The sequence below is a fragment of the Macaca nemestrina genome, chromosome 1 (genome assembly GCF_043159975.1).
Source record: "Macaca nemestrina isolate mMacNem1 chromosome 1, mMacNem.hap1, whole genome shotgun sequence".
Classification (NCBI taxonomy): domain Eukaryota; kingdom Metazoa; phylum Chordata; class Mammalia; order Primates; family Cercopithecidae; genus Macaca; species Macaca nemestrina.
In genome coordinates this window covers 232,880,619-233,015,983 of record NC_092125.1, presented here as the reverse complement: position 1 = coordinate 233,015,983, position 135,365 = coordinate 232,880,619, and the positions used below count along the sequence as shown (strand labels likewise).

At 61.1% G+C, this 135,365-nt stretch overlaps 4 protein-coding genes and 1 long non-coding RNA gene across 22 annotated transcripts; 2 read left to right on the top strand and 3 right to left on the bottom strand.

The window, feature by feature from the left end:
- Positions 1 to 9,796: 9,796 nt before the first annotated feature.
- On the top strand, positions 9,797 to 11,746 carry LOC105498297 (ISG15 ubiquitin like modifier). 2 transcript variants are annotated; one of them, XM_011770306.3, is made up of 2 exons: positions 9,797 to 10,172; positions 10,688 to 11,602. In XM_011770306.3, the coding sequence occupies exons 1-2, from the start codon at positions 10,170 to 10,172 to the stop codon at positions 11,180 to 11,182; spliced, it is 498 nt and encodes a 165-aa protein (XP_011768608.2). In that variant the 5' UTR covers positions 9,797 to 10,169; the 3' UTR covers positions 11,183 to 11,602. The 2 variants fall into 2 exon arrangements, with proteins under 2 accessions (XP_011768608.2, XP_070924394.1); XM_071068293.1 differs by lacking the exon at positions 9,797 to 10,172 and adding an exon at positions 10,256 to 10,274 and having other exon boundaries at positions 10,688 to 11,746.
- A 2,577-nt stretch (positions 11,747 to 14,323) lies between these two features.
- Positions 14,324 to 50,558, top strand: LOC105498298 (agrin). 7 transcript variants are annotated; one of them, XM_011770307.2, is made up of 39 exons: positions 14,324 to 14,575; positions 16,407 to 16,668; positions 29,939 to 29,986; positions 35,543 to 35,758; positions 35,986 to 36,210; positions 36,291 to 36,515; positions 36,909 to 37,115; positions 38,215 to 38,433; positions 38,515 to 38,709; positions 38,800 to 39,000; positions 39,086 to 39,234; positions 39,310 to 39,415; positions 40,149 to 40,265; positions 40,347 to 40,511; positions 40,724 to 40,867; positions 40,955 to 41,079; positions 41,151 to 41,256; positions 41,387 to 41,725; positions 41,812 to 41,949; positions 42,318 to 42,445; positions 42,565 to 42,679; positions 42,768 to 42,887; positions 43,002 to 43,355; positions 43,852 to 44,044; positions 44,218 to 44,433; positions 44,542 to 44,771; positions 44,873 to 45,007; positions 45,205 to 45,301; positions 45,396 to 45,560; positions 45,696 to 45,807; positions 46,002 to 46,013; positions 46,224 to 46,340; positions 46,422 to 46,614; positions 46,696 to 46,783; positions 46,939 to 46,962; positions 47,877 to 47,909; positions 48,170 to 48,394; positions 48,865 to 48,968; positions 49,257 to 50,558. In XM_011770307.2, the coding sequence occupies exons 1-39, from the start codon at positions 14,378 to 14,380 to the stop codon at positions 49,412 to 49,414; spliced, it is 6,204 nt and encodes a 2,067-aa protein (XP_011768609.2). In that variant the 5' UTR covers positions 14,324 to 14,377; the 3' UTR covers positions 49,415 to 50,558. The 7 variants fall into 7 exon arrangements, with proteins under 7 accessions (XP_011768609.2, XP_011768612.2, XP_011768610.2 ...); XM_011770308.2 differs by lacking the exon at positions 46,002 to 46,013 and having other exon boundaries at positions 14,356 to 14,575; XM_011770312.3 differs by lacking the exons at positions 14,324 to 14,575; positions 16,407 to 16,668 and adding an exon at positions 26,506 to 26,526.
- An 8,177-nt stretch (positions 50,559 to 58,735) lies between these two features.
- Positions 58,736 to 59,728, bottom strand: LOC139355842 (uncharacterized). Its single transcript, XR_011607029.1, has 3 exons — positions 59,622 to 59,728; positions 59,065 to 59,133; positions 58,736 to 58,815 (listed from the first exon to the last, which is right to left on the bottom strand). It is a non-coding gene; the product is annotated as an uncharacterized lncRNA (long non-coding RNA).
- Positions 59,729 to 67,372: 7,644 nt separating this feature from the next.
- On the bottom strand, positions 67,373 to 74,000 carry LOC105498300 (ring finger protein 223). Of its 2 annotated transcripts, XM_071068215.1 has the most exons (3): positions 71,101 to 74,000; positions 70,374 to 70,777; positions 67,373 to 68,983 (listed from the first exon to the last, which is right to left on the bottom strand). In XM_071068215.1, exon 3 carries the CDS (start codon positions 68,972 to 68,974, stop codon positions 68,225 to 68,227), a length of 750 nt encoding a protein of 249 aa, XP_070924316.1. In that variant the 5' UTR covers positions 68,975 to 68,983; positions 70,374 to 70,777; positions 71,101 to 74,000; the 3' UTR covers positions 67,373 to 68,224. The 2 variants fall into 2 exon arrangements, with proteins under 2 accessions (XP_070924316.1, XP_011768615.1); XM_011770313.3 differs by lacking the exon at positions 71,101 to 74,000 and having other exon boundaries at positions 70,374 to 71,023.
- Positions 74,001 to 76,075: 2,075 nt separating this feature from the next.
- C1H1orf159 (chromosome 1 C1orf159 homolog) lies at positions 76,076 to 106,732 on the bottom strand. Of its 10 annotated transcripts, none has more exons than XM_071068221.1 (11): positions 106,452 to 106,732; positions 99,929 to 101,806; positions 86,141 to 86,253; positions 85,592 to 85,685; positions 84,471 to 84,546; positions 81,201 to 81,296; positions 80,839 to 80,904; positions 78,968 to 79,102; positions 77,713 to 77,738; positions 77,585 to 77,615; positions 76,244 to 77,353 (listed from the first exon to the last, which is right to left on the bottom strand). In XM_071068221.1, the coding sequence occupies exons 4-11, from the start codon at positions 85,661 to 85,663 to the stop codon at positions 77,208 to 77,210; spliced, it is 648 nt and encodes a 215-aa protein (XP_070924322.1). In that variant the 5' UTR covers positions 85,664 to 85,685; positions 86,141 to 86,253; positions 99,929 to 101,806; positions 106,452 to 106,732; the 3' UTR covers positions 76,244 to 77,207. The 10 variants fall into 10 exon arrangements, with proteins under 10 accessions (XP_070924341.1, XP_070924322.1, XP_070924327.1 ...); XM_071068226.1 differs by having other exon boundaries at positions 99,929 to 101,803; XM_071068227.1 differs by having other exon boundaries at positions 101,684 to 101,803.
- Positions 106,733 to 135,365: the final 28,633 nt, after the last annotated feature.

Sequence of the window (135,365 nt, the reverse complement as noted above, 5' to 3'; positions counted from 1 at the left end):
TTCCCTCGGCCAAAGCAGGTCACAGCAGCCAGATTCCAGAGGAGTCAAAAAATGCACTGCCCCCCCCCCCCACCACCTGCCTCTGCCCTCCCCTTGCAGGACCTGATGAACCCCCTGGGTTTTTCTGCCCTGCTGGCTCTGGGAAGGCAAGGACGAAAGTGTCATTTAGTGGCAGACTTTAGGGAGCCTGGTATGGCCAAGCCCTAGCTCCCTGCAGCAGTGCCCCCAGGACAGCTGGGCCCGGGTCTCCAGTGGGTTGGAGTTTTCTGAACGCGGCTGTGGGTTGACCTCGCACCCGGTGACTGCAGCAGGAGGTGAGGCATGCGTGGCCCAGCGCGGGGGCCCTGCCCGTGGCCGTGTGGGGTCGGGTGTCCGGCTCGGGGCTTCTGGGTCCCCTGCTCCCCAAAGGTGTGCAGCTCCTGCATCCCCTGCCAGGTCCTTTGGGTCTAAGAGGGTCCCTCTTGTCCAGCGTGCCAGGCTCCACCTTCCCGCGACCCCTCACCAGCTGGGTGCCTCCCCCTGGCTGGAACAGCAGCCCTGCCTGGTCATGGGCCTGCCTCTCCACTGTGTCATCCCTGACACAGCCAGAGCCATGCTTCTAACCTGCACACCCTCTCCCCGCGGCCAAGCCCACCAGACACCAGGCGGCTGTAAATGGCCCACTGGGCCTGCTGTGTAGAATGGGACCCTCTGCCCTGTTTTCCCAGGAGGCTCTTACATGGGGCTGCAGCTGGGGGGTGACATGCCTGCCAAGTGTGTGGGGAGGCTCCAGCCCGGTAAGATGGGATCCAGGACTGTGAGACTGTGACCCAGGGCAGGTGGTGGCAGCTCGGCCTTCCTGGTCCCAGGTGGAGAGACAGGGTGAGGCTCCTCCTCGTGGGACCTGGAGGGGGGGGTTGCCTGTGTGATCAGCCCAGCCTCGGACGTCAGCAATCCATGCTTCTTAGGAAAGGCCACAGGGAATCACAGACTCGGTGTGACTTTCTCAGAGTGCTATGGCACACCTGTGGGGTTTCCCAGCTCATCCTGTCCAGCGGGACCAGGCGGAGGCCCAGCCCTGTTGTCGGAGTGACCTTCGAGCTCTGACCACAGGCCACGTGTGAGCAGGAGCCATGAGTCAATCAGATGTCATCCAGGGCGGTGGCTGAGGAGTGGTGACTGACCAGACGGGAAGGCGGGGAAGGGTCTAGATTTGAATGTGTGCAAAGGCTGGTAGACTCCTCCAGATGGATGAGCCCCGTCCTCTGGCCTCTGTGAGGCCAGACCCCTGCAACAGCCAAGTCCAGGGCCCCAAGTCAGCCCTGCACCTGGCCCAGGCCTCGGACCCTGATGGGGCTCACCCCCTGAGCTCACCCTGGCTCTGCAGGGAGCTTTGTCGTGATCCTTCGCGGGTGAGGATTACGTAGAGACGTGACGAAGCACAAAAACCGGTGGTTGACGGGTTGCCAGGTGCCTACGTCAGAGCTCATTAAATTACACATTAAATAGATGTAGCTTGCTGTGTGTCAATCACACCTAATTCAAATTGTAAAAAATTAGACTCAAGAGTTTTAACACTGGGGAGTGTTTTATCAGATGCGCCTCAAGATTCTAAATTCAAATGCACACTGAATAAAACATTTAGGTTTATCTCCAAGCACAGTGGCTCACACCTGTAATCCCAGCATTTCGGGAGGCCGGGGTGGGCAGATCACCTGAGGTCAGGAGTTGGAGACCAGCCTGGCCAACATAGTGAAACTCTCTCTCTACTAAAAATGCAAAGATTAGCTGGGGGTGGTGGCGGGCGCCTGTAATCCCAGCTACTCGGGAGGCTGAGGCAGGAGAATCACTTGAACCCGGGAGGCAGAGGTTGCAGTGAGCTGAGATCATGCCACTGCACTGCAGCCTGGCGACAGAGTGAGACTCCGTCTCAAACAAACCATTTAGGTTTATCATTTAAGGAGAAAGACTGAAGGATATTATTGAATTTATTAAGAAATCAGAATGAGGCCGAGGCGGGAGGATCACTTGAGCCCAGGAGTTCAAGACCACCCTGGGCAAGTGGTCGCATCTAGTGAGACCCCATTGCTATTTAAAAAAAAAGAAAGGGGGAAAAAATCAGAATGTTTGGGAACTTAAGATTCAGCACATGTTTCCATTTTACAATTTAGTTTTATTAAACATACAAGGCAGGTGTAGCAGCGAACTAACATTCTGGTGAGAGAGAAAGATCCCGGCAGAGGTTGTTAGAGGATGGAGGATGGTGGGGCATGTGTGGAGGATGGAGGGCTGAGGACGGGTCTCAAGGGCTGGGGTGAGAGTGTGCATGTGTGTGCCAGGCATGGCCCAGAGGCCCAGGCGTTGGAGCCAAGAGCCTGGGATGGGGGGCAGGTGTGGGGTGACCGGAGGGGACACCGGGAGGGGCCAGAGGCCACAATGCGGGAACCGAGGCCTGGCGGGTCGCCCTGAGAGGTAAGGAGAGCCATGGGAGGTTTTGTACGGATCAACCTGGCGACTGGGTGAAAAGCAGGCTGTGGGGTCAGCACGGGAGCAGGACCACCCGGACGTGTCCACAGAAACCCGCGTGAAGGGCTACTGTGGTCTGGACCAGGGCACACAGGTATAAGTGGTGAGGGCCAGTCTTGGGACGATTTTTGTTGTTGCCAGATAGTTAAAGGGCTTAAAAATAAAATCAAAGCTGGACACAGTGGCTCATGCCTGTCGCCCCAGTTCTTTGGGAGGCCAATGGGGGAGGATCACTTGAGCCCAGATGGCTGCAGTGAACCATAATCACATCACTGCACTCTAGCCGAGGTGATAGGACAAGACCCTGTCTCAAAAAATAATTTTCTTTTTTTGAGCCTTGGTCTATTGCCCAGGCTGGAGTGCAATGGTGAGATCTCAGCTCGCTGCAACTGCTGCCTCCTGGGTTCAAGCATTTCTCCTGCCTCAGCCTCCCGAGTAGCTGGAACTACAGGTGCGTGCCACCACACCCAGCTAATTTTTGTATTTTTCGTAGAGACGGGGTTTCACCATGTTGGCCAGGCCAGTCTCGAACTCCTGTCCTCAGGTGATCCACCCACCTCGGCCTCCCAAAGTGCTGGGATTACAGGCGTGAGCCACTGCATGCAGCCAAAAAATAATAATTTATTTATTTATTTTTTTTTTTTTGAGACGGAGTCTTGCTCTGTCGCCCAGGCTGGAGTGCAGTGGCACAATCTTGGCTCACTGCAAGCTCCGCCTCCCGGGTTCACACCATTCTCCTGCCTCAGCCTCCCGAGTACCTGGGACTACAGGCGCCCGTCACCAAGCCTGGCTAGTTTTTTGTACTTTTTAGTAGAGAAGGGGTTTCACTCTGTTAACCAGGATGGTCTCGATCTCCTGACCTTGGGATCTGCCCACCTCGGCCTCCCAAAGTGCTGGGTTTACAGGTGTGAGCCACTGCACCTGGCCCCTGTTTCCTGATTTCTTAATGCTGACGTACTGTGCTAGAATCTTCCTTTTCTTTTTCTTTTTTTTTTTTTTCTTTTTTTTTGAGATGGAGTCTCGCTCTGTCACCCAGGCTGGAGTGCGGTGGTGCGATCTTGGCTCACTGCAAGCTCTGCCTCCCGGGTTCACGCCATTCTCCTGCCTCAGCCTCCTGTGTAGCTGGGACTATAGGCGCCGCCACCGCACCCGGCTAATTTTTTGTATTTTTTAGTAGAGACGGGGTTTCACCGTGTTAGCCAGGATGGTCTCGATCTCCTGACCTCGTGATCCGCCCATCTCGGCCTCCCAAAGTGCTGGGATTACAGGCTTGAGCCAGCGCGTCCGGCCCTTCCTTTTCTTTTGGTTACTCCATCCCATCTCTGCCAGTTGTCTTCCTGCTTCGACAGAACCAACCCAAGGCACAGGCACCGAGGAAGGCGACCAGACCTGCAGTCACTTGCTTTAGTTCCCTGGGGTTGCTGAACAAAGTACCACAACCTGGGTGTTAAACTGCACACCACAGAAATGTGTTTTCTCATAGTTCTACAGGCCAAAAGCCCAAAATTCATGTGGACTAAATGACCAAGATTATCAGGCTGGTAAAAAACAAACAAACAAACAAACAATCAGGCAGGGCACAGTGGCTCACATCTGTAATTTCAGCACTTTAGGAGGAAGCCAGGGATTGCTTGAGCCCAGGAGTTTGAGACCAGCCTGGGCAGCATAGTGAGACCCCACCTCTAAAAAAAAAAAGCCAGGCATGGTTGCATGCGCCTGCAGTCCCAGCTACTTGGGAGGCTGAGGCACAAGAATTGCTTGAACGCAGGAGGCAGAGGTTGCAGTGAGCTGAGATTGCGACACTGCACTCCAGCCTGGGCGACAGAGCAAGACCGTGTCTCAAAAATAAAAATGAAACGACCATCCTGGCTAACACGGTGAAACCCCATCTCTACTAAAAATACAACAAAATTCGCCGGGTGTGGTGGCAGATGCCTGTAGTCCCAGCTACTTGGGAGGCTGCGGCAGGAGAATGGCGTGAACCCTGGAGGCAGAGCTTGCAGTGAGCCGAGATCGTGCCACTGCACTCCAGCTTGGGTGACACAGCGAGACTGCATCTCAAAAATAAAAAATAAAAAAATAAAAAAATAAAAATGAAACAAAACGTCAGGTGCGGTGGCTCACGCCTGTAATCCCAGCACTTTGGGAGGCTGAGGCAGGTGGATCGCCTGAGATCAGAAGTTGAAGACCAGCCTGGCCAACACAGTGAAACCCTGTCTCTACTAAAAATACAAAAAATTAGCGGGGGCGTGGTGGCAGGTGCCTGTAGTCCCAGCTACTCGGGAGGCTGAGGCAGGAAAATTGTTTGAACCCGGGAGGCAGAGGTTGCAGTGAGCCAAGATCACACCACTGCACTCCAGCCTGGGCAACAAGAGTGAAACTCCATCTCAAAAAAAAAAAAAAAAAGAAAGGAAAACAAAAACCTGGCTCTGTGTGGCTTCCAGAGACAAGAATCACCTGAAACCTGAAGACACAGGAAGTTTCAACATCAAGCAATGGAAAGACGCGTACCACACACATATTAAGTAAAAGGAAGCAGGTATAGACTTTTTTTTTTTTTTTTTTTTGAGACGGAGTCTCACTCTGTCGCCCAGGCTGGAGTGCAGTGGCCGGATCTCAGCTCACTGCAAGCTCCGCCTCCCGGGTTCACGCCATTCTCCTGCCTCAGCCTCCCGAGTAGCTGGGACTACAGGCGCCGGCGACAACGCCCGGGTAATTTTTTGTATTTTTAGTAGAGACGGGGTTTCACCGTGTCAGCCAGGAGGATGGTCTCGATCTCCTGACCTCGTGATCCACCCGCCTCGGCCTCCCAAAGTGCTGGGATTACAGGCGTGAGCCACCGCGCCCGGCCGGTGTAGACATACTAACAATGTCATTAACAGATTAACAAAGATCATGGAACAAAGCATGATAGAGACACAGGAGGTCCTGTAACGATAAAAGCTCGAACCCCCTCCCCTACCTTCCCTTCCCTGCTCTGCCATTACCATCATCTGTGCTTGACTCTGCTTCTCGCTGTGTTTTCTCACCAGACTTTAGGATTAAGTGACTCCTGGCCAAGAAACAAAAGCAAAATCGTCCTATTCCCCAGTGGATTCAGAGGAAAACTGGTAATAAAATCAGGTACAACTCCCAAAGGAGACGCTGGAGAAGAGCCGAGCCGGGTCTGTAAGGAATTGCACGCGGGATGGCACACATATTTATGCTGAAGGTCACAACCATGTGACCATATCAAGCTGGAAATGTCACCACGATCTGGAGAGTTGAACATGTTTTATTGGGAATATATTTTTTCTTTTCTTTTTTGTTGAGACAGAGTTTTGCTCTTGTTGTCCAGGCTGGAGTGCAGTGGCGCAATCTCGACTCACCGCAACCTCTGCCTCCCGGGTTCAAGCAATTCTCCTGCCTCAGCCTCCTGAGTAGCTGGGATTACAGGCATGCGGCTAATTTTGTATTTTTAGTAGAGACGGGGTTTCACCATATTGGTCAGGCTTGTCTCGAACTCCTGACCTCAAGTGATCCACCAGCCTCAGCCTCCCCAAAGTGCTGGGATTACAGGTGTGAGCTACTGCGCCCGGCCCTGCGGTATTTTTCTTTTTTCTTTCTTTTTTCTTTTTTTTGAGACACAGTCTCACTCTGTTGCCCAGGCTAGGGTGTAGTGGCACGATCTCTGCTCACTGCAACCTCCCCTTCCTGGACTCAAGTGATTCTCCTGCCTCAGTCTCTGAAGTAGCTGGGACTACAGGTGGGCACCATGATGCCCGGGTAATTTTTTGTGTGTTTTTAGTGGAGGTGGGGTTTCACCATGTTGGCAAGGCTGCTCTCAAACTCCTGACCTCAAGTGATCTGCCCGCCTTGTCCTCCCAAGGTGTTGGGATTACAGGCGTGAGCCACCGCGCCTGGCCCCTGCGGTCCTTTTCCAATGGAGGATCTCTAAGGGTCACTCCAAGCTTTTCTATGCTAATTGGTGTATTTAAATTTTCCTTATTTTAGAGTACATTTTGTTAATGTGTATTTTTACTAGGAAATCACCCATTTTCAAAGAAAGTAGAAAGAATGAATCAGACTTTAAAGAACCAGTTAATCTGCCCGGGCCAGGTGGCTCACGCCTGTAATCCCAGCATTTTGGGAGGCTGAGGCGGGCGGATCATGAGGTCAGGAGATCAGGACCATCCTGGGCTGATAATCTTGGTCATTTAGTCCACATGAATTTTGGGCTTTTGGCCTGTAGAACTATGAGAAAACACATTTCTGTGGTGTGCAGTTTAACACCCAGGTTGTGGTACTTTCTTCAGCAACCCCAGGGAACTAAAGCAAGTGACTGCAGGTCTGGTCGCCTTCCTCGGTGCCTGTGCCTTGGGTTGGTTCTGTCGAAGCAGGAAGACAACTGGCAGAGATGGGATGGAGTAACCAAAAGAAAAGGAAGATTCTAGCACCGTATGTCAGCATTAAGAAATCAAGAAACGGGGGCCGGGCGCGGTGGTCTACACCTGTAATCCCAGCACTTTGGGAGGCCAAGGCGGGCGGATCATGAGGTCAGGAGATCCAGACCATCCTGGCTAACACTGTGAAACCTTTTCTCTACTAAAAATACAAAAATTAGCCGGGCGCGGTGGCAGCGCCTGTCGTCCCAGCTACTTGGGAGGCTGAGGCAGGAGAATGGCGGGAACCCAGGAGGCAGAGCTTGCAGTGAGCTGAGATTGCGCCACTGCACTCCAGCCTGGGCGACAGAGCAAGACTCTGTCTCAGAAAAAAAAAAAAAAAGGAAATCAGAAAACATATACCATGTTCAGAAAACATATACCATGTTTAATAGGGCATCTAAAATGATAAAAAGAAATAGAAAATCCTGGGTTTTTTGTTTGTTTTGCTTGGGTTTGGTTTGGCTTTGAGACAGGGTCTCGCTCTGTCACCCAGGCTGGAGTGCGGCGGTGCGATCACAGCTCACTGCAAGCTCCACCTCCCGGGTTGAAGTGATCCTCCCACCTCAGCCTCCCAAGTAGCTGGGACTACAGGTGGCAGCCACTACGCCCGGCCAATTTTTTAATGTATTGCAGGGACAGGGTTTCACCCTGTTGCCCAGGCTGGTCTCAAACTCCTGACCTCAAATGATCCGCCCACCTCAGCCTCCCAAAATGCTGGGATTATAGGCATGAGCTGCCTGGCCTGGATCGATGTTTATGAGACACTGTTGCATGAATGAAGCGGGTTACAAAATGGTGAAAGTATGGTGAGGCCTTTTCACCTTTGCTTTTTATTGATGTGAAATTCATATAACATAAAACCAACCATTTTAAAGAATGTAATCCAGTGGCGTTTAGTTATTTACCACGTTGTCCAACCATCACCTCTGTGGAGTTCTGAAGCATTAGCACCCCCAAAGGGGCTTGTGGCTCTGGAGCAATCACCCCCCACTCCCCCTTCCTGGCCCCCGGTAACGGGGTCGGTGTCCTGTGGCTGTGGATCTGCCAGTTCTGGTCGTTCCCCTGCAGTGAATGGAACCAACACTCTGTGGCCTTTGCGTCTGGCTCTTTCCACTCAGCATAATGTTCTCGAGGTTCTTTCACATGAATCAGTGCCTCAGTCCTTTTCACGGCTGCGTAATATTCCGTCCATCACTGATGGACGTGTGCTCTGTTTCCACTACTTGTTTATTGTAAACTGTGCTGCCATGAACATTTGTATACAAATATTTGAACACCTATTCTCAATTCTTTTGCACACATGCCTAGGAGTGGAATTGTTGGGTTACCGATAATTCTGTTTGACCTTTTGAGCGTCACAGTGGCCACACGGTTTACATTCTCAACAGCAATGCACGTACCAGGACTCACTCCAACTTCTGTGTGTATTCTCCAATGCTTGTTACTGTCCTTTATGTTTATTTTATATTATTTTTTGAGACTGTCTTGCCCAGGCTGGAGTGCATTGGCGCAATCTTGGCTCACTACAATCGCTGCCTCCTGGGTTCAAGGGATTCTCCCGCCTCAGTCTCCCAAGTAGCTGGGATTACAGGCGTGTGCTACCACGCCCGGCTAATTTTTGTATTTTTAGTATAGGTGGGGTTTCTACTAAAAATGTTGGCCAGGCTGGTCTTGAACTCCTGACCTTAGGTGATCTGCCCGCCTCAGCCTCCCAAAGTGCTGGGATTACAGGCATGAGCCACCGTGCCCGGCCTGTCCTTTATTTTTATTATTGCAGTCATACTAGTAGGAAATAGCATCTCACTGGGGTTTTGATTTGCATTTCCCCAAATCATGATGTTGAGCATCGCTTTACAGCCGTTGCTATGTCATTGGAGAAATGTCTATTGAAGTCTTTTGGCCATTTGAAAATTGAGTTGCCTTTTTTTTTTTTTTAATTGAGTTGTAGGAGTTCTCTATATGTCCTGGATGCTGTGCCCTCATCAGATAGATAATTTGCAAATATTTCTTCCCATTCCGTGGATTGTCTTTTCACTTTCTCAGTAGTGTCCCAGAGTTCATTTTTGTAGAAAATACAAGATAGGTCTCTTTTATTAAAAAACAGTCTGAGGCCCGGGCGCAGTGGCTCACACCTGTAATCCCAGCACTTGCAGAGGCCGAGGCAGGTGGATCACTTGAGCCCAGGAGTTCGAGACCAGCCTGGGCAACATGGCGAGACCCCCCATCTCTACTAAAAATACAAAAAAGTAGCCGGACCCCTGTGGTCCCAGCTACGTGGGAGGCTGACGTGAGGGGATCCCTTTAGCCAGGGAGGTGGAGGCTGCGGTGAGCTGAGATTGCACCTCTGCACTCCAGCCTGGGCGACAGAGTGAGACCCTGTCTCAAAAAAACAAAAACAACAAAAAACACCAAACCTGGGCAAATACTGCCCTAAACCAAGTGTTGTCATCTCTGGGGAGTTTGGAGGTTTTGTTTCTGAATTAACCATGGAGGTGTTTTCCATGTTTACTGTTTGCAAGTTGGTAAATGGAAAATGAAACCATTAGTTCATGTGAAGGCTTTAGCGCTTTTTTTTTTTTTTTTAACAGTTTCACTCTTGTTGCCCAGGCTGGAGCGCAATGGCGCGATCTCGGCTCACCGCAACCTCCACCTCTCAGGTTCAAGCGATTCTCCTGCCTCAACCTTCCCAAGTAGCTGGGATTACAGGCATGTGCCACCAAACCTGGCTAATTTTGTATTTTTAGTAGAGACGGGGTTTCTCTGTGTGGGTCAGGCTGCTCTCAAACTCCCGACCTCAGGTGATCCGCCCACCTCGGCCTCCCAAAGTGCTGGGATTACAGGAGTGAGCCACGGCATTCAACCAGCTTTAGTGCATCTTGTGAAGGACCTGGAATGCTCGATATTTAGGTGTTTCCAGGGTGTTGGGTGGGGGTGGGGATGCCGTCCGCCGTCCTGAGTCCCCGGCCCTGACAGTGCCTTTGAGACCCTGCCCACCCCCTTCTGCTTTTCCCCGTCTTTCGGCCATTCTGTTTTGTTTCTTCTGCTCACTCTGGGGCATGCCTGGGGAAAAGGAAACCGAAACTTGGCCACCGGAGCAGGCTCGCGCGGCAACGCCCCCTGACGTGTGTGGCTCAGGCTTATAACAGGGCTGGCTGCTGCCTGCAGGAGCCGGCAGTTGAGAGGCAGTGAACTCATCTTTGCCAGTACAGGAGCTCGTGCCGCGTCCCACAGCCCACAGCCATGGTAAGGGAGATGTCACAGGTGTGTGTGTGTTGGGTGGGGGGGGGCCTCTGTGCCAGTCAATTTTTGTCTCCCCCAGCCCGTGGCCCACAGCCCACAGCCATGGTAAGGGAGATGTCACAGGTGGGGGCTCGGGGGGGGCAGGCCTCTGTGCCAGTCAATTTTCAGCTCCCTCCCCCAGCCAAGGTCTCCCAGGGTTGCAGGGAGAGCAGAGCTGCTTAGAGCTCGGCCAGGTTCTAAGTGTGCTCCTGAAAGCAGGTCACCCCTGAGATCCTCAGGGTGGGCACAGAGGGGCACCCTAGCAGGTAAAGGGAGGCCACGGATGGCTGTGGGCAGCTGGCCTTCTAGTAATGACCCCTCAGTGCCTTCTGTGCCTGGGGTCCCTGCTGATGGGATGTAGAGGACAAACAGGAGGAAGCACTGTCCCTGGGCACAGGAGCTCGCCCAGCAGCCAGGGCCTTGTGTGTCGTGGGCCTGGGACTGGTGCGGCAGCCTCTGAGCCTGTGTAATGTCTGCAGAGCTGGGACCTGAAGGTGAAGATGCTGGGGGGCAACGAGTTCCAGGTGTCCCTGAGCAACTCCATGTCGGTGTCAGAGCTGAAGGCAAAGATTGCCCAGAAGATCGGCGTGCACGCCTTCCAGCAGCGTCTGGCTGTCCACCCCAGCGGCGCCACCCTGCAGGACAGGGTTCCCCTTGCCAACCAGGGCCTGGGCCCCGGCAGCACGGTGCTGCTGGTGGTGGACAAGTGCGATGAACCTCTGAGCATCCTGGTGAGGAACGACAAGGGCCGGAGCAGCACCTACGAGGTACAGCTGACGCAGACTGTGGCCCACCTGAAGCAGCAAGTGAGCCGGCAGGAGGGTGTGCAGGACGACCTGTTCTGGCTGACCTTCGAGGGGAAGCCCCTGGAGAATCAGCTCCCGCTGGGGGAGTACGGCCTCAAGCCCCTGAGCACCGTGTTCATGAATCTGCGCCTGCGGGGAGGCGGCACAGAGCCTGGCGGGCAGAGCTAAGGGCCTCCACCGGCATTCGAGCAAGATCGAGGGCTGGAAATAAATGTTGTAAAGAGAAATGGCTGCCTCTGTGTCTGCACGTGACCCTCCTCCAGCGTCCGCCTCAGACCCCTAGTGAAGTGGCGGGAGGAGTCAGGAGGGAGATCCCAGGGTCCATCCTGGTGACCAGGCCTGGTTGCCAAGTGAAAGGATAAGGGTTTGCAGTTACAGCCTCGAGGGATCAAAATACGGAGCTTCCTCCCTACCAAACTGAAGTAAGACAGCTCTCCCCACCCTTTGGGAAATTAACTTCTAGGGAAAGAAAAAGAGACACAGTTGCTGGAGCCCATCCTGCCCATCCTCCATCTGGGACAGCAGACAGCTTAGGCAGGGACCAGCCTGCTCAAATCAAAAGGCTACGGGGGAGGCTCCCAGTGGGCCCCTGGAAGCGGTGAGGGGTGAGTCCTTGGGGCCTGCCCAGTGGGCTGTGAGGCAGGCTCTCCATAGGAACTGGGGGCTGGGGGCCTCAGCTGTCCCTAGCCCAGCCTGCACAGCCTGCTCCACCTGCCTGGGCTGGGCGAGGGAGGGATAGAGACAGGTCCTGAGTGCTCACATCACCACTGGGGCCAGCTGTAGAAGACAGCCTGGGTGACTAAGCACATCCCCTCAAGGCTCTGCGTGAATGAGGGGCCGTGGCCAGCAGTGGGGGCGCCTGGAGTTGAGGCTGACACCATGCAGGAAGAAGAGCTTGTCCCAGGTTGGGGGCACCCAATTCAGTACAAGCTACACCCGTCCCCCAACGGTGCACCCTTCTCTAGCTCTCCTACTCCAATTTGCTAAATGAGTCTCCCAGAAGCCAACTGTTGGCCAGGACGCAGCGAGGATGGGGCATGGAGGGACACGCAGAGTCCAGACTCTGGGCACTTGGACCTCAGCTTTCAGAGCCCTCTGGAGGATCCAGCTGGAGACGCAGAGTCCCCCCTCATCTGTGGGGGTCCATATCCAGGTGGGGAGATCCCAGTCTGGCTGCGGACCACTGTGTGCCCACGTGTGCCCAGCAGGGGCTGTCCTGGCTCCAGCCTTGTGTCTGGGTCCCCACCTCACCCCCGTGACACAATGGGTGAGTGAAGCACTGAGCCAGGGGCCTCTCCTGAACTCCCAACGGGGTCAGAGCAGGGCGGGGCCTCCCTCATGGTTTCTGGTCCAGAGATCCATAACTAGCTTGGGGTGAGGGGGGGCACCACAGGCCCAGTCCTTTTTATTTATTTATTTTTTAATTTTTTTTTTTTTTGAGACGGAGTCTCACTCTGTCGCCCAGGCTGGAGTGCAGTGGCGCCATCTCGGCTCACTGCAAGCTCCGCCTCCCGAGTTCACGCCATTCTCCTGCCTCAGCCTCCAGAGTAGCTGGGACTACAGGCGCCCGCCACAAGGGCCGACTAATTTTTTTGCATTTTTAGTAGAGACGGGGTTTCACTGTGTTAGCCAGGATGGTCTCGATCTCCTGACCTCGTGATCCGCCTGTCTCGGCCTCCCAAAGCGCTGGGATTACAGGTGTGAGCCCGGCGCCTGTCTTTTTTTTTTTTTTTTTTTTTTTTTTTTTGAGATAGTCTCCCTCTGTTGCTCAAGCTGGAGTGCAGTGGCGCGATCTCGGCTCACCGCAACTTCCGCCTCCCGAGTTCAAGTGATTCTCCTGCCTCAGCCTCCTGAGTAGTTGGGATTACTGGTGCCTGCCACCATGCCCAGCTAACTTTTTTTTGTATTTTTAGTACAGACAGTGTTTCACTCTATTGGCCAGGCTGGTCTCGAATTCCTGACCTCCTGATCCGTCCGCTTTGGCCTTCCAAAGTGCTAGGAGTACAAGTGTGAGCCCCTGTACCCGGCCTAATTTTTGTATTTTTAGTAGAGATGGGGTTTCATCATGTTGGCCAGGCTGGTCTTGAACTCCTGACCTCAAGTGATCCACCCACCTTGGCCTCCCAAAGTGATCGGATTACAGGCATGAGCCACCGTGCCCGGTCCCTCGGCTAATTTTTTTTTTTTTTTTTTTTTTTTTGAGACAGAGTCTTGCTCTGTCATCCGGGCTGGAGTGCAGCGGCACCATCTCAGCTCACTGCGACCTCTGCCTCCTGGGTTCAAGCAATTCTCCTGCCTCAGCCTCCCAAGTAGCTGGGACTACAGGTGTGCGCCACCACACCAGCCAATTTTTGTATTTTTAGTGGAGACGGGGTTTCACCATGTTGGCCAGGCTGGTCTCAAACTCCTGACCTCACATGATCCACCTGCCTCGGCCTCCCAAAATGCTGGGATTACAGGCGTGAGTCACCACGCTCGGCCTAGTCACAGTTCTGAGGGGACAAAGAGGGCCTCCGCTCCCTCCTCTCAATCTTCAGCTAGGCCAGGCTCTCACTTGGGCCCTCCAGTCCTCAGTTTCCCCCTGCACCCAGCCAGGCCAAGCTGCAGAGGCGCCCGGCCCGGAGCTGGGAGGGGGCGTGGCGGGACCCGCGCTTGCAGCCTCGGGACGGAAGGGGGCGCGCACCTCCCCGCGGCGGGGCCTGGGGGCGGGACTGGAATGGGCGGGGCCGCGGGCCATGCTGGCCAATCAGCGCCCGCCCTGGCGCCGGGACCCGCCCCCTCGCTGCAGCCCCGGGGGTCCCGGCCGGGCCGAGCCTCCGTGTCCCGCCCCGCGCGGGAGGGGCGCAGCCTGCGGGGCGGTATCGGGCCCGGGTCTGGGGACCCTCCCGGCGGCCTGTAAGCACCGCCGCCCGGCTCGGCGCCGCCCGGAACCCCTCGGCAGTCCCGTCACGTCTCCTCCAGATTAGGCATTAACTCGGGTGCAGCCGCACTTCCGGGGGGCCGCGGCGGGGGAGGGGCGCCTGCGGGATCCAGACCCCCCCTTCCCTCCCCGCCCCTCCCGGGCCGCCCCCTCCGCGCCCCACCGCCGCGCGGGGCGCCGCGTCCCGGGGCTTTGTTCGCGGCCGGCGCGGGTCGCAGGGCTCCGGGCGGGCCGGGGGAGGGGAGGGGGAGGAGGAGGCCGCGGGGAGGGGTGGGGGCGGGGAGGAGGGAGGGGGAGGGGCGCCGCCGGGGCCCCGCCCCCGCCCGCCCGCCCGCCCGCGCTCCGCCCGCCCGCGCTCCGCCGCCTCCGGAGCCGCGTCCCGTCCTGTCCAGTCCCGTCCCCGGCGCGGCCCGCGCGCTCCTCCGCCGCCTCTCGCCTGCGCCATGGCCGGCCCGTCCCGCCCGGGCCCGCTGCGGCCGCTGCTGCTGCTGGTGGTGGCCGCGTGCGTCCTGCCCGGAGCCGGCGGGACGTGCCCGGAGCGCGCGCTGGAGCGGCGCGAGGAGGAGGCGAACGTGGTGCTCACGGGGACGGTGGAGGAGATCCTCAACGTGGACCCGGTGCAGCACACGTACTCCTGCAAGGTGCGCCCACCCTGACCCCGGCTCCCCTCGCGACGCCGGCCGCCCCGCCGGGACCCCCGCCCCAGGCCGTGGGAACCAGCTCCGGTCGCTCCGCAGCCCCCGCTCCGGCTCCCTTGGCGACCGCCAAGCCCCGGGAGGGGGGGTCGCCAGGTCCCGGGAAACTCGCGGGCGCCGGGGAAAGTTGCTGCGCCGCCGCCGTCCTCCGCCCGCCGCCCCCTCCCTCCTCGCGGAGACAAGTGCACCTCGCCCCGGGACTGCGGCTGCCTCACGCCCTCCCCACCGGCCAAGGAGAAGGAGAGGGGCCTGGGGCGAGGGGCCTTTGCCCGGGCGGGGAGCGGGGGCTGGGCCTGGGGTCCGCTTGTCCCCCTCCCCAGAGGCCTTTCCCAGGGCTAGAGGGGGTGGTCAGGAGAGAGAAAGGGGCTCACAGCCTGAGCTCCCCAACCAGGAGACAGGTGGGGGGTGCCGCAGTGGCGAGGGGGGGCGTGCAGGAGCAGAGAAGTGGGCGGGGCCGATGCCTGGCCTCGAGTGCTTGGGGGCAGGGCCGGTGCCCCATCGCGCTCCTGCGGGAACCGGGGCTCCCCAGCCCGGGGAGGGGAAGTTTGCCCGGCTTCTCCTTCAGATGCTTGTGGGAGCCCCCGGGGTAGGTACGCCGGGCCCCCCACCATCTTCTGGTAAGGGCTCGGGGAACCCAACCCGGCTCCCCTGTACCCCCCAAACCACCTCCTGGGACCAGAAATCGGCTCGTTTCCCCTCCATGGAGGTGGAAAAGGTGGCAGTTTCTTTCAGACTGGCCGGTGCGGGCTACAGCTGGGCTCCCCCGCCGGCCCCGTCTCCTCCACAGCGGCCAGGGCACTTTGCCAGGTCCCTGCAGGATTTTCCCGACTTCCTCCCCGCTGCTCCTGGGTGTGGCTGGGGTGGGGGAAGGCGATGAAAGCCACCAGGCCCTCCCCCGGCCTGGGTCATCTGCCTCCTGGAGCCTGCTGTTGGGGGGCGTGGAGGAGGTCTGCCTAGGCAACTGGAGGGGGTCCCTGCGGATGCTGCAGTCGTGAGGCTCCCAGCAGGGGCTGCGCAGTGGACAGGCCAACCATTGTCTCTCCCCCCATCCGGCAGACCCAGCCCCCCAGATCTCCTGAGGAAGGGGCTTCTTCTCCCGGCTTTGTTCTCAGGGGAGTGCGTGGGTCCCTGACCCTGTGAGGGCCACCAGGTCGGCTGTAGGTTTTACCACAGGCAGCCATCAGAGCAGCTGCCCTCAGGGCCCCAGGAGCTGAGAAGGTGGAGGGTGGGGCACCCTGCGCTGCCCAAACTTGATTTCGTGGTTCACGGGCTGCCCTGACTGCACAGACTGTAGGAGCCCTAGGAAGGGGCATCTCAGCCCAGCCGCAGGGCCGCAAGGAGCCAAGCGGGCCCCTTACCCTGAAGCCCCGTCCCCCTTCTCCACTGCCCAAGCTTGCCAGGAGGAGGGCCCTGAGCAGTGGGCTGGTGGGGAGAGGATGGGAACGTGGAAGGCAGGCACCCCAAGCCAGGTGGGCCCCCTTCCCAAATTCAGCCTTAACTGATAGGGACGTTTCTGGAGCTGGAGTGGCTGAAAATGGTGACTTGGGGGAGGGAACATGTTTACAGGTGATGCATCTCTGAGCGTTCCTGCACGGGCCGTGGTGGCCAGCGTGTGCTTCCCCCGGCTTCCGCCCAGCGGTCTGACCCAGAGGTCTCCCCACATCTCTGCCCAGGGCTTGAATCTGCTGTGGACGTTTGTCCTGAGCAGCTAAAGCCCCCAGTCTAGCCCCTTCGCCAGAAGAGGACTAATGACACCCTACCCCCATGTCCATCCCAGGTTCGGGTCTGGCGGTACTTGAAGGGCAAAGAGCTGGTGGCCCGGGAGAGCCTGCTGGACGGCGGCAACAAGGTGGTGATCAGCGGCTTCGGAGACCCCCTCATCTGTGACAACCAGGTGTCCACTGGGGACACCAGGATCTTCTTTGTGAACCCTGCACCCCCATACCTGTGGCCAGCCCACAAGAACGAGCTGATGCTCAACTCCAGCCTCATGCGGATCACTCTGCGAAACCTGGAGGAGGTGGAGTTCTGTGTGGAAGGTGCGTGGTGGGGGGCTCACGTGGGGGCCGCTGGGGGTCAGGGCAGCGGCCAAGGTGGACAGGTTGCAGGGGTCGCTGTGAGGGGCCCTTTCGTGCTCTGCTGGGGGCTGCAGCACACGGTGTCTTGTAGACTGACCTGTGGTCTGACTGTGTCCCACCTTATTCTCTGCTTGCCCCTCCCCGGCTCTCCAGCTGCATCTCCAAGCCCTCACATTAGACATCTTTGGCCCTCGAAAAGATGGGCCAAAGGCAAGTCCCAGCCCTGCAAACGGATGGCCTCCTGCCTCCTCCCCTCCTCCCAGCTCTCCACACTTCCTCCTGGAGGCCCCTTCTAGAGAGAAGCTGGACAGGTGAATGTCCCCAGCTGTTTCAGCGCCTGTGTTGGCCCAGACCTCCGTCTAGATGGGCCCATGAATCCAGCACCCCTTGCCGTGGGGGCAGGCGGGAGGGCGAGGCTGTGCGGTGAAGGTTTCTGCGGATTTGGAGGGTGCGTGATTTGCCATCGAGAGTGCTGGCTGTTCCCATGGCTCTGCCGAATGGCCGAGGAGTGGCCCTCCCTGACCCCAGCCTGGGGGGGGCAGAAGTCCCATGACAGCTCCCCCAGGACAAGTCCCAGTTGGGGACTGAGATTGTTGGCTGGGGAATGTGGCAGGGAAAATATAGGAGGTCCCCGTCGCCCCCACATCCTGTCTGCTCCCTCATGGCTGCCTGGGAAGGGATGTGTCGGTGGGGGGTCCGGAGAATGCTTCCTCCCCAAGGCAACGGCAAGGGTCCTGACTTCCTGTCTCTTCGATTTGCTCCGTTGGCCAGAAGGAAAGCGCAGGAAACTGCTGCCCTGACGCTAGCCTGGCTCTTGAGGGGTCCTTGTAGGGTTCTAGACTGTCCACTGCTCTTGCCTTCTGGGGGCTGTGCAGGGGGAGGGGCGGCACCCAAAATAGGGAGTGCTGCGGCCTCTTCCCCAGCCTGTGGTCAGTGGCCCCCAAGCTGCCTTCAGGGTCCAGGCCGCAGTGGAGCACAGAGGCGGGTCCCCTGGGTCCTCCACTGGAAGGACACGATAACCTTGGCCCTCCTCTGGGCACTTGTGGTCTGGGGAAAAGATGGGGCATTGTGAAGTCAGGATAGGCTGTCGGGAGCTGGGGAGGGGCTGCAGAAGGAGGTTAGGGCGAGGACAGGTTCCTATCCAGGGAATCATTAACCCCACAGCCAGGCGGGTCTAGCCTGAGGGTCCATGACTTAGTAACCGAGGACTTGCTGTAAGGTCAGAGGGCATGTGGCAGGAGAGTCACCCTGGCAGAACGAGGCTCTGCGTCTTAGCAAAGCAGCTCTACGCATGCCAGGCCCTGGCTCTGGAGCGAGTGCCCAGGCTGAGCAGAGCCGAGCGCTGGGAGGAGGGTCCGTGGGGAGCCCCTGCCAGGAGGGTGTGGCTTAGCCCAGCTGTGCACAGTCACGCTCAGGGACAAGCTCCAGGTGGGGAGCCTGGGACCCATAGCCAGTATGCAGTTTGGGGAGCACCTGGGAGGGGCTGTGGCCACCAAACCCCCCTGGGGTGGGGCTGGCCAGGGGAGGGTGGGGCTGGCCAGGGGAGGGTGGGCCAGGGAAGAATGTCATGGGAGGGGCCTTGCAGATGAGCCAGGGGCCGAGGGGAGCCTCAGGAGGGAAGCAGCATGAGGAGGGGGGTCCACTGGAAGGTGCCAGGGAGCCCAGGAGCTTCCAGTGGGACATGTGGGGCTCTGCTTTGGAAGCAGACCAGGGATATCTCGGGGGGCTGGGAGCACTGGTGCCAGGACAGGGTAAATGCCTTCCAGAAGCCCTGGGTGACCCCTGAGGGACAAGGTCCCTGGAGCTACCTGGCTGGAGAAGGGACAAATGGATGGAGGGGGCTTGAGGCTAGCTGACCTCTCCCTGTCAGACTCTGACCCCACCTCCCGGGGCACAGGATGATGTCTGAGCAGTCCCTAGTCTTCGGAAGCTACCCCTGAGACCACTGGGTCCCACCTTTTATGGGGAACCCCATGCTGGGGTCAAGGTCCCTCCGCGCTCCCCGGGTGAGGGAGGGCACGTCCTCCCAGGCCACGCCCCTCACCACCCCGCCCGGACACCGCCTGAGGTGCACCTGCTGCTGGACCACACCTGGACTCAGGTCTACCGAGGACTTCTTTCCTCAGTTTCTCACCTGGCCCTGCTGCCGGGTCTTCCTGGCCCTGCCCAGCCGAGGCCCCTCCCCCAGTCGACAGCCCTCAGGAAAGGCTCCTCCCCCCTTCTCTGCCTAGGGAGCCACATTCCTGGCATAACTAAGACAGGTATGTGTCCCTCCCTCAGCGCCACCTTTGGGCGGGGGAGGCCCATGCTCCCTCTAGAAGGAGTCCCCCGCCCCTGCTTTGTCAGGGAAGTGGCCTGGCCTCCGCAGTGCTAGCTGCCCAAGGCTGGTGGCTGAACAGGCGACTCCTCCGGCCCTTGCCACCCTGTCCTGTCTGGGCACTGCCCATGCCCTCCCAGCCCACCTCACGAAGGCTGGTCCTAGAGCCTCCCTGAAGCCCCTAGGATGGACTCCTGGCTGAGGGCCGGCCAGGCCGCCTGGGGCCCATCCCTCCCTGCTAGGAGCCAGGAACAGAGAAAGGAAGTGTTGTCTGCCCCTGCCGGGGCCTGGCACAGGGACAGGGCAGGGGGCCAGGGTCGGAGTGAGCCTGGCGCCTTCCCAGCCCAGCCCTGCCCAGCTCTGAAGCGCGGGGTCCCGGCGGCCTAGTCCCGGCCCTGCCTGTATTCCGGCCTGCGCGCCCTCCCTTCCTCTCTGCCTGGCCAGCTGTCTAGGCCTCAGGACGGCAGTCCTAGGGGAAGCCCAGAGTCCCACGGCCCCGGGGGCAGCATCGGTGCTGGGGTTGAGGGGCCCAGCAGCCCCAGACCAGGCTCCCCTCAGTGTGGGGCAGTCGAGGAGATGGGGGAGGTTTCTGGGGTGCAGGAGGACCTCCCATAGGGCTGGGCCCAGCCCCCTCTCCTGCCCAGGGCCCAGCTCCTGCCCCCAACTCCTCTGCCTTTCTCCCTCGGAGTGGGGAAGGGGCTTCTCTGTTCCTGCCACCCTCTCCTGCCCCCTCCTGACTCCAGGTTCTCATCCTGCCCCCTGGTTCCCCCACCCCCACCCCATGAGTCCCTCTCGGGCCCTCCCCTAGGCAGGTCTGGGCCTGAGGCTGCTGCCCCAATCTCCCTCCTGCAGCTGGGAGGGGTCTGCTGGGTGGGAGGGCCCACCTCTGTCCCTCCCCACTCACCCCTGCCCCTCCCCACTCACCCCTGCCCCTCCCCACTCACCCCTGCCCCTCCCCACTCACCTCTGTCTCTCCCCACCCAGGGGCTCCTGGTAGGAAGTTGGGGCCCCACCTCTGTCTCTCGTGGAGCTGGGAGGGGGGTCTGCCAGATGAAGGGCCCACCTCTGTCCCTCCCAACCCAGGGGCTCCTGGTGGGAAGTCGGGGCTCGGTGCTTCCCTCCTGCGTGAATGGACTTGTCCTGTCTCCGGCTTCACCTGGGCTTGCCCCTGCCTTGGCCTGGGGGGGCTTTGCTGGCTGAAACCAAAGGGAGCAAGGTGGTGGGAGGGGTAGAGGAATTGGGCCGGTCAGTTCTGTGGAGGTGACCTCTTTGAGAGGGCCGGGCTGAGCTGGTGGAAAGAACTGTTGGCTTTTTCCAGACCCCACCCCACCCCCTCACTCCCCACCCAGAGAACAGCCCTGGCTCCATTGTTCCTGCAGACTGGAGAGGGAAGGTTGTTCTGGAACTGGGCTCCCTCCCACACTAGCCGCTCTGGTGGGGCCTCTGTGGGTGGCGGTGGGGATGGTACCTGCTGCAGCCTCCAGGCCGAGGTGGGGGAGAAGGAGGTTAGGGCGAGGACAGGTTCCTGTCCCTGCAAGATCAGGAGAGGGAATCATTAACCCCACAGCCTGCAGAAGGCAGGTTGGAGCTCTTCTAGAGAGGGGTGCCCGTGCCTCGGGGCCACAGGTCCGGCCTGAGGTCATTCCAGCCAGGCCCGTGCAGCTTCCTTCCTGAAGGCTTGACTCTGGCCCCCATCACTGCAGGGGAGTGGAAAACAACTGCAGAAGCAGACGCCCCACCCCCAGGGCTTTGCTTCCACCTGTGGGACCCCAGTCCACAGCCCCACCAGCGGCCTGGGTGGGGCAGGAACGGACCCCTCCCTGCAGTCCTAGTTCTGGCACCCCCTCCCCACTTGTACTGGGCTCCCCAGGGCCCCCCGAGGCCCAGCTGCTGGGGCTGCAGATGTAAACACCATGGTGGCCCGCCCACCTGAGGATGGACACCCCGGGGTCCCAGGAGGTACCTCCCCTCACAGATAAGAAAGAGGAAGCTCGGGGTTGAGTGTCGTGCCACGGACAGTCGCCCGCTGGAGGAGGAGGCTCAGTGCCCGAGCACCTCCTGCCTGTGGGGGGCTGCACTGGGGCTCGGAGCAGTCCTGTGTGCCCCCCAGGCTGTGGCAAGATGGTGGCTGGGATCTAGGGGATGAGGCAGTTCTCTACTGGAGCCTCCAGCACAGAGGGAAGCTCCCCAGAAGGGGCCTCTCCCCCCAGCGCAGATCCTGGGAACTTCCTCTGAGGAAGGCCCCCTGCCAGGGGCAGCTCACAGCGGGACCTGGGAAAGGGAGATGGCCCCTCCCAGCCCCCTCCTCCTGCAGTCCCCCCACGGAGCAGAGGCGTGGGAGAAGGGGCGCGCTCTGTCCTACAGGCAGCCGGCTGCTTCCAGCTGTGTGGCCTGCGTGTGTGCACGTGTTTGTGTGTTTGTACACGCGTGTGTGTGCATGTGCCTGCAGCCTCAGATGTACCAGTCTCTGCACTTCAGAATTCTGGCTGGAGCCTCTGCTAGTGGGCCATCGTTCTTGCCACCCTGTGTCCCTGGGCTCAGCCAGGGCCGGTGCTGCAGGTGTGGGGCTGGTGGTGGGTGACCCTGGCCTGTCCTGGGGGCCTTGGGAGCTGGGCTCTGCCTCTGTCATTGTGCACGTGTCTTGCCTCAGCTTGCTGTTGGTTGTCCAGTCTCCTGCCCTCCGTTTGCTGCGTCTAGCGGGCTGCCCCGTGTCTGGCAAAGGGCCCGGGACCTTTTGCAGGTGCTGCCTCTGAGATGACCAGTGTGGTTTCTGAAGGTTTGAGAGGAAGGGGCATGCTGGGTCCCTTGGGGCTGCAGTGAGGACAGGAGAGGGTCCTGGGTCACAGTCCCCTCACATGTCTGCTGAACCTCGAGGCTGACACAGATGCCCACCCCTGCCCAGATGGGGCTCTGTCTGGGGGCGGCAGGGCAGTCTGGGAGTCAGACCAGGCATGGTCAAGTCGGGAGGGGGGCTCTGTCGCTGGCCTGAGCCTCCCTGCCCTGCCCCTTGGCAGCCCACCTTGGCCACCTCGCACTGGGCCCTAGGAGAAGCCCCTGTGTGTCCGCAGGTGGGAGGCTCCCATGCACCCCCTGCTGGAGAAGCGCAAACACAAACACCCGGCCGACGGCGGCCCTGGCGACGATGGCTGGTGGGGAGGGGCTGTGCCCCCTTCTCTTCCCAGAGGAGGGTGGGGTGTGAGCAGGGCTCACCTTGGCCTTCACTGATTTGATCATCAGTACCTTCCCCATTCACACACTCACTGTTGGCACCTCCACAGGGCTTCCCAAGGAAGCCAGGAGTCAGCTGTGCATTGAGGAGTGAAGGTCTGTGCAGGGAACGGTGGGAGAAAGAGGCTGTGGACACGGGCAGGAGAGAGGTCTGGGACGCAGTCGTCAGCTGCCATGACCCCACAGCTGGGAGCAAGCTGATTCCTGCCTCGGAGCTGCCGTCTCCCCTGCTGGCCATTCCCTCTCCTGTGGGGAAACGCTCCCCTGCACCTGGCTGGCAGCACCTGTGAGCACTGACCACTCCATGCCAGCTCTGTTTTCCTTGGTTAGAGCTGGGGGCACTGAGCGCTCGCGTGTGCGTGCATGTGCGGTGTGTGGGCCGACAGAACCCATACTCAGCCCAGCCTTTCCAAAGGAACTGAGCCCCAGCCCCTCTGGGGCCTGCCAATTGCCAGAGAGCCCCAGTGCTCCACCCTCTCCAGGCCCCAACCCTCACCTTCTGAGGGCAGGATAAGTACCTGTGGGTGCCCAACCAGAGTGTGCCTGTATCCACGCAGGAACACGTGTGGGTGTGTGGGGAACATGCCTTCCCATTGTATGGGTGGGGGTTGAGGGACAAAATTAATGTTGCACAAAGATGTGGGACGCCCAGTATCTATTTGGGTAGGTAGGGGCACATTAGTGTCTACACAGGCAGGTGGGGGGGAGGTCATCAGTGTCTATGCAGGCAGGTGGGGGGACATCCAGTATCTATGCAGGCAGATTGGGGGGACGCCCAGTGTCTTTGCAGGCAGGTGGGGGGCCATCAGTGTCTATGCAGGCAGGTGGGGGGCCATCAGTGTCTATGCAGGCAGATTGGGGGGGTCATCAGTGTCTATGCAGGCAGGTGGGGGGTCATCAGTGTCTATGCAGGCAGGTGGGGGGTCATCAGTGTCTATGCAGGCAGGTGGGGGGGTCATCAGTGTCTATGCAGGCAGGTGGGGGGTCATCAGTGTCTATGCAGGCAGGTGGGGGGGGTCATCAGTGTCTATGCAGGCAGGTGGGGGGCCATCAGTGTCTATGCAGGCAGGTGGGGGGGTCATCAGTGTCTATGCAGGCAGATTGGGGGGGTCATCAGTGTCTATGCAGGCAGATGGGGGGGTCATCAGTGTCTATGCAGGCAGGTGGGGGGACGCCAAGTGTCTATGCAGGCAGGTGGGGGGACGCCAAGTGTCTATGCAGGCAGGTGGGGGGCCATCAGTGTCTATGCAGGCAGGTGGGGGGTCATCAGTGTCTATGCAGGCAGATTGGGGGGGTCATCAGTGTCTATGCAGGCAGGTGGGGGGACATCCAGTATCTATGCAGGCAGATTGGGGGGATGCCCAGTGTCTATGCAGGCAGATTGGGGGGTCATCAGTGTCTATGCAGGCAGGTGGGGGGGTCATCAGTGTCTATGCAGGCAGATTGGGGGGGTCATCAGTGTCTATGCAGGCAGGTGGGGGGACGCCAAGTGTCTATGCAGGCAGGTGGGGGGACGCCAAGTGTCTATGCAGGCAGGTAGGGGGTCATCAGTGTCTATGCAGGCAGATTGGGGGGGTCATCAGTGTCTATGCAGGCAGGTGGGGGGACATCCAGTGTCTATGCAGGCAGGTGGGGGGTCATCAGTGTCTATGCAGGCAGGTGGGGGGATGCCCAGTGTCTATGCAGGCAGGTGGGGGGACACCCAGTGTTTATGCAGGCAGGTGGGGGGAGGTCATCAGTGTCTATGCAGGCAGGTGGGGGGACATCCAGTGTCTATGCAGGCAGGTGAGGGGACATCTAGTGTCTATGCAGGCAGGTGGGGCGTCATCAGTGTGTATGCAGGCAGGTGGGGGGACGTCAGTGTCTATGCAGGCAGGTGGGGGGACACCCAGTGTCTATACAGGCAGGTGGGGGGACATTAGTGTCTATGCAGGCAGGTGAGGGGACATCTAGTGTCTATGCAGGCAGGTGGGGGGACATCCAGTGTCTATGCAGGCAGGTGGGCGGTCATCAGTGTGTATGCAGGCAGGTAGGGGGATGTCAGTGTCTACGTAGGCAGGTGGGGGGCCATCAGTGTCTATGCAGGCAGGTGGGGGACGCCCAGTGTCTATGCAGGCAGGTGGGGGGACACCCAGTGTTTATACAGGCAGGTGGGGGGAGGTCATCAGTGTCTATGCAGGCAGGTGGGGGGACATCCAGTGTAGGTGGGGGGATGCCCCAGTGTCTATGCAGGCAGGTGGGGGGACACCCAGTGTTTATGCAGGCAGGGTGGGGGGAGGTCATCAGTGTCTATGCAGGCAGGTGGGAGGACATCCAGTGTCTATGCAGGCAGGTGAGGGGACATCTAGTGTCTATGCAGGCAGGTGGGGGGGTCATCAGTGTGTATGCAGGCAGGTGGGGGGATGTCAGTGTCTATGCAGGCAGGTGGGGGGACATCCAGTATCCAGTATCTATGCAGGCAGGTGGGGGGGGGTCATCAGTGTCTATGCAGGCAGGTGGGGGGACGTCAGTGTCTATGCAGGCAGGTGGGGGGATGCCCAGTGTCTATGCAGATAGGTGGGGGTACGTCAGTGTCTATGCAGGCAGGTGGGGGGGACATCAGTGTCTACGCAGGCAGGTGGGGGGGATATCCAGTGTCTATGCAGGCAGGTGGGGGGCCATCATTGTCTATGCAGGGAGGTGGGGGGATGCCCAGTATCTATGCAGGCAGGTGGAGGGGATGCCCAGTGTCTATGCAGGCAGGTGGGGGGCCATCAGTGTCTATGCAGGCAGGTGGGGGTACGTCAGTGTCTATGCAGGCAGGTGGGGGGATGCCCAGTGTATATGCAGGCAGGTGGGGGTACGTCAGTGTCTATGCAGGCAGGTGGGGGGACATCAGTGTCTACGCAGGCAGGTGGGGGGATATCCAGTGTCTATGCAGGCAGGTGGGGGGGCCATTCATTGTCTATGCCAGGGAGGTGGGGGGATGCCCAGTATCTATGCAGGCAGGTGGAGGGATGCCCAGTGTCTATGCAGGCAGGTGGGGGGCCATCAGTGTCTATGCAGGCAGGTGGGGGTACGTCAGTGTCTATGCAGGCAGGTGGGGGGACATCCAGTGTCTATGCAGGCAGGTGGGGGTACGTCAGTGTCTATGCAGGCAGGTGGGGGGATGCCCAGTGTCTATGCAGGCAGGTGGGGGTACGTCAGTGTCTATGCAGGCAGGTGGGGGTACGTCAGTGTCTATGCAGGCAGCTGGGGGTACGTCAGTGTCTATGCAGGCAGCTGGGGGTACGTCAGTGTCTATGCAGGCAGGTGGGGGTACGTCAGTGTCTATGCAGGCAGGTGGGGGTACGTCAGTGTCTATGCAGGCAGGTGGGGGGATGCCCAGTGTATATGTAGGCAGGTGGGGGTACGTCAGTGTCTATGCAGGCAGGTGGGGGGATGCCCAGTGTCTATGCAGGCAGGTGGGGGGCCATCAGTGTCTATGCAGGCAGGTGGGGGGACATCCACTATCTATGCAGGTGGGGGGAGAAGGGGGACATCCCATGTCTATGCGGGCAGGTGCGGGGGGAGGACTGAGGCTGGGGCTGGAGACAGCAGTGGGGCTGAACGGGGCTGAGGGGGGTCAGGGAGCGGGTGTGGTGCTGGGCAGGCCTGGAATACCCATTGTGTGGCCGTGTGTGTGTGCAGCGCATGGTGCTGTGAGTGTGAGCTCAGGGACCTGGGGGCTCATGCCTGCCTCTTTCCCGAACATGAGCCTGCGTGGGCTGGTCAGAGCTGAATGATTTTGTCTGAAGATCCCAAAATAGCTCATGTCGCCTGAGCTCCCCTCCCTGGCTGGGCCTGGGGCCTCAATGGCCCTTTGTCTTTCTGAAGGCATCTGGGCCTCTGTGGGGGGCTCAGACACTGACTGGGGCTGGGTGGAGCCAGGCCGCCTGCCTGGTTCCCCTTCCCCCTGGGCCAGCCCAAGGGGCCCTAAGCCTCATTCCAGTGTTGGCCTGGGCCAGTCAGGCCCCCCCATGTGACTTTCAGCTTGTTGGGCCCCCTTTGCTGGCAGATCCCAGGGTCTCTGTGGGGGGGCAAACTTCCCAGGCAGTCTTTGAGGTCCCCTCTGCCAGCCTGTACCTGGGGCTCCCCCGCCCCTGCCACATCCTGGTACCTGCATGTCCTCCTCCTGCAGAGCCCACCAAGAGATCCCATGGCTGAAGGTGGTGGCAGCAGGCGGTCTGGCGCGTGACCTGGTAGCACGGCCTGGGTTTGACCCTGGCACTGCCCCTGGGACTCTGAGCTGGGAGGTGAGAAATGGGGAATGTGTGTGAACCACCTGCCTCTGCACAACAAGTCCTGTGCTGGGTTTTCTCATCCCTGGGCCACACCCTGTGCTGGGGAGATAAAAAGTCAGATCCTGCCCAGGGCACCCACAGTCAGCGCTGCTGGGACACTGTCAGCCTGGTGTGGACAGTGCCAAGGTCCAGCGGGGTGGGGGGGGTCGGGGTAGGAGCTCCCCTGAGGAGAGGGTGAGGCCAGCAGGGGTTCGTCTCCAAGTGGTTCCTTTGACAGCTGCTCTGGATGGGACGTGGCTTGCGGTGGGTGAGACCCCTTGGCTGAGTGGATTTTCCTGCAAGGTTTCATTGGAACACCAGGTTCCAGGGCCATAGAGATGTGGAGGCCTCCTGTCTGGGTGACGGGGCGTGGTGCTGGTCCCTGGCTGGGGGGTGGAAAGGAGTCCCAGGAGAGGGAACTGGCAAGACAGGACCTTCCCAGCTAAGGTGGGGTTGGTGGGATTTGGCTGGGGCCCTTGGAAGAGCCTGACCAGGAGGGTGAGACAGGGCACCGGAGGGAAGGAGGCGTTGGGGAGAGTCCAGATGGAGGCCATGGGGTCAAGGGGCCCACAGGCCAGACTGTGGGACTCCAAGAAGGCAGGTGTGGGCAGTGGGTCCTCTGGGGTGGACTGAGGTGAGACCTGGGTGTGACCACGCGGTGGCACTGGTGACTGCTGGCAGCTGTTGTCTGCAGAGTGGTGAGAGTGAGTGTGGCAGATGGCTTGGTCTGCGGTGCTGGAGGGGACTGGCGGAGCAGAAGCGCCCAGGCGCCGGGTCCTTGCTTTCCTGGAGCTGGGGCTTGGGGGATGGGGTAGGTCGTTGCAGGGACAGAGGGGAGGGCAGGGTAATGGGTGCGCAGGGGTCTTTTCCAAAGGCTGCTGGTGGCCAGGGGTGTGCGGGGGACCGAGGTGCCGCCGCCGAGGGATTCTGGCCTCCAGGGTGGACGGACCTGGCCTGGACTCTAGGGGTGGTGCACACACCGGACCAGACGGGCCCCTCGCTGATCCCCGGATCCCCCAACTGGGCAGCGGACAGGGCGAGGGGCGACCTTCGGGGGCGGGTGTGGGGACGCCGGACTACCGCGTCAGGAGTCCCAGATGGGCCGAGACCCCCATCCCCCGCCCCGGGCCTCAGTGACGTCAGGGCCCCGACGTTCCTGGAACTGCCTCTCGGGGGCGTTCCAGGCCCGCAGGCCCGCAGGGAGTCCCCGCCGCAATTTGCATGGGGCTCATTTGCATGACTCCGCCCCGCGCGGGAGTCGGGGGCGCTGGCGACTGGAGGAGCCACTGTCAATCCCCAGGGGAAAGTGGGCGAGGCGATTTCTGGGCCGCTCACCTCACTCCACCCTCCAGCTCGCCCCGCACCTGGGGCCCTCCCCCACCTACGCCCCGCCAGGGTGGGGCCGCGGGCGCAGAAACACTCGCGGGCACACGCACGACGACGCGTACACGCGGGCGCACGCGGCCCCCCGGGCCCCCCTGCGGCGACTCCGATTCACCCCAGCGGGTGCGGGGCGCGGACCCGCCCGGCCCAGCTCCTGCTCCCCAGGCGCTTCCTCCTCCCGCGACCTGCCCCGGCTGTACTCGCCTCCGCTCCAGCACCCGACCCTGCTCCCCCGGCTCAGCCCTACCGCCGACCCCGTGTCGGTCCCAGTTGAACGCCCCCAGCCCCAGCCCCAGCCTCGGCCCAGCCCCAGCTCCCCCATTCCCAGCCCCAGCGCCCCCAGTCCCAGCCCCAGCGCCCCCAGTCCCATCCCCAGCCTCAGCTCCCCCAGCCCCAGTCCCACCCCCGGCCCAGCCCCAGAGCCCCCAGTCCCAGCCCCGGCTCCAGCTTCAGCCTCAGAGCCCCTAGGCCCAGCCCCAGACCCAGCCCCAGTCCCGGCCCCATCCAGGGCCCAGCCCCAGCCCCAACCCCAGCCGAGCGCCCTCAGCTCTGCCGCCGGCCCCGCCTGCCCGGCGTTCCCTTTTGTGCAGCGCTCTCCCGTCCGCGTCGGCCCGATCCTCTGGAACTCCCCGCGGACGCCGGGGTCCCCGGAGGCGGCTTCCTTTGTCTCTGCTCCCGCCCTCCCTCCGCGGCGCCCTCGCCCCTCACTCACCTCCCCAGCCCCGCGAGGACGAGGGGAGCTGGCGGTGCTCGCCCAGTGGCGGGAGCCCGGGAGCCCAGGAGCCGGCGCGGCCTCCGCAGGCGGCGCTTTCTTCTCATTCCCGACGCGGCCGCCCCTCCTGCCTGCCCGCTCCCATCGCCGCTCCCGCCTTTGCCGGGGACAGGAGCTGCCCAGGCTCTCGGCGCCTGGACCCCGCGCACCTGCCGCGCACACCGCCTCTCCGGCCTGCGGGGCTCCGGGAAGACCAAGCGCTGGCGGCCGGCCCGGGGAGGCTGTGGGCAGCAAGGGTGACCGCGGGCTCCCCGTCCCTCCTCCGCCTGCCTCGGAGCCCACATTTGGGATTTCTACTCCGGGAGAATTCTGCACTCCTCCCACGATGAGCCTGGAGGGCTGGAGCCGGGACCTGGCACCCCCAGGGCTGTGACTGGGTGAACTCTGAGGGCACAGCTGCGGTCCGCCGCCCCAGGGGTCCCAGGATGGGGCGAGCAGCCCTGAAGAGGCCAAAGGGCACCCCGTGAGGAGCCCCCACACTCTGAGAGTGGGGCACAGAGCCGGAGCCCCGGGCCATGCCTCCGCTGCCGCTGGCGCGGGACACCCGGCAGCCGCGTGGCGCCTCCCTGCTGGTGCGAGGCTTCATGGTCCCGTGCAACGCCTGCCTGATCCTGCTGGCCACAGCCACGCTCGGCTTCGCGGTGCTGCTGTTCCTCAACAACTGTAGGTGGCCACGGGCGGGGCGCCGCACTGGCCAAGCCCCAACCCGAAGTCCCTGCACATAGAGGCTGGAGGCCGCGGCGCCGCTGGCAGCTTCAGGGGGATGGGATGGGTCACTCTGTGGACCCCTTGGTCCCTGGAGGCCTGTCCTTGGGCTCTCAGTGGGCCTGGCCCTCTCCCAAAGCTGCAGAAACACTTCCTGCGGTAACTGGGGAGGGAGGGGCACCCGGCTACACTGAGAGCCGGCAGCTGGGGTTAAGGTGGGGCTTGCAGTGGACTCTTCCAGGGCAGTGGGGCCTGCCTGCACCCCTGTGGCTGGGGCCCCATCTGATAGGAGTCAGGCCATGACCATTTGGCTGTAGGGGCAGAGAAAAGCAAGGGCCTCTGTCTCAGGCCTCAGCCAGCCCATGGGGCCAGGGCTGGACCCTTCGGCACCCCTGCCTGGATCCCATGGGGAGGGGAGGGAGGTGGGTGGGTGGGCAGGGGTGCCCCTTTCCAGGCTGGGCAAAGGGATGGGACAGGGAGGGGCCTGCTCAGAGGGGCCTAACTTGGGGGTTTGTTTTCTTCCAGATAAACCTGGGATCCACTTTACTCCAGTGCCTCCGACGCCTCCTGATGGTGAGTGGGGCTGAGTTTGGGGGACCTGGATGGGCTGTGGGACGCTTGGGAGTCAAGGGCCATTTGGAGGTGTGCACCCCAGATGTGTGGAGTGTGTCTGGAGTGCGGAGGAGGCTGGACAAGGGCACCTGGGTCTGTCCTGGGAGTCTGCAGCGGTAGGCTGCAGTGGGAACTCGCAGTCTGGAGGCCCCGGCCTGGTGGCACTGGAGCACGACTCACTTCTCTGGGCCTCAGCCCCCTCAGCCTCAAAATTGGAAACAAGTCCTGGGACCCACGGGTGGTGAGGAGATGTCAGATGTGTGGGGTGGAGCCAGAGTCTGGTCAGGGGGCTCCGCTCCATTGTCCTTCCTTCTCCCTGTTGAGCAAGGGGTGGGGCTGGACAGAGGCTGGAAGTGGACAGGAGGTCAGAGGGGAGGCTGGGCTGGGGGAGGGCCCTGGCCTGATCAGTGACAGCTATCTGGGGAGGGGCCTGGAAGGCCGCAGTCTGTGCCTGGGACTCTGCAGGCTGTCATGGGGGGGGCACAAGTGATGGAGGGGCGGGCTGACCTTGTTGATCTGCTTTGTGAGGTGGAGCCTGTCCTCCTGGGGATGCTGCTGGTGTTTGGGCTACTGTCATCGGGGTGTATGAGGGGAAGAGAGGAAGCGGTCAGTGCCGCAGGGGAGCACGGACAGGAGGGCTGGTGACACCCTTGCCAAACCTGGGGTCCTCTCCAGCAGGTGGGGAGGGAGCACCCAGGTTTTCTCTCAGCACCTGCCCCATCAGTGGGTCTCACTTGCGTTCAGTCGCGTGTGCAGGACTGTCTGTGTCAGCACCTGCCCCATCAGTGGGTCTCACTTGCGTTCAGTCGCGTGTGCAGGACTGTCTGTGTCAGCACCTGCCCCATCAGTGGGTCTCACTTGCGTTCAGTCGCGTGTGCAGGACTGTCTGTGTCAGCACCTGCCCCATCAGTGGGTCTCACTTGTGTTCAGTCGCGTGTGCAGGACTGTCTGTGCAAGGGCTGCGCTGTGAGGCCTTCCTGATCAGGACACGGGGTGGGGAGGATGACCTGGGGAAATCCTGAGGTGACCTGAGGACAGGGCCTTGGGCTGCATAGATTGTCTGGGCCACTTTCCAGGTCTTGGGAGTGGGGGATGATGGCTGGAGGAGGTGGCCTGGCCTGGGCAGGGGGCCCTGTGATACCCACCTGTGCTGAGTGGGGGCAGGGGTGGGGGCAGCTTGGGGTTCTCAGTGGTCTGCAAGATAGGGTGGGGTCTTTCCTGGGAGTGTGGAGTTTGGGCACCTGGGAACCAGAGCTGGACTGAAGAGCATGAGATGGAGGCACTCTGCTTCCTCAGCCGCCGGCCAGGCTGGCGTGGCCTGTAGTCAGCTGTGCTTTGCTCCTGAAGCCGCGTACCAGCAAGTGGGCAGCGGTTCTTCCACACTGAGCTACTCAACTCCTGGTCCCAGAGACTCTGGGCTGGGGCAGCGCTGGGCCTGGGGTGAGGAGCTGGGCAGTGGGAATGGGGAATGGTGGCTGTGCAAACCAGTCCTACCCCTGGGTTCTAGCACTGCAGCCTGTCTGTTGGCCCCCAGCCCCTGATGGCCCTCCAACCCCCGCCCCCCAGAACGTTCCTGCGAGATCCCAAAGGCTCCTCAGAGTGCCAGACTCCTCTTGGACTGTGGGGAGAGGAGACCGGTCTGCATGGCCAAGGTGACTGAGGCCTCTGAGGGGCTCCTCCCAGTGGGGTTGCTGTCCCCCTTCTTGAGACTCAGGAGCCCTGTGGGACAGGGCAGCACAGCACCATGGGCGGTTTGTGACCTGAGGCATTTGACAGGACATGGGCTGGGAGAGCAGGTAGGTGAGCAGCTGGCTTGTGCTAGAAGACCCTCTCCCTCCTGGTAGCCCCAGGACTGGGGGCAGGAGGGTATGAACTCAGAGAAGGACCCGAGTCTTGCAGGAAGGGTCCTGAACCCTCCCAGTGGGCTGTGTCCTGGGGAGGAGACAGGTCTGTGCTGGTGGCTGGGGCTGGGCAGGGCCAGGGCAAGAACTGAGTTTCCACCACCTGTGAGCCACAGGCCTGGAGCCATCTGGATTTAAAGATATGCTCCGGTGGGAGGTCCCCTCTCTTAGCATCCTCAGCCTCCTCTCCTGACACCCAGAAGGCTGGGAGTGTCTCCTTTTCTTTACATACTGCTCCCTGCACCCAGCCACAGCCCGCCCTGCCACACAGTCAGTGGCGTGGAGGGCTCCACGCCAAGGCCATCGTGACCCACGTGCTACCTCACTGCCGTCATAGTTACGGGCCGTAGCTCACAGCAGGGCTGGGGCATCCTCTCCATCCCCCAGCCTACCCAGGACCAGGAAGGGAGTTAAATATACCCACTCCTATAAAAAGCACTGCCGCCTCCAGCATTACACATGGTGGGGGGACCCGTCACGCTGCGGGAGAGTGGGTGGGGAGGCCGAGTAGCCGGGGAGGGGCTCCTGCAGGAGGCGGAGCTAGGACAGACGTGGCAGGACCCCCAAAAATGACCCATCGGGAACACAGGGCTCACAGGGGCCTAGGTGTGTCACCTGCATCTATGAGGGGCCATGTGGGCAGGTGACCGGACCACGGATGCATCTGAGCCCAGCGCTGGCATTTCTAGCAATGTGGCCTTGTCAGGCGGCCTCAGCTATGTCTCACCTTCCTCCTGCCAGCTGGCTGGGGAGACGAGTGGCCTGACGTCTCGGGGTTTGCTGCTGCGATGCTCTGTGCCTGGTGGGTAGATGCGTGTGTGCCGTCACCACGTGCACCTGTCTTCAGGTGATCTCGTGTGGAGCCTCTGTGATCCCCTAGGCCTGTGGGGAAGCAAGTAGTTGTGAGGTGGACTCAGCACAGTGATGGGAGCTGCCCCCCACCTAAGCCTGCAGTGTGAGTGGAGAATGGGGTGTGGGGCTTCCCGGAGGTGGTGATTCCTGAGCTCACTCTTGAGAGGCAGCTGTGTTTCCAGCCTGGATGGGGATAGGAGGGAGGGACCAGCACTGTGACCTTTAAACTCTGGGCTGGATGGCAGTGTCACACCATCAGATGCTGTGAGGGAGATCCACCCCCACTCCACAGCTGGGGCCATATCGCAAGAGGAGCAGACTCTGTGAGGCCCTGGAGGCAGAGGGGTAGGGGCCAGAACCTGACCCTGCACACCAGACGGGGATGGGGGCCCAGTGCTCAGCCCGGCTTCAAGGTCCCCCCCAGGTACCCAGAGTCTCTCCACTGCCCTGCCACATTGGTCCAGCAGCTGGTCGCTCAGAGCCTGTCCCTAAGGTATCTCTGGGCTCCCACCCCAGAGCCTGCTCTCCGTGCACCTCCATGCCCAGCCCGGCTCATCCTCGTGAGCTGCCATCATCACCTTCTTCCCCGAGACTCTGTCTTGGGACGCAGCAGGACTGACCTCGGGCTGGACTATGGAGGGAGCTGCAGGTCCTGGTGGATGAGGAGCCATCCAGGAACAGTGCCCTTGGCCGTGGTGTCGGAGCCTTGGGAGAGGTCTGGCTGGGCCAAGGTGACCAGAAGGGGAGAAAGGCTCAGGAACCCAGGTGTAGGGAGGTGACTGGGTCCTTGACTGTGGGGATGGGACCTGGGGGGAACCATTAGTCCACAGGTCCAGCTGAAGCGCAGGAGAACAGCTGGTCGGGCATCGGCAGGTGCCTGTTGGATTTGGACTGGGAGTCCCAGGGCCTTGGACATGGCAGGGCCAAAGGGAGAGGGAGGTGCTGAGGGGAAGGAAGGGGAGCCAGAAGGGAAGTGAAGGGGCGCCAGAAGGGAAGTGAAGGGGCCAGGGGTGCATGTGGTTTGAGTTTGGTTTGAGCCGGGACGGTGGGAGGCCAGTGGTGATGGCAGCCCTCATGACTGTACTTATGATGGCAGCAGACGGGCCACAGAGTGCTGTGTGCTGGGCACCCTCTAAGCTTTGCAGATACTGGCCCATTTAACCCCACAATCCTGGGAGGTAGGTCCTATTGCTCCTATTCACAGAAGGGGACACTGAGGCCCAGGCAGGTGAGAACCTGCCCACAGTCCCACAGTGGGTAATGTAGAACTCAGTAGCCTGGCTGCAGGACCTGAGGTGGGGGAGCAGCAGAAGAGGGGTGGCAGCACAGCCAAGGTTTGGGGAGGAGGACAGGGATGGGGGGTGGGGAGCATGGGTAGGTTGCAAGGATGGCAGGCTGATGGCCCTCACTCAGCCTTCTGGGGTGGGGGCAGGGACACCCAGACAGAGAGTGCCAGAGCCTGGGGTGGGCTGTTGCCGTGGCAACAGCTGGCTCCAGCTCCCGGTGCACCCACCCTCCTTGGAGACCGGGGTGGGGGGGTTTCCTCCTGCCCCATTTCGAGAGCCTGCTGGGAAGTGATGGGTGGTAGCCACCCCTCTGACATGACTTATTAATGATAATTGGACCCAATTAAACATTTATTAAATCCAGACAGCTGCAGCCCCTAATGGGCCCTTCCCTGATCCTGGGTGGGCCATGCTGGGGGGTGGGGGTGCTCAGGATGGGCTGCCGCAGGGGCTCTGGGTTTTAATGTGCCTGAGGCAGCTTTGTTGGCCACGTTGAGGTCTGGTGATGGGATGTGTGCCAGGCGCTGTGGTCTGCAACAATAAGAACTAAAATGAGCAACAGTTCCTGCACCTCCCCAAGAAGGAAGATCACTTTGACAGAGAGTGAGGGGATTGGAGGATGCAGGGGTGAGGTGGGGGGCAAGGGGGACGCCCAGGGAAGAGGGAGCGTGTGGGTGTCCCAGGGATCCCAGGGAGCGATGGGAGGCTGCAGAAGGGCACAGGCCTGCCGCGGGTCGGGGGCTGGCCAGGAAGAATAGGAGATTAAAGTAGAGGCGAAGGCCAGGAATTTGCGCTTCTCCAGGGAAGCTGGGGAAGAGTTGGGGAGAGGGAGGCCGCTGGAAGAAGATCCCCCACCCATCTTGGGTGCAGGGAGCAGTCAGGGAGGCGCCAGAGGTGGGTCAGAGCTGTGACCTGGCCTCACACCCCGCCCCCGTGGGGCCGTCAGGCGCGACCCAGGCAGGAGGCGGCAGGGCTCAGGTGTGCTGGACGCTGCAGCAGCGCGGGAAGGGGCTCCCCGGGCTCCATGGGGTGAATCGGTGAGGTGCTCCGGTGCGGATGTGTAAGGGGCCCCTGAGCAGAACTGGGGCCTGGACCGATTGTGCCCGAGTTGGTTTCCAGGCGACTCTGCTTTTCGCTGGGGGCGCACCAGGTGGGTGGGAAGTGGGTGCTCGTCCGTCGCAGAAACAGTCAGGTGCCCCCTGCAGGAGACGCCCCTCTCCGCGGCTGCAGGGGCGGGGTGGGGGAGAATGTTCCCCCCTGGAGAGGCCCGGGGCTAGCGGGAACCCTCGGCGGGCGGGATCTGCGAGGGGCAGGGCCGGTCCTTTGAGCGCATGCACGCGTGTCCGTGTCCATGGTGAACCCCCGATGTGGCGCAGGGGGGTGAAGGCGCGGGCCGCGAGCACGGCAAGGTCTCGCGGGCGTGTGGACGTGGGTACTGGCGCCCCGGCACCCTGAGCCTTCTCCCCCACCCGCCCCAGCGTGCCGGGGAATGCTGTGCGGCTTCGGCGCCGTGTGCGAGCCCAACGCGGAGGGGCCGGGCCGGGCGTCCTGCGTCTGCAAGAAGGGCCCGTGCCCCAGCGTGGTGGCGCCGGTGTGTGGCTCAGACGCCTCCACCTACAGCAACGAATGCGAGCTGCAGCGGGCGCAGTGCAGCCAGCAACGCCGCATCCGCCTGCTCAGCCGCGGGCCGTGCGGTGAGCGGGGCGGGGGTGGGGCGGGGAGGGGGCGGGGCGGGGCGGGGCTGGGAGGGGCCATGGCGATGTGGGGGCGGGGCCTGTGGCAGCGTCGGGGCCGGCGGGAAGGAGCGGGGCTGGGCGGGGCCGGGGGGGCGTAGCGGGTCGGAGAGGGCGGGGCGGGGAGGGGAGGGGCGGGGCGGGGCGGGGCGGGGGCGGCTCGTCTGACCGGCAAGCCCTGCCCGCAGGCTCGCGGGACCCCTGCTCCAACGTGACTTGCAGCTTCGGCAGTACCTGTGCGCGCTCGGCCGACGGGCTGACGGCCTCGTGCCTGTGCCCCGCGACCTGTCGTGGCGCCCCCGAGGGGACCGTGTGCGGCAGCGACGGCGCCGACTACCCCGGCGAGTGCCAGCTCCTGCGCCGCGCCTGCGCCCGCCAGGAGAACGTCTTCAAGAAGTTCGACGGCCCCTGTGGTGAGCGCGGCGGCGGGCGCACGGCTCGACCTCTGTGGGCGCGCGGCGACAGCGTCCTGACTCCTGCCCTCGACCCCCAGACCCCTGCCAGGGCGCCCTCCCTGACCCGAGCCGCAGCTGCCGCGTGAACCCGCGCACGCGGCGCCCTGAGATGCTCCTACGGCCCGAGAGCTGTCCTGCCCGGCGGGCGCCAGTGTGTGGGGACGACGGAGTCACCTACGAAAACGACTGCGTCATGGGCAGATCGGGGGCCGCCCGGGGTCTCCTCCTGCAGAAAGTGCGCTCTGGCCAGTGCCAGAGTCGAGGTGGGTGGCTCCCCCAGGGAGGGCTCCGGCCAGTGCCAGGATCGAGGTGGGTGGCTCCCCTGAGGGAGGGCTCCGGCCAGTGCCAGGATCGAGGTGGGTGGCTCCCCAAGGGGAGGGCTCCGGCCAGTGCCAGGATCGAGGTGGGTGGCTCCCCTGAGGGAGGGCTCCGGCCAGTGCCAGGATCAAGGTGGGTGGCTCCCCTGAGGGAGGGCTCCGGCCAGTGCCAGGATCCAGGTGGGTGGCTCCCTAGGGGGAGGGCTCCGGTCAGTGCCAGCCTTCAGGTGGGTGGCTCCCCCCTGGGAGGGCCACCTGCTCCCCTGCTCCCTGCACATCCCAGGGCAGGGATGGAGGGTGCTCCAGCTTCTCCATGATCCCCTCACCCCTGCACCCTAGACCAGTGCCCGGAGCCCTGCCGCTTCAATGCTGTGTGCCTGTCCCGCCGTGGCCGTCCCCGCTGCTCCTGTGACCGTGTCACCTGTGACGGGGCCTACAGGCCCGTGTGTGCCCAGGACGGGCACACGTATGACAGTGATTGCTGGCGCCAGCAGGCTGAGTGCCAGCAGCAGCGTGCCATCCCCAGCAAGCACCAGGGCCCGTGTGGTGAGCGCCCCGGGGTGGAGGCCAGGCGGGGTGGGCTGTTCCTGCGTCAGTTCCTGCCTGGACATCACATGCCATCTTCATCCATCATGCTCCTCTTGGGGTCCTGGGAGTGGGCCGGTCCCTCTGGGAAGGCTCTGGGGAGGGTGGAGGCTGTGTGTGTGGAGGGTATCTGGACACCTGGGGGCTGGTGAGGCAGAGGCAGGGCCTTGTGTGGGCTCCCTGGTCCCTGCCCTCAGCCATGCCCTCCCCGGGAGTCCTCTGGCCTGTCCGCGTCTCCCCACTCTGTAAGCACAGACTGCTGGGGTGGGCAGGCTGGACGCGACACCAGGGTCCTCACTCTTGGGACATGGGCAGCCCTTTTGGAGTCAGTGTCAGGACTTGAAGAGCCAGGGGGAGGCAGTGGCCATCGTATCCCGGCGGGCATGGCTGCCATGGCTCTGCCTGCCTGTGTTCGTCTTGGTCAGTTCGCCCATCTTCTGGTCTTTCTCTCTGCGTCTGTCTCTTCTCCTTGGTCTCTCCTTCCCTGTCGGCTCCGCCTCTTGTGTCTTCCAGCCTGACCTGCTGGCAGGATGAGGTGCCGTGCCTGCCCGCCGGGAGCCCGCAGCCCGAGGTCTGCCCCCGTGCGGCGGGGGGGGGCTTGCTGCTGCCTGGCCTTGTGGTCCTCAGAGCAAGTGGACAGACACCTCCTCCCCCGTGCAGCCCTGGGCGTGACTAGGGGTGCAGGCTCCTCCTACCCACAGAGAGCCCCCCACATGCATGGGTGTCCTGGGGATGCTGGTGGTCCCCTGGGGGTCCGTGGCCTGGGCAGGCTGGGGAAGCTTGGCCCCTCCATAGCCCGCTGTGGACAGTCAGGAAGCCCTGAGCTTGGGGGCAGCTCCGCCCACGGCCACTGGGGACTCCTGGTGTATGTCCCGCTCGCCTCTGCTGCGTGTCTGTCCCTTTCTCTGCCGTGTCTGCCGTGCATCTGGCCCTTCTCCTGTGTTCTCTCTTCCTCCACCATCCCCTCCCTGGGAGAGGGACTGCTGCGTGGGGCTGGGGGCTTTGCCTGCAGCTGGCGGGGGGTGCTTGTGGGCCCACTGAGCACCTGTGTCCTCCCCAGGCCAGGCCCCGTCCCCGTGCCTCGGGGTGCAGTGTGCATTTGGGGCAACGTGTGCTGTGAAGAACGGGCAGGCGGCGTGTGAATGCCGGCAGGCGTGCTCCAGCCTCTACGATCCTGTGTGCGGCAGCGACGGCGTCACATACGGCAGCACGTGCGAGCTGGAGGCCACGGCCTGCACCCTCGGGCGGGAGATCCGGGTGGCGCGCAAAGGACCCTGTGGTCAGTGGCGGACGAGGGGTCTGGTGGAGGTCGGGGAGAGGGAGGTTCCTGGTCGCCATGGTGATGGAGCCCCCTCTCCAGACCCCTGCGGGCAGTGCCGCTTTGGAGCCCTGTGTGAGGCCGAGACCGGGCGCTGCGTGTGCCCCTCTGAATGCGTGGCTTTGGCCCAGCCCGTGTGTGGCTCCGATGGGCACACGTACCCCAGCGAGTGCATGCTGCATGTGCACGCCTGCACACACCAGATCAGCCTGCACGTGGCCTCGACTGGACCCTGCGGTGAGTGAGGCCGTGGGGCTGGGCGGGCCGGGGTCCTGTGCCTCCCTCAGCCTGGGCCTGCCGACCCCTGCCTGGCTCTGTCTCCTGCAGAGACCTGTGGAGATGCCGTGTGTGCTTTTGGGGCTGTGTGCTCGGCGGGGCAGTGTGTGTGTCCCCGGTGTGAGCACCCCCCGCCCGGCCCCGTGTGTGGCAGTGACGGTGTCACCTATGGCAGTGCCTGCGAGCTACGGGAAGCCGCCTGCCGGCAGCAGACACAGATCGAGGAGGCCCGGGCAGGGCCATGCGAGCAGGGTAGGCCGGGGACAGCTGGCGAGAACTGCTGGGCTCCGGCCTTGGACAAGAAGCCCTTGGGTGACTCGGCCCCCCTTCCCCGCAGCTGAGTGTGGCTCCGGAGGCTCTGGCTCTGGGGAGGACGGTGATTGTGAGCAGGAGCTGTGCCGGCAGCGTGGTGGCATCTGGGACGAGGACTCGGAGGACGGGCCGTGTGTCTGTGACTTCAGCTGCCAGAGTGTCCTGGGCGGCCCGGTGAGCCCTGCGCCCCTGGTCTCGGCGGGCGGCGAGGACGTGGCTGCAGCCGCTCACACTGACACCACCCTCTAGGTGTGCGGCTCAGATGGGGTCACCTACAGCACCGAGTGTGAGCTGAAGAAGGCCAGGTGTGAGTCACGGCAAGAGCTATCTGTAGCGGCACAGGGAGCCTGCCGAGGTGAGCCGGCCCCACGCTGGGTCTTGTGCACAGGCACGCCGGCCTCTGGGTGTCCGCGTCGGGCATGTGGGCGTGCCTGTGTGCCGTGGTGGGCCCCCGTGGACGTGTGGTGTTGTAAGTGGGCGGTGTCCAGTGTTGGTGCATGTGCACATTTGTGCTGCTGCGTGTGTGGGCGTGTGTCCATCCGTCGTGGGCGTGCACCAGGCCAGGCCTCAGTGCTGGAAGGCAGCATGAACCATGTGAGGCGCCACCCAGTGGGCAGTCTCTGGATATATCCATCCAGTCAGTGTATCACATTAATTAGGTAAAAGTTGTGCCCAGTGTGTGTGATGCACGTGCACAGATGTGTGTCTGCAGGGAGACGTTAACCGTACGGTTTGGAGGAATGTGGGTGAGAATACATGCTGACGTCTTCACACATTTCTCGGTTTGCAAGGACACTCGTCTGCGTGTGCACAGAGCTGTGTGTCCTTGATCTTTGGGTGCTCTGTGTGTTATGTGTTCCTGGACCTGCATTCACAGACATGTCCTTGTGTACGATGTGGGAGCCTCACCTGTGTCCTCAGCCCCAGGCTCCAGGGCTCCTCTGGGAGCTGGGATCAGGAGGGCTGAGTGGTGATGGTGGGGGTAGGTGGAGGCAGAGTGGCTGGGCCCACGGTGGGTGTCCAGCACCTGGATGACCCATGAAATGGGTCTGAGTCATGAAATCTGAGTCCCATACCCTTCCCTGTAGGCCCCACCTTCGCTCCACTGCTGCCCGTGGCCCCCTCACACTGTGCCCAGATGCCCTATGGCTGCTGCCAGGACAATATCACTGCAGCCCGGGGCGTGGGCCTGGCTGGCTGTCCCAGTGAGTACCTGAGCTCAGCTCTGACCTCGGGCCTGGTGCGGCTGTGCGGCCACGTGACCTTGTCCTGCCCTGACCTTGCAGGTGCCTGCCAGTGCAACCCCCATGGCTCCTACGGTGGCACCTGTGACCCAGTCACAGGCCAGTGCTCCTGCCGCCCAGGTGTGGGGGGCCTCAGGTGTGATCGCTGTGAGCCTGGCTTCTGGAACTTTCGAGGCATCGTCACCGATGGCCGGAGTGGCTGTACACGTGAGTGACAGCGCCCAGGACTGGCCACCGGCTGTGCCCTCCTACCTGTCCACCCCTGTCACTGTGCCCCTTCGCACCTGCCCAGACCCTGGCCTGACCCACACCTGGGCGGCTGGGGGCTCGGCAGGGCCAGGGTTGGGGACCAGGTTCGGGAGGAGGTGGGGAAGCCTGTCCAGCTGCAGACATCAGATTCCTCCCCGATTTCCCCCAAGCCTGCAGCTGTGATCCCCAGGGCGCCGTGCGGGATGATTGTGAGCAGATGACTGGGCTGTGCTCCTGTAAGCCCGGGGTGGCTGGACCCAAGTGCGGGCAGTGTCCAGATGGCCGTGCCCTGGGCCCCGCGGGCTGTGAAGCTGGTGAGTGAGGGCCAGCACTACCCTGGGGCTTCATGGTGTGGGGTGGGGCCACCCGAGCCACAGGGGTTTCCCGTGCCTGTGCCCCAGATGCTTCTGCGCCTACAACCTGTGCGGAGATGCGCTGTGAATTCGGTGCACTGTGCGTGGAGGAGTCTGGCTCAGCCCACTGTGTCTGCCCAATGCTCACCTGTCCAGAGGCCAATGTTACCAAGGTATGGGGTGTGGAATGTGAAGGGGAGTGGGGGGGAGGCCTTGCCCTGAGCACCCTTATTCTCTACCCCAGGTCTGTGGGTCAGATGGAGTCACGTACGGCAATGAGTGTCAGCTGAAGACCATCGCCTGCCGCCAGGGCCTGCAAATCTCCATCCAGAGCCTGGGCCCGTGCCAGGGTGAGGCCTGACGGCCACTGCCCCAGAACTGACCAGGAAGGCCTGACGCTGCCCTAAATCCAGCCCTACCTGCCTTGAGCCACCTGACCCTGTCCCAACCAGTCCCCCGCCAACCTCCCTCTCCTTGCAGAGGCTGTTGCTCCCAGCACTCACCCGACATCTGCCTCCGTGACTGTGACCAGCCCAGGGCTCCTTCCCAGCCAGGCACTGCCGACTCCCCCTGGTGCCCCACCCCCAGCTCCCAGCAGTACCGCACACAGCCAGACCACCCCTCTGCACTCATCACAACCTCGGACCACCGCCAGCATCCCCAGGACCACTGTGTGGCCCGTGCTGACCGTACCCCCCACGGCACCCTCCCCTGCACCCAGCCTGGTGGCGTCTGCCTTTGGTGAATCTGGCAGCGCTGATGGAAGTGGTGATGAGGAACTGAGCGGGGACCAGGAGGCCAGTGGGGGTGGCTCTGGGGGTAAGCAGGGATCAAGGACTTGGGGTGGGCGGGCAGGCACAGAGAGGTTCCGCCCCAGAGCCTGGGCTCAGAGCATGTCTCCCCAGGGCTCGAGCCCTTCGAGGGCAGCAGCGTGGCAACCCCTGGGCCACCCATCGAGAGGGCTTCCTGCTACAACTCCCCTTTGGGCTGCTGCTCTGATGGGAAGACGCCCTCGCTGGACGCAGAGGGCTCCAACTGCCCTGGTGAGTGGACGGCTGGGCGAGGGGAGTGTGAGGACCAGCCTGGGCTCGGCCGGGGTGCTGCCCCCTCGCCTGGGCAGCAGGTCAGTGCCAGGGTTATGGTCTTGGGACTCGGCCCCCTCAAACACGTGCGTGCCCGGGACCCCACTCCTAACCCGTCTCTCTCGTTGCAAGCCGGCGTGGCACACTGCTCTGAGGAGTCTGCCTGGTAACCGACACCAGCCCCACCCTGGGGTCCCCACTAACCTCATGACCATCTGACTAACATCCACCTTCCCGTGCGCCCGTGTAGCTTGCTGCTGGGGCCTGTGCCCGGGCCAGCCTGGATCCAGGCAGATGCCAGGCAGGGCCTCACTGCACCTCCCCCACAGCCACCAAGGTGTTCCAGGGCGTCCTGGAGCTGGAGGGCGTCGAGGGCCAGGAGCTGTTCTACACGCCTGAGATGGCGGACCCCAAGTCAGAGCTGTTCGGGGAGACAGCCAGGAGTATTGAGAGCACCGTAAGATGGGGGGCACAGCCCCCGCCCAGCCACTGGCCCTCCTCCCCAGATACCCAGAGCAGCACCAGGGCAGCCCGGCTTGGGCGGCCCCCCAAGTCCTTGCCTACCCCCTGCCACAGCTGGACGACCTCTTCCGGAATTCAGACGTCAAGAAGGATTTTCGGAGTGTCCGCTTGCGGGACCTGGGGCCCGGCAAATCCGTCCGCGCCATTGTGGATGTGCACTTTGACCCCAGTGAGACCCCCACCCCGGACCCTTCCTGGGAGGCAGTGGGTGGGGAATGCCTGGGGCTCTGCCATGCTCAGAGCTCGCTCCTCCCTAGCCACAGCCTTCAGGGCACCCGACGTGGCCCGGGCCCTGCTCCGGCAGATCCAGGTGTCCAGGCGCCGGTCCTTGGGGGTGAGGCGGCCACTGCAGGAGCATGTGCGATTTATGGACTTTGGTGAGCGCCAGGCTGCGTGCCACGGCTTGCCTGACCCTCCTCTGCCCATGCCCACACCCCCACCCCTTCCTGGCCCTGCTCCCAGGAAACCCTCACAGCTCCCTGTGCTGGCAGACTGGTTTCCTGCGTTTTTCACGGGAGTCACGTCAGGAGCCATTGCTGCCGTCGCCACGGCCAGAGCCACCACGGCGTCCCGCCTGCCGTCCTCTGCTGTGACCCCTCGGACCCTGCACCCCAGTCACACAAGCCAGCCTGTTGCCAAGACCACGGCAGCCCCCACCACACGTCGGCCCCCCACCACTGCCCCCAGCCGTGTGCCCGGACGTCGGCCCCTAGCCCCCCAGCAACCTCCAAAGCCCTGTGACTCTCAGCCCTGCTTCCACGGGGGCACCTGCCAGCACCAGGTCTCTGGTGGGGGCTTTACCTGCAGCTGCCCAGCAGGCAGGGGAGGCGCCACCTGTGAGAAGGGTAAGGACGTCCACTGCAGGGGAGGACAGGGAGGCAGCAGGGTTGGGGCAAGGATTGAGGGTGGGGCTAAGCCACCATCAGGCTTTCAGTTGGGGGCAGGCTTAAGGGGGGGTTCCGGCCAAGCGAAGTGGCTCACACCTGTAATCCCAGCACTCTGGGAGGCCGAGGCAGGCAGATCACCTGAGGTTGGGAGTTTGAGACCAGCCTGACCAACAGGGAGAAACCTTGTCTCTACTAAAAATACAAAATTAGCTGGGCATGGTGGCGGGCGCCTGTAATCCGAGCTACTCGTGAGGCTGAGGCAGGAGAATCGCTTGAACCCGGGAAGCGGGGGTTGCGGTGAGCCAGGATAGCACCATTGCACTCCAGCCGGGGCAAAAAAAGCGAAACTCTGTCTCAAAAAACAAAAACAAAAAATGCGGGGAGGCGGTTTCAGGGATAAAAGTGGGGAATCCTCGGAGCTTTTCCAGCTGGCCTTCCCGGTTGCCCTTTGCAGCGCTTGGTGCCCCTGTGCCGGCCTTCGAGGGCCGCTCCTTCCTGGCCTTCCCCACCCTACGCGCCTACCACACTCTGCGCCTGGCGCTAGAATTCCGGGCGCTGGAGCTTCAGGGGCTGCTGCTGTACAATGGTAACGCCAGGGGCAAGGACTTCCTGGCCTTGGCACTGCTGGATGGCCGCGTGCAGCTCAGGTGGGCGGGGAGGGGGCGGGGCCGGGGCAGCTCAGGGGGCGGGGCGGGGCAGCTCAGGTGGGCGGGGGAGTGGGCGTGGCCGGAGTAGCGCAGGGGGCGGGGCCGGGGTAGCTCAGGGGGCAGGGCGGGGGGCGGGGCCGGGCGACGGTCCTGAGCACCTGCTTCGCCCTCAGGTTCGACACCGGTTCGGGGCCCGCAGTGCTGACCAGTGCGGTGCCGGTAGAGCCGGGCCGGTGGCACCGCCTGGAGCTGTCGCGGCATTGGCGCCGGGGCACCCTCTCGGTGGATGGTGAGACCCCCGTTCTGGGCGAAAGCCCCAGTGGCACCGACGGCCTGAACCTGGACACAGATCTCTTTGTGGGCGGTGTACCGGAGGACCAGGCTGCTGTGTGAGTCCCCTGGAGGGTGGTGTGGCCCCGGCCCTTTGGGGTCCTGGTGTGCAAGGTGGCTTTGCTTGTGACCCCTGAGCCCTGACCCGGCGTCCCTCCTGGTGGCAGGGCGCTGGAGCGGACCTCCGTGGGCGCCGGCCTTAGGGGCTGCATCCGTTTGCTGGACGTCAACAACCAGCTCCTGGAGCTCGGCATTGGGCCGGGGGCTGCCACCCGAGGCTCCGGCGTGGGCGAGTGCGGGAGCCACCCCTGCCTGCCCAACCCCTGCCGTGGCGGGGCCCCGTGCCAGGCCCTGGAGGCTGGGAGGTTCCACTGCCAGTGCCCGCCCGGCCGCGTCGGTGAGAGTGGGGCTGGGGCGGGTGGGAGTGGGACCTCGGGGCCTGTGGGCGGTACCCAACCGACACCTCCTGGGACCTTGGTCTTGTCTTCCTCCATCCAGGACCAACCTGTGCCGATGAGAAGAGCCCCTGCCAGCCCAACCCCTGCCACGGGGCGGCGCCCTGCCGTGTGCTGCCCGAGGGTGGTGCCCAGTGCGAGTGCCCCCTGGGGCGTGGGGGCACCCTCTGTCAGACAGGTCGGGGGTGTGGAGCTCTTCAGGGCAGGGGGTAGGGGTGGGGTCAAACGTTTGGGTGGGTACGGGTTCTAGGTAGCATTGCAGTTAGGATGCGGCTCAGTCTAGTTTGGGTTTTGAGTTAGGCTCTGCACGCGGCTGGCATGGGGTGCAGGAGGCCCTGGGGGTCAGGACTGAAGCCTTGGTGACTCTCCCTACAGCCTCGGGGCAGGACGGCTCTGGGCCCTTCGTGGCTGACTTCAACGGCTTCTCCCATCTGGAGTTGAGAGGCCTGCACACGTTTGCACGGGACCTGGGGTCGGTGGGGCAGGAGCGGGGAAGGGCCGGCCTCCACCTCTGTCTATCCCGTGGGGAGAGGACAGCGAGACACCCCAACTCCCCATGACCCCAGGGAGAAGATGGCGCTGGAGGTCGTGTTCCTGGCACGAGGCCCCAGTGGCCTTCTGCTCTACAACGGGCAAAAGACGGACGGCAAGGGAGACTTCGTGTCGCTGGCACTGCAGGACCGCCGCCTGGAGTTCCGCTACGACCTGGGCAAGGGGGCGGCGGTCATCAGGTGGGCCGGCAAGGGTGGCTGTGGGAGGCCTGGGGCACTGGCCTGGGGCTGGAGCACCAACAGGTCGCTCGGGCCGTGGGGGGTCAGGCGGCCAGTGGCGGCCAGAGCCCACTCACACTGACCCCTCCTCACCAGGAGCAAGGAGCCAGTCACCCTGGGAGCCTGGACCAGGGTCTCACTGGAGCGAAACGGCCGCAAGGGTGCTATGCGTGTGGGCGACGGCCCCCGCGTGTTGGGGGAGTCCCCGGTGAGTGCTCTGGGCTGTGAGGGGACTCCCGCTGCTGCCTGCTCTTCCTCCTCGGGCGGCAGCCCCGCCCCTGCCGGCGCTCACGGAGCTGTTTTTCTGTCCTGTTCTCTTGGCCGCCTGCCCTGTCCTCTGCCTCCTCTGCCTCCCTGCTCTCTGCTCTCGCTCTGCAACCCCACCCACTCTTCGGAGGCCAGAAGTCCCGTAAGGTACTGTCGGCCTCTCATCCGCTCACATCTCTGGCGCCTCCACCCCCGGGGTAGCTCCTCCCCACTAAGGACCCTGCCATTTCTGTGTGATTAACACTGCCCCCTAGATAGGCAATGGGCGGCTGGGTAGGGGGGTGCGTGCAACTGCCTGGGCCCTGGGTCTGCACCGTGGGTGGGCTCTGCACAGCCCCTCACCCGCTGTCCCCGCAGGTTCCGCACACCGTCCTCAACCTGAAGGAGCCGCTCTATGTAGGGGGAGCTCCTGACTTCAGCAAGCTGGCCCGTGCTGCTGCCGTGTCCTCTGGCTTCAACGGTGCCATCCAGCTGGTATGTGGGGGTGGGGCGTCCCACCGGCCTCCAGGGTGGGCGGGGCGGCAGGCGGGACAAGGCTCTCACTCTGCCCCGCAGGTCTCCCTGGGAGGCCGCCAGCTGCTGACCCCGGAGCACGTGCTGCGGCAGGTGGACGTCACATCCTTCGCAGATCACCCCTGCACCCGGGCCTCAGGCCACCCCTGCCTCAACGGGGCCTCCTGTGTCCCGAGGGAGGCTGCCTATGTGTGCCTGTGTCCCGGGGGATTCTCAGGGCCACACTGCGAGAACGGTGAGCCTGGCACAGGGCAGGGGGTAGAGGTTGGACGGGCCCAGAGCCCACGAGGCCCACCCTCACCTGCCTGTCTCACAGGGCTGGTGGAGAAGTCGGCAGGGGACGTGGATACCCTGGCCTTTGACGGGCGGACTTTTGTCGAGTACCTCAACGCTGTGACCGAGAGGTAACGTGCCATCCTCTGCTGGCCGCTGGTCCCGTCTGTGCCCTCGGGGCGGGACACCAGACCCCCACACGCCTTCGCTCCGAGGCCAGGAGGGGCGGCCCGGCGCTGCCACCTCTGTCCTCCCACCTCTCACTGTCTGTCTCTTTGTTTCCAAGCGAACTGGCCAATGAGATCCCCGTGTGAGTAGAGCTCAGCCCCCGCCTGCTCCCTCTCACTCCCACCCCTCCCTCCATCCTTCTGGTGGGGAGCACAGTCCTGAGCCCCCCAGTCCGTCCCCCGTGGTGGAGGATGGGGGTCCGGCGCTGTTTTGTGGCAAGAGGCTGTTCCTGCCTCAGAAGTGCAGTCGCCCCTCCCAGGGCACAGGCTGAGGGTCGCCCCACAGCCAGCCCCCACCACGGAGGCTACACACGTGTGTGCGCACATGCATGCGTGTCTGTGTCCGTGTGCACGTCCGTGTGTGTGAACATGCAGGTGTCTGTAGGTGCGTGTCTATGTATATGGGGTGGATGTGCAGGTGTACGTGTGTGAATATATAGCCGTGTGTGCATGGCCCCATGTATATGTGTGTGTGGGGGGGAGACATGCAGCTTTGTGTCCGTGTGTGTGTGTGTGCATGGGTCCGTGTATGTGCGTGTATATATGGGGGTATATGTAGATGTGTGTGTGTGAACAGGTGTAAGTGGGGAGCATTCAGGTGTGTCTGTGTGTGTTCATGTACACGTGTGTATGTGTGTGGACATGCAGGTGCGTGTGTCCGTGTGTAGATCTGCATGCATGCACAGACGCATGTGTGTACTGGGGCATCTGAGCCCCTGGTCTCCATTTCATGCCACCCTGCGCCTACCTCCTTGATCTCTGTGCCCAGCCTTGGCCGTGCTCCTGCTGTCTGCACCTGGGTGTCTGTGCCCTCGCGTGTCCGCACACGCATGTTTAAGTGTCCTTGCTGGGGCTCTTTGGTGGGCAGGCCTATGATCCTCGAGGTCACGTGTGTCTTCTGTGGGCGCCTGCTCCTTGCAGCCCACAGTGTTGGGGAGGGTTTGCATTGGCGCGCCTGTCCCCTGCTCACCTGCCTCCCTCTCTTCCTGCTTCTAAGCCCCGAAACTCTGGAGTCCGGGGCCCTTCACAGGTGAGCACGTGGCAGCAGCGCCTGCAGATCCCCGGCTGGCCCATCTGTCCTCCCACCTCTCTCTCTGATCTCTCTCTGCCAAGCTGCCCCCGTCTCCATCCCTCTTCTCCCTCCCACTGTCGGTGTCTGCCCACCAGCCACCCCTGGGTCCCGTCACCAGCCCTTGTGGCCTCTGCTGCCGGAGCCCTTGTCCTCCCACCTCCCCCACCCTGTCCTGTTGCCACCTTCCTAGAGGCCCTGACCTGCCCTCTGCCCTCCAGCGAGAAGGCACTGCAGAGCAACCATTTTGAACTGAGCTTGCGCACCGAGGCCACGCAGGGGCTGGTGCTCTGGAGTGGCAAGGCCACGGAGCGGGCGGACTACGTGGCACTGGCCATTGTGGACGGCCACCTGCAGCTGAGCTACAACCTGGGCTCCCAGCCCGTGGTGCTGCGTTCCACCGTGCCCGTCAACACCAACCGCTGGTTGCGGGTCGTGGCACATAGGTGAGTAGGGAACCCAGCATGCCGAGAATAGTGGTGAGGGCTGCCCACACTTGCCCAGCTGGGCTGTGTCCAGCCACTTATGGCCGGGGGTCAGGGAGGACAAGCCTTGCTGCCTGAGCCGAGGTCGCTGCCAGTGGGAGGAGGAAGGGCCGAGAAGATGCAGGAGAAGCAGTGATCAGCTTCCAGGCCTGAAAGGCACCCCAGCCCTGCCCAGAGCCTGCTGGGGGTTGCTCTGGTCCGAGCCTGGCCATCACCTCCAGCAAAGCTTGAGCTGCGGGAATGTCCCCCACCTTGGCTCCTAGTGCTCTCCTTGGGGTCAAGGCCAGCCCATCCTTGCCCCCAGGGGTGACACCTGGGGGGTCCCCCAGGCTGAGGCACCTGCAGGGCATAGGAAGGATGCAGGGTTTACAGTCTAGAGGAGGCAGAGGGAGCTCTGGGCCCTGATGGTCTCCCCCTCCCCGTACCCCCAGGGAGCAGAGGGAAGGTTCCCTGCAGGTGGGTAATGAGGCCCCTGTGACCGGCTCCTCCCCGCTGGGTGCCACGCAGCTGGACACTGATGGAGCCCTGTGGCTTGGTGAGTGTTTTGGGGAGACTCGGGAGGGATACCCAAGGGTCTCATAATATCAAGGGACAGACTTCACCCCCCAGGGCCCACCTTGAGTCAGGGTGCATGTGAGTTGGCGGGCTGGGCTCTCTCTTCTCCCGCTGTAGCCCCTGCAGTTCCCAGTGCCGTGGGGCCAGGAGGCGGGGGCCCAGGTGTGGTCCCCCTGCTGGTCACCTGCTTGTTGGGGTGCCCGTGAGTCCCTCTGCCCATCAGCATCACTGAGTCACAGCCGGGTGACTCCTACTGTCTGTGCTGCAGGGGGCCTGCCGGAGCTGCCCGCGGGCCCAGCACTGCCCAAGGCCTACGGCACGGGCTTCGTGGGCTGCCTGCGGGACGTGGTGGTGGGCCAGCGCCCGCTGCACCTACTGGAGGACGCCATCGCCAAACCAGAGCTGCGGCCCTGCCCCGCCCCATGAGCTGGCACCAGAGCCCCACGCCCGCTGTAATTATTTTCTATTTTTGTAAACTTGTCGCTTTTTGATATGATTTTCTTGCCTGAGTCAACGTTGGCCGGAGGGACTGCTGGCCCGGCCTCCCTTCCGTCCAGGCAGCCGCGCTGCAGACAGACCTGGTGCCGAGGGACGGACAGGCGAGGTGGCAGCGTGGAGGGCTTGGCGTGGATGGCAGCCTCAGGACACACACGTCTGCCTCAGGGCGCTGAGCCCCCCCTTGCACTGCGCCTCCCCCACGGTGTCCCCGCCAGGAAGCAGCCCCGGCCCCTGAATCACCCTCGCTCTGTCAGGTGGGGCTTGCGTCCCGGAGAGGAAGGGGCTGCTGAGGTCTGAGGGGGCCCTTCCTCCGGGTGCCCCGACAGGGCCTTTCCAAGCCCTCATTTGAGCTGCTCCTTCCTGTGTGTGCTCTGGGCCCTGCCTTGGCCTCCTATGCCAATACTGTGACTTCGAAACAATGTTACTGCTGGGCAGCTCTGCGTCCCTCCCCGTGCTGCCTGAACCAGCCCCAGGCTGCTGAGAAGCAGAGGCCAGACCAGGGCCGGTCTAGGTGCCCTGACCCTCAGCTGGCCCTGCCCAGCCACCCTGGATGCGGCCGTGTCCCTCTGCCACACCCCAGGCCCTGTGAGGGGCTATCGAGGGGAGCTCACTGTGGGGTGCAGTTGACCTCTGCTGCCTGCCTGGGTATCTGGGTCTGGCCACCGGCCGTGTTCTTCGTGTATTGATTTTATTTGACCCCTGGAGTGGTGGGTCTCATCTTTCCCGTCTCGCCTGAGAGCAGCTGAGGGCTGCCTCACTGCAAACCCTCCCCATAGCATCAGTGACGGTCATCCTTGTCTCAGAACGACCAGGGGCCAGCCAGTGTCTGACCAAGGTCAAGGGGCAGGTGCAGGGGTGGCAGGGATGGCTCCGAAGCCAGAAATGCCTTAAACTGCAACGTCCCATCCCTTCCTCACCCCCATCTCATCCCCAGCCCCAGCCCCAGCCCTCGCCCAGTCCTCCTAGGAGCAGCACCCGATGAAGCGGGCGGCGGGGAGGCTGGGCGCCCTGTTACTAACTCTAGTACATTTCTGTGTCGATCGCTGTGAAATAAAGTCTGAAAACTTTGAAAGCATTGCTTGTGTCCGTCCTCACCAGCGCCCTGGCCTGGCTTGTGTCCGTCCTCACCAGCGCCCTGGCCTGGCTTGGGTCTGTCCTCACCAGCGCCCTGGCCTGGCGGCTTCTTGCTCAGCTTTGTGGTGGGAGCGCAGACTTGGAGCTTCCTTGGGTGGCCCTGGATGGAGCCAGGCCCTGCACAGGGGCTCCTTGTGGCTGATGAGGCCCTGAGTGGGGAGCACACAACGTGGAGCACCGTGGGGGGGCGGGGCCGTGGAGGCAGGAGGCTCTCCAGCGTGCACGTGTGGGTGTGTGTGTCTGCACACGTAATTGGCCCACGTCTGTGTCAGGGCACAGGGTTGGAAGGAGGCTGCACCCAGGGCTGGAAGGGCCTGGGGGGAGCCAGGGTGTGTGGGGCTGCTGGGCAGCCTTTTCACTGGCCCAGATGTGCAGCGCCAACCCTTGGCACTGCTGGCAGCCTGTAAACCCCAGCATAGTTGGGCTCCTGGACTCCCTCTAACCTGCTTCCTAAATTAGCGTGTGGGTGAGAGCACTGCAGAGGCTGAACCTCAGCGAAGGGCGCCGTGGCTCACACCTGTAATCCTAGCGCTTTGGGAGGCTGAGGCTGGAGGATCGCTTGAGGCCAGGAGTTTGAGACCAGCTTGGGCAACACAGTGAGACCACATCTCTGCAAAAAATTTTCTTTAATTAGCCAGGCGTGGTGGTACACACCTATAGCTCCAGCTACTCGGGAGGCTGAGGCAGGAGGATCACTTGAATCCAGGAGGTTGAGGCAGCAGTGAGCTGTGATTGCACCACTGCACTCAGCCTGGGTGACAGAGCAAGAACCTGTCTAAAAAACAAAGAGCTGGCATCCAGCACCAGCAGATGTGAGCCCTGGGGAGAAGCAGGGGAAGAAGGGGTGGGGTGTGTGACCAGCTGGGTGGCCTTTGCAAAGTGCTGGCTCTTATGAAAAATAACGAAGTGTACTTTTCTATTTTGTATTAATGATTTTAAAAAAAAAAGGCCGGGTGTGGTGGCTCACTCCTTGTAATCCTAGCACTTTGGGAGGCCAAGGCAGGTGGATCACCTGAGGTCAGGAGTTCAAGACCAGCCTGGCCAACATGGCGAAACCCCATCTCTACTAAAAACACAAAAATTAGCCGAGCGTGGTGGCGCATGCCTGTAATCCCAGCTACTCGGGAAGCTGAGGCACGAGAATCGCTTGAACCCGGGAGGCGGAGGTTGCAGTGAGCTGAGATCGTGCCACTGCACTCCATCGTGGGCGATAGAGCGTGACTCCATTTCAAAAAAAAGAAAAAGAAGATAATGCCCATAAGCTCCACACCCAGGTGGTCCCACGAGTCTGGGTGTTTGTTTTCTGAGCCTTTCCTCACTCGGTCCTCTGGGGATGCGCTGAGCGACCCTGTGTGCCTGGCAGGTGTCAGGCACTGGGGGTCAGGGAGGACAGAGTCCCGGAGTGGTGGCCACACACAGGTCGCTGACGGTGGGGGGCCAGGGTGGGGGCAGACCAACTTTGGGCTCCCGGAAAGGTCCAGGGAAAACATGCCCAAACCCAGACCCCAAGCATGAGCGGGGAAGGGCAGGTGAGGAGGCGCGAGGTGGGGCATGTGGTGTGGGTCCATTGGATGGTGTGCAGGGCCCTGTGTCTTGACGAAGGGAGCTTTCAGCAGAAGCGGAGGCGTAGGAGTGGCCAGAGGCCAGCGTGCAGGACAGAGGCCACAGATCAGAGCGGCAGGGGCTGGACGCAGATGGGCAGGGCAGGTCCAGTGGGGCTGCGTGGGCCTGGGGAAGAGGGCTGGGGGCGCTGCCTGATGAGATGTGGGAGGTTCCCGGAGGGCTCCAAGCAGGAGAGCACCAGAATTCACGAGGACGCCGCTGGCTGGGACAGGGTGCTCGGCTGCAGGGGGAGCAGAGGGAGGGATTTGAGGGAGAATGGGTGGGTCGAGGGGGGCGAGAAGAGGCGCTCAGGGAGGTGGAGATGGAGCTGGAGGCACCGAAGCTTTGGGTGGACTCGCCCTGATGCGTCTGGAGGGAGGGCCGCGCTGGGGAAGCTAGGGTCCCCTGAGTGGGGTCCAGGGGGCCGAGGGGTGCCAGGCAGGGAGAGGCTGGGCTGAAGCCTGGCGCAGGTGCCCCTGCTGGGTGTTGCCTAGCAGGGGAGAAAATGCTCCGACGTCAGAAATGAAGGGGGGAGGAGGACCTCGGAGGGGAGGAAGAGGAGGCGCAGAACCAGGAGACGGAGTTTGGGGGAACAACCGCTGCGGAGCGCGCAGGACCCAGAGGACTCAAAGGGGACCTGGAGGGTGACGCCTTCGTGGCCGGGGGTGAAGAGGAGGAAAGCCGCGCGGGCGGAGAGGCGCTGGTGGGTCCCAGGCTGGAGGCTGCGGGTCTGAGAGGCTTCGGAAGCCCAGGGCAGCCCGGGCCACGCCTGAAAACGAGGGCAGCTGAGCGCACGCCAGGGAGAGGCACCCGCGTCCGGGACCCGCCGCGGTGGGAGCCAGACTCGCGAAACCGGCGGGCCTGAGGCTGGGACCTGCGCGGGGGCGGACGCGGCACAGCCGGGGGGCCGGTCCCGCGGGCCCCGCCCCGCCACGCCCCCCAGCCTGGAGCCCCGGCCCCCGTCCGCAGAGGAGACGGCCCCGGAAAAGCCAGAGGGTCTTGGAAGGGAGCGCGGGACGGAGCCGGCAACAGCGTCCGCGACCCGCGAACCGCGACCCGCGACCCGGCTCTGAAGCGGGGACGACCGGAGCTTCCGCCCGCAGCCCAACCTCCCAGGCGCCCGGCAAGACTGGCTGGCGCGGACCCTTTAAGGAAGCCGGGGGCGTGTCCCGGGGCGGGGCTTCAGGGGCGGGGCCCGGGCGGGGCCTTCGCGAAGCTGCCGGAAGGTGCGGCCCCAGGGCGCCCGCGAGCGGCGCGGTGAGACATGGCCTCGTGCAGGTGAGTCTGGCGCGCGGCGGCCCAGAATCCTGGACCCCAGGAAAAGCGCCTACGGCCTCGACGGGTGGGCGTGGCGAGATGCCACCCGGGACCTCCTCGCGCTCCCAGCTGGGTCGCCCCTCAGACCTGGGGTCCCGGACTCCTGCCGTCCTCCAGCCTCAGGCCCTGCCGGGACACTCCGGTCCCTGGCCCGCCAGGCCTGGCCTGACTCAGGCGGGTGGAAAGGGCTGCAGAGGTTGGGCCTAGGTGAGGGTCAGCAGCACCCCTACCCGGGGGAAGGTGCCTTGCGGGTGGCGGGCACAGCCTCTCCCTCTGTCCTCTTACCCCGTGCCCGGCTCCAGACTCCCTTTTTGGCCACCGGGAATGCAGTCTGTTGGGGGGCACCCCGCTTTTCCTAGTCCTGAAACTGAGGCAGCAACACCAGGGGATCCTGGAGGTGAAGCCCTCTGCCCTCCCCACCCACCCGTGCCCACCTACCAGGGCCCGGTTCTCTCTGGAGGACTCACTTCCCTTCCAGACCCCCCGGGGCCCAGTGTAGAGGGTGGATCCCTGTCTGGTCGCGGGGCTCGGGGCCGGGGGTGCGTCGGAGCTGGGACGGGCGGCAGGTCGGGCGTGTTTCCTGCCTCCAGAGAGGGGGTGGTACGTGTGCGGCAGCCGGGCACTTCCTGCCCTTTCTGCTTGACCCCTGCACCCTCCGCGTGTGCCCACATGCAGGCTCACCCTGCAGCGTGCATTGGCGGTCAGCCGGGAGCTTCGGAGGTGACAGCCACTCGTCACCGCTTCCCAGCTCCAGGCGCAGCACCCAGAGCCCCTCCTCTGGAGCTTGAGGCTTGGTGAACCTGGAGCTCACAGCAGTTGCTCTGTGACCCTGAGTGACCCCCAGGTCCATGAAGGAACCAACAGGGCTCACAGGTCTTCTCCCAGCCTGAGCTCAAGGTCCATAACCCAAAGTAGAGACCCTTGACCCACCCTGCCCAGCAGTGCCCCAGCAGTCAGGGGCCTGGATCGCTAGGGCAGAGGCCCAGGATCGCTAGGGCAGAGGCGCAGGTGTGTGGGGGGACCCAGGCAGCCTCCAGCACGGTCTTGGGCTTCTCAGGCGTGGGAACAGTGGACTGAGTTGGATCACTGAGAATCTGTCCGCCCAAAGCCCCGTGCCTGTCATGTTCAGCGTCCAGCTGGAACCCGGGAAGGAGGAGGCTGCCTGTGTACTGTCCGTTTCAGGCACTGGTTGGCAGGACCCCTGGGCAGAGTGCTGGTGCCCAGGGAGAGCCATGTGCCTGTCATCGGCCTGTGACCCGGGGCCTGCCTGGGAAAGCCCGGGGCTGGACTCCGCCGCAACCTGGCCACCCCCTCCGCGCCCCGCGCTGGGACGGCCACTTGGACTGTCAGTCCTCTGGCCCCTGAGACCCTGCCCACAGCCCTATCAGGCCTGGGCAGTCCCAGCCAAATCCCGGGGTAGATCCACCATGCTGACCCCAGCCCCCTCCTCGTGGTCTGCCACGTCAGCGTCACCTCTGTGGACACCACTCGGCCCTGGGGCTCCTGTGCAGCGCGGCGGGGCTGGCAGGGTTGTGCCCCGTGCGTGTCTTGCGGCAATGATGGTGTCTGGGTCCTGGGTCCCTCGGGGGTGGACCCACCGAGCTCCTGGGTTTCCTGTGCTTCGGGGGCTGGGGAGGGAATCGTGACTGTGGCTGGTGTCGGGGGCAGAGCCCACCCTGGTTGTGGTTCCTCTGGGTCCTGAGGGGTCAGCCCTGGGGGCTGCGGGAGGGACCTGGAGGTTCTAGGGAGGGAGGTGGAACGGGCACTTCCCGTGCTCTGAGACCCTCTCCCCGGTCTGCACACCTGGCACCATCAAGATGCAGGTGTGGCCAGGCCCCAGCGTGGGGGAAAGCAGCCCCCATATGGTGTGTGTGTGTACTTGTGTGTTTGTGGGTGTATGTGTGTGTGTGTGTGTGTGTTTGCAGCCCCCATACCATGTGTGTGTTTTATGTGTGTATGTGTGTGTGTTTGTATATGTGTGTGTGTTTGTGTGTGTGTGTGTTTATGTGTGTGTGTGTGTTTGTGTGTGTGTGTTTATGTGTGTATGCCACCCCCATACCGTGTATGTGTGTATTTGTGTATGTGTGTTTGTATGTGTGTTTGTGTGTATGTGTGTTTGTGTGTGTGTGTGTGTGTGTGTGTGTGTATGCCGCCCCCATACCGGGTGTGTATGTGTGTGTGTGTTTGTGTGTGTGTGTGTGTAATGCCGCCCCATACCAGGTGTGTGTGTGTGTGTGTTTATGTGTGTGTATGCCACCCCATACCGTGTGTGTGTTTGTGTGTATGCGTGTTTGTGTGTGTGTGTTTGTGTGTGTGTTTGTGTGTGTGTATGCCGCCCCCATACTGGGTGTGTATGTGTGTTTATATGTGTGTGTGTGTGTATGTGTCTGTGTGTGTGTGTGTGTCTGTGTGTGTGTGTGTGTATGTACATTGACAAGCCATTCACGAACCCTGCAACCCACACTTCTCCTCAGGGGGAGTCCCAGTGTCCCAGGGCTGGAGCCGTCCCCACTACGGATGAGACACGAAGACCAGGGCCATGCAGGGAGCTGCAGCAGCCGGTGGCCGGTCTGGGTCAGGGTGACCTCTTGGGTGACCTCATCTGTCTGGTGTCATTAGACCTGTTGGGGGACCTTGGGGGTCTGAAACCCAGTGTGTCCTGCCCACGGCCAGTCCCCTCGCCCCTCCCGCTGTGGGCCCTGTCACCAGGGTAGAGCTGAGCCACTGGCCCACCGTGGAGCCAGGACCCCCCTTCGGCACAGAGGTGACCCTGGGCCCTCTAGAGAGGGTCCAGGCCTTCCAAACCTCTCCTGCCTGAGCAGCACCACCAGAGGGAGGGATGGGAGCTGGGAACCTGGGCCGCGCCCTCTTCCCCCACGCCTGCTGGGCACCCAGCTCCACCTCCAGGCCCAGGTGTGAGGCCCATGCTCAGCCTGGGATTGCACTGGGCTGGCCGGGAGCGGGGAGTGGGGATGCGGTGATGCTGGGGGCGGTGGTGTGATCTGCTGCAGCCTCGGGGCCCCGCCCCTGGAGATTTCCACGCGACAGACTTGGTGGCGGCTTTCGGGCAGGAGGAGGGGTTGGAAAGTGTGATGGAGGAGTCACATGAGGTCTCTCCCCGGCTCTGTGTCTCCACCCCGTCCCTGCCTCCACACCCTGGGCATCGCCCGTCTTGGGGTGGAGGCTGAGGCTGTGGGGCTGGGGAGGGGCAGCAGGTGTGGGATGTGGTTCAGCAGAGTGGGCAGCCCAGGCCGGGGCTGGAAGCTGCCTCCTGGGTTCCCGTCCGTTCCCCTGGCCCCGCAGCATTTCAGTGCCGGCCCGGGGATGCGCTTACCCTTTCCCGGTGGCCTCACCTGCTCTCCTGTGACAGGCCCTGGAGGTCACCACGTGGCACTCCTCCTCCAGGAAGCCTTCCCTGGTAGCCTCCCCCATGGCCACTCAGTGGGAACTGCCCCCAGGTCTGGCTCCCCCATGGAGCCCGTTTCATGGGAAGGAGCTTAGGGTGCCAGGCCCAGCAAGTGCCCAGGACGTGCCTGGCGGGCGATCCCCCCTTCCCCACAGGCCAGGTGTAGATGGAGGTGTTGCTCACTGCTGGGTGGCCGTGCACAGATCATCTGAGCTCCTGAGCCTCCCTGAACCAGTGTGCAGGCCCTGGGGCGCCATGAGGTTGGACGGGGGCCGACCTCACGGGCTCTTGTCTAGAGGCGAAGACACAGGGAGAGAGTGAACGCAAATGTGGGTGCTGCCTGCCATTATCAGCGCTGAATGCAGAAGCAGGGACAGGGATGGGGCTGCAGGGCCAGCCCGGGAGGGCCCCTCTGGAGGTGTGTGCCGTACCTCATGGGGCAGGCCCAGCAGGCTGGCCAGGCCCGGGTGGACAGAATTTTGCGTTTCCCGAGAGCCGTGGCTTGGCTATGGGGTCAGAGTCAGGCAGAACGGAACCAATAGTCCCGGCAGGCCAAGGCAGTCGGGGGAGAAGTGGTCAGCTCTGGGCACCCTTTTTTTTTTTTTTTTTTTTGAGATGGAGTCTCGCTGTGTTGCCCAGGCTCTAGTGCAGTGGCATGATCTCGGCTCACTGCAACCTCCGCCCCCGCCCGGGTTCATGCGATTCTCCTGCCTCAGCCTCCAGAGTAGCTGGGATTACAGGTGTGTGCCACCACGCCTGGCTAATTTTTGTATTTTTAGTAGAGACGGAGTTTCACTATGTTGGCCAGACTGGTCTTGAACTCCTGACCTCGTGATCCACCCTGTTGGGATTACAGGCGTGAGCCACTGCGTGTGGCCTCTGGGCACCTTTTGAAGGTAGGACGAGAGGAACTGATGGATCGGAGCCGGTGGGGAGTGCCAAGGGGGGCCGGAGGCAGGGCCGCCACCCTTGCCCGCGTGGGGAAGATGAAGAACAGGGTGTGGGGGGCGGGGACAAGACCAGGAGCTTTGGGTTTTGAAGATGGTGGGAACGAGGTGCTGCTGGCTTTCCAAACGAAGCTGCTGAAACCAGGTGTCTGAGTTTGGAGCTCAGAGCAGAGGTGGCGCTGGACGGGCTGAGGCTCTGCGCAGACAGAAGAGCCAGGGCCTGTGGGCTCCCATCGAGGAGGAGGAGGACAAAGGGCCCTGGCCAGGGCAAGGTGGGAAGCCGGGAAACGCAGCCTCCGCACAGCCACGCGGAGAAGGCGCCGTTGGAAGGAGGTGGCACGGATGGCCTTGGAGGCTGCTGAGGACCAGCTGGGCCCCAAGGTCCATGGGGACCCTGAGAGCCACGTCCTCTGTGGGCTTGGAGGGCGGGACACAGCTCTGGAGACACGGGAGAGGACTGGCCGTGCTGACCAGCACCACAGTGTTCCTGAGTGGCGGCAAAGTTGCTGTTGCTGAGTTTTATTATTATTATTTCATTTATTTTTATTTTTTGAGACGGAGTTTTGCTGTTGTTGCCCAGGCTGGAGTGCAGTGGCGCGATCTCGGCTCACCGCAACCTCCGCCTCTCAGGTTCACGTGATTCTCCTGCCTCAGCCTCCCGAGTAGCTGGGACTACAGGCACCATCACGCCCAGCTAATTTTGTGTTTTTAGTAGAGACGGGGTTTTACCATGTTGGCCAGGCTCGTCTCGAACTCCTGACCTCAGGTGATCTGCCTGCCTCGGCCTCCCAAAGTGCTGGGATTTCAGGCGTGAGCCACCGTGCCCGGCCATGAATTTTAATTCATTCACATTTACAAATCACACAGCCATACATGCTTCTTCCGAGAGAAGCTGTGCTCAGAGGGGAGCAGAGGGACAGGAGCTGCAAGGAGTGGAGGCAGGACCTGAAGGAGGAGGAGGAGCTGGGGCCCCAGGAGAGGGACCTGGCCAGGGTGGGCTGGAGCCGGGGATGGGGTCCCTCCTATCCCCTTCCCTCCCTCCCTCGCCCCCCTTCCCTCCTTCCCCCCTTCTGCCCCTCTTTCCCTCCCCTTCCCTCCCTCCCTCCCCGCTTCCCTCCATCCCCTCCTTCCCTCCACCCCTCCCTCCCTCCCTCCCTCCCTCAGTCACTCACTCTTTTTTGCTGACATTCTGGCCTCTGGGGCTGCCACCCGAGTACAATGTAGTCCTGGGCTCTGGAGTCCTGTGCCTCGAAAGTAAGGGGCAGTTGTGATCTCGGACGTGGGCTCCAGGGCAGCCCTGACCTCGTGGGGGGGCTGTGGACGAGGAGGGTCCTGGGAACAGGGTGGCTGTTCACCAGGAAGGGGCAGGGCTGCAGCCTCAGCCTCCCCTCCAGGTGCTGGCAGCACCAGCCTCTGCCTGCGTGGGGCCCCGAGGTTTGCAGAGCCAAAGTCCAGCTCCTCAGTGACACCCCCAAGCTTCCTGACCTGCCCCGCCTGAGACACAGAGCGAGGCTCCCTGGGGCTGCACAGGCATCTGCTGGCCTCTCGCCCCCCTCCCTGTGCATCCACCCGTCCCTCTGTCGAGTGTCTCAGCCCCAGTGTTACGGCCCCGTCCCTCTGTCGAGTGTCTCAGCCCCAGTGTTACGGCCCCGTCCCTCTGTCGAGTGTCTCAGCCCCAGTGTTACGGCCCCGTCCCTCTGTCGAGTGTCTCAGCCCCAGTGTTACGGACCTGGGACGCTGCAGTTCGGGGAACAGCTTCTGCCCTCCGGGAGATGAGAACCTGTCGTCAGGCAGCTGGGTTGCTGAAACAGTGACCATAAGCTGGGCAGGCAGGCAGCTCCTTCCTTCAGCTCTGGAGGCTGGAAGTCCGAGGTCCTGGCCGTGGAGGTTGCAGGGTGGAGTGGATGGAGCTGCTGAGAGCCTCGGGGGCATGTGGAGAAGGAGGGAGCCCCACTGGCCCCAGGCCCTGCCACTTGGGGGAGAATTCCAGCCCGTCCATGTCCCTGGGACCCCACAGCCCCTGGCCAGTGACCATTCCTGGCTTTGAGCACAGTGGCCTCAAGCCACCATCGTGGGTGTTACCATGGAAACAGTGAGGGAGGTTTGTGTGGGGCCAGACTCCTCCTCTGGGCACTGACCTGCTCTCCTCACTCCTGGTGGCTCCACCCCGAGGTCCGCGGGGTGGAGGCGGAGCAGCTGTTCCTCTCCAGGGGTCAGTGTGGGAACTTCCTTGCCAGGCCCAGCGAGAGCAGCCCCGGGGGCTTCATGGTGTCCGTCAGGGCATGGACAGGCTCTGGTTGAAGGCCTTGTGGGGTCTGGACGTCCTCAGCTGGGGGCCTGGGGCAATTCACACCTGGGTCCTCCTGGAGGGCCGGTGGGCAGCTTCCTGGACACAAGGCCTTGGTGCAGGGGGCCGACGTGCTGGGAAGGTTGTGAGAGTTGGACGTGGTGCTGGGCGGCCTCTGGGCGGGAAGGAACTATTTAGAGAGGCCTTTGGGGAGGCCTCATTGAGTCAGGGTCTCCGCAGGACCCTTTCCTGCCCTGTGAGGGGCCTGGGGACAGGCAGGGCTTCCGGGGCTGTGACTGTGTTGCCAGAGCCTGGGGGTGCAGCTCCGGTGCCTGCTGGGCTGCCAGGACCCCACGTCAGAGTGGTGAGCTCTGGCCCAGCATCCATGTGTCTGTCAGCACGCATGTGTGTGTTCGTGTGTTCATGTGTTTGTGTGTGTTTGTGTGTGTTCATATGTGTGCGTATGTTCAGGTGCACACACGTGCGTGTGCATGTGTGCATGTTCGTGTGTCGTGTGTTCATGTGTGTGTTCGTGTGTTCATGTGTTTGTGTGTGTTTGTGTGTGTTCATATGTGTGCGTATGTTCGGGTGCACACACGTGCGTGTGCATGTGTGCATGTTCGTGTGTCATGTGTTCATGTGTGTGGTCGTGTGGTCGTGTGTTCATGTGTGTTTGGGTACACATGTGTTTATGTGTGCTCATGTGTTCATGTGTGTGCGTGTGTCATGTGTTCATGTGTTCGTGTGTGTTTATGCATGTGTTTGTGTGTTCGTGTGTGAGTATGCATGTGTGTCAGTGCACGTGCCTGCATCCTGAGGGATGGCGTCTGCTAAGCACTGGTTCAGGGCATGGCTGCAGCAAAGCAGAGGGTGCAGGGTCCTGCACCTGCCTCCCCCAGGCCTCCTTCCTTCAGGTCTCAGGCACTGGAGTCCAGGGTGACTCAGGGGAGCCAGTGCCTGCCCTGGCCCCATCCCTGCCCTCCTGGCTGTTGCCCTGGGCTGAGCCAGTTCCTCCAGCTTCGGTTTCCCCACTGCAGGGTCCTGCATCTACAGGGAAGGAGGCCTGGTCTGGGGAGGCCGCCCGGCCACTCCTTGCTGAGGACCAGGCTGCCACCTGGTGGCCGCCCACCCCTGCAGCGCCCGCCTGCCTCCTGCAGGCTCCTGGGTGGGCAAGGGCCAGAAAGGTGGGCAGAGCAGCTCTGGGGCCTGGGTGGGGGCGCTGCCTGGACCCCAAGGTCTGCGTATGTCTCACTGAGCCTTCTGCCCCATCTGTGTGGGTCTCTCCCCCTCACCTGGCCAGGCCGTGGCCTCCAGCCTCACCTGAGCTCCCCTTTGCCTGGGCCAGGTAGTACCACGGGAGCTTGTCTGGCAAGGAGGCCGAGAAACTGCTGCTGCAGAAGGGGCATCCGGGCAGCTTCCTGGTGCACGAGAGCCAGAGCAGTCCTGGGGACTTGCCGCTGTCAGTGCTGACGCAGGAGTGGGACAAGGCGCAGGGCGTGGGCTGCCAGCCACGGGTCACCCACATCTTGATTTGCTTCCAGGTGGGAGGCGGCGGTGGGCTGGGGCGGCCTCTGGGAAGGGCAGGCGGCCTTGGCCAGGCCCCTCAGCGCCGCCCCCACAGCCAGATGAGAAGTACGACGTGGGAGACAGGGAGCACTTGGATACCCTCGTAGACCCAGTGGAGCCCGACGATGGAGAAGGCGGGGGCTGTGGTGCACCTCAAGCAGGTAGGCCCCTGCACAGGCACCAGAGCCGAGGGCACAGCCTCACCCAGGAAGGCAGCTGGGGGTCCACTGGGGTCAGGGACGACCCCCTACCAGGGGAGCCCCCAGGCGCCTGAATGGCCACGGGAAGGAGAACCTGCAAACCCCTCTCCGTGACCCGATGAGGGTGCAGGAGCAGGCCAGGGTGGCCACGTGCAGGGGCACAGGGCCCAGGGCAGGGTGACCAGACGCAGGGGTGCGGGGCTGGGCCAGGGTGGCCAGATTCTTGGGGGGGGGCCTGGGGCAGCTGCCCTCGGTGGGGGGGGCTGTGGTGGGGTCTGCAGGGCCCCGGGGGGCTGTGGTGGGGGCCGCAGGGCCCTGGGGGGCTGTGGTGGAGTCTGTAGGACTCTCAGTGGTTGTGGTGGGGTCTGCAGGGCCCCGGGGGGCTGTGGTGGAGTCTGCGGGCCCTGAAGTGTTGTGGGGTCTGCGGGGCCCTGGGTCCCCCTGAACTTAGACGCAGGCCTCTCCCTGGCAGCCCTCAAGGCCACAAGGATCAGTGCTCGGAGCCTGGAGCGCTGTGTGCAGGAGCTTTGCAGGGCCACCGATGCCAGCGGGAAGGCCAGGCAGGGCTTCTGGGTGGAGTTCGAGGTGTGTCCTGACCTCTGCGACCCTCAGACTCTGTCCCCTGGGGCTGGGAGCACAGGGTCCAGGACTGTAGGGTCCAGCCCTGCGGGGCTTAGCGGGCGTTCTCCCCGTGTGCGGAGACGAGAGATTGTAATAAAGACACAAGACAGCGATAAAGAGAAAGCAGCTGGGCCCAGGGAACCACTGCCATCAAGACACGGAGACCGGTAGTGGCCCCGAACGGCTGGGGGCGCTGATATTTAATGGATACAAGACAAGGGGGGCAGGGTTAGGAGGGTGAATCTTCTAAGTGATTGACAAGGTGAAGCAAGTCACGTGATCACGGGACAGGGGGCCCTTCCCTTTTAGGTATCAGAAGCAGAGCGAAGGCAGCATACCTCAGCGTTTTCTTCTCTGCACTTACAAGAAAGATCAAAGACTTTAAGACTTTCACTGTTTTCTTTCGCTATCTACCACGCACTTCAAAGAGGAACCAGGAGTACGGGAGGAGCATGAAAGTGGACGAGGAGCGTGACCGTTGAAGCACAGCACCACAGGGAGGGGTTTAGGCCTCCGGATGACTGCGGGCAGCCCTGGATGATATCCAGCCTCCCACAAGAAGCTGGTGGAGCAGAGCGTTCCCTGACTCCTCCAAGCAAAGGAGACTCCCTTTCGCGGTCTGCTAAGTAACAAGTGCCTTCCCAGACACTGGCGTTATCGCTTGACCAAGGAGCCCTCAAGCGGCCCTTACGTGGGCGTGACAGAGGGCTCACCTCTTGTCTTCTTCGTCACTTCTCACAGTGTCCCTTCAGCACCTGACCCTACACCCGCCCGTTATTCCCAGGTTATATTAGTAATGCAACAAGGAGTAATATTAAAAGCTAATGATTAATAATGTTTATAATAATGATTGATAATTGCCCGTGATCATCTCTGTATCTAATTTGTATTATGACTATTCTTACTCTATTTTCTTTATTATACTGAAACAGTTTGTGCCTTCAGTCTGTTGCCTCAGCACCTAGGTTCTCTTCTGCCCACACAGGACAAGGTGGGGTTGGCCATCTAGGGCTCTGGGAAGGAGCCAGGGCTGTGAACTGAAGGCTCCATCACCTCCAGATGCTGCAGCAGCAGGAATGCTGGTTCCTGTACCCTGGAAAGGAGGGGCAGAGGGTAGAGAACAAGCCCAAGAATCACTGTGAGGGCAGAGGCCAGGGCGTCACCCATCGGGCCTGGGGAAGGTCGGGGGCAGGCCAAGCATCTGCCACCACGGACCTGAGGCTTCCCCTCCCACACCCTGGACCCTCCATCTCTGCTCACCACGGGGTCTGCAGGCAAAGAGGCAGGGTTGGGCCCACGAGCTCTGCCCTGGAGAACTGAGCGGCACCTCCCTTCCCAGTTGACACCACCTGAGTCATCTTGCTCGACAAGGATGACAGTGGGCCTGGAGCCGACTACATCAGGGTGGGTGTGCGCAGGAGGTGGGCCTGGGCCCATTGCTCCTGGGGGGCCCAGGAAGAACCAGGGTCCCCAGGGGAGGGGTGGGCAGCAGTCCCCAAGGGGTCCTCAGAGAGGCTGGACGGGCATAGGTCCTCAGCCCCTTGCTGGCCTGGAGTGAGGAGTGTGTTTGAGCCACCAGAGCTCCTTTGCTTAGTATTTGCATAATATTTGCATAGCATTTGCATGGACTTGTTTGTCCTCTGGAAACAGCAGCAGTTGGCCTCATCCCCTTTCAGACTGACCCTGAGGAGGAGCCAGGCCATGGCGGGTGTACATCGCCACGCAGGGCTGTCTGCAGGCCGTGGTGCACCAGGAGAACACGTGTGGCATTGTCACCACCAGCAGGGAGGTGGAGCGAGGCCGGGTAGGGGCGCGGTGCCAGCACTCCCAGTGCCCATCCCACCCTGTGCATCTTCAGCTGCCCAAGGCCCTTCCCGACCAGGCCAAGGAGCCTGTGGGACGCTGTGGGAGTGGGGAGGCTCCCACAGAGCCCCGTGGCTGCACGTACACGCCTGCATCTCTGCAGGGCGCAGGGGCAGGGTGCTGGGGGGCTGCCGGCAAGGCTGATGCGAACCACTCCCCCCAGAACAAGTGTTTCCGGGACTGGCCCAGAGTTTGGCTGGGTGCATGTGGGCATCCTGGGTGAGGGCCAGGCCCAGGGCTACTGCGTGCAGGAGCTGCAGGTGTGGCGGCCGGGCCAGGTGAGCCTGGCAGCAGGGGAGCGTGCCTACCATGGACCTGCACTGGGAGACCCCCACACCTGCCTGCATCCAACCCCACCGCCTTTGGGGACTTCCACGCCCCTCAACCCAGGAGGTGCAGTTCAAGCCTGGGCAGGGGTCACTGAGGTGGCCACATTCTCAGCCCGAGGCTGGCCGCCACTCCCCCCACACACCTCTCAAAACTGCAGCTTTGGTCTCCGTTGCACACCAGCGGCGCCCATTTCTGTCCCAGGCAGATTCCCTCCTGCTCCCCCCAGCCCCCGCCAGTGTGTGTGAGGGGATCCCCCAGGCCGCCATGGAGCCCTCGCATTTGGTTTTTCCTTATAGACTCACTGTCCTCACAGCCTGCTTCCCCTGCCCCAGCTTCCTCTTGCCTTCCCCAGGCACCTGAGCCACCTGGGGCCATCTCGGCGCCCCTCCCCGTTTCCTCCCTCCTCCTGCTCCACGTGGCCCCCGCAGTCCCTCCACCTGGGCACTCCCGGCAAACCCAGCTGTGCCTCAGCCTCGTCCTCCCCCCGCCCCTCCCCCCCGGGGGGTCGCACTCAACGCCTGCTCCGCCCGGAGGAGCCACCGCACAGGGCGCGGCACTTCCAGTACTTCGGCTGGCCGGACTACGGCGTCCTCGGCTTCCGGGACGAGGTGAACCGGGCCCAGAGCAGCGAGCGGGGGGCCGGGCCCGTGGGGGTGCCCTTCAGGTGCGGCGGAGCGGGGCCACGCGGGACGATGCGGGCGGAGCCATCGGGTGGCGCGGGGCGCCCCCGCCCCCCACTCCCATCGAAGGCCGCCTGGTTTGTCCTCAGCGCGGGCATCGGACGCACCGGCACCATCATCGTGATTGACATCCTGGCAGATGTCATCCGCAGGCAGGTGAGCTCCTCCTCCCTGGGTGCCTCCACCCTGCCCGGCAAGCCCCGCCCCTCATCCGTAGCCCCTCCCTAAGCGCGCGTGTTCCCGGGGCTGGACCGCGAGATCGACGTCCCTATCCAGCTGGTTCGGCGGCAGCGCTCGGGGATGGTGCAGAGGGAGGCTCAGGACAAGCTCGTGCACCTGGCGCTGCAGCGATACATCCAGGGCGGGCGACTGCGCCTGCGCGAGCAGGCGGGGGCGGGGCCCTGCGGGGCGGGGCCTCGCGGGCGTCGCCATGGTGACCGGCGGCCCCTCCCCACAGCTCGAGCCGCCCCAGGAGCGCGAGAACCAAAAAGTGGGCACCGCCCCCCGCGAATCGGGTTGCAGCCCCCGGCCCGCGTCTCCCCGGGCGCCTGCAGTGTGAGTGGAGAGCCGGGGCCGGGCCGGGGTCCTCCGGGAGGGACTGGGACGTGCGGGGCGCCGGGCTGAGCCGCTGCTCCGCGCGCAGGACCCCGCAGCCCTGGACGCGAACCTGCAGAGCCACGGGTGTTTGAGGAGCCCGCGTGGGGCCGGAGCCGCGGGCCGGCACTGTGTCCGGGACGGAGCCACAAGCTGTCCCCAGCTCAGGGAGGCCCAGGGGCGGCAGAGGGAGCGGCAGGCAGCGAAGCCCACCCGTGACCACGTGTGAACCCGTGTGCGCCACCAGCTCAGCCACTCAGTGCGGGTCTGAGCGGCCAGGACACCAGGCTGCCCTCACCGCAGCTCCCGTCTGCCGGCCCTGCCTGCTCCCGTGGTCTGGGATGTGGCCCCATCAGTCACAAGGTGGATGTTTGTGGAGTGAGGTGGGTGTGACATATTCATGTGGCCACCCGTGCAGCGTCACGCGCCTGGCCCTGCCGATGACAAGGGTGTGGGCCTGCGTGGGCATGACAGTGTGTGTGACACAGAGTGATGTCGCTGTGACCCGTGGCTGCACTCCCCACATCACCGGCTTTGCGGCCTTCCTGTGAAGTGCTGTGTTCTCCCTTCTGTGTCTTTGTTGGGACCTGGGGCAAGGGTGGGTGTGGTGCCCACAGCCGGAGTCAGCTTCTGTGGGGCCTTCCTGAGCCCTCCCCATCCTGGATCAGAGGCCCAGCTGGTTGGAGCAGGAAGTACCTGGGCTCTGGGGTCAGGGATGAGAAGGCCGAGGAGGCCTGCGTGAGCTGGAACTGGCCTGGGCCCTCCTGGCCGTGCCTGCCTGGTGGTGCAGGATTCCTGGGGCTGATGACAGATGGGGTAGGGCTGGGGTTGGCAAGCCTCCTGCCGAGGCCTCACGAAGCTGCACTCTGCCTCTTCCCCAGCCAGGCTGGCCCGGGAGTTGCCGGAGGGTCTGTGGATCTGCAGACTGCCGGCTGTTACCTTTGCTTCTCGGTTCCCACAGGGGTCATGGGTTCTGTGGCTCTCCCGTCAGGGACGCTGGCAGGGCCATGGGCATGAAATCCTGGAGGTGTGGCCTAGTATGGCCACAGTGGGGGATGGGGAAGAGAAAGGCCCCCTTTGTCAGCCACTGGGCTCTGAGCCAAGCTGACGCCCTCCCCCTGGTCAGGCCCCAAGCGTCCCCGGGGGAGTCTCACACCGGTGAGTCTCCAGTCAACTCCAGAAACCCCCAGCCTGTCCGTAGCCAGAGGGGCTGGGAGTTGGACCCCCTGAAACCTTGGGCCCACCTGTCCCAGTGTCTGCCGGGAGTCTAATCCTGTCAGGGTATCATCTGGGTTGAGGCTGCAGCAGGCGAACCCAAGGTGAGGCCCTCTTACCAAAGATGGATACAAATAATTTATTTTAAAATGTACAAGGGCAGCTGGAGGTTTCTGCGGTTACCTTGCACTGGGGGGCTGCCCTGCCTCCACTCTCTCCCCACAGTCAGAGGGGAAGACTGGCATCCCCACCCAACGGTGGGGCCAGCCCTGAGGGGGACATGTCGGCATGAGTCGAAGCATGGCAAGGCCCCTTCCTTCTTGGCAAGGGGCTTCCCTGGCAGGCAAGTCACACTGTGTGTGGGTGGCAGGAGCGCTGACCAGCTTCTCTCCTGGGCGCTTCCTGTAGGAGCCTGGTTTTTTATTTTTGTTTTTGTTTTTTTCAATTTGAGATAGGGTCCCGCTGTTTCACCCAGGCTGGATGCAGTGGTGCAATCTTGGCTCACTACAACCTCCACCTCCTGGGTTCAAGCAATTTTCCTGCCTTAGCCTCCCGAGTAGCTAAGAGACGCCTGCCACAACGCCCAGCTAATTTTTGTATTTTTAGTAGAGACAGGGTTTCACCACGTTGGCCAGGCTGGTGTTGAACTCCCGACCTCAAGTGATCCTCCCGCCTCAGCCTCCCAAAGTGCTGAGATGACAGGCATGAGCCACCGCGCCCGGTGAACCTGTGGTTCCCGGAGGCTTTGGGGACCCTCCTGTCCACCCCGTCAGGACCCAGCCTGGAGAGTGAGGGGCGGACAAGCTAAATGGAGCCTGGTCTTGGTGGGGCCCAGAAGGAGTCTTCAGAGATGCCAGGCCCCTTTTGCATCCTCGGGGATCGACTTCCAGTGGCTGCTGCGCCCTTGAGCCCCCCAGTGGGGGACCCACCCGTGGAGCTGGGTGAGGGCGGCTGACCTGTGCAAAGGCCGGTGGCCCTAGTTGTCAGTCAGAGGCCCGCGGGGGGAGGCGGCTGTGGTGGGGGCCGGGGGCCGGGGGGGCAGCGGCAGGCAGCGCAGGTTCCCAGTCTTGATCGCGCACTGCACCGGCCAGAGTGCCACGCAGAAGAGCACCAGCAGCAGGGCAGAGACCAGTGCCATGCGCCTCCAGTCCCTGCAGCGCATCCAGCAGCGGGCCAGGCGACCCCGGCGGGGGGCAGGGTCCTGGGCGGGTGCGGGTGGCTCGGCAGGCTTGCTCAAACCCACGTCCACACATACAAAGCTGGGCTTGTGGCCAGGTGTGGTGGGCAGTGGTTGGCAGCACAGCTTGGTGCCCTCCAGCCACACGGGCTCCTCGCGCCGCAAATGCGCTGGCATCCGGGCCTGCAACTGGCGGCTGGTGCGCAGTGCGGGAGCTCCGGCAGGCGGCACGGTCGTGGGCTGCCTGCAGAAGGGGCAAGGTACAGCCTCACCGCCGGGGCGGCCCACAGGCTGAGCAGCCGCCAGCCGGGCCAGGCACTCCAGGCAGAAGACATGGGTGCAGGAGAGCTCCTTGGGCGTCTTGAAGATGTTGTCATAGCCTGAGAAGCAGATGGAGCACTCCAGGGGGGAGGCCACCTTCTCCGAGCCAGGGGTACCAGGGGACCTGGGGCTGCCAGCCGAGCTGAGGGACCTGGGCATCGAGGCTGTGGAGCTGCTCCGGCGATGGGGGGGCACGGCCGTGTGCCACACCTGCTGGCCGGACGACATGTCTCGGAGCTGTGGGACAGGGACCGTGCTGAGCAACCACAGGCCGCCCCTTTCTGGTGGTCTTTTATCTCCCCCTCCCCTCTCTTGCCCGGAGATGCCAGGGAAGGGCTCTGTTCCCCGTGCGCCACTCCAGAAAGTTCCTCCGGTGCCCCTGGAGGTCATTCTGCCCCACGTGCAATCCTGCCCTCTCCGCCCCATCACACGGCTGCACCAGGTGAGCCTCCCACGGGACCCCAGGCCGTCTCCGGGAATGCAGGCCGTGTGCACGGGGGTCTCGCCGACTGCTCGGCAGACACCTCCTGTCGGCCCTGCCTCACCTGCCTGGCCGACAATATTCTGCCTGGGCAGAAATAATGGTGAGGATGACGATAGCCACAGTGGTCACTGTTTATGTCAGGGCTCTGCAAGGCTGGGCCCACGTCAGGGGACTCACATTGTGGAAAAGGCTGCCCAGAGCATGGGTGACTCAGCCAGGGCCACCCCAAGGGAGCCAGCGGGCCCTGGACCCTGGAGGATATGGCTCTCAGGCAGGCCAGGGGCTCCAAGTCAAGTGAAGTGAGTTTGAATTCGGATCCCAGGATGGGTGCCTGGCTTGGGTGGTGCAGGCCCGATTTGCAGGCAGCTATGTGAGGGTGGCGTGTGGGGGTCTCTGGGTCTGGGGACCGGGCTGAGCCCCGGGGGGCTTCGGGACGACAGGGACAGGGATCAGTGCCCAAGGAAGGTGAGTGTCAGGCACAACCTGGGGCCTGCAGGGCCAGCTTGTCTGGCTGCTGAGGGTCTGATGTGCACGGCGGAGGACTGGGACTTGGATAAGCCCAGCCATTCCCTCTGGGCCCACTGCCTGATGGTCAGGTGATGGTCAGGGCACCCTCAGCCGCCCACTGAGTGGGTGTTTCTTCTCCCTGACCCACTCCCACTTCATGGCAGGGGCCCTGGGGGACGGACACTGGGGGACGCTGCTCTGCCCCTGGGCGTGGCTCAGGTGGGCATCTCAGCTGACCTGGGACCCTGCTCCACCTCCCGCCCCTCCCCTGCACCCAGGATCCCCTGCAGGGGTCCCAGCTGGAGGGAAGTGGGCAAGGGTGAGAGTGAGCCTCAAGGGCCTGGCTGTGCGTCTCCTTGAGGCCCAGGAGGGTGCCCCAGAAGTGACTCCTGGCACTGCCCTCGCCCGCCCATGACTTGCCAGTGAGTCCCAGACAGGCTGGCAGGATGACAGGCCACCGTGACCATCTGAGTCACGCACCATCACGGTGAGGCCGTGAGTGCCCCAGGCACTGGGACCTGGGGACTGTGCACCCCACAGAACCGGTTCCTTGGCACCAGGCCCCACCCCTCCACGATGGTGCCCCACCCTGAGCCTGTGCAGGTGAGGGGTGAACACAGGCTGAGCTGGCCTTACCTGGTGGCCGGGGGTCAGCGGGTCCTGGGCATGGTCCTCCTCACTGGCCACGGCTGGGCTCCAAGGCCCTGGGCTGCCCTGCCCTGGCAGTTTGCTTCCTCGTCTCCGGGCCCAGCCCGTCCTGTGCTTCACCTGGCAGGTATCCCTCCCGGGGCCAATCACCAGTAGCTGTCCCGGTGGCACTGGTCTGGCAGGTGTGGCTTCTGCTCCGTCCAAGACAGGTGGGGACACAGGGAACGCGTGCGCCCTCGCCCGCGCAGAGCTCTGGTCTGAGGCAGGTGTGAGTTGCCGGGTGTGGGCTCCCAAGCAGGTCTATTTATACCCTGTGGGTCGTGCTGGCCCAGGGTGTGGCCACAAGCCTCAGGGATTGGCTGGCTTCATCCTCTCCTTGGCAGGCCAGGCAGCTGGAGGGCAGGGAGTGGGGTGAGGGTCGGAGCCAGGTGGGGGTCAGCACATTTGCTGCCGTCTGGGCAGCTCTGGGTTGGGGTGTGTGCTTGGACCAAGCCCTGTCTCCCTATAGCCCCAGGAGGCTGGAGCAACCGCTGGAAGCTGCTCCGCTGGGTTCCAGGTCCCTGTGGCCCCCGAGCTCCTGGGTGGGCTCCCAGCAGGGCCCTCCCCTGAGCCCCCCACAACCTATGCCCAGCCTGCCCCTGCCCTTTGCTCATGGCTGCCTCACCTCACAGCCCATTCCTGCCACTTCCCTGCCCATACCCACCCATGTGCTCACCTGCCTCATCCACACACAAACGTAGTTGTTCTCACACATGGGCTGTGTGTCCACACGCTGTCACACACATGCCCCTCGTGTCCACACAACTCATCCCGTGTCCACATGCTCACATATGTGCCGTGTCCACGATCTCACGCTGTGTCCAATCACACATGCCATGTCCACACGCTCTCACACGTGCTGTGTCCACACACTCCCGCACGTGCCATGTCCACACGTTCTCACACACATGCCATGTCGACGTTCACATATGCCATGTCCACACGCTCCCACACGTGCCGTGTCCACATGCTCTCACGCGTCTACACGCTCTCACAGTTGCCGTGTCCACACTCTCTCACACACATGCCATGTACAGACACACATGCCATGTCCACATGCTCTCACACATGTGCCATGTCCAGACCCTCACACATGCTGTGTCCACATGCTCTCACACACACGTCCACATGCTATCACACGTGCCATGTCCACACACTCTCACATACGTGCCATGTCCACTCACCACGCCATATCCACATGCTGTCACACACGTGCCATGTCCACACGCTCACACTTGTGCCATGTCCAGATGCTCACATGCTGTGTCCACACGTTCTCACACATGTGCTGTCCACATTCACATGCCATGTTCAGATGCTCACACATGCTGTGTCCACACATTCACACACGTGCCATGTCCACACGCTCTCACATGCCATGTCCAGATGCTCACACATGCCGTGTCCACACATTCACACACATGCTGTGTTCACACGCTCTCACACACATGCCGTGTCCACATGCCCCAGCAGACTACAGAACTGGTCTGTGCAAAGACCAGGGCTGGAGCTGATGAGAGCCGGGGGGCTGGGATGGAGGGTGTGAGAGGCCCAGAGGAGCAGCCAGTGGCATGGGCTGCCCCCACCCCCCTGCACACTCTGCTGCTTGCCCGAGGGCCTGGTATAGAGCTGCACCCCCAGGCTGTCCAGCTGCTGGCTCCCCACCTCACTGAGGCGTCTCTCCCCCAGCCCAGTGGACCTCATGCAAGGGCAGGTCTGACCTGGGTGCCACAGCCCCATCCCCGCCGTGAGGCCTGGGCTGGACCTGAGCTGGGACCGCACACACCAGCCTGGGGGGTGTCACACTGGGTGGGGCTGGGAGTGAGGGGCCCACCCTAGTGGGAGAGCTGGCCAGGCCACCCCACAGGCTGCCCTCAGGCAACTCCCCCGCAGGTGCCCGCTGACCCCTCAGTGAGGACCCAGAGGCTCCCCTAGTGCTGCCGTAAGCATCCTGGAGCCCAAGGGATGCTGGGAAGTGGGAATCAAGACTGCAGAGGCCGGGCAATGCCCCGTGGAGGAGGAGGATGATGGGGCTTGGGCTCAGGAAGGGCGGGACCCCTGCCAGTCCCATGAGGACTCTCAGTGGGGGGCTGGGGAGCTCAGCAGGGGGTCGGAGCTCAGCCAGGGAGGGGTGAATGCTCGGAGAGTGGGGCGAGGGCTGGGGGTTCAGAGAGGGAGGGGTGGATGCTCAGAGCTGGGGAGGGATGGGAGCTCTGTGAGGGGGTCCAGGGTGGCGGAGGCTATGGGGACTCCGTGTGGGGAGCCACTGCGAGGCCCAGCCCGGAAAGCGCTCACTGGAGGCTCCTGCTTCCTGAGGGCCGTGAGTCGGGTCGCGTGCCGCCTCCAGGAAGCGCCCGGGCCCCTGCAGCTCTGGGAATGTCCTCCCGACAGCTCCTGGGAATATCTGGGCACTGAGGTCACTCTGGGCTCCCGGCTGACACTCGTGCTGGCGGCGAAGGTGAGGGAAGGCCGGAGGAATGTGTGGTCTCGGGGCCAGGCCAGGCCTCCCTGTGTAGGAGAGGAGCCAGCAGCTCCACCTCTCCCAGCTCAGACCAGGCCGGGGTCGGGGTGCTGGGCTCTCGGGGGGCTCGGGATGGCAGCGGAGCAGCTTGGCTGGCCGTGTTCAGGGCATGGGGTGGGCCCGCCTGGTCCCCTCCATCGCAGCCAGTGGGCAGGCAGCTGGGTGAGCCTGTGGGCGTGTGTGTGATCACACGTGTGCATGCTTGAGGCCTGCATGCTGGCGTGAGCGCCTGACCCCTCACCTCCTTCACTTTCGGTCTCCTCACGCCCTCTCAGGGACTCCTTCCCCTCCAGGCCCCTGGATTACAGGTCAGACCCGGCACTGCCAGGCCTTGGGACTCGGTGTGGCCGGCGTGGGGAGGGGCCTTCCGGGCCTGGGCTGCTCTGGGGCCCCCCCAGTCTCGCCCCACCCCACCCCGCCCCATGCTGGGCCATTGGCTCAAATGCAGCAGCTCTGTTGGTTCTGGGGCTGGACTTCTTTCCTAGGAGCCCAGATGTGCAGAGGGGAGGCTGGTGTCGGGGAGTAGGGCTCTGGGACGTGCTGGGCCAACCCTAGGCCCAGCCAGTAAGTCCCTCCCATACCTAGTGAGGAGGGTGCGTCCCTCGCTGCCACAGGTCCTGGCTGACCGCGTGCTGCCCACCAGGGGCCAATCACAAGTGCGCAGGTGGGGGACGCGGGGAGCCAGCTGAGGCGGGTATACAGAGGTGGCAGGAGGACCCTGGGGTTTTGGTTTGGGCCACTGGGTGGGAGAGAGGAAGGGGACCCAGAATTGAGAGATGGGACCTGGGGGGCTACTCAGAGGGTGGGCTGGGACAGTGCCTGTGTCTGGCCCGGCCTCCAGAGCCTACCTGGCTGAACCTGCTGTCCGTGCCTGTTTCTGATTTTATCCTCCAAACCAGACGCCCAGCCTGGTGCAAATGCAGGAGTGGAGTTTCCAGCGGGGCGTGGACTCCTTCCCTCCACCCCGCTCCTCTCAGTCTGGCTCATTCCCTCTACCCAGCTCTCGGTCCTCGGTCCGGCTCCTTCCCTCCACCCCACTCCTCTCGGTCCCGCTCCTTCCCTCCACCCCGCTCTCGGTCCGGCTCCTTCCCTCCATCCCCACCTCCATCCCTGTCTCCTTCCCTCCACCCCACTCCTCTCGGTCCCGCTCCTTCCCTCCACCCCGCTCTCGGTCCGGCTCCTCCCCTCCATCCCCACCTCCATCCCTGTCTCCTTCCCTCCACCCCGCTCTCAGTCCGGCTCCTTTCCTCCACCCCACTCTTGGTCTGTCTCCTTCCCTCCATCCCCACCTCCGTCCCTGTCTCCTTCCCTCCACCCCACTCCTCTCAGTCTGGCTCCTTCCCTTCACCCCGCTCTCCGTCAGGTGAGGCTGCCGGTGCTGGGCTCAGGGTAGCCTTGGGCTGTCCAGTCCCTCCCTTTCTCCCTAGGACCAGGTGACCCTCCCAGCCCCAGGACACTTCTTGGGCCAGGGCCCAGGGCAGAGCCGATGCTCCCCCAGGTGCTCCCTGGCTGCAAACCTCAGGCTGGGGGTTTCAGGGACAGGGAGGCAGGTGTCTAAAGACACAGCCCTCCAGGCAGGGGACGTTTCTGCCTGGGTGGGGGGCACAGTTACGAGCAGGGGCAGCGCTCTGGCGTCCTGATTCCCAGGCCCTCTGCCCCTCAAGGCCTGTCCTGCCCCAGCTCAGCCCTCTCTGGCCAGGCCCACCACTGTCAGCAAACACGCCCCCACTGTTGCCCCTAATGGCCCACGGCAGCCCTCCCGGGCCCGTGTCCACAGCCCCATGCAGCCCGGCCGGCCCATGGAAACGCACGTCCGCACTCTGTCCCACCTCAGGTCCGAGCTGGGGGGTCGGGGGCCGCAGGTCCCACCTGCACAGGTTGTATTCAGGGAATAGGCCTGTGGCAGAAAATGTGCGGGTGCGGGGGGTGGGGGCACCCTGTGCTCGTAGCTCTCAGGGCCCCAACCAGGCAGCAGGTGGGGGCTCAACTCTCCTCCACCCCCGTCCCGCCTCCTGGCCCCCAGCACACGGTGGTGAGTGCGTGGGCCAGCCTGGCGGGGGCTTTGCTCCCCGACCTGCACTTAGAGAACAGAGGATGCTACGGGAGAGGGCAGCTCGGAATGCTGACTTTATATCAGCACCAGCGCCCCCACGTTCCCGCTGGCCCAGGTCCCGGGGACCATGGCGACACCCACAGGGGACTTCACAGAGGAGCGTGGGGCCCCGAAGGCCAGGCCGCCCCTCAGATGGGGGCCCGATGCTAAAGCAGACAGTGCATCTGAGACCACAGTGGAGCCCGAGCCTGGCGTGCAGGGGGCGGCCACAAACGCGCCTTTCTCCCAGGAACCCCGGAGGGACCCCGGGACTCAGACAGCGCCAGGGCCGCCTGGCAGGTCCAGCGAGGCGGTGACTTGTGGGGGTTCGATGTGGGCTGCCCCGCGTGGGCAGGGATCAGCCGGGCCCGGGGCCCAGGCAGGGGGTCCAGGCACGGGGTCCAGGCCCGGGGGCCCAGGGGGTCCGAGCGGGGCTGCAGAGCTCTGGAGGACTTTCCCGCACATGAATTTCTGCTTCGATACAGAAAGAGATGAAGAGGAAGCATCCTGCATCCCCGGAAATGGGTGGCCGTGTGCTTGGGGTCTCTGCCACACGGGAGGACGGCCCAGAGGCGCCCCAGTCTCAGGCAGCTGGTTCCCAGGCTGCGTCCTCCCCACTGGCCCGGCATCGGCTGCAATGGCACGAGGACAGGCCTCACTGTTCTCAGGGGTCTTGGTGCGGTGGTGCTGGAGGAGTCCTGCCCATCGTGGGCTCCGGAGGGCATCGCAGCAGAGCCCCCGGCTTTTCTAGGCAGAGCGGTGCCTGCCCCGTAGATCACACCAGCTTTGGCTGCCTGAGCCAGGCCTGCATCTCGGCTGCAGGTGCTGGGGCCTCATCATGTTTCCTGGGGGGCCCAGACCCCCCAGGGCCTCGATCTGATGCTCTGAGGTCTCACGGATGCCTGCTCCTGGTCCCATAAAGCCGACCGCTGTGGTGTGAAGGAGCCTCAGGCAGCCCGGGACCCCTCGGTGTCTGTCGCTGGGAGACAGAGAGACTCAGAGCCAGGGCTGTGCCCAGGCCTGTCCCAGGCGCGGGGCGACGCCAAGGGGTCAGCCTCCGGGTCCCTGCTGCCAAGCGCATGGTGTGGCCTCGGCCTCCAGGTCAGACGTTGCTGATACGGGCCTCCGCCGAGGAGAAGGCAGCGGGGTCCATGGCCCTGTCCAGGGGCCGCTCCCGCCTGACGTAGCGCGGCTTCCGTACTGAAATGGGTCAGAGACAGGCAGGGTCAGAGTGGGACCTGGACAGCAGGGACAGTGCAGGCCTCAGCCCCTACCGGAGGCTCTCGGGAGCGGGCATGGCACAGGCGCCCGGGGCTGTTTACGCTGACCAGATGGGAACCCAGATGCCCCCTGCCCCGAAGGTGCCCTCAGAGCTCCGGCTCGGGAAAGGGACGGCTTCCTCCTGCGCCGCTGCATCCTCTCATTCACACCCTGGGCCCCGGGGCCGGGACGAGGGCCAGGCTATCCCTGAAGACAAAGATGTGGGTCACAGAGCACCATGTACCTCGGGGCGACAAGCAGGCCCCAGCCCCGAGACCTCAAATGTGACCCTATTTAGAAGGGGCTTTGCAAGGGATTAACTTCAGGGTCTCAGGCGTGATCGCCCAGGGTTCCTGGGGCAGGCCCTGAATCAACGGCCAGTGCCCACCTGAGAGGGAGGCGGAGAGAGAAGATGCAGAGGCGGGGGAGACACCGTGGGACCGGGGGGGCAGAGACGGGCAACGCAGCCAGATGCCTGAGCCGGCAGGGGCTGGGGAGGCAGGCAGGGTCCTCCCCTGGAGCCTCGGGAAGCATGTGGCCTCGCCTGCCCCTTGGTTTTGGACTCTGAACTCTAGGACAGTCAGATTAAAGGTCTGCTGTTGAAGCTGGCAGGCCCGGGGCACTTGGGCACCCTGTGGTCTGCTGGGCCCTTGCGGACACAGCTGCTTTAGGGACGGGGCAGGTCCAGCCTTGATGGAGAACTGTCTGTCCCCTAAGGCACTGTCACCTGCCCCCATGAGAGACCTCTGCACAGGGGACGGAGGCTGGGTGAGCCCTGCTCATGGCCTTAGAGCTTGTGGCTGTGGGCCAGTCACTCAGCCTCTGTGTCTGTGGCCCCGCCTATAAAACGGGTCCTAACCAGGCTGACCCTTGGGTCCACCTGACCCAGTGCCACTGAAGCCACGGCTGCTCAGGAGGGCCTGGCGGAGGCCAGCTGCGTCCGTCCTTGGGCGGAGCTGGACTTGAAGGAGGGGCAGGCACTGGGGGTCTGCCCTGTGGTGGGTCTTCCTTTCCTGCAGACCCCACGTCTCAGGAACAGGAAAGGGCATGGAAGTCCTGGGGATCAAAGGGGGCGGACAGGGTGTGTTGGCCAGATCTGGCTGAGATCCGCAGCAGGGGGTGCCAGCCAAATCCGGCCCTGGCCCAGCCTCGTGGGTCTCTCTGGGGACCTGGGCAGGGGCGGCCGAGATCCAGAGCCAGGCAAACCCGTTTGTTTGGGGACACACCCACGAGCACCCTGGGTCTGGCCTAGAGATGGGAAACCCCACGGGAAGATGCTGCTGTTACCTGAGGACTGTGGCGGGGGGATCATTGCAGCCTTGAAAAGGAGAGAAAGGCAGAGTGAGGACTTGGGATGGCCCGGCACAGACACACGCGGCCGGGGACGCTCAGCCCAGATGACACGGGTTACTTACGGCTTCGCCAGGCTGCAGGGCTGGGGCTGTGGGGAAGAAAGCGGACAGTCATCCTGGAGCCGAGGAGCTGCCTCAGCATCAGTCCAGTGCGGAGTCCGCGGAGCAGCAGAGGCCCCCGGGGCTGTGGGGTCAGGCTGGTCTCACCCCACCTCTCCCCGCGGTGCCACATTCCTCCAGGGAACTCAGGGGTGCAGGGGCCTCCCTAGCACCCCAGGCGAGTCCCCTCTCCCCAGACCCACCTTCCCGCCTCAGCAGAGGGGACGAGTCACCCTCATGAGAAGCGCTTCCCTAGGCTCCAGGGTCCCAGGGGAAGGGCTGCCCTCCCACCCTCCCAGGAGGAGCCCCAGGGCCATGGGCTTCTGCCTCCACGGTGCCCCCACGGTGGCAGTGCTGTGGCATCGTGGTCAACCTGGCTTCTCCTTGTCCCGTGGCCACCAGGGCTGACCAAGCCCTGAGCCCTGCCCTGCTCCGAGGATGCCCACAGGCAGAGACGCTGAGCAGGCCGGGGCCTCTCGGTGCCCGGCTGTGCAGCAGCCCCTGGCAGCAGGCTCCTGACTGGAGGCTGAGCCCTGGGACCCCAAGAGAGGTTGAGAGGGGTGGACGGGGTCTCACAGCAGCCAGGTGGGGCTGCCCAGAGACCTGGGAGGAGGCCCCAGCTCGGCTATGACAGTCTGGCCAAGTGCTCACCTCGGGGTCCGATCTGCCGGCTGGACCATCTGCCTGGCAGGGACCCCGCGAGGGCCGGCCTGGACAATGAGGGCACCATGGACCCTGCTCAGAACTCGCCCCCACCTGAAGGCACCACAGGCACCACAAGGTCTCTCGGTGGGAGGGGTCAGTGCCCAGGCCTGGGGTGACCATGGGTACAGCATGGTGTAGCCTGGGGTGTGGGCCCTGCACCAGCCTGGCCGGCCCTGACCCCAGGAGAGGGGAGGGAGGGGCCGTGGCTGCCAGAGGAGTCCCGGCAAGTCCAAGCTGCCGAGAGCCACCTGGCCCCGCTCCACTCGCCCCTCGTCATGCCCTGAGGGCCCCGGGAGCCGCCTCTGCCGGAAGAGGGTTCCAGCGGAGGCTCTGGGCCCGAGGAAGGCCCCTTGGTGCTTCGACCATCAAATCCACACACAGCCGTTTCCAGGAAGTGACGGCTCTTCTCACGGGACCCAAAAGCCACGTGGCAGACCCTGGGGCACCCCATCCCCACAGCTGGGTCCCGCCTGCCTGTGGCCTCCTGTGGGGCACGCGCTGGTCCAGGAGATACCTTTGCTTCTTCTGTAGAAGACCCTGGGGAGTTTACTGGAGCGCTTGAGGTAGAAGAACCCAGCTACAGAGAGGATGAGTCCGGAGCTGATGAAGAAGGTGCCCAGGAAGAGGGAGGCGGCCACGCGCGGAGCCCCTGCAGACAGACACCGCTGAGCGGGCAGGAAGGACGGCGGCCCTGGCTTCTTGCCTCCTCGCCTGGCCCCCAGAGCCACCAGCGCACGGCAGACTCTCTGCTCCCTGAACACGCCTGAGTCTCACGGACCGGCTGTGGGTGCCGAGGGCTCTGCACTTGGCCTTGGGTCATCCCTGCAGGCTCAGCCATGCCTGGACATCTGGCTGCAGGGTCTGGGAAAGTGACCACCTGCCCCGGCCTCGGCTTCTCGCAGGAGCTCGGATGTTGGGAGCGTTACAGGATCTGGCCCTGGCCAGGCTCTGCAGAAACGCCTCTCCGATTCCAGTTGCCCCTGAAAGCTGGGGGACCAGGGGATTCTCAGCCTTGTTCCTTCCTCGGGAGTCAGCACAGGCCCTGGGGCCCCCACACAGGGCAGAGGCTCAAGCTGGCAGCAGGTGCTCCTGCTCCCCACTCACCTCCACCTGCCTGGGCCAGGACCTCCCCACTCACCTCCACCTGCCTGGGCCAGGACCTCCCCACTCACCTCCACCTGCCTGGGCCAGGACGGGCTGGGGCTGCTGGCCTGGGGCTCAGGAAAGTTGGCGATGGCTGCTGGGTGTGCTCTGAGATGCTGGGGGGGGGACTTCCCAACCCGGAGACACAGGCGTGTTTGCCATGCTTGGGGGCCTTGCTCCTTCCGACCCCAGCACAGAGCCACAGGAGGCCAGGAGCCCATCTAGGCCAACCCCACCCTAAAGCACGCCACTCAGGTCAGCGATGGACCCAGGCCAGCTCAGGGCCCGGGTCCATGCTCTAAAGACATGAGGGTTTTGCCGTCTCAGAACACAGCCCTCAGCCCCGGCCCCAGGTCCAGCACGTCCTTCTCTGCTGAAGGAGGAGGGTCTGCAAGCCACATCCACATCTCAGGTGGGTTCAGAGGCCCAGGAGACGAGTCTGTCTGGGAGACGGGCCCTGTGTCCTCCTGAGGATCAGGTGTTGGTGGCCCCAGGCCCAGGCAGTGTGGCAGCTATTCCTGTCCAGCCTGCGTGTCTGCGTCTCCTGGGGCCACAAACCCTGGAAGAGTTGCTAGGCATGGTTAGCAGAGACCTCAGAGCACCTGCTCCTCCTGGTTCCTGGGACTGTGACCGCAGGCTGGGGTGGGTTTGGGGCGAGGCAGAGGCAGGACCAAGCTGTGAGCGTGCCCCTGAGACTGTGTGTGGTGTGGCCGTGTGAGCCTGAGAGCATGTGGTGTGTCCATGAGCCGTGAGCGTGAACCTGAGCGTGTGTGGTGTGGCCGTGAGCCGTGAGTGTGAACCTGAGAGTGTGCGGTGTGGCTGTGAGTCATGAGTGTGAGCCTGAGAGCATGTGGTGTGGCCGTGAGTGTGAACCTGAGAGCATGTGGTGTGTCCATGAGCTGTGAGTGTGAACCTGAGAGGGTGCGGTGTGGCCGTGAGCTGTGAGTGTGAACCTGAGAGCGTGTGGCTGTGAGCCGCGTGACCCCGAGAGGGTGCGGTGTGGCCGTGATGGCTTCCCCTAACTACGGCCCTTTGGAGATGTGGTGGAGCCCTGGTGACGTTCCCACATCCCCACCCACTTCAGCTGACCCCAAGTTGCAGGGGCTGCCCCACTCTCCTCTGGTCCTGTTTTGCAGACCCTGAGCCTGCTGTGGCCGCGTCAGTGGTCAGGGTCTGCACTGGCTCTGACAGCCCCAGTCCCCAGGACACTGGCAGAGGTGGCCATGGCCTGCTGAGACTTACCGGGATGTGGTCGCCCGGGGGTCCCTGAGCTTCTGTTCATGGGGAATGGCGCACCCCGGCCAGCGACTGTAGGAGAGCAGAGCCGTGGGAAGCCTGTGAGCATGCAGCCCACAGGGACACCCACGAGCACCCTGAGGGGATCTCAGGCCGGAAATACGAAGGCAAGGGGCTGAGGGGGTGGAGCAGCCCTCACCACAGAGCTGTCCCAAATGGGCCAGAGGACTCGAGAAGAGGGGGTCTCAGGGCTGTTCCCCCAGTGGACAGTGGCTCTGGGGCAAGGTGGGGACACAGACAGCAACTCCCACAGTTTCTCCCACAGCTGGAGCTGTGAGAAGGAAGCCGGGGCAGCCGGGCAGACCTACAGCTTCTACACTCGGAGCCATTGTAGGCTGGGAGGGTTCCGTTCCCGCAGCGGACACAGCTGGCGCTCCCGTCCGCGTTCCAGTGCCTGTAGCAGCCTGTGTGGGGCAGAGAACAGGCATGTCAGCCAACGCGAAATCCACAGCAGCTCGGTCTCTTGGGAATGATTCTCTGGTAACTTCCACTCCGGACACTAACACGAACGTGTTCTGGAGGGTGGGCGGGTGGTAGACAAGGACACCCCCAGGGAGCGTGGCAGGGCCCTGAGCACTGCACACTGTGCGCTCCACACAGAGCACCCTGGCCCTGAGCACTCCACACTGCGCGCTCCAGAAAGTGGTAGGCGGCAGCATCCAGAATTAACAGGCCTGTGGCAGGGGCTTGTGCTCTGAAGGACTGGAGGCTGGGCCCAGCTTCCACCACCCAGCCCTCGCCCCACAGACTCTTCAAGAACCCCCACTGCGGCCGGGCGCGGTGGCTCAAGCCTGTAATCCCAGCACTTTGGGAGGCCGAGGCGGGCGGATCACAAGGTCAGGAGATCGAGACCACAGTGAAACCCCGTCTCTACTAAAAATACAAAAAAAAATTAGCCGGGCGCGGTGGCGGGCGCCTGTAGTCCTAGCTACTCAGGAGGCTGAGGCAGGAGAATGGCCTGAACCCAGGAGGCGGAGCTTGCAGTGAGCCGAGATCGCGCCACTGCACTCCAGCCTGGGCAACAGCGTGAGACTCCGTCTCAAAAAAAAAAAAAAAAAAAAAAAAAAAAAAAGAACCCCCACTGCAACGCCTGCCCCACGGCCTCCCCAGGACCCCCAACAGCCTCCCCCAGGACCCCCTACGGCCTCCCCCAGGACCCCCCATGGCCTCCCCAGGACCCCCCCATGGCCTCCCCCAGGACCCCCCCACGGCCTCCCCCAGGACCCCCCCACGGCCTCCCCCAGGACTCCCCCCACGGCCTCCCCCAGGACCCCCCCAAGGCCTCCCCAGGACTCCCCCCACAGCCTCCCCAGGACTCCACATGGCCTCCACCAGGACCCCCACACAACCTCCCCAGGAGCCCCCCACGGCCTCCCCAGGACTCCACATGGCCTCCACCAGGACCCCCCAATAACCTCCCCAGGACCCCCCCACGGCCTCCCCAGGACCCCCCCACGGCCTCCCCCAGGACCCCCCCACGGCCTCCCCCAGGACCCCTCCCACAACCTCCCCAGGACCCCCCCCAACCTCCCCAGGACCCCCCCACGGCCTCTCCAGGACCCCCACCTGCAATGCCTGGAGCCGCTGCCTCGAATGCCGTGTTCCCTCTAGCGGCCCAGGCAGGACGGGCCCACCCCCAGCAGCACAGCCTCCTGCCCCAAGCTGATCCTGACCCTCAGTCTGTCTGTCACCTCCACACCCTGGCGCCCTCCCCGGGGTCTCTCCCGGGGGATCCTGCAAAACCAAGCCTCATTCCCACCCCAGGCCGATGCTGCCCTGAAGCCTCATTTCTGCCCACCGGCCAGGGTGCCTTTAAGGACAGGACTTGACTCTTACCCCTCGACTTTCTAAGTATCTCCAACACTTAGCCCAGAGCTGAGCAGACACACGCTGGATGCTGACTACAGTGCTGCTGCTGGTGTGGGCCACGGGTGGACCACACGCCTCGACCCTTCCTCACAGACTGACCTGAATACGGACGGGCCGTGGCGACACGGTGGCCCCGCGCGGTTGTGACAGGGGCCGCTCCGCGGATGCACCTCTTGGGAGAATGGAAGCCCACCCACTCAGTCCTCCCGGGGCGGAGCCGCGTTCTCCCAGCGCTGGGGCAGCCTCTGTCTCCCGGCATCTCCTGGCACAGGGCTCAGGCGGACCTCAGTGAGGCTCACTCTGACCTGAGAGTCTCTTGCCCCGGAGGCCGAGGAATGGAGTCCACGGCAGGGAGCCCAACACCAGCTCTGCGCTGTCCCCAGAAGTGCCCACTGCCTCCCCGAGCAGACACGTGACCGGACTTCTCTATGAGCTGCCAGTGGCGGGGCCGTACGCAGGGAGAAGTGCATCCAACACCGAGGCCTGGCCCCTCTCCACATGCGCCTGACGGTTCCCACCCTGCGCCCGTACATGGGGCCACCTCGGCCCTTGGACCTCACGACCCGCTGGCCCGGCCCCTCCATGGGCACCGTGACTGCTGCATAGTTCGCCTGTGCCCACGCAGTGCCTGGGGTACACGATCCCTCACGGGAGACGCCAGCCCCCAGCACTCCTGCTGCCATGGGGGTGAGTGGGGTGGTTTCCACCTGGCCACCAGGGCTTCAGCCTCAGAGCATGACGGGCCCCAAGGTGCTCAGTTTCCTCCCAGTCTCTCTGTTCTCCCTCAGAGCGGTGCCCCCCTCCTCCTCCTACCCCGCTTGCACCTCAGATGTCACTGCCTTCCTGCAGCCTCCCCAACTCCCACACCCAGCCTCAGACCCCCACGCCCAGCCTCGGACCCCTACGCCCAGCCTCACTGGCTGCCTCAGCCTCCATCTTGGCCATGCCCTCCTCACAAGGCCCCTGGGTCCCCAGGAGCAACCCCTCTGGGTTCTTCCATCATGGGAGGGCTGGACCCCCAGGATGAGAGTGCCAAGGCCCTTGGAGGGACAGCCTGGACATCTCAGCCCCAAGTCCACCACGGCCCCACTGGAGACCACCCCAAGGGCTGCCAAGGAGAGGCCCGTGCACCTTCTCACTCTGTCCTCCCCTCCCCTGGCTGCTCCCACTGGCTGCCCCCACCAGCCTCGACCTCCCGACGTCCAGCTGCCCCCAGGTAGTCCCTTCTGCAGCCTCCAAGAACCTCCAATGAACAGGGCCTGCCCGTGGCGCACTGACACAGGCATCCTCTGGCAGCATCCCACTCCACGTACAGGGGCCAGCAGCACCTCTGCCCGAGCACGGACAGGCAAAAATGTCTCGGGCTTTGCCAAAGGCCTCTAGAGCCAGCACTGCCCCCATGAGAATGGCTGAGCTCATGGGCCGCTCCCCCAGACCCTTCCCCCAGCACCTTTCTGTTCTCAGCTCCTGCCTCTGCTCCCAGCCCTCTGCCGGGCCAGTCTCCTCACTGGGCCAATGCTCAAGGCTGCCCGCCAGGAAGGAGGCTCAGCTGTCCTTCCCCAAGCTCCGCAGTCCTCACCGTCCCATCCACTCCCCCTGGCCCCGCAGAGCAGATGAGCACTGTCCTTGTCACCGAGGGGAGGGACCTCGGCACACACGCCGGTGGCTCAGTGGCTGGTCTGGAATCTGTTTGGGACAAAGTCGCTTACCTGGGCCACACAGGCTTGCGCCTGGGCAGCTGGCGTTGACGCCCACCACATCCACACAGCACTCGGGCAGCTGGGCCTGGAGGGGACACAGAAGTGAAACTCCAGGACGCACCTGCCAGGCAGGCTCGTGCCCAGAGCAGCAGTGGCTGAGGGGTGCCGTGTGAGCACATCTCGACATCCACAGCTCCAGCCTCTTCTGGAGTCAGCATCGGGTGGCCCTCTGTCCCCTGTGGGCCTGGGAGCAAGGAGGGGACTCATGGCCACAGTGCACATCCCTGTGGGACCCTGGGTGGGCGGTCTCCAAGGAAAAGCTGGGCCTGGAACAGAGTAAACCACCCCCACGAGGTGGCACCCGCAGGCCGTGGCAGTGCCACCGACATTCTCTGCAATTCTCTGGACACCCCTCCATCACAGGTTTCCAGCCTGACCCCACAGAGGAAGTGCCTGGGCCTGGCTGGCATTTCAGGGGACGAATTCACGCCTGGGTGCCCAGGTGCTGCACAGGTGCACTGGGTGCTGGCATTTACGGTGTGTGTGAGGGCCCATTCCTTAACCACAGGCAGGCTGGACAGGCCTGGGGGGCTCAGGGTGCCCTCAGCTTGTGTGTTGATCACAGCTGTGCTGTTGCTCGTGACCTGAATGCAGTGAACGGTGAGGGCGTCCAGGGGTGACGGTGGAGTACGGGAGAGAATCCACACCGCCAGGGAGAGGTCCAGGTCCAGTCCCTCAAACGCCCCAGCCAGGTTGGCAAGGGGTCCCCACCCCCCACCACTCCAACTGGGAGTCGGGAACCGCTGCAGCTACACTCCCGGATAGCAACGTGCGGCGGGCTGTGCCGTCACCGCTGGCAGAGCTGCTCCCAGTGCGGGTCACGATGCCTCACCATGGGGGCCCCGCCAGACCCAGCCATTCCTGAGCAGGTGCTCACCAAGCAGGCAGTGCAGGGCTCCCCTCTGCGAGGCACAGGCCCCTCTGACCCGAGCAGTGGCCCCGGTCAGCACCTCTGGGACTGGGACATCAGTGTCCTAAAGGTTGAAGGGTTAGACCCCTAGGGGAAGGGCCCACCGCCCTCCTCAGAGGCCCTGGCTTAGGCCGCGTGGACACGTGACGGGGGCACCTACCATGTTCTCCATGGACTTGCTCGCAACTCCCACCAGAAGGCCAGCCAGGAAGGCGAGGTGCCGCAGCGCCATGCCAGGAGCGGATGCGCAAGGCCTGCAACAGTGAGGAGCGCGCAGAGCCAAAGACATGGGGTGGGGCCGGGGCAGCGGGGGTGGGGCCAAATAGAGATGTTGGCGGGGCGGGCCGAGGCAAGGAGGGCGGAGCCAAATGGAGATGAGCGGGGCTGTGGTGGGGAGGGCGGGGCCAAATGGAAGTGGGTGGGGCTGTGGCACGGAGGGTGGGGCTAAGTGGAGATGGGCTGGGGCTGAGGCAGGGAGGGTGGGGCCAAATGGAGATGGGCGGGGCTGTGGTGAGGAGGGCGGGGCCAAATGGAAGTGGGTGGGGCTGTGGCAGAGGCAGATGGCTGAGTCAAATGGAGATGGGGCAGGGCCATGGCAGGGGTCCAGGGCCATGATGGAGAGGGCGGGGCCAAATGGAAGTGGGACGAAAGAGTGAGGGCTTGGGGCCTTTGGAGGCACAGGTGGGGCGAGGTGTAGGCGGGGCCTTACCTGCCCCTCCAGGATGGGGGATACCGACATCAGCCCTTTGCCTGCCCTGGTGGTCAGGGGTTAGCTCTGGGAGCTCATGGGTTCAGCTGAGCCGTGCAGACCCCAGCCCAGTCCTGCAGATGAAGGCAGCAGGTGAGACCGTGGTCACTCGAGGGCAACCCATGTGGGCTGTGGCCTACAGTGCGGGGTCTGGGTCCAGTCTGGGCCTCTGTCTACACCCTTGCTGGTCCCTGGCTGTCGAGCAGAGCGTCCTGGAGGGGCCGTCCCTGGGCTGTGGGGGCCTTGGCAGGGCTGTCTCCACGAGCATTTCCCCCGAGCTGGCCTGCTGGCCTCCTGCGGGTGAGAGTGCCTGGGATACAGGCCCTTGGCCTGGCCTTTGCTCAGGGAGCAAGCACGGAACTCAGTGGCCCAGGCTGCACGCAGTGGGCACCGGTCCTCCCGCACAAACCCCTCTCTCCTGCACTTGCCAGCCACAGGACCTGGCGCCATGGCCCTGCCTTCCTAAGTAAAGGGAGGAGACGCCTGCCAGGCGCACAAACCCTCAAGTGGTATCACTGCACTGGCTCAGGGGCCTCCCTGGCAAGTTACCCTGAGAGGGGCTGAGGCCAAGCCAGGCCTGTGGAGCTCCTCTTGATGGCCTAGGCCAGGGGTCCTTGGACAAGGGCTGTGAGCAGCAGGGAGACTGAGGCCCTGGAGGACACAGACCCAATCCCTGCCACAGGGATGTTCCACTCTGTCCCCCACTCCATGCTGGATTCAGGTCATGGCCTCACAAACTGACCAGGCTGCCTAGGTGTGAGCCTGCTGGAGGACTCTGGGAGGTGGGGGTGGTCGGAATTTTTGAACTCAGGAGTTGGAGACCAGCCTGGGCAACACGGCCAGACCCCGTTAAAGTTTACAAAAAGTTTAAAATTAGTTGGGCCTGGTAGCGGGAGCCTGAGGTCCCAGCTACTCAGGAGGCTGAGGTGGAAGGATCACCTGAGCCCAGGGGTGGAGGCTGCAGTGAACCGAGACTGCACCACTGCACTCCAGCCTGTGCAAGGCAAACTCCATCTCAAAAAAAAAAAAAAAAAAAAAGCATGCTCTTCTCTAATTCAGCTCCTCCTCTCTCTGACGTGAAATCCTTCAGATGGAACGTGTTAGTCACAGACATGCTGCTCGCCCCACCCACAGAGTGTGATCAAGTCTGTTTTTCCTTTTGTCCCTTTAACATTTGCCCGGCAGAGTCCGTCTTCCTCTGCTTGGTGGAAAACTCCAGACATCACGGATCCTTCTGCTCCCTCTCTGGTTAAAGGGTGTCCTGAGTACCACATTAAGTCACAAAACATCATTTTGATTCAGCAACCAGAAGACCAAGATTTCAACCAACACTTTCATCTGCTATTGAGTCAACTCTACAGAGGTGTACTTTACATACAATAAACCACATCCATGTCAGTACACAAGCGGGTGAGTCTGACCACCCCCTTGAAGCTGCCACCACAACTGGGACGGCGCCTGGTCCCACGCAGCTACCAGCGCTCGCTGCGGCCCCCAAAAGCCTGGGCTCCCAGCGCCCAGGAGTTGACGGGACTGCAGCCGTATCTTCTAGAGTCTTATACAAAGGGGCTGCACACACTGACCTTCAGATCCTTCCATATTGTTTTATCTGCACTTTCTTCCTTTCCACAGCCGAAGGATTTTTCCACCGTGTGGCCAAACATCGCCACCATTACCGGTGGGTGCCTGGGCTGCTCCCAGTTCCTGGTGACTGGATGAAGCTGCGGCAGAGGCCCTGGCACATGTCCTCATGTGGACGTCTGTCTTCATTTCTCTTGGGAGCAGAGTGGCTGGCCCACAGGAAGGTGCACGTTTAACTTTCTGAGAAACTGTAGCCATCTTCCACAGGGGCTGTGCTGTTTGCCCTCCCACTGGCAGTGCGGGTGCACGCAGGGTGCCATGCACGTGCGGGATCTTTGCCCTCCCACTGGCAGTGCGGGTGCACGCAGGGTGTCATGCACGTGCGGGAGTCTGTGTTGTTTGCATTTCCCCGAAGACTAATGATGGCATCTTTCCATGTGCTTATTAGCCACTTATACATCTTCTTTTCTGAAGTGTCTGCTCATATCTTCTGCCCATTTTGTTTAATTGGGTGGAGTTGTAACATACACTTTTTTGGCGGGGTGGGGTGGGGTGGCGGATAGGGCCTCACTCTGTCGCCCAGGCTGGAGTGCAGTGGCGCCATCGTGGCTCACTGCAGCCTTGACCTCCGGGGCTCAGGCGATGCTCCTACCTCAGCCTCCCGAGCAGCTGAGACTATAGGTGTGCGTCACCACCGCGCTCGGCTAAAACACATGTTCTTCATCAGATTTATGTATTGCAAATATTTTCTTCCATCCTGTGGTTTGTCTTACCATTTTTTTTTCTTTTTTGAGACGGAGTCTCGCTCTGTCGCCCGGGCTGGAGTGCAGTGGCGCAATCTCGGCTCACTGCAAGCTCCGCCTCCCGGGTTTACGTCATTCTGCCTCAGCCTCCCAAGTAGCTGGGACTATAGGCGCCCGCCACCATGCCCAGCTAGTTTTTTGTATTTTTAGTAGAGACGGGGTTTCCCCATGTTAGCCAGGATGGTCCCCATCTGCTGACCTCGTGATCCGCCCGCCTCGGCCTCCCAAAGTGCTGGGATTACAGGTGTGAGCCACCGTGCCTGGCCCCTGTCTTATCATTTTCTTTTTTTTTTTGAGACGGAGTCTCACTCTGTCGCCCAGGCTGGAGTACAGTGGCCGGATCTCAGCTCACTGCAAGCTCCGCCTCCCGGGTTCATGCCATTTTCCTGCCTCAGCCTCCCGAGTAGCTGGGACTACAGGCGCCCGCCACCTCGCCCGGTTAGTTTTTTGTATTTTTTAGTAGAGACAGGGTTTCACCGTGTTTGCCAGGCTGGTCTCGATCTCCTGACCTCGTGATCCACCCGTCTCGGCCTCCCAAAGTGCTGGGATTACAGGCTTGAGCCACTGCGCCTGGCCCCCGTCTTATCATTTTCTTATGGACATCTTCTGAAGTGCAAACATTTTTAATTTTTTTTTTTTTTTTTTTTTTTTTTTTTGAGACGGAGTCTGGCTCTGTCACCCAGGCTGGAGTGCAGTGGCGCGATCTCGGCTCACTGCAAGCTCCGCCTCCCGGGTTTACGCCATTCTCCTGCCTCAGCCTCCCGAGTAGCTGGGACTACAGGCGCCCGCCACCTCGCCCGGCTAGTTTTTTGTATTTTTTAGTAGAGACGGGGTTTCACCGTGTTAGCCAGGATGGTCTCGATCTCCTGACCTCGTGATCCGCCCGTCTCGGCCTCCCAAAGTGCTGGGATTACAGGCTTGAGCCACCGCGCCCGGCCAACATTTTTAATTTTAATGAAAGTTTTAATAAAATTGAATGCATTCATTTTTCCTTTTGTGGTTCTTGTTTTTTGTGTCCTAAGAAATCTCTGCCTTGACCTCACGGTCACTAAGATTTACTGCTTTCTTCCAGAAGTGTTACGGTTTTAGTTTTTGCATTTTGAGTCACCTTTGTGTATGGTGAAATGCAGGTCAAACGTCATTTCTTTCCTTATATATAAACAGTTGCTAAAGACTTCTTTCCATGTGGAATTATGTTGATATCTTTATTGAAAATCAATGGACTATAGATGTGAGGTCTATTTCTGGGCTTTCTATTCGGTTCCACTCACCTGTGTGTCTCCTCTTCAGAGATACCGTGGCTGACTGGATTACTGACGCAGTAATTCGAACAGAAACTTTGAAATCGGCTCTGCTTTCCTTAATTGCTCTGGCAATTCTAGGTCACATGTGTTTCCTATTTTAGACTCATTGTTTCAATTCCTACAAAAAAGCCTACTGCGATTTTGACGGGAGAGCTGAGGTGTGAACAGGATTGAGTCTTTTCATCAGGGACATGCTGTCTCTTCATCCCTCCACGTCTTCTTCAGTGTGTCTCAGCAGTGTTTATAGTTTTCAGTGAACAGGTCTTATGTATCTTTTATCAAGGTAATTACTAAGTATTTTACTTTTTGTTATTACAAATGGAATGGAATTTCTGATTTCATTTTCCAATAGTTTGCTGCTACTATATAATGATAAAATTTTGCACATTAACCTTGATTTCTGGAATCTTGCCAAATTCACTTAATAGTTCTAGCAATTCTCTGTAGCTTTCTTAGGGTCCTCTACATAAATAATCATGTCATCTACAAATAAATACAGTTTTACTTCTTCCTTTCTAATCCTTGTGACTTCAATTTGCCTTTTTTCTTACCTTATCGCAGTGGCTGGGACTTTGAGTATAATGTTGGACAGAAGAGTGAGAATGGGTGTCATCCTTGTTCTTGATTTTAGGGATAAACTGCTCAATATTTCGGCATTAAAAGTACAATGTCTAGTGTCGGTTTGTCATAGATGTCTGTGTATCAGACTCAGGGAGTTTCCTTCTAGTCTTAGTTTGCTGAGGTTTATTTTAAAAAATCATAAAACAGGTATAAATGTTTCCAAATGTCTTTTCTGCACCTATTTCACTGTTCGTCCTTCCCTTCTTTACTCTAGTGACATCGTGGTGACAAAGATTGATTTATGAATCAAAACAACCTTGTATCACTGGGATAAACCATGCTTGGCCGACGTGTGCTGCCCTCTTAGGCTATTGTTGGATTTCACCTGCCAATACCTTCTTAAGAATTTTTTTTTTTTTTTTTTTTTTTTGTTGAGACAGAGTCTCACTTTGTCACCCAGGCTGGAGTGCAGTGGCTGGATCTCAGCTCACTGCAAGCTCCGCCTCCCAGGTTTGCGCCATTCTCCTGCCTCAGCCTCCCGAGTAGCTGGGACTACAGGCGCCCGCCACCTCGCCCGGCTAGTTTTTTGTATTTTTTTTTTTAGTAGAGACGGGGTTTCACCGTATTAGCCAGGATGGTCTCGATCTCCTAACCTCGTGATCCGCCCGTCTCGGCCTCCCAAAGTGCTGGGATTACAGGCTTGAGCCACCGCACCCGGCCTTCTTAAGGATTTTTGCCTGTGTTCATGAAGGATAGTGGTCTATAATTTTATTTATTTATTTTTTTTTAGATGTCTTTGTCAGGTTTTGGTATTGGGTTATATTGCCTCATAAAACCAGCTGGGAAATATGCCCTCCTTTTTTAAAGAGAGACAGGGTCTCACTCTGTTGCCAGGCTGGAGTGTAGTGGTGCTGTCATAGCTCACTGCAGCCTTGAACTCCTGCAATCAAGGGATCCTCCCACCTCAGCCTCCCAAAGTGCTGGGGTTACAGGGAGGAGTCACAGCACCCATTCCCTCTCCTCTTTTATTTCCTGAAAGATTGTGTAAGAATATTGTGATTTCTTCTTTGAATGTTGGCTAGAATTCACCAGGAAACCATGTATGTATGCCAGGAGTTTTCTTGGTAGGTAGGTTCTCTGGTAATGAATTCAATTTCCTGAACAGAAAGAGGGCCATGCAGATTTCCATCACTTTTGACCAGTTACATTCTTCCAAGAGTTTATCCATTGCATTGAAATTGCTACATTTACTGGCCTAAAATCGGTCATAATAGTCACCTAGTATTTTGAAACATGGTCTCCCTCTGTCACCCAGGCTGGAGCACAGTGGTGTGACCTCAGCTCACCACGGCCTCAGTCTCCCAGGCCCAGGTCATCCTCCCACCTCGGCCTCCCAAGTAGCTGGGAACACAGGCAAGTGCTGCCACACCTGGCTAATTTTTTGATTTTTTTTTTGTAGGGACAGGGTCTCACTATGAAATAAAACTGAAGTACAATGTTGCCAGGGCTGGTCTTGAACTCCTGGGCTCAAACAATCCTCCTGCCTCGGTCTCCCAAAGTGCTGGGATTACAGGCATGAGCCACTGCGCCCGGCCTATCTTTCTATTTGTTTGCTTTTCAGACAGGTCTCTCTCTGTCGCCCAGGCTGGAGTGCAGTGGTGCGATCACAGCTCACTGCAGCCTCAACCTCCTGGGCTCAAGCGATCCTCCCACCTCAGCCTTCTGAGTAGCTGGGACTACAGGCTCGAGCCACCACGCCCAGCTCATTAAATTCTTTTTTTTTTTCTTTTTTGTAGAGATGGGGTCTCCTTATAATTCCCAGCCTGGTCTCAAACTCCTGGGTTCAAGCAGTCCTCCCGCCTATGCCTCCCAAAGCGCTGGGATTACAGGTGTGACCCACCTCACCTGGCTCTCATTTCTTAAAATTGACCATTCTTGGTAGAGGTTTGTCAATCTTTCCAATCTTTTAGGGAAAAAATCAGCTTTTCATATTGTTAAGTTTTTCCATTTTTTCTTTCATGCTTGTGATGCCATTGATTTCTGTATTTTTCTTTATTTCCCTTTTTATTTTTATTTTTATTTTTCTTTGAGACGGAGTCTCGCTTTGTCGCCCAGGCTGGAGTGCGGTGGCGCGATCTTGGCTCACTGCAAGCTCCGCCTCCCGGGTTCTCGCCATTCACCTGCCTCAGCCTCCGAGTAGCTGGGACTACAGGCGCCCGCCACCATGCCCGGCTAATTTCTTGTATTTTTAGTAGAAACGGGGTTTCACCGTGTCAGCCAGGAGGATGGTCTCGATCTCCTGACCTCGTGATCCACCCGCCTCGGCCTCCCAAAGTGCTGGGATTACAGGCGTGAGCCACCGCGCTCGGCCGCCTGGCCCCCTTTTTTGGCTTTGGGTTTCTTTCTTTTCCTAGCTTCCGGAAGTGAATCTCAGGTCTCTGCTTTCATGCCTTTACATGCACTTACAGCTGTAGAGTTCTAAGTACTGCTTCAGCTACACCAGCAATTCTGATGTTATATTTTCATTATCATTCAGTTGGAAATATATTTTCTTCTGTTTTTTCCCCACCCAAGTTGGAATTTTTTTTTTTTTTTTTTTTTTTTTTTGAGACAGAGTCTCGCTCTGTCGCCCAGGCTGGAGTGCAGTGGCGCTATCTCGGCTCACTGCAAGCTCCGCCTCCCGGGTTTACGCCATTCTCCTGCCTCAGCCTCCTGAGTAGCTGGGACTACAGGTGCCCGCCACCTCGCCCGGCTAATTTTTTTGTATTTTTAGTAGAGACGGGGTTTCATTGTGTTAGCCAGGATGGTCTCGATCTCCTGACCTCGTGATCCGCCCGTCTCGGCCTCTCAAAGTGCTGGGATTACAGGCTTGAGCCACCGCGCCCGGCCTTTTTTTTTTAAACAGAGTCTCGCTCTGTCGCCCAGGCTGGAGTGCAGTGGTACAATCTCGGCTCACTGCAAGCTCCGCCTCTCGGGTTTTTAAGCAGTTCTCTGCCCCAGCCTCCCGAATAGCTGGGATTACAAGTGTGCGCCACCACGCCCAGCTAATTTTTTGTATTTTTAGTAGAGATGGGGTTTCACCATGCTGGCCAGGCTGGTCTTGAACTCCTGACCTTGTGATCCACCCGCCTCAACCTCCCAAAGTGCTGGGATTACAGGTGTGAGACACCGCGCCTGGCCCCAGCCTGGAAATATTTTCTAATTTCCCATTTGAGTTCTTCTTTGACCCAGGGTTTATTCAAAAGTGGGTTCATTTCCAAACATTTGAGTTTTTCCTGTTTTATTTGTTGTTGATTTCTAATTTAATTCCTTTGTGCTCAGAAAGTGTACTTTGTATGATACTTTTTTTTTTTTTTTTTTGAGACAGAGTCTCGCTCTGTAGCCCAGGCTGGAGTGCAGTGGCCGGATCTCAGCTCACTGCAAGCTCCGCCTCCCGGGTTCACGCCATTCTCCTGCCTCAGCCTCCCGAGTAGCTGGGACTACAGGCACCCGCCACCTCGCCCGGCTAGTTTTTTTTTTTTTTTTTTTTTTTTTGTATTTCTTAGTAGAGACGGGGTTTCACCGTGTTAGCCAGGATGGTCTCGATCTCCTGACCTCATGATCCGCCCGTCTCGGCCTCCCAAAGTGCTGGGATTACAGGCTTGAGCCACCGCGCCCGGCCGTATGATTCTTTTAAAATTGGTTGGAACTTGTTTTAGGACACAGCAGTTGGTCTGTGCTGGAAAATGTACCATGTGCACTTTGGTTATTTACTATGTGTAACTTTTGGTTTTTGTTTTTTTTGAGAAGAGTTTTGTTCTTCTTGCCCAGGCTGGAGTGCAATGGTGTGATCTCGGCTCACTGCAAGCTCCACCTCCTGGGTTCACGCCATTCTCCTGCCTCAACCTCCCAAGTAGCTGGGATTACAGGTGCCCGTCACCACACCCAGCTAATTTTTGTGTTTTTAGTAGAGATGGGGTTTCACCATGTTGGCCAGGTCGGTCTTGAACTCCTGACCTCAGGTGATCCACCTGCCTCGGTCTCCCAAAGTGCCTGAATTACAAGTGTGAGCCACCACGTGCAGCCTGATATGTTACTATAAATACTACTTAAGTCAAGATGATGATAGCGTTATTCAGATCCTCCATGTCTTCAGATGTTTCTGGTCTACTGTTCTAAGAATTAGAGAGAGAGAGAGATTAAAATCTCCTCCTATGATTGTGGGATTGTCTATTTCTCCCTTTAATTCTGTTGGATTTGCTTCATGTATTTTGAGGCTCTGTTATTAGGCACATTCATAACTGATGTCTTCCCTCCCCTGCTTTCCCTCTGGTAACACTCTGTATCTTGAAACTGATTTCGTGTTACATAAATATAGCCACTCCAGGCTGGGTGCGGTGGCTCATGCCTGTAATCCCAGCAATATGGGAGGCCAAGGCAGGCGGGTAATTTGAGGTCAGGAGTTCGAGACCAGCCTGGCCAATGTGGTGAAACCCCATCTCTACTAAAAATACAATAATTATCTGGGTAAAGTGGTGCGTGCCTGTTGTCCCAGCTCCTTGGCAGGCTGAGGTGGGAGAATCGCTTGAATTCAGGAAATGGAGGTAGCAGTGAGCCGAGATCAAGCCATTGTACTCCAGCCTTGGAGACAGAGCGAGACTCCATCTCAAACAACAACAACAAAAGCCACTCCAGCCTGATTATATATATACACATACACGTGTATATATGTGTGTATATGTATATATGTATACGTGTGTGTGTGTGTTTGTGGTTTTTGCAGTCACTTTCAGCCTACCTGTGTTTTTTATATTTAAAGTGTATCTTTTAGCTGGGTGTGATGGCACACGCCGCTAATCCCAGAGACTCTGTATCAAAAAAAAATTTTTTTTTTAAATCTCACAGACTCAGTCTATCAGTTCACGGTCTATCGGCCCAGGCTCTGTCGGCCCAGGCTGTGTCGGCCCAGGTTCTGTAGGATCAGGCTCTGTCGGCCCAGGCTGTGTCGGCCCAGGTTCTGTCGGCCCAGGCTCTGTCCGCCCAGGCTCTGTAGGATCAGGCTCTGTCGGCCCAGGGTCTGTCAGCTCACGGTTTATCAATCAGCTCACAGTCTTGACAGTGCTGTGCTGTGTGTGATCTGTTATTTTTCTCTGGCTGCTTTCAAGATTTTAAAAGTTAATCTTTAGTTTTTAATCGTTTTGGGGCTGGCATGGTGGCTCACACCTGTAATCCCAGCACGTTGGGAGGCCAAAGCAGGTGGATCACCTGAGGTCAGGAGTTCGAGACTAGCCTGGCCAACAAGGAGAAACCCCGTTATCTACTAAAAATACAAAAATTAATTGGGTGTGGTGGTGTGGGCCTGTAGTCCCAGCTACACGGGAGGCTGAGGCAGGAGAATCACTTGAACCGGGAGGTGGAGGTTGCAGTGAGCCGAGATCGCACCACTGCACTCCAGCCTGGGCGACGAGAGCAAAACTCCATCTCAAAAAAAAAAAAAAAAAAAAAAAAAAAATTTTGAAGTGATGGGTCCAGGTATGGTTTTATTCACATTTATACTGTTTGAGATTCTTAAAACTATAAACTTATGTCTTTCACCAAATTTGAAAGTTTCTGGTTACTGTTTCTTCAAGTATTTCTTCTGTCAGCTGTGCCTCTCCTCTCCTGGACTTCTGTAATTACCTGCATGTTAAGACATGTCCATATCTCCCTACAGGTCCCTGAAGTGTTAGACATTTCATCGATATTGCCCTACAGGTCCCTGAGGCTCTGTTCATGGTTTTGTTTTGTTTTTTTCCTCCAATCACTTCCACCCTCTCTCTTTTTTTTTTCACAGATTGGACAATTTCTATTCCTCTGTCTTTGAGGACTCTGCCTATTTTCTCTGTTATTTCTCTTCTGTTATATTCATTTGATGAATTTTAAAATTTCAGATCTTGGCTGGGTGCAGTGGCTCACACCTGTAATCCCAGCACTTTGGGAGGCTGAGGCAGGTGGATCACCTGATGTCAGGAGTTTGAGACAAGCCTGGCCAACATAGTGAACCCCCTCTGTACTTAAGAAAAAAAAAAAAATCGCCGGCCGTGGTGGCAAGTGCCTGTAGTCCCAGCTACTCAGGAATCTGAGGCAGGAGAATCACTTGAACCCGGGAGGCGGAAGTTGCAGTGAGCCGAGATCACACCACTGCACTCCAGCCTGGGTGACAGAGTAAGACCCTGTCTCAAAAAAAAATAAATAAATAAATAAATAAATAAATAAAATAAACAAAATAAAATTTCAGATCTTGGTTTTTTTGTTTGTTGTTGTTTTTGTTTTTGAGACAGTTTCGCTTTTGTCCCCAGGCTGGAGTGCAGTGGCACAGTCTCGGCTCACTGCAACCTCCGCCTCCTGGGCTCAAGCGATTCTTTGCCTCGGCCTCCCAAAGTGCTGGGATTACAGGTGTGAGCTACCACGCCCAGCCAGATCTTGTATTTGTTTAACCTAAAATTCCCATTTGGCTCATTTAAACATGTTTCCTCTGCTGAGATTTCCGGCACTTTGTTCATTCTGCGTGCATTTCCCCTTTCTTCACTGAGCACAGTCCCTAAGCCTGCTCCAAAGTGCTTTTCTGATGACCCCAGCAGCTAGGTCAGAGCACGATTCATGTCTGTCGTCTTTCCCTTCGAGAAGGGCGCACATTTTCCCGGCTCTTCATATGTTAGTTTGAACTGCATCCCACACATTGCAAACGTCACATTGTGGAGACACCGGATTCTGAGATATTCCTCTGAAGAGAATCCATGTTTCTACTTAGCAGGCAATTAATTTCATTAGATTCAAACTGCAAACGCTGTCACACCTGCGGTGAGCGGTGGCTCAGGTCACTGCATGGCACGGGGTGCATGCAGGGGTCAGGGGTTTGCCAGAAACGAGTGGCATCTACACACAGGACTCCTCCTCTCTGATTCCTTCTGGGGCTTCTACTCTCATTTTCGAGTGGCTATGGGTGCCTCGCTCCTTCCCCTGCCTGCTCCTGGAACGAGGAAGGTAGCGTACTTTCTTTTTTGTTTGTTTTTCGGAGACACATTCTGCCTTGTTGCCCGGGCAGGAATGCAGTGGCGGCGATCCTCTGACCCCGGCCTCCTGAATAGTTGGGAATCAGGTAATGTTCTAGTCTTTTGTAGACACTGTGTTGCCCAGGCTGGTCCTGAACACCTGGCCTCAAGTAATTCTCCCGTCTCAGCCTCCCAAAATCCTGGGATTACAGGAGTGAGCTGCCCGGCCAGATAGTAGACTTTTTACTTTTTTTTTTTTTTTGAGACAGAGTCTCGCTCTGTCACCCAGGCTGGAGTGCGGTGGCAAGATCTCAGCTCACTGAAGCCTCTGCCTCCCAGGCTCACGCGATTCTCCGGCCTCGGCCTCATGAGTAGCTGGGATTACAGGAGCCCGCCACCACGCCTGGCTAATGTTTTGTATTTTTAGTAGAGACGGGGTTTCACCATGTTGGCCAGGCTGGTCTCCAACTCCTGACCTCACGATCCGCCTGCCTCAGTCTCCTGAAGTGTTGGGATTACAGGCATGAGCCACTGCGCCAGGCCGAGATAGCAGACTTTCTGTCAGTGCATTAGTCACCTCACACTATCATGTGGGGACTGTGGCTGCCCTCAGGGCAAAGATGCAAAAACAGGAAACTGTGCTGGCTGCTTCCTTCAAGTCTAAACTTGCCTCCAAAATTTGCCCCTCTCCACAGCCCTCAGGGAGCCGTTTCTCATACTCTGTCCAGGGTTATAGTTGCGCCATGGCAGGGTCACTCTGTTAGAAGTTTATTCTTTCGCACTGGAAGAAAAACCCCATCATATGGCTTTCTGTATCCAGAAACCAAAAGTTTCCAGACGGTGGGCACTGGTATTGCTTCCCAGGGGCTCAGCTCTGGGCAGTAACAAGCCTGCGGTCTGGACATGGTGGCTCACACCTGGAATATCAGCTGCCTGGGAGGCTGATGCGAGGGGACTGCTTCAGGCCAGGAGTTCGAAGCCACAGTGCAGGTGCATTCAAGCTGGTCGAGCCAGGAATGCAGCTGCACTCCATCCTGGGCAACAGAGCGAGGCCCTGTCTCAAAGGAGACAAAAAAGCTTTGGCAGCACAGAACGTGGAGAGCACGGGCTGAAAGGACGAGTCTCTTTGTGCTACAGATCCTGGGTCTCCAAGGGATGTAAACCTGTTCACTGTCCAACAACAGCAGCAACCAACACTTACAGAGCACCTGCCACGTGCCAGACCCCACGCAAAGGGATCTGTCTTCACTAATGTCAACGATGCCTCTTATCGCCCCACTTTAAAGATAAGGAAAAGACTTGAACAAGACCACACGGTGAGTAGGCGGCACGGATAGGCCCAGGCCAGGCCCTCTGACTCCAGAATAAACTGGTGTCTGACAGTTTTCAACTGCAATGTTCAGCAAATATGTTCAGCATGTCTGGCCAACTACCGTAAAATTGTATAGAAATTCTCAATTTAAGAAGTAAAGGCCAGGAGCAGTGGCTCACACTTGGAATTCCAGCACTTTGGAAGGCTGAGGCTGGAGGATCGAAGGCAGGAGTTTTGGGACCAGCCTGGGCAACACGGCGAAACCTTTACAAGAGATCAGCCAGACGCTGGCACTCGCCTGTGGTCCCAGCTACACGGGAGGGAGGTGGGAGGATAGCTTGAGTCCAGGAGGTTGAGGCTGTAGTGAGCCATGATCGCGCCACCACACCCCAGCCTGGATGACAGAGCAAGACATCTCAAAAAAAAAAAAAAAGTAAACGCATTGGATTTAAAAAATAAATAAACCCTTAATATTAGACTATTAACTAAAGTAAAAATAATAAGTGTGGGCCGGGCACGGTGGCTCATGCCTGTAATCCCAGCATTTTGGAAGGCTGAGGTGGGCGGATCACGAGGTAGGGAGATCAAGACCATCCTGGCTAACACGGTGAAACCCCGTCTCGGCCGGGCGCGGTGGCTCAAGCCTGTAATCCCAGCACTTTGGGAGGCCGAGACGGGCGGATCACGAGGTCAGGAGATCGAGACCATCCTGGCTAACACGGTGAAACCCCGTCTCTACTACAAAATACAAAAAAACTAGCCGGGCGAGGTGGCGGGCGCCTGTAGTCCCAGCTACTCGGGAGGCTGAGGCAGGAGAATGGTGTGAACCCGGGAGGCGGAGCTTGCAGTGAGCTGAGATCCGGCCACTGCACTCCAGCCTGGGCAACAGAGCGAGACTCCGTCTCATAAAAAAAAAAAAAAAAAGAAAGAAACCCCGTCTCTACTAAAAATACAAAAAAAAAAATTAGCCGGGCGTGGTGGCAGGCGCCTGTACTCCCAGTTACTTGGGAGGCTGAGGCAGGAGAATGGCATGAACCCAGGAAGGTGGAGGTTGCAGTGAGCCGAGATCATACCACTGCACTCCAGCCTGGGTGACACAGCAAGACTCCATCTCAAAATCCATAAATAAAATAAAATAAATAATAATAGTAAGTGTGTTGCAGAATTTTCCAGCATACCTAGAAGTGAAATGTATGCCGACGAGAGCACGGAGTGTAACTGGAGTCTGTTCGCTAAGGTTCTGTGAAGCACAGGAATATTTTTAAAGATGGATTACAATAAGCTAAACGTGCATATTTAATCTCCAGAGGAACCACTTAAAAAACAACACAAAGAGGCAGAACTAAAAAGTCAGCAGAAGAGATAAAATTGGATTAAAAAACACAACTCAATTCACCTACAAAAAAGGAAGGAAAAAGGAGGAGCAGGGAAAAGTAGGTGGAAAAATAAAATCGAACATAAAGATGGGGGACTCCAACCCAAACCCTCTAATATCAGCATTAAATACAAATGGCTAAATCTTCAACTAAAAAGTATCGATTAACGTCACTAACTATTAGGGAAATGCAAACCAAAACCAAAATGAAATACTACTCCATACCCATGAGAATGGCTATTACCAAAAATACAGAAATAAATGTTGGCGAAAGCATGCGGAGAGAATGGAACCCTTGTGCACGCTGCTGAGAATATAAAATGGTGTGAAAAACGGTATGTCAGTTTCTCAAAAACTAAACACACACACAGAATTAAACACAGAATTACTCTATGACCCAGGTACTTTACTTGTGGGTCTACACCCCAAAGAACTGAAAACCAGGACTCCAAGAGATGTCTGTACAACCATGTCTTAGCAGCACTGTTCACCACAGCCACCACGCCTGCAGCATGGCCCACCACGGCCACCACGTCTGCAGCATGGTCCACCATGGCCACGCCTGCAGCATGGTCCACCACGGCCACCACGTCTGCAGCATGGTCCACCACGGCCACCACGTCTGCAGCATGGCCCACCACGGCCACCACGTCTGCAGCATGGTCCACCATGGCCACGCCTGCAGCATGGTCCACCACAGCCACCACGTCTGCAGCATGGTCCACCATGGCCACGCCTGCAGCATGGTCCACCACGGCCACCACGTCTGCAGCAGCATTGTTCACCACAGCCAAAAGGTGGGGGCAAGTGTCCACCCACAGATGAATGGATAAACCAAACGTGGTCTATACACACAGTAGAATATTCTATAGTCCTGAAAAGAAACTTTGGATGCATGCTACAACAAGGATGAACCTTGAAAACACTATGCTAAGTGAAAGCAGCTCATCACAATAGGAGAAATACCGTATGATTCTACTCATGAGGTTCCCAGGGTCGTCTGTCAAATTCATGGAGACAGAAAAGACAATGGTGGTTACCAGGGGCTGGGGGCAGGGAGGAACGGGGAGTTGGTGTTTAATGGGAACAGTTTCCTTTCCTTTCTTCCTTTTTAAAATGTCTTTCTTTCTTTCTTTTAGAGACAGGGGTTTGCTGTTGCCCAGGCTGGAGTGCAGTGGTGCGATCGCAGCTCACTGCCATCTTGAACTCCTGGGCTCAAGCAACTCTCCCGCCTCAGCCTCCCAAGTAGCTAGGACTACATGCCTGCCACCACATCTGGCTAATTTTATTTTTATTTTTCGGTAAAAAGGGTGCCTTGCTGTTTCCCAGGCTGGTCTTGAACTCCTGGGCCCAAGCGCTCCTCTCTCCTGCGTGTCTTAATGCATGTGCACTGGATAAACACGCGTGTAACGTAGGACCCATGTTCACTGAGAGGTGAGACATTTACGTGTAAGACAATGAGGCCCTGTATGGCCAAAGGTGAGGCGGGGCCTGGAAGTCACGCCAGTCACATCCTCTATGGACCTTCAGAACCAGTCCGTGGTCGGCGGTGTCTTACCAGGAGGAAGTTACCGACAGTGATGCTGTAGTTATGGCCGGGAAACAGGGAGTCAGTTAGCGCCTGGCAGCGAGCCATCACTGTTTCCATTCCGCTCATCTCAGGCCAGTGCCTGCTTAACTGCTAGAGAAAAGGAATCCCCTGGGCACGTTCCCAAGAAAAACACCACCTGCCCACCAAACATGTGCACAAAAATAGGCCCAAGGTCTTCAGACGCTGGAAACCCACCGGAGCGCCCTCAGAGACCACGAGCCCGCAACAGCACGTCCCACAGCAGTTCCTCGTGCAGCGCCTCAGAGGAAACTCCAAAACGGTTCTCTGTGTGAACCGTGGCAGACGCAAAACCGCCCACACATGTGACTCCTAACACTCAGAGTCAGCGCTCTGGTCCTGCAGTGGCCTCCGCGGGTCTCAGGAAGATTCTCCATCACGACAGGAGTCTGGGTTACGCAGGTGACTCCTTTGTCAAAACAAGTTAACTGGACACAAGCTCTGTGTTTCACTGCATATAAATTATGCCTCAGTAACTAAATAAACGCATTTTCTATTTTGAAAATCTCATTGGAGCCACAAAGCTACATAATGGGGTGAAAATTTCTACAAGTCAATGTAAAAGTGAGAATTTAAATTGTGCTATACACTGTTTCACCACCCTTATTTTCCCTTAGAAGAACTGGTTTCAGGGCAGGTGTGGTGACTCTGGCCTGTAATCCCGCATTCTGGGAGGCCGAGGTGGGAGGATCGCTTGAGCCCAGGAGTTCAAGACCAACCTGGAAGTGAGATCTCATCTCTACCAAAAAAAAAAAAAAACAAAAAAAACAGCTGGGCTTGGTGGCACATACCCGTGGTCCCAGCTATTTGGGAGGCTGAGGTGAAAGCCTCTCTTGAGCCCCGGAGGTCAAGGCTACAGTGAGCCACGATGGCACCACTGCACTCTACCTGGGCGACAGAGCCAGACCCCGTCTCAACAACAAAAAAGAATTCGTTTCAATGAAAAAATGATGGCTCAGGTCACTGTGATTTTAAGTAAGTATCATCTTGCAAAACCACCCTGTAAAAGCAACCACCGGCTGGGGCAGTGGGTAGACCACACCCACGCTCACCGTAACGCCAGCCTCCGGGCAGCAGTCACTGCACAGGGAGGCGGGAGGAGGTGAGCATGAGCACTACTCCAGTGAACACACGGCGCATGCTCCCTCCCTCCAGGGACCACATGGCGCATGCTCCCTCCCGCAGGGCGCACACGGCGCATTCTCCCTCCAGCAGGGCGCACACATCATATGCTCCCTCCCTCCAGTGAACACACCGCGCATGCTCCCTCCCAACAGTGACCACACAGCGCATGCTCCTTCCCTCCAGGGACCACACCGCGCATGCTCCCTCCCTCCAAGGACCACACGGCGCATGCTCCCTCCCGCAGGGCGCACACGAGGCACTCTCCCTCCAGCAGGGCACACACGGCGCACGCTCCCTCCCACCAGTGAACACACCGCGCACGCTCCCTCCCGCCAGTGAACACAAGGCGCACGCTCCCTCCCTCCAGGGCCCACGCCGCGCACGCTCCCTCCCTCCAGGGCCCACGCCGCGCACGCTCCCTCCCTCCAGGGCCCACGCCGCGCACGCTCCCTCCCTCCAGGGCCCACGCCGCGCACGCTCCCTCCCTCCAGGGACCACGCCGCGCACGCTCCCTCCCTCCAGGGACCACGCCGCGCACGCTCCCTCCCTCCAGGGACCACACGGCGCACTCTCCCTCCCGCAGGGCGCACACGGCGCATGCTCCCTCCCTCCAGTGAACACACCGCGCATGCTCCCTCCCACCAGTGAACACACGGTGCATGCTCCCTCCCTCCAGGGACCACACCGGGCATGCTCCCTCCCTCCAAGGACCACACCGCGCATGCTCCCTCCCACGTGCAGCAGGCTGCTGCGTGGGTGGACAGCCCACCCTAAGGAAGGATCAGGGAAGAAGGGGTGCAAGACCCTAGACGCCTGCCAGCGTATAAAACCCTAAGTCAAAAGGTGAAACCACGCACCTGATCTCTCACAGTGCCAGCCTGGCCCTCTTCCAAGGGTACTTCCTTTCATTCCTGCTCTAAAGCTTCAACTTTCACTCCTGCTCTAAAACTTGCCTCAGTCTCTCCTTCTGCCTCATGTCCTTCCACCGAATTTTTTCTTCTGAAGCGGCGAGATTTGAGGCCACCGCTGACATACTTTGGGGCCGCGACTCAGATACATTCTGCAGGTAACAGAGCTCTGCGGGCTCACCTGAGCTCCATGCTCCATCTCAGCACACACAATCCTCAGCCGGAGTGGTGAGAAGCGGTGGCTCTTTCTTTTCTTTGTGAAACAGGCTGGAGTGCATCGTTGTGATCTCGGCTCACTGCAGTCTCCACCTCCGGGGCTCAAGTGATCCTCCTGCCTCAGTCCCTCGAGTAGCTGGGACTGTTAGTGGCAGAACATATCCCACTTCTGACACCAAAGCACGCTAGCAGCAGTGAATCTCAATTCTTCCCTCCTCGGAAGAAAGAATTTGAGCGGCAGGAGGCAGAAGAGAGCCAGGCAGTTTTACAACAGGATCAACAGTTGATGAAGAAGCTTTGGAGCAGGAATGACAGGAAGTAAAGCACCCTTGGAAGAGGGCCAGGCGGGGGACCTGAGAGATCAAGTGCGTGGTTTGACCTTTGACTTCGGGTCTTCTACCGGCAGGCTTCCGGGGTGTGTTACTTCTCCCAGTTCTTCCCTCGGGGTAGGCCATCCTCACGCACGGCTGCCAGCACTTGGGAGGAAGTATGCGCAGAGTTTACTGGAGTTGTGCCCACGCTCCCTCTAGGCCTTCTTTTTTGAGACAGAGTCTCGCTCTGTCACCCAGACTGCAGTGCAATGGCGCGATCTCGGCTCACTGCAACCTACCCCTCCCGGGTTCAAGCAATTCCCTCCTGCCTTAGTCTCCCGAGTAGCTGGGACTACAGGCGAAGGCCACCACGCCCAGCTAATTTTTGTATTTTTATTAGAGACGGGGTTTCACCATATTGGCCAGACTGGTCTCGAACTCCTCGCCTTGTGACCCGCCCACCACCACCCCCCCGGCCTCCCAAAGTGCTGGGATTACAGGTGTGAGCCACCACGCCCGGCCAAGGCCGCCTTCACTGACCAGCCAAATGTCCCTGGTAGAGGGGCCCTCTTCTGCCCTGCTCATGTCTGACTAGCAACCTACTTTAACGGGCCACAGGCGCTTGCCACCATGCCTGGATAGTATTTTGTATTTTTTATAGAGACGGGGTCTCCCTATGTTGCCCAGGCTGGTCTCAAGCGATCTCACACCCCAGCACCTACAGCTGTTCTTTAAATGAGCTACCCAATAAGTCAAAGCTAAGGTGGAGAGCAGCGGTAAGGCAGGGAGGGGCTGGGAAGTATCTCGGGGGTTCCCGGGATGCTGCCCGTGGACCCCAGCGCTGAGGTGACTGCGCGTGAAGACACCTGCCTGACCGGCTTTTAGGAGGAGTACTGGGGGCAGGATGTGTGTGTGTCAGGAAAAGAACGTTTCTGTATAATTCATAAACATGTATGTTAAAAACAACGTGGCCATGACGCATCCTGGCTGAACGCAAACGGGGAACGGAAACCTGAGTAATTGGGCTCATCACTGAACGTCCCGGGCGGCTGCCCCTACTCCGGGGCTCGGTACCGGCACCCTCTGCGAGGACGACGGTTTCCCAGGTTAAGCCATCAGGAAACGGGAAGACGCCTAAGAATGATACAATGGACTCTGGAGGAAAGGGTGGGAGGGGGCGAAGAATAAAAAACTACAAATAGGTTGCAGTTTGTACTGCTCGGGTGATGGGTTCACCAAAATCTCTCAAAAATCACCACTAAAAAGCTTACCCATGTAACCAAACCACCTGAGCAGTAACCTACGGAAAAATAAAAGAGGAAGACGCAGCTCTGCCTTCTCTGCACACTGTGGTAATACTAAGAATAACGAAAACCAGAAACAGGGTGCCAAGTTTGACATCCTGAAATTTAACAGGACGAGGCGGGTAAGAAATTCAGTCACAAAGTAGTTTCCCAGGGAAGAAGCCGCGTTTGCTTTGAAACGTGGTAACAAATGCACCCGAACACCTGGGCTTAAATTACACTCAAACTCAAACATCGACTCGCTGCCACCGCAACGACGCGCTCCTGAAAGCCCACCCACTAGCCCTCGGCTACTGCAGGTGACAAACGGACAAAAACAAATCCCAAAGCCTCGCGGGAAAAAGACCCGAATCGTGGCCGACTTCTAGGACACCGGGGACCGCCGGGGCCCCCACTCCCGGCTGCGGGGAAGGAGAGGCGAGCGCGCCTCCTTTCTTCTCCCGGGGGCCCGTCCTGTCCCCTCCCCAGGGACCCCTTCCCCTGTCCCGGGAGCCCCTCCCCTCCCCAGGGACCCCCTCCCCTGTCCCGGGACCCCCTCCCCGCCCCTCCCTGGGCTCCCCCTTCCCTCCTCAGACGCCCCTTCCCCTCCCCAGGCGTCCCGCTCGGCCTGGGCGCCTCTCCCCAACAGGACGCGGCCAGGCTTGCTGGGAGGCGGCGACGAGGACGCGGGCCCAGGCGCGGACGGCTTCTCCGCGCGCTGAACGATGGGGGACGTGCAGGGGGCGTCCCTCGGGCCGGGCCGGGCCGCCGACCTTTGTCTGCCTCTCGCGCTCCCTGCGCCGACCCAGCCGCCCAGACTGACCCCGGCGCCCCCACCCGCTGCCTTCACGCCCGCCCCCAGCCCCTCACTCACCCGGGCGGCCTCCGAGTTTCTCTTTCGTACACCCCGCCCTCAGGCGGCGGCGCCGCGCCCCCTGGGACTTGTAGTCTTTCTTCCGCCCCGGCCCCGGCGCCAGGCCCCGCAGCTCCCACAGAAAACTACAACTCCCGGAGGCCCGCGCGAGAGCCGCCCTCGCCCGGTGGTACCGTCGCGCGAGGCCGTGGGTGGGGTGCCGGGGCGGGGCGCGGAGCGCCCTGGGAAATGTAGTCCTGGAAGACCCGGCGTACGATTCGGGCCACCCCCCCCCCCCCCCGATAGGGAGGGACTACATTCCCCAGGATTCCTCGCGCGCCGGCTGCTTGGCGTTGCCGGGAGACGGGGCGGGGCGTCGTCGGGGTCTCCCGGGCGACGGCCCAACAGTCGGCGTCCTTAGTGTTCCGCAGGTTTAGGCGGAGGCGGAGCGTTTGGGGGCGGCCGGGGCGGTGGCTTCGGCTTCGGCTTCGGCTTCGGCTTCGGCTTCGTCTGCACCAGGTTTGGCCGCGGGCGCGCGGAGCCCCCGCCCTCCAGACCCACGGAGCGCCCCGAGCGCCTCGCGAGCCGCCGCCAAATGCGCCCGAGGTCCGCGGCCGGCGCCTGTGCTGGGACCTCGGCTGCCGGGGTCGGAGCGCGGCGGGAGAGACCCCGGCTCGGGTGCGGGGCTAGGACGGCTGGGACCCGGAGGGCTCCCGGGGCTCCGCATCTCGGACGGGCCAGGGCCCTGCGGCCTCAGGACGCTCCCCCGTGAGTCTCGGCTGTCCCGGGGTCCGGGTGGCGTCGCTGCCGCACAGGCCGGGCGCGTGGGTTTCTCCGGGACTCTGCCTCTGAGCCACCCTCGGAGGAAAAGGACCGCTCTGCGCGTCCCGCGGCTCTCGCAGCTTTCGGCGAACACCTTTAAAGGAGCTCCCCGAAGGAACTGGGGGCGTCCGTCCGCTCATCAAAGGCTTGGGTCCTGTCGGTGTCCCCGGGCCCTCTCCTGGCTGGGCCAGCGCACAGGGTTGGGGGGCGCTGCAGGTGTCCCGGGGCCCCCAACCTCCCCAGACCCCCCAACCCCCTAGGACCCCCCCAGATCCCCCAACCCCTCAGACCCCCAAACCCCCAGACCCTCCAGCTCCCTTGGCTCCCGGGAGCTCCTAGGCCCACCCTGCGTGCTCTCTGGGGTTGTTCCCCGTTGGTGGACGCCGCTTCCAGATTCCCTCCCAAGTTTAAATGCCAGAGATTTCAATGGAAATAAAGCTCCCATCTTAACAGCGTGAGGATGTTTTCTAAACAGGAGTATTGGGGACAGGTGGGGAAGCCACGCTTATATCTTCTCTTTAGAAGGACAATGTTCGTCTGAGGGTCCATCCCAGGGTTCCCTCGGGGCCTCTGTGGAGGAGTTGATGCCACCAGTGCCTCTGGCCGTGGGACGCCTGGGCGTGGGCGCCCAGCACTAGGGCTTCGCTGACAGCTGCAGGGTTTCCGGCCATGCGCCCGCGGATGTGCAGCTTCTGTGTGTCGGCCCCATTAAGAGGAACCTGTCCTGGGCGACGTTTGAGGACCACGGGGAGGACACAGTCACAGTCCCCTTCTCGGAGTCGAGTCTGTGCCACGGGCTCTTGTCGTCTGCGGCACCTCATCGTGGAGCTGAGCCAGTGTTTCCACTTCCTTTTTGTGTGTGTGTGTTTGAGACAGGGTGTCACGCTGTCACCCAGGCTGGATGCAGTGGTGTGATCGAGGCTCACTGCAGCCCGGACCTCCTGGGCTCAAGTGATCCTCCACCTCAGCCTCCAGAGTAGTTGGGACCACGGGTGTTTGCCACCATGCCTGGCACATATTTCTTTATTTTTTGTAGAGACGAGTCTGTTTTGCCCAGGCTGTTCACAAACTCCTGGGCTCAAGCAGTCCTCCCGCCTGGCCCTCCCAAAGTGCTGAGATTACAGGCGTGAGCCACCATGCCTGGCGTCCACTTTCTTGACTATTTCCTGAAGACCAGCATTTCCCAGCTCACTTCACAGGTGCAGAAGCTGCTGTGTCAGTTTCAAGTCCCTACCCCGGCCGGCCGCGGTGGCTCAAGCCTATAATCCCAGCACTTTGGGAGGCCGAGACGGGTGGATCACGAGGTCAGGAGATCGAGACCATCCTGGCTAACACGGTGAAACCCCGTCTCTACTAAAAAATAGAAAAAACTAGCCGGGTGAGGTGGCAGGCGCCTGTAGTCCCAGCTACTTGGGAGGCTGAGGCAGGAGAATGGCGTGAACCCGGGAGGCGGAGCTTGCAGTGAGCTGAGATCCAGCCACTGCACTCCAGCCTGGGCCACTGAGGGAGACTCCGTCTCAAAAAAAAAAAAAAAAAAAAAAAGTCCCTACCCCTTGGCTTGGCCTGGGACTGTGACCCTGGGTGACCGCGTCCTTATGCTGGAGCTTGGTGCACGAGTGTCCCCGCCCCTTGTTCCATCACTCACGGTGGTCTGCACCTCTCCACACGTTGGCCCCTGTCAGGGGGAAGAGGGCAAAGCCCTGGGGCTGCAGGAAGCTGTGCAGTGCATGGGCATGTGTGCCTTGGGCCTGGGCTGCAGGCCCCAACAGGGCCCGCCCTGCACCTGCCAAACTGTGCTCTGAGACTGGCACCCACCCGACCTCTGGGAGCAGAGCCCCTACAGGCCTGGGCCAACCTGACAGCAGCTGCCTGGGCACTGGGCATTCCCTCGTCTGCCAGGCGGGCAGTGGATAGCTAGTCCTCTCCCTGGGGAAGGAAGATGAGGCCACACGAGATGTCCCTGGAGTCTCCTGAGGAACCCCACGGGGTGCACGTTCCCGAGAACATGAAAGGGTGCAGGATTCCAGTAGGCCAGGTGGAAACGTAAGGACATCTTAGGGTCGCATCAAGTTGAACGACAATCTCTAGACTAAAACAGAAAGGACATTTACCACCCTAAGGGCCGCTTGGGCTGAATCCCATACTCAGGTTATAGCGGGGATGCTAGGTCTGAAGGCCACAGGGAAGCAGCGTAAGTCGCAGGTGCCCGCAGATCACACCAGAGACCCCACAGACGTCTTGGGGCTGAGGGCACCCACCTCTGCCGACTGGGCTGTTTGTGTCCCTGAACAGGAGTTTCCTCCCTGGAGATTTCAAATTCGGTATGGGAAGGTTGGGGAACTAAGTTGTGCACTAGTATTGTTTGTATTAAAATATAACCTATTTTATGTTTGTAATGTGTGGGGTTTTGTAGGGGCGGGTGTGTTTTTGAGATGAGGACTTGCTCTGTCGTCCAGGCAGGAGTGTGGCGGTGCCATCATAGCTCGCTGCAGCCTCGACCTCCCGGGCTCAAGGATCCTCCTCCTGCCTTGGGACCACAGGTGTGAGCTGCCGTGCCCAGCCCAGCATCCATAGTGCTGAAGAGAACTTGTCCTGAGAGAGAGGCGGCTTTGCTGCTGAATCATCGTTCAAATGAGGAAATTATTTAGGCTCTGTAGTTGAAGTGGAATCTTACTACATTTATGTAGGGTCTTGAAAAACTTAAGAGATTTTAGGAATAAACTATACTTTTAATGAGTCTGGAGGTATACCAGTGATTTAGTGGGGAAGATTTTGTTAATTCAAAGTGTTTGCAAAGGAGTTAGAACATACGCATTTGTAAATACAGTGTGCAATGTTGGCTAGTGGGCTGTGAATTCAGAGCACCAGGAGATGCCACTGTCTGTCCAGATGACCAGGATTTGACAGCCACAGCTGGTCCCTCATGCACTGCTGGGGGTGTGGAGTGGTGCGGCCCCTAGGGAGGCCTTGGCAGTTCCTTAAAAATTGGAACATGTGGCCGGGCGCGGTGGCTCAAGCCTGTAATCCCAGCACTTTGGGAGGCCGAGACGGGCGGATCACGAGGTCAGGAGTTCGAGACCATCCTGGCTAACACAGTGAAACCCCGTCTCTACTAAAAAAATACAAAAAACTAGCCGGGCGAGGTGGTGGGCGCCTGTAGTCCCGGCTACTCGGGAGGCTGAGGCAAGAGAATGGCGTAAAAACCTGGGAGGCGGAGCTTGCAGTGAGCTGAGATCCGGCCACTGCACTCCACCCTGGGCGACATAGCGAGACTCCGTCTCAAAAAAAAAAAAAAAAAAAAAAAAAAATTGGAACATGCAGGTGCTATGGAAGGCAGCAGTCGCATTCTGGGGCGTCCATCGCAGAGAAATAAATACTTCACACACTCGCTGGCAGCTTCATTTTAGTAGTTCCACACCTGAAACAACGTTCTCCCCCCAGGTGGGTGGTGAGCCCACCCCGTGCAGACAGCCTGAGGAGCAAGCACCGTGAAGAGGCCAGGATCCGGCTGGGCGCGGTGGCTCACACCTGGAATCCCAGCACCGTGAGGGCCGAAGCGGGCGGATCACTTGAAGTCAGGAGTTTGAGACAGGCCTGGCGACCATGGTGAAAACACGTCTCCATTCAAAATACAAAAATTAGCCGGGTGTGGTGACACACACCTGTAATTCCAGTTACTCAGGAGGCTGAGGCATGAGAATCACTTGAACCCAGGAGACAGAGGTTGCAGTGAACCGAGATCATGCCACTGCACTCCAGCTTGGGCCACAGAATGAGACTCCACCTTCAAAAAAAAAAAGAAACAAAAAGGAGGTAGCATCCGTGTGTAGGCAACCCGCACAACTTCAAGGGCCTTGGCTGGTGAGAAAACCCTGACTCCAAAGGGTGCATGCTCTGTGATTCCACGGTCTACCATTCCCTCTTTTTTTTTTTTTTTTTTGAGACGGAGTCTCGCTGTGTCTCCCAGGCTGGAGTGCAGTGGCGTGATCTCGGCTCACTGCAAGCTCCGCCTCCCGGGTTCACGCCATTCTCCTGCCTCAGCCTCCCAAGTAGCTGAGACTACAGGTGCCCGCCACCACGCCCGGCTAGTTTTTTTTTTTTGTATTTTTAGTAGAGACGGGGTTTCACCATGTTAGCCAGGATGGTCTCGATTTCCTGACCTCGTGATCCACCCGCCTCGGCCTCCCAAAGTGCTGGGATTACAGGCTTGAGCCACCGCGCCCGGCCTATCATTCCCTCTTAAACATTTTTTTAAGCAGAGACAGCCTTGCTGTGTTGACCGGGCTGGTCTGGAACTCCCTGGCTCGACCTGCCTGCCTCTCGCTGTGCCTGGTTCGACAGCTCTTAAAGGGTAAAACGGTGGAGCTGGATCACAGATCACGGCGGTGAGCAGGGTGGGGCGGGCGCCCCAGGGGTCCAGAAGGTTGGACCACTCACGTGGGCCCGGATGCCTCCTGGTCGTGACGCTGCCTTCTTCTTCTGCCATTCTGCTAGGGGAAGCAGGGTTGGGGTCGGGGGTCCCTGAGCTTCTCGGCCCTGACTGGGCTTGACGGTCCTTTGGCCTTGACTTTGTCCTTTATTCTAGAACATGGCTGTTTGGACAAAGAGTTCAAAACCCCTAGATGATGCTGGGCGCAGTGACTCACGCCTGTAATCCCAGCACTTTGGGAGGCTGAGCAGGCGGATCACCTGAGGTCAGGAGTTCAAGACCAGCCTGGTGAAACCCTGTCTCTACTAAAAAATACAAAAATTAGCCAGGCGTGGTGGCGGGCATCTGTAATCCCAGCTACTTGGGAGGCTGAGGCAGAAGAATCTCTTGAACCCGGGAGGTGGAGGTTGCAGTGAGCCGAGATCACACCACTGCACTCCAGCCTGGGTGACAGAGCAAGACTCTGTCTCAAAAACAAACAAAACAACCCCTAAGAGATGACTTCAGAAAGAGGGGAAACTGAGGTGGAGCTCCCAGCCATGCCAAACAGCAGCTCCTCCTGAGGGCTCCCGGGGACCTCAGTGAGCCTCGGTTTTGGGGGCCTCAGTGGGGCTCGGTTTTGGAGGCCTCGGTGGGGTGCAGTTTCTGTTGCGTCACCTCTCTGCGGTCCCTGGGGTTGGCGTGCCAAAGCTTGCTGGCTTCCCATTGCACTGGGACCCCAATTATCCACAGGCCATTCCCAGAAGGGCTGCTCTTCCCAGCAGGCTGGGCCATGCCTCCCTGATGGAGGGTGTTCTTCAGCTCACGGGGAAGGGGCTTGGCCCCCACACAGCTACACCAGGACATGTGTGGACGAGGGAGGCTCAGAACTGCAGCTGGGTGCCCCATACCCCTGGCAGTGCAGAGTCTTGGCACCTTGTCCACCCCTCCCCCCACACTGACATGGAGGGCCCAGAGGCCTCCCTGCCCAAGGGAGGAGCAGGTGGAGGTGTGAGCGGGCAGAGGTGTGAGCAGGTGGAGGTGTGAGCGGGTGGAGGTGTGAGCGGGTGGAGGTGTGAGCAGGTGCGAGTGGACGGAGGTGTGAGCGGGCAGAGGTGTTAGCAGGTGGAGGTGTGAGCGGGTGGAGGTGTGAGCAGGTGTGAGTGGGTGGAGGTGTGAGCGGGGGGAGGTGTGAGCGGGTGGAGGTGTGAGCAGGCGGAGGTGTGAGCAGGCGGAGGTGTGAGCGGAGGTGTGAGCGGGCAGAGGTGTGAGCAGGTGGAGGTGTGAGCAGGTGGAGGTGTTAGCGCTTCCAAACAGGCAGGTGGAGGTGTGAGCAGGCAGAAGTGTGAGCAGGCAGAGGTGTGAGCAGGTGGAGGTGTGAGCAGGTGGAGGTGTGAGCGGGCAGAGGTGTGAGCAAGCGGAGGTGTGAGCAGGTGGAGGTGTGAGCGGGTGGAGGTGTGAGCAGGTGTGAGTGGGTGGAGGTGTGAGCAGGCTGAGGTGTGACTGGGCGGAGGTGTTAGCAGGTGGAGATGTGAGCGGGTGGAGGTGTGAGCAGGTGTGAGCGGGCAGAGGTGTGTGCGGGCGGAGGTGTTAGCAGGTGGAGGTGTGAGCGGGTGGAGGTGTGAGCAGGTGTGAGCGGGCAGAGGTGTGAGCGGGTGGAGGTGTGAGTGGGCAGAGGTGTTAGCAGGTGGAGGTGTTAGCAGGTGGAGATGTGAGCGGGCGGAGGTGGGAGCGGGCAGAGGTGTTAGCAGGTGGAGGTGTGAGTGGGCGGAGGTGTGAGTGGGCGGAGGTGTGAGCGGGCGGAGGTGTGAGCAGGTGGAGGTGTGAGCGGGTGGAGGTGTGAGCAGGTGTGAGCGGGCGGAGGTGTGAGCGGGTGGAGGTGTGAGTGGGCAGAGGTGTTAGCAGGTGGAGGTGTTAGCAGGTGGAGATGTGAGCGGGCGGAGGTGGGAGCGGGCAGAGGTGTTAGCAGGTGGAGGTGTGAGTGGGCGGAGGTGTGAGCGGGCGGAGGTGTGAGCGGGCGGAGGTGTGAGCAGAGGTGTGAGCACTTCCAAACAGGCAGGTGCCGGGGGCGGCTCAATTATCAGCACACAGTTAATCCCCTAATCAGAGGAGGCAAGTGCTGTTCCCAGCCCTACCTCCTCCCCAGCCAGACTGCTGCCCTGCAACGAGGCCAAAGCCTCCTGGTCTGTGGCGGTAGACCCTGTGTTCTCCTGTGCAGGACAGGGCTGTGGCCACCCCAGCCCCTCTTGGTGCCCACGCTACCTCTCCCCCTGTTGCCCCCTGGAATTCCCCCCCGCCTCGTCTGGGACTCCTGCCCCTACAGCAGCCACAGCAGGCCCAGGGGTGAGGCCAGCCCCACGTGGTGCCTGCTCTGTGGGTGGGGAGGGGCCTTCCTTGCTCTGGGCAGAGGGGTGCCGGCCCTGAGGTCCTGGAGCCTCCCAGGCTGAGCTGCTGGCCCTGATGCTCGCTGGGCTCTCGGCTGATGGATGACCAGGAGACGTGGAGACCAGTGGGCTGGGCTGTGGCTGCTCCCTCCTCAGAGCTTCAGGAACGCTCCGTGTGGGTGGGCATCTCCTCCCCAGAAACTGTCCTGCACTCGCTAAAGCGCCTCCAGCGGCTGTGAGACAGCCTCGCCCTCGGCAGGGCTGAGATGACCATGGTTACAGCTGCCTTTGGAGCTCGGCTGCCCGGCTGAGCAGGTGGCTGGGGGCCTCTGTCCGGCCATGGCCTCTGTGGGACCCCGCCCTCCACCCTCCGCTGTGGCCTCAGTGGGCCTGGCACCCGGGCAGAGACTCTCGGGTTGGGTCGTGGGGCCCTGGGAGCACAGGCTGGGGCGTCCGCGGACCCTGGTCTCCCCAGTGCCAGGTCCCTGAGCCCGCCTGCAGGTGGCATCCCTCCCCCACGGGCACCGGGCCCAACCTGGGCACTGCACCGGCGTTGCCGTCCCAGCTGCTCCGACTCCTGTCCGGGAAGTCCGGCAGTGTGGCTGGGACCTTCCTCAGGAGACCCCGAGCAGGGGTTCTTGGGATCTGGGGGATCCCCGGAGCTGATGGGAGGCAGCCCTGCCGGGCTGGGTGGGTGGCAGAGGGTCCCCGCCTCGGCCTGTGAGGCCAGCTCCCTTGGAAGTGAAGCTAAGGCCCCTCGAAGCTCAGACCCCAGCCGTGCTCCTCACACCCCTGACGGCCCCCCGTGCCTCATGCCCCCCCCTTCCTATTGCCGACCACTGAGCGAGGTGGGGACATCTTCCCGTGCCCATGGCGCCTCCCTCTGGTGCCAAATTCTACCTCCTGAATCAAAGGGGGCCCCTCGCCCGCGGGGAGGTGAGGCCTGTGACCAACACCCTTGGGGCCATTGTGGGGCAGTCACCCCGGCCTCGAACCCCAGACACCCACCTGGGTCCCCATCCACCAGCCCCTCTGCCCCACGGGGTTCTCTATGCACCAAAGTCCTGCATCCACACAGGAAACCCTGGTTCACTGTAGGGACGCCAGTCACTCAGACTCGGGCCAGAGCTTTGGTTGTGCAAGGATGCAGTTTAAATATGATATAAACGGTGAAATAACTGCCAGACACGGAGCTGTGTCTGTGAAGATGAAGAGGAATGCTTTGAGGAGTGGCGTGAGGACAAGCCCCACACTTCTGGGGTTGCTGTTGGCCTCAGCTCTGCAGCCTCGGCACAGCCTTCTCTGCAATTGCTCTCCTGGCCCCCGCAGGGCCGTGTGCACCCGCGTGTGCCTGCATGAAGCTAAAACAAAATGCAGATCTTCTCAAGACTGCTCTACTTCATTCCATGAACCCACCGCCGGTGCCAGCAAACCCGCGCATGGGACGCAGCAGCTTCCAGGAAAACAGCAATACCAAACCCACCCGGCGAGGGTCCTGGCCGCGGCCGCTCTACATCCGGGGCCTCCGGCAGGCAGCGCTTGCTGGTCCCCCGCGCAAGCCCCTCTCCTGTGGACAAAGGCAGAAGTGGGGATGGTGCTCTCCAGATGAGGCTGAAAAGGCTGCGTCCTGTGTGCTCCGCCTGGAATGGCTCGCCCTGGGTGCCAGCCTTAGACAGTGAGCAGCACAGGAGCAAGTACGGAAGCTCATGCCACACACACCTGAGCACACACCTGCACACACTCCTGCACACACACCTGAGCATACACCTGACACACTCCTGCACACACACCTGAGCATACACCTGCACACACCTGTGCACACACCTGCACACACTCCTGCACACACACCTGAGCATACACCTGCACACACCTGAGCATACACCTGCACACACCTGCTCACACACCTCAGCACACTCCTGCAAACACACCTGTGCACACACCTGCACACACCTGTACACACACCTGGGCACACACCTGCACACACTCCTGCACACACTCCTGCACACACACCTGAGCATACACCTGCACACACCTGAGCACACACCTGCGCACTCCTGCGCACACACCTGAGCATACACTTGCACATACCTGAGCACACACCTGCACACACCTGCACACACTCCTGCACACACACCTGAGCATACACTTGCACACACCTGTGCACACACCTGCACACACCTGAGCACACACCTGAGCACACTCCTGCACACACACCTGAGCATACACCTGCACACACCTGAGCACACACCTGAGCACACTCCTGCACACACACCTCAGCACACTCCTGCAAACACACCTGTGCACACACCTGCACACACCTGTGCACACACCTGAGCACACTCCTGCACACGCACCTGAGCACACACCTGCATGCACACCTGCACTCACACCTGAGCACACACCTAAGCACACACCTGCGTGCACTCCTGAGCACACACCTGTGCACACACCTACACACACACCTGTGCACACACCTGCACACACACCTGAGCACACTCCTGCACACACCTGTGCACACTCCTGCACGCACACTTGAGCACACACCTGCGTGCACACCTGAGCACACACCTGCACATACAGCTGAGCACACTCCTGCACACACCTGTGCACACACCTGAGCACACACCTGAGCACACGCCTGCACACACCTGAGCACACTCCTGAGCACACACCTGAGCACACACCTGCACACACACCTGAGCACACACCTGAGCACACTCCTGAGCACACACCTGAGCACACTGCTGCACACACCTGAGCACACGCCTGCACACACCTGAGCACACTCCTGCACACACCTGAGGACACACCTGAGCACACACCTGAGCACACACCTGCACACACACCTGAGCACACACCTGAGCACACTCCTGCACACACCTGAGCACACTCCTGCACACACCTGAGGACACACCTGAGCACACACCTGAGCACACGCCTGCACACACGCCTGAGCACACACCTGAGCACATGCCTGAGCACACACCTGAGCACACTCCTGCACACACCTGAGCACACGCCTGCACACACCTGAGCACACTCCTGCACACACCTGAGGACACACTTGAGCACACACTTGAGCACACACCTGCACACACACCTGAGCACACACCTGAGCACACTCCTGCACACACCTGAGCACACTCCTGCACACGCACCTGAGCACACACCTGCATGCACACCTGCACTCACACCTGAGCACACACCTAAGCACACACCTGCGTGCACTCCTGAGCACACACCTGTGCACACACCTACACACACACCTGTGCACACACCTGCACACACACCTGAGCACACTCCTGCACACACCTGTGCACACTCCTGCACGCACACTTGAGCACACACCTGCATGCACACCTGAGCACACACCTGCACATACAGCTGAGCACACTCCTGCACACACCTGTGCACACACCTGAGCACACACCTGAGCACACGCCTGCACACACCTGAGCACACTCCTGCACACACCTGAGGACACACCTGAGCACACACCTGAGCACACACCTGCACACACACCTGAGCACACACCTGAGCACACTCCTGCACACACCTGAGCACACTCCTGCACACACCTGAGGACACACCTGAGCACACACCTGAGCACACGCCTGCACACACGCCTGAGCACACACCTGAGCACATGCCTGAGCACACACCTGAGCACACTCCTGCACACACCTGAGGACACACCTGAGCACACACCTGAGCACACACCTGAGCACACTCCTGCACACACCTGAGCACACTCCTGCACACACCTGAGCACACACCTGAGCACACACCTGCACACACACCTGAGCACACACCTGAGCACACTCCTGCACACACCTGAGCACACACCTGCACACACACCTGAGCACACACCTGAGCACACTCCTGCACACACCTGAGCACACTCCTGCACACACCTGAGGACACACCTGAGCACACACCTGAGCACACGCCTGCACACACGCCTGAGCACACACCTGAGCACATGCCTGAGCACACGCCTGCACACACGCCTGAGCACACACCTGAGCATATGCCTGAGCACACAGCTGCACACACACCTGAGCACACACCTGAGCACACACCTGTGCACACTCCTGCACACATACCTGAACATGCACCTATGCATACACACACCCTGCAGTTGAGCTCTGACAAACCACAGCCCTGTCCACATCACAATTGTGCCTCCTGCTATGTCCACAGGTCTGAGTTCCTGAGCCCCGGAAGCAAACGTGATAAACGTCTATGTTCCAGCCACTGCGTGTGGGGTCACTCGTTACAAGGCAGCACCTAACTCATGCAGGAAACCATGTGAATTCTGGGCGTTGTTGGGGCCTCCTCCTGCACGGAGTCTGCTCGCTGCTTGGGGCTGCCACAGGCGTGGGGTTGCTGCCTCTGAGACCTCACATTCTCAGGTTCCCTCGGCCTCTGTACTGTTGGAAACTGCAGCCCCGTGGGCACTGGCAGGGCAGGCACCGCAGGTTCTCTTTGGAAGGAGCCTCACAGGCTGAGGGTGCGGCCCTTCACCACCCACTGCCCCACCCAGGGGGTGACTGCCTCGCATCAGCTCCGGGGTCTCCATGTTCTCCAAACCCCGAGAACCCCTTGGCCTTGTAGAGTTTATGTGAGTCAGGAGCTCGGTGCTGGAAGATGCGTCCAGGTCAGGCAGAGCCCCCTGGTCCAGCCTCCCCCTCGCTTGCTGTTGGCCTGGGCCACCGTGCTGCTGCAGGCTCTTCGGACTTTAGGCTCATTTAATGCCTGACCCTGAGCAGCAAGCACCACCCTGCGCAAATATTTATTTGACAAATAAGGGCTCACCAGGACGAAGGCCATGGAAGGCTTTCCCCAGGGTGGCCCCTGAGCGGCCATGGAGGCCGAGGAGTCTGTCCGCTTGGCAGAGGCAGGATGGATGTGGGGAAAGGGGGGCCTCCGACTGTGGGTCCCCAGCTCGGTTTGGGGACGGTGGGAGCCCCGGCTGCTGGAGCCTGGCTTGTGTGGCACAGGACAGTCCCTGTGCCTGCTCTCTCTGTGCTGATGAGACGATAGGGAAGGCCATGGTGCTGGAGGAGCTCCCGGCTCCCAGGGCTGTGGCACAGAAAGACACCCCAGGGTGGCACTCAGACAGCGAGGTGGCCTTTGACCCCGCAGGGAAGTGCTTGGTCTCAGGGCCCAGCACAGCTGCCCGCCCCCATCACAGGAGTGGGCCCCAGAGCTCAGAGGACCGGGATGGGGACAGGGGAGGGTGTGTGTCTGCCTCGAGGCCTGGGACCCAGAGGAGCTCAGAGGACCGTGGCGGAGACAGGAGCTCAGAGGAGTGGGGTGGGGACAAGGGAGGGTGTGTGTCTGCCTCGAGGCGTGTCCTCCAGGCCTTCCTCTCCTTCAAAGGGACTGCAGCAACCAAGGTGTGGCCTGCAGGGGTGGACTCTGAGGCCAGCAGGGGCCCGTCCCACACCTCGCCTAAGCTTCACTCTTCCCCGACCACAGTGGCTGGTGGGACCAGCTGAGCTGTGCAGGGATGGACACCCTTGGGGTCAGCCTCAGGGGTTAACCCTCAGCATCCTCTCAGGCCAGGACTCCAGTAAAGATGTTTCCTCCCCAGGCCCTCAAGTTGCCCCAGGGCAAGGAGCTGGTGGCCCAGGCTCCGTGCAGGAAGACTCCTGGGTCCTCCGTCCTCCTCCAACACACCCTGGGAGTCCCAGGCAAGCACGGTTTCCTAGGCTGGGGCACCCCATCCAGACCTCTGCCCTCTGTGCCCTTCGTGCTGGGCTTGGGGTGGAGTGCACCTGGAGGGGACCCATCCCCAGTCCACCTTGTTCCAGAGAACTGAGCCCTCAGGAAGCCCAGGAGAGCAGCTCGGGAGAGTGGCCCGGGAGAGCAGCTCAGGAGAGCAGACCCTGCTCCCAGCCCTGGGCCATTCACCTGCCAGAAAAAAAATCCCGAAAATTTGCTGATAAATATGAGAGAGTCACAACAGCCTTCAAATAAGTAGAAGCCCTAGACAGACTCCAGAACTGCTCCCCAGACACAGGCAGCACCAAATACACTGCTGTCCGTCACAGTCAGGCACCCCTGGGAAGGACGGGAGATGGGGGAGGGCAGGGACCGTGGGGTGGGGACCGGGGCGCCTCCCGTCGGCTGGCAGCAGCCCCTCAGCAGCCTGGAGTGCTGGCCTGCCAGCCGGTCTGACTCTCCCGCACCACGGCCTCCCTGTGTGTCTGCGAAGTCAGCGTGAGCTGCTCCCTGGGCGGCACCAGCGTGGTGGCCTCTTCCCTGGAATTCTTTTATTTTTCTTTTTTGAGATGGAGTTTTATTCTTGTCATCCAGGCTGGAGTGCAGTGGCGCCATCTTGGCTCACTGCAACCTCCGCCTCTCGGGTTCAAGAGATTCTCCTGTCTCAGCCTCCCAAGCAGCTGGGATTACAGGCGCCTGCCACCATGCCCAGCTAATTTTTGTAGTTTTAGTAGAAACAGGGTTTCACCATTGGCCAGGCTGGTCTTGAACTCCCGACCTCAGGTGATCCACTCGCCTTGAGGGAGGCGGGTCTTTCTCTGTCACGGGGGAGGCGGGTCTTTCTCTCTCATGGGGGAGGCGGGTCTTTCTCATGGGGGAGGCGGGTCTTTCTCTCTCATGGGGGAGGCGGGTCTTTCTCTCTCATGGGGGAGGCGGGTCTTTCTCATGGGGGAGGCGGGTCTTTCTCTGCCATGGAGGAGGCGGGTCTTTCTCTGCCATGGAGGAGGCGGGTCTTTCTCTGCCATGGAGGAGGCGGGTCCTTCTCTGCCATGGAGGAGGCGGGTCCTTCTCTGCCATGGAGGAGGCGGGTCCTTCTCTGCCATGGAGGAGGCGGGTCTTTCTCTGTCATGGAGGAGGCGGGTCCTTCTCTGTCATGGGGGAGGCGGGTCTTTCTCTGCCATGGGGGAGGCGGGTCTTTCTCTGTCATGGGGGAGGCGGGTCTTTCTCTGTCATGGGGGAGGCGGGTCTTTCTCTGTCATGGAGGAGGCGGGTCTTTCTCTGTCATGGAGGAGGCGGGTCTTTCTCTGCCATGGGGGAGGCGGGTCTTTTTCTGTCATGGGGGAGGCGGGTCTTTCTCTGCCATGGAGGAGGCGGGTCTTTTTCTGTCATGGAGGAGGCGGGTCTTTCTCTGCCTTGAGGGAGGCGGGTCTTTCTCTGTCATGGGGGAGGCGGGTCTTTCTCTGTCATGGAGGAGGCGGGTCTTTCTCTGTCATGGGGGAGGCGGGTCTTTCTCTGTCATGGAGGAGGCGGGTCTTTCTCTGTCATGGAGGAGGCGGGTCTTTCTCTGTCATGGAGGAGGCGGGTCTTTCTCTGTCATGGGGGAGGCGGGTCTTTCTCTGTCATGGAGGAGGCGGGTCTTTCTCTGTCATGGGGGAGGCGGGTCTTTCTCTGTCATGGAGGAGGCGGGTCTTTCTCTGTCATGGGGGAGGCGGGTCTTTCTCTGCCATGGAGGAAGCGGGTCTTTCTCTGCCTTGAGGGAGGCGGGTCTTTCTCTGTCATGGGGGAGGCGGGTCTTTCTCTGTCATGGGGGAGGCGGGTCTTTCTCTGTCATGGAGGAGGCGGGTCTTTCTCTGTCATGGGGGAGGCGGGTCTTTCTCTGTCATGGGGGAGGCGGGTCTTTCTCTGTCATGGGGGAGGCGGGTCTTTCTCTGTCATGGGGGAGGCGGGTCTTTCTCTGTCATGGGGGAGGCGGGTCTTTCTCTGTCATGGAGGAGGCGGGTCCTTCTCTGTCATGGAGGAGGCGGGTCTTTCTCTGTCATGGAGGAGGCGGGTCTTTCTCTGTCATGGGGGAGGCGGGTCTTTCTCTGTCATGGAGGAGGCGGGTCTTTCTCTGTCATGGGGGAGGCGGGTCTTTCTCTGTCATGGAGGAGGCGGGTCTTTCTCTGTCATGGGGGAGGCGGGTCTTTCTCTGCCATGGAGGAAGCGGGTCTTTCTCTGCCTTGAGGGAGGCGGGTCTTTCTCTGTCATGGGGGAGGCGGGTCTTTCTCTGTCATGGAGGAGGCGGGTCTTTCTCTGTCATGGGGGAGGCGGGTCTTTCTCTGTCATGGGGGAGGCGGGTCTTTCTCTGTCATGGGGGAGGCGGGTCTTTCTCTGTCATGGAGGAGGCGGGTCTTTCTCTGTCATGGAGGAGGCGGGTCTTTCTCTGTCATGGAGGAGACGGGTCTTTCTCTGTCATGGGGGAGGCGGGTCTTTCTCTGTCATGGAGGAGGCGGGTCTTTCTCTGCCTTGAGGGAGGCGGGTCTTTCTCTGTCATGGAGGAGGCGGGTCTTTCTCTGTCATGGGGGAGGCGGGTCTTTCTCTGTCACGGAGGAAGCGGGTCTTTTTCTGTCACGGAGGAAGCGGGTCTTTCTCTGTCATGGAGGAGGCGGGTCTTTCTCTGTCATGGAGGAGGCGGGTCTTTCTCTGCCTTGAGGGAGGCGGGTCTTTCTCTGTCATGGAGGAGGCGGGTCTTTCTCTGCCATGGAGGAGGCGGGTCTTTCTCTGTCATGGAGGAGGCGGGTCTTTCTCTGTCATGGGGGAGGCGGGTCTTTCTCTGCCATGGAGTAGGCGGGTCTTTCTCTGCCATGGAGGAGGCGGGTCTTTCTCTGCCATGGGGGAGGCGGGTCTTTCTCTGTCATGGAGGAGGCGGGTCTTTCTCTGTCATGGGGGAGGCGGGTCTTTCTCTGTCATGGGGGAGGCGGGTCTTTCTCTGTCATGGGGGAGGCGGGTCTTTCTCTGTCATGGAGGAGGCGGGTCTTTCTCTGCCATGGAGGAGGCGGGTCTTTCTCTGTCATGGAGGAGGCGGGTCTTTCTCTGCCTTGAGGGAGGCGGGTCTTTCTCTGTCATGGAGGAGGCGGGTCTTTCTCTGCCATGGAGGAGGCGGGTCTTTCTCTGTCATGGAGGAGGCGGGTCTTTCTCTGTCATGGGGGAGGCGGGTCTTTCTCTGCCATGGAGTAGGCGGGTCTTTCTCTGTCATGGAGGAGGCGGGTCTTTCTCTGTCATGGAGGAGGCGGGTCTTTCTCTGTCATGGGGGAGGCGGGTCTTTCTCTGTCATGGGGGAGGCGGGTCTTTCTCTGCCATGGAGGAGGCGGGTCTTTCTCTGTCATGGAGGAGGCGGGTCTTTCCCTGCCATGGGAGAGGTGGGTCTTTCTCTGTCACGGGGGAGGCGGGTCTTTCTTGCCATGGGGGGGTTCTCGCTCAGGTCACTGTGGCTTCAGCGGCCCTCCCCGAGCAGCGGGTGTGAGGTGTGCTGGTTTGGGTGTGGGGAAGCCGGCACACCCGAGGTCCGGCCGGTGCAACCACGGGGTTTGCACTTTGACTTGTGGATGAGCGGTGCATGCACCAGGCCCTTGCTGCAGTTTTTTGTTGCTGTTGTTGTTATTGTTTTTATTTTATGTATTTATTTGTTTTTTGAGACGGAGTCTCGCTCTGTCACCCAGGCTGGAGTGCAGTGGTGCAGTCTCTGCTCACTGCAACCTCCGCCTCCCGGGTTCAAGCAATTCGCCTGCCTCAGCCTCCTGAGTAGCTGGGATTCCAGGCACGTGCCACCACACCTGGCTAATTTGTTGTATTTTAGTAGAGACTGGGTTTCACCATGTTGGACCTCGTGATCCATCTGTGTCGGCCTCCCAAAGTCCTGGGATTACAGGCATGAGCCACCGCACCTGGCCCGCTGCAGCTTTATTGATCTGAATACATTTTCCCCGTGGATGTTTTTTGGCTGTGTTTCTTTAGTGCTTGGTGGAATATTTTCCCAAATGCAGCTCCCTGGAGGCACTTCCCTTGTGAGGAGCAGGAGTGTGAGGGTCTGCAAAACCCAGCCTGTGCTTCTCGCTGTCCCGTGGAAAAGACGAGGCGTGTCGCACCCTGGCACATGATGCTCTGTTTTCTGCAATGGCACCCCTGGATCTCTGGACAAGAGTCCTCCCCATCTTGGCCCTCCAGCATGCAGGGCGCCCTCCACAGCCACTCCCGGGGGCTGGACAGAGTGGGACTGAGCAGTGGCCACAGGAAGTCACTGGCCACCCAGACCCCGGTCCTCCATGGGTGCTGCCCTGGGCCGAGGTGGCTGGGTCTGGGGGGCTGACACTGCGGGCAACGCCCAGCCCCCACCCGGCTCCTGTGTGGTTTTGGGGCTCTGGCACCCCGGCAGGTCAGCACTTTTGTGAGAGGTCGGTCCCCAAGCTGGCCCCAGCAAAACTCAATTAAAGGACAAGTCTGCTTTGGGGCCTTGTGGTTCCCAACTCCACGGGTAGAGCCACAGGGCCGCCGCCTCCCCCATGGTGGCTGGAGACGAGGTGGTTCCAGGTCTTTGTGTAGCCCTGGCCACGTTCAACCGTAGGGCCCTGGGTGTCATTGCCACCGCCCCGCTGTGGGCCCAGGACTGGGGCTTTGGTGGTCCCTGCTGTGGGGTTGGGTTAGGGTTAGGGTTAGGGTTAGCGACTGCAAGATGGGGGTGCAGGTTTTGGGGGTGGCACGGGCTCCCTCAGGTTCCGGCATTCAACGAGGTTGTGCGGGACCAGGCCCGGGGTTACAGGCAGGGTGGACACACAGGAGAGGGGAGCCGTCCCGGAGCCGCTTTGCACCCAGAGAGGTGTGAGGTGCAGCCTTTCCGCCCTGCCAGGAAGTGTAAACCCTGCTTTGGATCCCAGGGAGTTGGTGGCCCCCCCCAGATGTCCGCAGCTTCTCCCCGATGGGGAGCTGTCCATCTGTGAGGTCAGACCTGGGCTTCAGGCTTGGCCACTGCTGGACGCCAGCGAGGTCTGCCAGCCCCTCCGACTTTTCTTGCTCTTTTCTCTCTGCTTTTCCGAGGCCAGCTTTCCGCGAGGAACTTACTTGAAAATGGAGCCCCGGCATTCCTGTGTGCATGGACACTAAACCCAAGGCCAGCTCCTCTCTCAGAGCAGACGTTAAAAATTATTCAATGCAAAATTCCTGGGCTGTAGAGCAGCAGTGGTTGTACCAGGCAAAGGTTTCCGCCGCCTTCCGCCGTCCGGGCCAAGATAAGACCATGAGGGCACCCGGGGGAGTCCGCGCCTGGCCCATACTGCCCTCCGCTGTCCTGGGACCAGGCCCACACTGCCCTCCGCTGTCCTGGGACCAGGCCCACACTGTCCTCCGCCCTCCCAGGACCAGGTAGGACTGAGGCTCTGTGGGTCTGACCCGCAGCGTCTGGAGGTTTTGTCTCAAGGGCTGGTGGCTTCTGATGAGCCGAAAGCTCCCCCACTCACAACCCCACAAAGCTTTTCTTCCGGGACCAGCCCCTCCCCGGTCGCCCGGCTGAGACCCAGCCCTCAGGGGCCTCCATGGTGTGCTGGGGAGGACCTGGGGGTCCCGCTGGTGAGCCCAGGGCTCGGTCGCGGCAGGCAGAGCCTGTGGGGAGAGCAAGGCCTCAGAAGAGGAAGGTTTCAGCCAGGAGCGCCTTTCCCAGGGCTGGCGGCCTCTGCTATTGGCTGGGGGGTGTTGAGGGTCGGCTGGGGCCTGCGGGGCTCTGCTGGCCAGATGGGCCGGGCCTGGTGTCCCACAGCCTGATCGTAGCTGCCTGGAGGGGGCCACAGGGTGACCATGTGTGCCCTGGGAGAAGGTGGGGTCTTGGGTCCCCGTGATGATTATGGGTGTTTGGGGTTCCTGTAGGAAAAGATGGCTGTGAAGGCCCCGGAGTTCCCAGGGGGCCTGTAAATGACCCAGCAAGGGGGCCCTCGGAGGGGGAGAGAGACTGAGAAGCTCTGATTTACATTTCCTGGCAGAGAGCTCTTGCAGGGAAACCAGATTTATTCCAGTTGACAGGGCGAGGTGCATGGGCACTGGGAACAACTGGGTGGGGGCACAGCCTCCTCTATCCCGGCCAAAATCCAGTCCTGCAGAGATTTGGAGCTCAGAGTGTCAGGGCGGCCTGTGAGGCACACACTGAGTGAGGCACCGACTTGCCTTTAACCTCAGACACGGAGAGGCTCCCACGGTGCTGGGCCATGTGCGGCCACGCGACACAGGGACGGAATGCTGTGGCCGTGGTGGGGGAGCTGCAGACCACGTGGCCCTGGGCTGGGAAAATCCAGGGAAACAGGCACTGTTACAGATGAGCGTCGGCCGCCAGAGCGAGAGGAAGTGGAAGAGGTGAAAAGGCCGATTATCATAGAAGAGTTAGGAAAATCGATCAAAGATGGCCCCTTGAGAACAGATAAGTTCACAGCTGTGAGTTCTGGAAACCTTTATATTTTAAAAACGATTCCCAGGCCTCGGAGGATAGAGTTCACACCAACCTAATTTGTTATTGCCTTTTCTATCAAAGTTATGCTCGTGGTCGGGTGAGGTGGCTCACACCTGTAACCCAGCACGTGGGAGGCCAAGGTGGGCAGATCATTTGAGGTCAAGAGTTCAAGACAAGCCTGGTCAACACGATGAAACCCCGTCTCTACTAAAAATACAAAAAAATTAGCTGGATGTGGTGGCAGGCACCCATAATCCCAGCTACTCCGGAGGCTGAGGCAGGAGAATCGCTTGCACCTGGAAGGCAGAGGCTGCAGTGAGCTCAGACCGCACCACTGCCCTCCAGCCTGGGCAACAGAGCGAGACTCTGTCTTTAAAAAAAAAAAAAAGGTAAGCCTATAGGTTGCTTGAGAGTCAAACACTTCTGCAAGGCTTGGGCACACGTGACCTTCTGGCCGCGCCGAGGCCACCAGCTCCATGTGCTGGGAGGCTCCTGCGTTTACTTCCAGTGCCGCCATCAAACGGCAGCTACTCAGCACTGTTTGGAAGGGCTGTTTGCCGCCCTCCTGCCTCTCACTCCGCCGTCACCCGCTGCGCCTGGGGTCTGGTCTCTGCCTCTCACTCCGCCGTCACGCACTGGGCCTGGGGTCTGGTCTCCGCGGTCGCTCTGTTGGGCACCGGGGACTGGCTTGGTGCCAGGTCCCCCATGGCCGCCTGTTCTCACCCGAACTCTGAGCTGTTTCCCTGAAGTTAATAATCGCCTTCGCTTTTCTTCTTGCTTAGCTTTCTCTGAACTCATTACTAATTCAGCCTCAGACTCTCCCCCATGACTTAAATTCCAGCACGCCAGGTATTTCTGAGGGGCCTCCTGGAGCCTCCTGCCCTGCCCAGTGCTGGTCAGCTCCCTCGGGCCTGGGGCAGGGCTGGTGTCTTGCGAGCTTCGTGGTCCACGTCCCAAAGTCACATTGCTTCTCCCCTGGGTGGGGTTTTCCTCGGCCCCACGCCTCCCCTTTCTTGTCTACTCAGTGTTTTGGTGGAACAAGCTCCTCACAACTCCCTGTGGGGGGCACAGGGCGGGCCCCCACCAAGGCCTTCGCTTCCCTTCGAGTTAAGAAAACCTCCCCGCAGGGATCCCGGCTCCCGAGGCCGCTGTGGGTCCGGTTCGCAGGGATCCCGGCTCCCGAGGCCGCTGTGGGTCCGGTGACGGTATCCCAGCCCCGGGTCCTTGGTGTGGAACCTATTTCTGCGGGTGTTTTGCTGAAAGTTTTTGGGGCCTTCTTTTTGTCTCCGTTCTCTGCCGTCCCGTGAAGGTGGATCTTTGTGTGGGTCTCTTTTCATCTTTCACCGGGTCCTCAGCGGCTCTTTCCGTCTGGAAATGCCTGACCTTCGGCTCCAGGAAATGTTCTTGGATTACAATTTTTAAACGATTTTGCTCTTTCTGTTTTCTTCTTGTCGTTGCTTTCTCTTTCTCTGGTGAATATCGTTGCGATTTGGAGCAGGTCCTCTAATCCCCTTTTCTGTCCCATTTTCTTTGCCTTTTCACCTCACATTTGGGGAACGTCCTGGCTCCATCTCCTCCAGTGCTTTTCGTTTCTGTCCTCGGAGTCTTTCTTTTTTTTTTGAGCCGGAGTCTCGCTCTGTCGGCCAGGCTGGAGTGCAGCGGCGCCATCTCGGCTCACTGCAAGCTCCGCCTCCTGGGTTCACACCATTCTCCTGCCTCAGCCTCCCGAGTAGCTGGGACTACAGGGGCCGCCACCACGCCCAGCTAATTTTTTGTATTTTTTTTTTCCAGTAGAGACGGGGTTTCACCGTGTTAGCCAGGATGGTCTCAATTTCCTGACCTTGTGATCCGCCCGTCTCGGCCTCCCAAAGTGCTGGGATTACAGGCGTGAGCCACCGTGCCCGGCCCCTCAGAGTCATTCTTGTCGCATCCTCATTGTTTTCCGTGGCCACATGTTTTCACTCATCTCTTCGAGGACATTCCTAATAGTTTGTGCCTCTTCCTTTCAAGGCTTCCTCTCCTTGCACAGACGGTCTGGAGAAAAACCCGCATTTCTGTCTGTCACAACAACCACATTTAACTTAAAACGGGAAGAGAGCAAAATATTCCACAGGCAAAGTCAGGGGACTATTTTAACGAGAGAGACAAATGGTTGAAATCAACGCTGCACTCTGAGCCCTTACAAACCGTCGTGAGGAACTCCACAGAACGGTGGGGTTAGCCCCAGTGAGGACATCAGGAAGCAAAACCCACGTCATCAGACACAAGGCCAGACCCCTCACCACCAGGGAAGCGGAGTCACAGGCACGCGGCCGTCTGCGCCCGGGGTCAGGGCACCGGAGGCAGAGCCTGAGACAGGGGTCCCTGTGCAGGGCAGAGGGCGAGGTTGTGGGGGCCTCTCGGGGGAGGGCCGAGGGGTAGGACCCGACAGCAGAGGGATCCCACTCCTGCCTGAGACCCGCCGCCATCACTGCCGTGAGCCCTGGGCATTGGGCATTGGGCATTGGGCGTTGGGGCTGGGCGCCTGCCGGGAGGGCCTCGTCCGAGGTGGGGTGTCACCTGGGATGTGTCTGCTAGCAAATGGGAGAAAGACCGGGCGGCTGCCGGGGGTCGATGTCGGGGAACCTGCGGCCCTGAGCCCGTGTGTGGAGGGAAGCCCTTTGTCCGGGGAGGCACATGGCCGCCTTGGCCCCTGGATGCTTGCAGGGGATCTATACAGGGTTGTCAGATATGACAAGGGTGCCCAGGGCCGAGGAGGGTGCCTGTGTGGCCTCCTACAACCCGTATGGGAAGCTGGTGAACGCCCTCCCTCAGGGCTGGCTGGGTGCGTCTGGGGTTATCCCAGCTCCGGCTGCCGGAACAAAATACCCAGCCCGGGGACTTAAGCAACCGAAACGTGTTTTCTCACAGCCCCAGAGAGGGAGGGGCAGGTCTGGTGTCCCAGGGTTGCTGGGCTGGTTCTGGGTAGGCCTCTCCCACTGCGTCCTCGCAGGCGGCCTCTGCGCACGTCCGTCTCGTGTCCCTTTGTCCTAACCTCCTTCTGCCACTAGGACACCAGTGGGACCCGGCCAGGGCTCATCCTCACAGCCACTTCCCACATACTGCCCTGTCTCATAGCCCCTTCTCCACATACGCTCGCGTTGTGGGTACTGGGAGTTTGGATTCTAACCATGAACTCTGGGGGACACAACCTGCCAGAGGGGTCACTGCGTAGCCCGGGGGACCTCGTAATGCCTGATCCCTAAAAACCCCAGGAAGAGCAGAGTTCTGCTGCGTGTTCCGCGTGAGAGCCGACTTTTAGGAGCAAGCAGGAAACATGGAGAAAGACCAGGAATCCTGGGGAGCCACAGGTGGAGGAGAAAACTGCACCGAGCGTGGTGGGGAGGGCGGGTCACACCCACCCTAGGAAGGTCGCTTGGGTTTACGTGGAGATGTTGTTTCGGGGTGGCGGGGCCTCGGTGTCCAGCATCCCTGGTACGTCCCTCCTGGTGGGGTCCTGCCAAGGATGACTCTCCGGCTGGGTGGGCATTGCAGCCTCCATGCCTGGGGTCTGGCATGCGGGCCTCCAGTGGCCGCACCCCTTGCCCTGCACCCTGCCTGCCGCCGCCTGCCCGGCCTCCTCGGCGGACGCTGGGCTCTGACTCCAGTGTCAGGCGGAGGCTGGGCCGGGGCCAGGATGACTCCTCCTGGGGTTTAATGTTTCACTTCCTCCCCGCTGAGTGACCCCACACGGGCCCTGGCCCTGCTCTGTGGCCTCCCAGCCTCCCTTCCACCGGGTCGGGGCTCTGGGGTCAGATCTGAGTCCCGGGTCTGCCGAGACGGGCTGTTTTCTGGAGTCTGGCGGGGAGGTGGTTGATGCGGGGAAGGAAAGTTCCCAGGACACAGATTTTGTTTTCCTTTCCTGGACAAGGGTGGCTGCTCATGCTTCTGTGCTCAGCTTCCCTCCCAAGTGCAAGAAAACCTAGTGATTTTCTGTCTGTCCTAAGAAATACAGGCCTCTGGCCGGGTGTGGTGGCTCAGGCCTGTAATCCCAGCAGCACTTTGGGAGGCCGAGGCAGGCAGATCACCTGAGGTCAGGAGTTCGAGACCGGCCTGGCCCATCTCTACTAAAAATACAAAAATTAGCCATGTGTGGTGGCAGGCACCTGTAATCCCAACTACTGGGGAGGCTGAGGCAGGAGAATCACTTGAACCTCGGAGGCGGAGCTTGCAGTGAGCCGAGATCGCGCCACTGCACTCACTCCAGCCCGGGCGACAGAGTGAGACTCCGTCTCAAAAAAAAAAAAAAAGAAGAGAAATACAGGCCTCAGGTAACTAGTGCTGTCAAAACAACCCCTCATGGCAAAATCCCTCACGCCCCCTCCCACACGCCCGCGTCTGCTTTCTGCCCCGCCCCAAGCCATTCGCCACCTCACCCCTGCCACCGCGATTCCACTCTCAAAACTCAGAACAGGTCTCCAGCACTTCCCTCCCTAAACCGTTCTGTGCTGTCCTGGCAGCGCTAGTGACATCGGTTCCCCCAGGAACCAGAGGGGCTGCCTCAGGGCGGGAGGGGTGTCCTGCAGGCCTGGCACAGGGTGGCTGTCCCTACACCCAAACCCTGCATACAGCCCTGCAACACGGGGAGGCCGAGGCCTCGCAGGGCCCTGGGCGTATCTGCCAGCCCCTCGGGGTCCGCTGTCCTGCTGAGGTGCCCGCAGGAGCCTCAGTGGGCTGGGCACCAGCCCTTTTCAGCGTTCCGCCGAACAGCTGCCCCCGGGAGGCACCTGTGTTTGCGCATTTGGAGGTCGGTGGGGGTCCGTGCAGGCACAGAACCCCACAGTAGCAGTGGCCCTGTGGGGAGGCTTTGGGGACAGTGGCCTGGGGCTGACTGAAGCAACACCAGAGCCTTGTCTGGTCACCCCTTCCCGACGGGCACATCCCACAGCGTCTGACATCTGAGGCTGCAGCCCTCTCAGGAGGGGGACACCGTGAGGGGCGTGGCTTCCTCGCCAGGCTCCCTGGGGGCTGGGCAGGGATGGCTGGCTTCCCAGAGGCCTTCCAGAGTCACAGACCTGTGGGGTTGCCGCCGACCTCGCCCGCAGCATCAAAGGGCTTGGATCTCCATGTAGCCACCAAGACCTCCACTCCTGGAGACCCCGCCCGTGATCCCACCTCCCCAGGCAGACATCTCGGCTGCAGCCGTTGACCGTCCCCCGGGGTCACCGTCCCCTCCCTGCCCTGATGCTCTGACCACCCGGGGGCTTCTCCCGTGTCCTTTGGGCCTTCGGGAGACCCCACTCCACCTCGGGGGCCTGGATACAGGGTCTTGCCACCTCCCTGCCCCAGGGAGGAGCCTGGGAGAGTCCGGAATGGGAGGGTCCCAGGCAGTGGGGGCCCTTGGGGTAGGGGCCTGATCTGTGCCTTTGGGCACAAACTCCCTCGGCGTAAATGTCACCAGAAAGGAGTCCCGATCCAGACTCCAAGAGAGGGCTCTTGGACCTTGAGCAAGAAACAGTTCGGGCAAGTCCACTGAGTCAAGTGAAAGCAAATTTAATAAGAAAGTAAAGGAATAAGAGAAGGGCTGCCCCGTAGGCTGAGCAGCGGCCTGGGCTGCTCCATCGAGAACACACTGTTGTTTCTTGATATGTGCTAAACATGGTGTGGATTATTCCGGAGTTTTCCAGGAAAGGGGCAGGCAATTCCCAGAACTGAGGGTTCCTTCCTCTTTTAGACTGTCTGGGATAAATTCCTGGCATTGCCATGGCGACTGTAAACTGTCCTGGTGCTGGTGGGTGTGTCTCTCTCATGCTAATGTATTATAATCAGTGCATAATAGCAGTGGGGACGGCCACCTTGGTTTTGGTGGGTTTGGGCCAGCTTCTTTACTGCATCCTGTGTATCAGTAGGGTCTTTGTGACCGATCTCGTGCCAACCTCCTATCTCATCCTGTGACTAAGGACGCCTGACTGCATGCGAACGCGGCCCAGCCGGGCTCAGCCTCATTTTACCCAGGCTCTGTGCAAGATGGAGTTGCTCTGGTTCGAAGGCCTCTGACATAAATACCCCAACGAGGCTGGTCTCATGCTGCCAGGGCAGCTGGTGAATGTGGGCGGGCAGGGGCCACTGCCCCAGCTCCCGTGGGCAAGGCTGAGGGTGAGGGGCTCCCGAGCGTTCCACATTCTCCTCGCACTGCTGGAGGCACGGGTGTCTCCCATCCCAACACACCTCATTCTGTCCACAGCTCAGCTGTGTGGACGCCGCACGTGGCTTCTGGAAATTCTGCTTTTGCATTTCGTACTCTGTCCAGGGGCTAAAACCCAGGTCTGGAATTGGTGTGGTCCCTGGTGGCACAAACCCAGTCCTGGCTGACAGACCGGCCCCTCTCACTCCACTGAAGAGATAGGGGGCTGTGTGCTCAGGGGGCCAAGGCCAAAAGGAGCCTGCTGTTCACAGCCCTGTGTGTGCCTGGGGCCCACTGTTCACGGCCCTCTGGGTGCCTGGGGGCTGGGCTGGGGGCTACTGCAACCCTTGGCCTATGGTGTGGTCAGGGGGAGGGGAAGGGGCAGAGCTTTGAGAAACACGGTGGAGGGGATGAGGGTGGGGGCTGAGGACGGTGGGTGTGGAGGTGGCAGCCCTGTGGGTGCCAGGCAGGGCAGAGGAACTAGGCCAGATGCTGTGTTTGTGTGGGGTGCTGAGAAAGTAATATCCCGCACAGGGAGCTTCAGCTTCTCTGATGGGAGGCGGGAGGGGTGCAGGAGGAGGTTCAGGTGGGAGCTGCAGGGCGTGTGGAGCCGGCCCTGCCCTGGGTCCCTGCGGGGGCCGCCTGGCACACAGGAGGGAGATTCCTTTCTGGTTGGACCTGGTCTCCCTTCATTTGCCCACGTTAATTGGGGCGCAGGTGCAGCTCTCAGGCAAACAAAGGTGCGGTCGCCAGGCGGACTTAACTCTTTCCTTGGCACTGGTGGGGCCTGGGGGAGGGCAGCGGGAGGGGCGGCCGGGTGGTCAGTTTGAGGACCTGGCCCCACGTGCCTCTGTGGGATGATGGGGACCCCACACCCGCGCTGGCTGGGCTGAGACGGTCTGGCCCTGGGCGGGGCAGGGGCTGCACCTGGGCCTCTGGGCCACCTGCCTGGCTCGGCCGCGCCCCTTCTTTGGTTTCCAGCTAACGACCGGCGCCCACCGAGAGCTGGGGGAGCCCAGGGTGGGGAGGGCGCGGCCGGAGCGAGCGCTGCCCGGGAAACCGGAGCCCCGCCAGGTGCGCGCGGGACAAAGGCGGCACCGGGAGGGGCGGGTCCTGGGGGGGGGCCGGTCCTGGGATCCCCCTGCCCCTGCGCGGTCGGTGCGCTGGGGGCTCCCGTCGCTCGGGAAAGATCTGAGGAGCCGTGGGGGGAGGCCAGCGTGCGGGGCGTGGGGGGGGGCGGGGCGCGGCAGCGGGGGGGGTCGGCAGCGGGGGGAGGGGGCGGCAGCGGGGGGAGGGGGGCGGCAGCGGGGGGAGGGGGAGGCAGCGGGGGGAGGGGGCGGCAGCGGGGGGAGGGGGGCGGCAGCGGGGGGAGGGGGAGGCAGCGGGGGGAGGGGGCCGGCAGCGGGGGGAGGAGGGCGGCAGCGGGGGGAGGGGGCGGCAGCGGGGGGAGGGGGCGGCAACGGGGGGGGCCGGCAGCGGGGGGAGGGGGCCGGCAGCGGGGGGAGGGGGCGGCAGCGGGGGGGGGTTGGCAGCGGGGGGAGGGGGCGGCAGCGGGGGGAGGGGGCGGCAGCGGGGGGGGTCGGCAGCGGGGGGAGGGGGCGGCAGCGGGGGGAGGGGGGCGGCAGCGGGGGGAGGGGGAGGCAGCGCGGGGAGGGGGCCGGCAGCGGGGGGAGGAGGGCGGCAGCGGGGGGAGGGGGGCGGCAGCGGGGGGAGGGGGCGGCAGCGGGGGGGGTCGGCAGCGGGGGGAGGGGGCGGCAGCGGGGGGAGGGGGGCGGCAGCGGGGGGAGGGGGCGGCAGCGCGGGGAGGGGGCCGGCAGCGGGGGGAGGAGGGCGGCAGCGGGGGGAGGGGGCGGCAGCGGGGGGAGGGGGCGGCAGCGGGGGGGGCCGGCAGCGGGGGGAGGGGGCCGGCAGCGGGGGGAGGGGGCCGGCAGCGGGGGGAGGGGGCCGGCAGCGGGGGGAGGGGTCGGCAGCGGGGGGAGGGGGCGGCAGCGGGGGGAGGGGGCGGCAGCGGGGGGGGGTCGGCAGCGGGGGGGAGGGGGCGGCAGCGGGGGGAGGGGGGCGGCAGCTGGGGGAGGGGGCCGGCAGCGGGGGGAGGGGGCCGGCAGCGGGGGGAGGGGTCGGCAGCGGGGGGAGGGGTCGGCAGCGGGGGGAGGGGGCGGCAGCGGGGGGGGGTCGGCAGCGGGGGGGAGGGGGCGGCAGCGGGGGGAGGGGGGCGGCAGCTGGGGGAGGGGGCGGCAGCGGGGCGGGCGGGGCCCAGAACCCGGGACACGGGAGGAGGGGCCGGACCTCGAGGACGCGAGGACCCTGCCCCCATTGGGCCGGGTTTTGGGGGCCTGGGACACTCAGCCCTGCCCCCCGCAGGCTCTCTGTGGCCCTGGGGTGGGAGAGCTGCTGTCGAGGACCCCCCACTTGGTCCCTCTCCGGAACCCGCAGGCTGGGAACCCTCTGGACTGAAGTCAGTCCCGGCTGGGGGTTTCCAGGAACAGGGCAGACGCTTTGAAGCAGGGGTGGCCAATCTTTTGGCTTCCCTGGGCCACATTGGAAGAATCGTCTTGGGCCACACATAAAATATGCTAACGATGGCTGTATGAGCGAAAAAACATTGCCAAAAAATCCCATTATGTTTTATGTTTTAAGAAAGTTTACAAATTTGTGTCGGACCCATTCACAGCAGCCTGCTCTGTTGGACAAGCTTAAAGCCTGGAGGGCACCCTTCCTGTCTCCCTCTCCCCGCCTCCCTCCCAGCCCAGCGGGCCCCACACTCACAGGGCCCGGGGTCCTCTGTCCAAGAGGCCTCCGTCCCCCAGCAGTGAGTGGGGTGGGCCCTGCAGGGGGTCTCAGCCATTGCAGTGGGGAACCCTGAGCCTGCCAGCAGGAGTGGGTACTCTCACACTCCCTCCTCCCCCACCAGGCACATGCTCAGGTGTGGCGCAGCCTCTGGGTTCAGGCTCACACGTCCTGT

Coding starts and splice junctions, on each gene's coding strand:
- LOC105498298 (XM_011770307.2), top strand. CDS start 14,378: ATGGCCGGCCCGTCCCGCCCGGGCCCGCTGCGGCCGCTGCTGCTGCTG. Junction 40,868..40,954: donor CCCCGCGGGCTGTGAAGCTG/GTGAGTGAGGGC, acceptor CCTGTGCCCCAG/ATGCTTCTGCGCCTACAACC. Junction 46,341..46,421: donor TCAACGGTGCCATCCAGCTG/GTATGTGGGGGT, acceptor TCTGCCCCGCAG/GTCTCCCTGGGAGGCCGCCA.
- LOC105498300 (XM_071068215.1), bottom strand. CDS start 68,974: ATGTCGTCCGGCCAGCAGGTGTGGCACACGGCCGTGCCCCCCCATCGC.
- C1H1orf159 (XM_071068221.1), bottom strand. CDS start 85,663: ATGGCGCTGCGGCACCTCGCCTTCCTGGCTGGCCTTCTGGTGGGAGTT. Junction 81,297..84,470: donor CGCAAGCCTGTGTGGCCCAG/GTAAGCGACTTT, acceptor TGCCCCACACAG/GCTGCTACAGGCACTGGAAC. Junction 79,103..80,838: donor CCCCGGGCGACCACATCCCG/GTAAGTCTCAGC, acceptor GTCTGTCTGCAG/GGGCTCCGCGCGTGGCCGCC.